This window comes from Desmodus rotundus, chromosome 4 (assembly GCF_022682495.2).
Source record: "Desmodus rotundus isolate HL8 chromosome 4, HLdesRot8A.1, whole genome shotgun sequence".
NCBI lineage: Eukaryota > Metazoa > Chordata > Mammalia > Chiroptera > Phyllostomidae > Desmodus > Desmodus rotundus.
Genome location: NC_071390.1, coordinates 104,967,297 through 105,089,192, shown reverse-complemented (window position 1 = coordinate 105,089,192; position 121,896 = coordinate 104,967,297). Strand labels below are relative to the sequence as shown.

The window sequence follows — 121,896 nt, the reverse complement described above, 5'->3', positions numbered from 1 at the left end:
TCGTTAACCTCTGAGTCTCCATTTCCTCATCTTTCAAATGGGGTTAATGGGAGTATCGTATGATCGGCCGGCTGTACGTGAACGTGCATTATAAATTGTGATGAGCTCTGCAAATGTTAGCTAGCAGTAGGCATTATGTTAGGTTACACTTGTCTTCCTATTACCCAGCTGACGGTTGAAGACAGCATGAACCAAAATTAGAGAGAGGGGGAGAGAAGGTCCATTTCAGGGAGGCGGTTTACATAGTGAGGAATGCGGGCACGTGCACACGCTCTGTGGTCGCCGTGCGTCCTCGACCTTTCTGTGCCATGCCTCCTCCTTCATAGAATAGAACCTGCCCTTGGCTTTGTGAGGTGTCACTGGGACATTTAAAATGCTGAGCCTAAGCCTGGGAGCACTGGGGCTCCATAAATTTCCCCCAGTGCACTGTGATGACAAGGGAGGCCGACCCAGGAAGAGATGCCCTGGGGGGCTGCAGGGATGCAGGCACTTGGGAGGCAGGGGCTGGGTGACTGGCAAGAATATATGTTTGTTATTTAAATCGCAACATCTCAAGTACTGGCCTATGTACTGAGCACCTGCTACCCACTTTTCATTATCCTTTTTCACCCTTACAACTTTAGGGAGCGACGTTCTGTCCTCATCAATAAATGAGGCTCACTGAAGGTCCTAAGTCTGAGCAACTCAGCTCCATCGGCCGTCTGTCAGCCGCTCTCCGCAGGCACAGATAGGGAATTTCTCAGGCACGATTCTCCTTCACTCCCTGACTCTGTGCTCTCCACACAGGCTCCTAAAAAGTGTCTTGGACCCCAAAGATATTATGACCAGTTTCACCATTCCTAGGAACCTAAGATCTGGAAGTCAAATTAACAGATGATATTTGGGGCCTCTGGCCAGTATCAAGAAGCTATTTCAGGGTGAATTATGGTTGTCCCTGTGTATTGATGTGACACAGACGCAACCGCCCCCAGAGCACGCCCCGTGCCTTTCATAGGCGCTGCAGTACCCACTCCTGAGAATCCACCGGGCCACGTGGGGACTGATGAAGGGTGTGCCTATTTTGGTCTGGTCCATATTACCCATACACATTTTTATCTAACACATATAAGGACATACCGCCCCAGTGGACTGGTCATCTTGGAAAAGAAGTCAACAGTGACCCAAACTCCTAAAAGAGCCGTTTATGAAACTCCGTGTCCATCGGCACAATTCTGCGCAACAAAGTCAGCTTTCAACATGGCTGTCCCGGAGTGACCTTGGTTTGTGCTCGCTCAGGTCCTGGCAGCAGCAGCATGAACCCGAGTCCTAAAAGAGGAATCTATCTGCACTCTTGTCTGTCTCACCCTCCCATCTGACCTGCCCTGAGAAACTCCCCTGCTCCCAGCACAACCCCAGCTCCCCAGGGGACAATGCAAAGCAAGGCCCCAACCTTCCCTTGCCCGAGAACTCACTGTGGGAACACAGCCAGGCTTCCACACGGGGCCCTTGACCAGGAGTCTAACCATCTCTGAAATACCCGCATTGAACAAAGACCCCAGCATCTCCTAATGGGAGAACTCACAAGGATGCCAAGGCTCCCCAAGCTGAGGAGAGATTTTATACATGCAAGATGCGAATCTTCTCTGTTTTCTCCGCCACGGACTCATGCTTGCTCTCCGAATTCCAGTTCTACCACAAAGCCACTGGATGCTTTATCTTATTTCCTTTTTTTCATTTGTAACAAGCCAAATGACTAAAATAACAAATTGATTTTCATTCAGGCAGTGCCAAGAGCATGCTGGCTGAGCTTCCATAACGTCCCTGGTTTGGGACATCAGATTCTTGGAAGGTGTGGTTCATGGCAGGAAGGCCCTGTCACTCATCAGCTACCAAAATGGGTTTGATTGTTTGGAAGCAGGAGGTTCAGAGAGAATGGCCCTCTGGAAAGGTGACCTCCAACACTGAAAATCAGGTCCAAGGGACCCCAGTGCTCCCTGGACCCTTTGGGGCCATCTCTGGAGAGCAGCGCCCCCACCCCCCAATGACAGACTGAATTGGGCGCCCAGTTGATCCCACTGTCTGTCCAGCTTGGGTCCTCCCAGAAGCAGATGCTGCTCCAAGAGTGTAAAGCATCCGCTCAGGAACTGCACCCAGGTTAACACAGCCAGATGTCTAAAGAGCAGGGAGAAGCCAAAATGGGTAGGATCTCAGGGGAAGCGTGGCGCCTCCTGATGGCCCGGCACATCCCCAGCCGAGGTGCCAGCCAATGGTGCCAGTGCTGGTGGGTGCACCTGTGGTATAGTCCCCAAATTCTAATAACCATTTTTTTTCATGAATACCAACACAGCCTCTCAATTAAAAAAATATTGATCGTGTACCTGCCAAATGCTAAACAAACAAAAAAATCTCCAAAGTGTGCCGAGAACTGTGCGAGATTAAAAAGAAGTCAATGAGCAAGTGCCAGATAAACATTTGTCCTGTCCCTGTAGTGTCTCTTCATTCCTGTCTTTGAGCCCGTACAAGCCATTGCACTTTCCAGAGCACCCCTCCTGCCCCACCGGTTATACTCAGGTCCGCTGCTGCCCGCCACCTCCTTCCTTCTGTCTTCCTCTCTGTCTCTCTGTCTCTCTGTCTCTAACACATTTTCTTTGCACTCTCAGGCCTCAAACATCAAGCCCAGCCACTGCCCGGTTCCTTCCTCTCAAGCCCACCCCCAAGTAGGGAGCACTATGAGACACAGCTGCCATCCCCAGCTCTCCTCTGAGACCCGTCAGGACCCTGTCCTCATGAGCAAAGTGAAAGGTGGAATAAAGATCAGTGAAAATATAATCTTAGGGTATCTGCTTAAGGACCAGTACCATTCACATCGCTACATGGATGGGTACATACAGAAGGCCCAGCACATGGGTGGCCACCACTTTGCCCCTTTTACCCTGACAGGCCAATTACACGCCAGCAAGCCAGGTACCCGACACATGAGCCCAGACACAAGAAGCCAGTGCACACGGCCAGTGAGCCAGGGCCCCTGTCCTCAGTCAGGAGACATGAGTGGTCCACAGGGACAGGGAGGAGCCAGGTGAAGAGAGAATGCAAGGCAAGGGCCAGCTGCCCAGTGTGGGAGGACCATTGGTGCAGGTGAGTGCACCATTGGAGCAGAGACTGTTTCCCAGAGATAAGGAGGCATTCAGCCTGGGAGAGAGAAACTGAAGAAGTGCAATGAGAGATGGCTTTCATCTCAACACAAAACCAGGTAAATGGGTGCTTTAAGGGTCCAGAAGACATTTTATTTGTAGTATTTTAAGCTATAAGTGAAGGGTCATTTGTTTCTCCACCATGGGCCCCTGCTCACAGCTTCTCTGGTACTCAATTATCACAGTGTGTGGAGGTGAGACCAGGGACCTAATAAAAGGCCTCAGGAAGAATTAGGGCCTGGCTGGTGTAGTTCAGTGGATTGAGCACCGGCAGTTCGATTCACAGTCGGGGCACATGCTGCCTGGGTTGTGGGCCAGGTAACCGGTAGGGGGTGTGTAGGAGGCAACCACACATTGATGCTTCTCTCCCTCTCTTTCTACCTCTTTTTCCCTCTTTCTAAAAATAAATAAATAAAATCTTTTAAAAACATGCCTCAGGAAGAATTAGGAAACTATGAAACTTCTAAATAATCAGATTAGCATTTTCATCCTCCCCATATTACTGAATATTGCAGCAAATGCCTGAACACACAATGAAAGGGGGCCACCACCACCCGCACTCCAGAGCCCCCTCACCACCTAGTCCACCCCACCCCCACAATTACATGCTAAGACATTTCCCAGAAAGTATGGGTCCTGCATTTAGACTAATATTTTTAGGTGAATTCTTTATCACATGAACTTCAAAACTGACAATCTCAGTAAAAGTCAAATACCATACCACAAGCAATCCAGCAAAAAACTTCAACATTTGGAGAGATAGCTTACCTCCCCATTTGTATAGCAAATTTCCTTAGAACAAAGACCACATTTTGTGATTCTGATGACCATAATAAAAACAGAATGTCCAAAAAACTCACTTAAGGATAGGGAAATTGAGACCCAGAGAATGATTCACTCCTGTTAAAAAAACTTTAGTCTGATTTGGAGGGGAAAAGAGAGATAACAACGCTTGTAAATATAATTTTCATAGAATGGTGAGAGATTAAAGAGCATAAAACAAGAAGCTTATTGTGAAGCCTGGCAGATGATAACATGCTATGAACACACTGAAGAGCTTAGAAGTACATGGATGTTATAAAACATTATGTAATTAATTTAGTTCATGGAAAGGGAGTTATTTAAAGAGCAACCTAAAATGCATACCAGCCGAGATAGGCAGAATAATGCCCCTCCCAAAAATGTCCACATCGTAATCCCAGGTCCTGTGAAATGTGACGTTCCACAGCGAAGTGGAACTAATGCTGAAGATGAACCTGTGGCGCTGACCAGCTCACCTCAACTAGGGAGCTTGATCTAAGTGTTCTCCCCAAGAAAATGAGAGGTAATTACATGAGGGGATGGAGGTTCACTAACCTGAGTGTGGTGATTGCTTCCGGTGTGTTCCAATGTCAGATCACCAAGTTGTATGCCTTAAACACATACTGTTTTATTTCTCAGGTGCACCCAAATAAGCCTGGGAGAAGGAAACAAAAAGAAAGGAAGTGGGGTAGAGTCATCTGCAGCTGTAGCAGAGAAGGCCAGGGAGGCCTCTGTCACATTTTAACGCATGCCTGTGTGTCTCCATCATGTGTGTGCGTGCTTCCATCACATTTGTGCATGTGGGTGCTTCTGTCGTGCATGCCCGTTGTGCAAGTGAATCCCATTCATGTGTACCTGCACATATATGCCCCCATCGTGTGTTCCCACCTGTGCATGTCTCCATGTGTGCCTCCACTGCATGTATGTGCACTCATGTGCTTCCGTCATGTGCACACACATGCATGCCATTATGTGTACGTGTGCCTGCGCTGTGTATGCTCCCATGTGTGCATGTCCTTGTGTGTACCTCCATGTGTGCCTGCCTCCTCCATGTATATGCATCACCTCCATGGTGTGTGCACCCCTCGTGTGTGCTTCCATCACATATGCATCTCATGTGTGTGCATGCCATTTGTGTGTTTGCCTCTGCCTTGTGTGCATGCTTGCACATACATGTGTGTGCCACCATCATGCATGTGTGTGCCTATATGTGTACATACCTGTGATGGAGGAGGACACTGGCACCCACAGGTGTATCAGAAGAGGAGAAGCACTAGAAGGAGTTTAAGGACAAAGATGACAACCACTGAGGAGGCCCTGGCAGACTCCACCAGCAGCTCTATGCCCAGCCTGTCCACTGTGCAGGCCAGTTAAATATCCCTCCTATCAGTCAGGCTCAGTGGTTCTGAAGTGGCAGAGATTGTGGGAGATATTCATCTTCCCTTCTCTCTCCCCCTTCCACAAAGAGAGACCACAGAGCCACTTGCTCAAACAATAGATGAGCTTCCAGGCCAGGCAGCAGTTTGCAGAGGGACTAATGTACAGATTAAACCAGACACTGCCGAGTAGGGCGACTTCCACCTCTAACATCTGAAAACACTGATAACCGCCATAGTAACCCACTCACTGTGCTTCGGCTCCCTCGCGACAGCCTTCACCGTGGCCAGGAGGGGACAACAACGGCCGCTTTCTGAGGTCAGGCAGAAATGGGGCTCAGACACACCACAGGAATTCAGCTCTTCCACACTTACAGTTAAATTGATTTAGGAGATGGTACTGACTTTAGGAGCTGAAAAATGTAGGCTGCTGTTTTCATACATTAAAAACAGTTTTTTAAGATTTACACAAGTTTACTGAGGATATGAAATAGCCCCTGACACAGTAAGCAGGAAACCATCCGCGATGCATTCTTCAGGCTAGGCTGGAGGGGAAGGAGCCTCAGGGGGACGCTGCCGAGCTGTGCACTACCACAAGGGGTGTGGGCGGTGAGGTCTCAGGGCGGAGAGCGGGAGGCGAGGAGGGCAGTGGACAGACGATGTAAGCAGTTCTCCAGGTGAGTGTAGAGTGGGATGCACACGCTGGGGGGTGCTGCCGGCACAGGACACTGTGTCAGCCCACTTTCACTCGCGAAACAGCCCTCATCAGCCACTCACCCAGACTCTCCGGAGGACTGCCATGAGTTAGGCTGCCTCTTACCATCTACATGATGGTAAAAAGGACAGTGAATAATTACAGTAAAATGTTCCCAATATTATGACAGCGGTTTGGAGGGAGCGTCGGGAATATTACTACAAACCCTACAGATATTAAATGGTAACAAGGGAAAAATATGCACAACCTAATGCCAGTAAGTTCAATGACTCAGATGAGGGGAACACATTCCTGAGAAACATAAACCGCCAAGGCTTACTCAAGTATAAATTTAACTTACATTTTAAAATGCTGTTTTTCCCCCAAAACAGACTGTGAGAATAAAAATTCTTATTCTGATATGCGGCCACTGCTTAACACAATTTTCGGACTGTCTGCTGGATTTGAAATTATCTTCAGGCCCAGTTTATGAGCAACCTAAGAAAACTACTTTCACTGTTTTATGATTGCACCTGGTAAACGAGATCCTTATTACATTTCCCACTTCCAAGCTGGAATTTCCAAAACGTGTCTCAAACAACCCAATTTTGACAAGTGTAACACCACCAGGTCACAGTGTCCTCGGTGACTGTTTTTCAAGAACATAATCCTGGGACAAAACTGGCTTTGCTTTTCCTCCTATGGAATGTGCACCCCAACCGAAAATCAGACATTTTAGAATAATAAAACTGTAAGTGGAAAAAGAACTAATATCTGAAATGAATAAAATATGGTCACACACAGATATTATTTAGATGATAAGCTTCAAACAGATACGGTTAAACATCACTGTAAATCCCCCATTTTACCAGCATTCACTTTCTCCATCTCTGGAATAACACACACGTTCTCTTTAGAATTGTTGTATCACTCTTTTAATGACATTAGATGCGTTAAAGAAATATTTGTAGTGACAATTAAGAGGGACGAACATTAGAACAGAGATTTGTGTACTCGGCATCCAAACTATGAATCGGACGTTGACAACTCTGGGCTCGTAACTGATCCCACCCTCTGCCTCCCACCCCCACTCCACTCCTGGCTCGGAGAACACCATGCTGAATTTTGGGTTTTCATCCCCAAGTCCCAAAATGCGTGAGTGTAATCAGATGTGTGTGGTTGGGCCTGCGCGTGCTTTATGAAGACAGTTTCGCACTGTGCAGTCTCAGGGCGTATGTCTTCACGCGACACTGTGATCCTAAGATCAACGCTTGTGCGTAGCCGTGCGTGCCTCACTCATTTCCACTGCTTTGTAAACCCATTGTGTAGACACACCAGTCCCTGTCCATGTACTCAGGTTGTCCCACGTTGGCAGCACGACCTTGCCTGTGACCCCAGGTGCACATGTGTAAAGGTTCCTCAGGACAGCAGCTCTCAAACTGGAGAGCAGAGCCCATGCTGGAGCTTGGCTGCAATGCAGATTCTTCCAGCCTGCCAAAGATTCTGGGTCATCAGCCGTGGGGTTGGACCCAGAAACCTTCATTTTAACACCCTTGCAAGGTCTCCAGACACCACACTTTTAACGAAACGTTCCTGACTGTACCCCTAGTACTCACTGCAGCAGGAAGCACACACACATCCAGACCTACAGCATCTGCAAGTTTGCTGTAATATTTTATACCCAACCAACCGTACATATAAACGTTCCCACAGCTGATATGCTTGACAGAGTTCTCACCATCCAACGCTTCTGAGATGGTGCTTCATTTTGGCCTTAATTTTCATTTTCTTAATTTCTGTATTTACTGGCTATTCAGCTCTTTTGTGACATACCTACTCGCATCTGTCCCATTCTCCTAGAGATGTGTAGAATTTCATTTTGTTTACTGAATATTAACCTTTTGTGTATTACACGTTACAACTATAATTTATGGTTTCACCCTAAGGTGTCCTACAATCTTTTAATTTTAATATGCTTGAATGTATCAATCTTTTCTAGTACAGTTAATGCATTTTGGGGTAGTTGTTTAATAAACTCAGTCAAAAATATTCTCATTTTTAAAAAAATATTAATGTTTTTTCTTTAATATGTAATGTGGCAATTTCCTTTTGGTGTGAGGTAGGGCTCCAAGTTCATTTTTTCTCTCCACATGGATAACCAGCAGCACTAGAACCATTACCGAAATAGGCTGCTTTCATCAGTGATGTGATTACATGAGCAGGAGCGTTTCAGGTTTACACATTTCTAAGAATCAACTTGGCTTCCTGTTCCACTGCTCAGCTCTTCTGTTCCCTATGCCAACATTACATTTTACAAACCACAGCCTGCCAGGCCAAGTTTATTTTTCTCCTTTTTTTCCTCTTCTTTTCTCGTCTTGGGCATCTTCTTAACCCCTGCCTTTCCCCTTTCTAATAAATTTAGGAACCAAGATTTCAAATCCCTCAAAACACTCTAGGATGGTCTGGATTAGAACTGTACTTAATCTACTCACCAACACGAGAGCTGACATTTTTACCATACTGACTTTTCATATTAATTCTTACATACAATGATCTCTCATTTTGTCTTTTTTAATGTCTTTGTTAAAGTGTTCCTATATTCCCATGGGTAATTTCATGTGTCTTTTCTCTTAGACAGTTGTTCCCCAACAGGCACCTTATGTTGTTGTGACTAGCACTAAATGGAACTTTTCAGATACTGAGTGATGTAGTTCAATGAGTCTAAAATTTAAAAAAAACTAGCCCTGGCCAGGTAGCTCAGTTGGTTAGAGCGTCTTCCCAATGTGCCAAGGTTGTGGGTTCCATCCCTGTCAGGGCACATGCAAGAGTCAACCAGTGAAGGCATAAGTAGAACAAATCGATGTTTCTCTCTCTCTCTCTCAAATCAACATGGAAGTTTTTTTTAAAAGGCAGCCAAGGATCTATTGTCCAGGAAGACCCAATGCTAATGGCTCTTAACATAAATAGCTGATTTCCAGGGTCCACCAGTTAAAATTTTCCCCACCAGCACTGCTACATACATGTTCCCCCTAAACCCTTAAAAACTCTCAACCTAGTCCAATGAGCAAGACAGATTGAGAGGCACTATCAGGTCTCCCGTCTCCTTGACTGGTGCCTTCTTGATCAATCATCTTTTCCTTACTCCGAAAAACAAAATACGCCATTAACTCCAGACACAATTTTACACGGCTGTCCGCTGGGGTGTTTGCCCACTTTGAAACTATGTCTTCATGACTCGTTCTCCTTACAGGATCTCATGAAGCTCCGTCAGAAAAGGCGTACTGGTGAAAACGGTTTAGCCCACGTCACCCGCATTTCACACCTTCTTGAAAGTCAGTTTGCTGAGCACACACTTCTAGTTAATTTCTCTCAGCACACCTGCATCCTTTTACTCAGATGAAGCTATTGGAGACTGACTCTCAGTTCTAGTTCCAAAATTTCAGGGGAGGATTTTGATACACCCAGTTTGGGTTGGATGGGGCACAGAATAACGACGCACTCTGAGCCCATGAGGGCGAAAGGCAGACGTGGCACCCAGTGTAAGAGGCACTGGTGCTGTCCTGTTGGTGACAAAATGCCGGGCAGACAGGAAGTAAACACATTTAGCTAAGGTAACTTAAACCCAATGTTTCCAAATAGCGGTTAAAATTTCCTAACACATTACCATTTCCTTTAGGGAAAAGTCCTCATACATTCTAGGTTGTACTCAAAACATCCTTTGGGTAACTAAGGAACGCCTGACATCAAAGCTGTGTGCTACCAGTAACAGCATTTTTCCATAATGCACCTGAATTGTGGAATAAAAAGCCCTGCCTTCCAGCAAGAACTTCCAGGTCTCCTTCCAAGTCAGACTCAAGGCCGTGCCCTTCCTCCACAACACTGCGACCAGCACACCCTGCGACCATGTCTCCTGCCTACACGCCTCCCAGTGACCCCTCAGCGCATCCCCACGTCAGCGAGCACACAGGGAGCAAACCTGCCCTCTCCAAGGCTGCTGCGTGACTCAGGCCCGGCCCCGCCCCTCACCCCACCTGGTCAGGTGCCCCCCCCTCACTCTATACACCACCATGCTCTATGTACAGCATTCCCTTGCTCCTCTTTTCCTCTTCAGTCCCTGATATCCTTGCCAACCTTCAGGTTTCAGATTGACCCCATCCCTTTAGAGATGCCTGGCCCGAACGATCTAACGCAGCTCCCTTGTTGCTCTCTACTCCAGCCCACAAGTCACAAATGGGTCTCACTTGCCAATCACATAGACACTTAGAACTCCAAAGATCTGCTTACTCTATTTTATTTTTGACCAGAAGCTGCTTAAAATGTTTTATTGGTACTATTTCTAAATTATGGAACACTTTTTATTTGATTTCACTTTTAGCTTCTTCCCTCCATAATATGGACTATATATGTTATACGTAACAACTGAGGTGTTCTCAAGTTTTAGAGTAATTTAACCTCTAACTTACTGAGAAGACAGTATCTATGTAATGGATAGTAAAGGAGACACATCTTAGTGGCATTTTGATGACACCATAGCAATACAAATCTTGCCTTCTTGATTCTTTATACTAATATGTGAACTTTTAAATGTAACTGAAGATGTCATTATGAAATTTCAACAACAATCATGTTTTTTAAGAGTAAGGAGAGTTAAGTAGAGGGGCATTTCCACCAATGCCTGTGCATAATTATCTATTACTTAATATTAGCCTAACATACAGATAGGAAATATAACACAACTGATCATTTAAGTCTAAAATTAAAGTTTTTTAACTGAGCAATACTATAATTAGAAATCTGTACAATTTCTACTTCACTGTTATGGTCAGTAGCTATTAACAAAGTTGCACGAAAGCAAAATATTTTTAAAAAGTAAAATAATTTTTAAAAGTAAAATAATAAAAAGACACTCCTAATAACAAAACTTTTGACAATAGTAATTATGGAACATGGATTTTTAATGAGTTTCATATTGCAATGAAGACATAGAACACTTAAAAACAATTACACCGATACAGTAAGAAACACTTGCTTCTACACAACACTTACAAATGCGTACTTTGTCCCAAAGAAACTTTGTCTTCCCACACATTTAAGCAACAAATAATTTTACATAGGATTCTTCAGGTTGCAAAATATGTACAGAATCTTTGACTCTACAGAAACTGATGTGCAGTGGTCAAAAGAGTGTTGCTTTGTCCAACAGTGTATCTCGGATGAAATTCTCTACCAACACACAGTTTTCAGTAACCACACATCCCCTTTCCATTATTAAATGAAATTCTGGACATGTCAGCATATGGGACAAAACAACTCCCATTTCAAAACACTATTTCAGATGAAATCACTTGTGGCTGATCACATGACAAGTTTAGCCACAGACACATACATGCATGCAAACTCACACATGTGCACACACACACTACCCCCCAGTCTCCTTCATGACTTCTGAAATCACCAGCACTACGACCAGAGCAGCTGAAGGGATCCCATCAGAGGACACGCAGCAGCCAGCAGAAGCAGGTCCTATGCCTGGGAACCCACTCCAGCACCGTGGGGCCTCACGCCCTCAAGGAGACGAGTGAGGCTGGCCCCTCTGCTTAGCAAAGTGAGCAGCTGCCAACCATGAAGGGCGCTGCTCTGCACAGAATTAAATGGCAATCACAAATATGTATTTAAAAGCTTCGAAATTCTTAATCTGGCAGAGATCTGGTTCTTAAGTTTGATTTAGCTATTTATACACATTTTTCAATGTTCCTAACAGTGATTCTAAGACACCCAGACATTCAAATTAAAACACAAGAGGAACCCAAGAATGTGGTCAGGCAAATCATCCTTGAGAGCTCACCACGCTCAGGCCTTTGGGGTATGGCGCCATGGAGAAGGTATGGCCACCAGACATCCTGCAGTGAGACCACTCAGGACAGCACGGCTGGAACCTGGTACTCAGGCTCAGTGACAAGCTGACTTTGTCCTCAGTGTGCTCAGGGCAAATGGCACACTTTAAAAATACAACCAATTCTTGAGTTTTAAAAATAAGTCACCCTAAAACTTTTCTTGTTTGTCCCTTAGTTAGCAACCTCAACTCTGATTTTTCCTGGTCCCTCTTCCCTGCCAGGCTCTGTAAATCATTTCAGAATCACCAATGATTCGGGGCTTAAGTCTCGAAGATGAGTTACTGCAGGACCTGAGCCTTAGGCGCTCCGCCCAAGGGCAGCCTGCACACTGCCCCCCTGTGCTGCACCTCGCCAACGGTGCTCTAGCCCGTGTCACTACAAAACAGGACACACGAGGAATGGGGTCACCTATGGTCATTTTCAACATTACCCTCTTATACCTCTCTAAGGGGCCAGTCTCCGAGTGGACATATTCAAAGGATTAAAAATATGAGGAGCAGTACACTGAGATGTCTCTTTATCGAAACTGTAACTCAACAAGAACACTAACTCACAAACGTCAGACACAGTAACTGCTAAGAAGGCAAGAGTGACGAGCCCAGCAGTGGGAGGGTTGGCACTGAGAAGCGTTCCGGCAGCAGAGACTGGAACACCTTGTCACCTGTGAACTATGGCTATAGCTGCCACCCTGCTAGCTAATGGAAGCGCCTTTTGTCTTCAAGATGCATTTGCTGTTTGTCTTTCTTGCCTTCTGAACTGAATTCAGTATTCCAGCTAAAAGCCAAAGTGCTTAGTTAGCTAGGCACAGTGAGACTCCCAAGTTTTCCAAACATTTATTTTTGAGGTAGTACTCATTTATTTGCATTGTTGGCTCTCAAATACCACCAAGGAAGTGAACCCATGTAGAAATATGCAAACCAAAGGTGTAGAAAATAAATAAGGTTTTGTCTTCAGGTAGCAGAGCCTTCTTAAAAATGTCAAGTCACATTCAATGGATAAGTCATTTGAAACTTCTAAAAACTGTTTATAGCCATAGCTATAAACTAAAGTGCTTTAAATTTTGCTTACGATCTGAAATTGGTGATCAGAATCATATTTTAGAATTTGCTAATATGAGACCTCAGGATATTGAAATGATTTTCTATAAAAACAGAAACTTTTTCTTTTCAAAACAAACTCTCTGAATGTTGCAAACTCAACATTTGATGCTATTTTTTTACTTCTAAGATCCAGGTTAATTTCACAGAACTGTAACAGAATAAAGAGCTGAAGCTGAATTACACAACAACACTTGCTACAACTTCACAAGGAAATAAACATAAAATTTTTTACTAATCCTGCAATTCATCAGCCGAGGCAAACACAGCTCTGCAGTCTTCCCAGGACAAGGTAGATATGTAGGATTATTCCAGAAATGCCACAGACTTATGCTCACAGTAATACACAGGTTCACACTGAACTCACACAAATGTGATGCCCTCCTGACATCTGTCAAATGCCACGTGCTACAGGGAGGGGCTCCGTTCCCACTGACCAGAGGATGCCAGCACAGACAAGACGGATAAAAAACAAAACCACAGTTCTGTACATTTCATGCAAGCTGGGTACAATGTGAAAAGGACATATACAAATCACCCTTCTCAGGGTCCAGCTCTCACAAAAACGGCTGATTGGTATGAGAAAGTCTGCTCCAGTCACAGGTCCATGGCAAATAGTGGCAGCACCTTATTTTTCTTGTAATAGTGCAGGGATGTTGATGTTCCAGCCTATGGCTTGCCTGTCAAACCCACAGGTGAACAGATTGCATGTGGGATGGTCCTCACTCCACGCCGAGCAGCACACCATTCTTCTGTGGCCCTATTACCAAACACACAAACCAGAATTAGTGTAGTATTCCTCAAGCATAAAAGCTATAAAACCTCAGCCAAATTAACAACTACACCATTCAAAGCAACCAAATGAAGAGGAAACCAATTAATAGGCAGGATTAGTCAAAGTGAGCCAAAGACACTGAGTAGGGCAACAGGCTCTCAGGGATGTGCTGGTGGAGGCCATGACAAATGAATGAGGTCAGACACAAGAACCCAGTGAGATGCACAACAGAATCATTTATGATTCTTTAAGAAAATGAGTAAGATTACAGTCAGACAAAAATAAATAATCAATTTAAAATGTTTTAATGAATAAATGAGGCTAGGTAAGTTTGGGAATAAACTCAATGGAATTCACCCAAAGACCTCAAATATCATTCTAACAAATAATTGGTTCAGGTGTTAAAGCAGCTGGAAAAACACATTTGGTGCCAAGTAAAAAAAGAAAAAAATAAATGGCCTTTCAAGTAGATTCCTGCTGGCTTTAGGAATTTCAGTTCAATACCAGAATGTTGGAAAAAATTACTGCAAAACATGTGCAAACTTTACAATGCACTATGTTTGGTGTATACACGCACAGATGCAAGTAACGCCCTAGGAGAGTCATATGTTGCCCTAATAAATGGCTGTTACTATATTCTACAATGAAGTACAAGAAGCAGGATTAGGAACAGTTGACAGAAATTTCTTAAGTGAAAGAACGGCACAGAAGTCCCCTCTGGAAAACATTCATATATGACTATTGCTAGCTATGTTTCAGAGAGAACTAGACAGGCCACACAATGAAAGCACTGCAAGTAAGGAGCCCACAGAACGAAGGGTTCGGGAAGGGATCTTCTATACTTCTTTGTTAGGAACCCAAGAAAATAATGAACAGGCATCCAAACTGGCAGTAAAAATCAAGTCTCTGGACAGAACTAGTTGAAGATGACAAACTCAAGGCATTCACTAGACTAACCTTGAAATCAGGTCCCACTAACTGGATGAGGGAAAAGACCAGGCAGCACCTACAAATGTGGGTGCAATCCAGAAGCTAAGTCCCCACTGAGCTGGAAGCCCACACTAGGTGTCAGTCACCCTTTCATCTGCAGACTCCCAGAATGCACACAGACATGACCCAAAAAAGCTCTGTGTACGTGCAGACTCTGAAACCACTCTGTGCCCTCCTGGAGTCGCAGGTGCATGTTAAAAGCTCTACACTCCTGTGCAGACCCTGTGCCCTGTCCGTAGACTGACCTCTCACTGTGTGCTGCACCACGACCCTCTCCTCCCTGGGCACCTGTTCAGTCCACACTCTGGAAAACGTCACTTACACGTTCCCCAAAGTTAAAACAATTCATTATCATAAGCCCCTGCTGCTCTAGTGACCAAGTTCCACTGAGTTTCGTTGTCACTTTATAAATCTGTCAGCTGGAAGAAGCTGAGACAACATGAACCAGGGATTTCTAGCTGTGGTTCTGTGACACTGAAAACAGTATCAATTTATCTGAACAAGTGTTGCAAGTTCAGAATGAAATGAAATGTTATTCATTTACAATAAAAATAAGTCTTTTCAGACCCACTTTAGGAGGATATAAATCCAAGCACAACGGAATTCTACAATTCCAAAAGGTTTGAATATTAACAGATAATTAAAAATGAAGTTGTGTCCAGAGAATTAGCCCCACGAAGAACTGCTAAGAACTCCCAATTTTTTGAGGGGAAATAATTCTGAAAGTAATGAAGCCACACACTTACACATTTGTATTTGAAAATGCTGGTTTTCCATGTGGCAGGGCAATTTTATGGACTGCACAGGTGCAGAGAAAATTAAAGAACCCTACTATGTAGGACAGGCATTTAGAGGATACATCAGTGATGCTCAGCTGTTACCAAAACACGACAACCCCAGACAAGCAACTATAGCTTTGCTAGGGGCTGTGAGCCTTTCGTCGCTACTCTGATTCTGAGTAGTGTTTCTGTGACATGCACTCATAATTAAGAAGCTCAGTAACTAACTTCAAACAGCACACACAGGAGCCACACAGGGAAGAATCAGCTGTGTCTTACGCACAGAGGGCTTTCAGAAAGTTGGTGCCACTTGGACTTGCTGCTCTGTTGGCAGCAAATCCCACTTGACCATCTTCCTAGGTCTGTGGTTCCAGCCCCAACACCCCCATGGCCAGCCTGCAGCTCACAGCTACACTTTGAGGCTCTGCCCAAAAAAAGACATGGGGCAGCTACACCAAGGTCACAGATACCCACCATGTTGCAGCCATGGTGGTGGAATGCCAGCATGCACAGACACACTGACTACAGTATCAGAAAACGAGTTCCTTAAAAAAAAAAAAAATGAGGTATCACAGTGCGCACAGGAAAGGCTGAAGAAAGCAAAGGAGAGTGACTGTGTGGTGGGGCTCAGGCACAAAACTGAAAAAAGGCCGCCTCACCAAGCAGGAAGCAGGGCTGGCTGTTGTTACTGCAGCTACGCTCATTTCCCTCACAGAAGGAGCCAGTGTGTCACTCACTTGGGGATTCTCCCTCAAACTTGGAATCACCCAGAGAACCAATCAAAACACAGGTTCCCAGGCACCCCTCAGAGACCCAGTCAGCAGGTCTGAGCTGGTACTACAACCCAGGTAACTGTGACAGGCTGTGCAAACACCTCAGTATACACACTGAACACCCGCACACTGCGCCTTCTAGGCTGAATGCAGCGAGCAGTCCTAGCAACCAAGATGGTCACATCTACAATGGAGTTTATCCTGGCAACCCACCACGGAAAGGGGTTCCTGGCTGGGACTGGAGGGTCCCTTCTTAACAAGCTACCACGTTCTTTAAATCCATGATCACCAATCCTGCCTGACCATGCAAATTCTTGTCATTTAATATACTTCCAATTTGTGTAAGTTCAACTGCAAATAGGTAAAACTGTGCTTTCCAGGACAGTGGCCACTAACCCACATGCAAATGAGCTCCTGAAACATGGCTGGTGACACTGAGGAACTGAACACTCGATTTCCTTTTAGTTAAACATAAAAACTACTGCTCAGTTCAGGAATTGGGAAGCATTCTCAAAGTTAAATTTTATGAACTCTAAATACAGATCAAGTATTTGCAATGAAAATCTAGTATCCAAAGTTAGTAAGAAAACAAGAGTGTCAAATTCGCTAATATTTTTATATTGATGACATGTTCAAATGATATTATTTTGGATATATTTGGTTAAATATATTGTTAAGATACTTTTTTTTTTTAAGCGGCTATTAGGAAACTGCAAACACGTGTGCCTCCCAGGGTTATTTCCATGAGTTGCAGATGACCTCGCAAATGTGAGGCTCTCTGTGAACACACATCGCCCGCACAGTTACCTGCCGACTGCTGCGGGGGAGCCGCGCCAGCCGCACGCCAGACATATCGAATAATCTTACTTGTCGGTTGTCATGGGGGAGGGCGATGATTTTTTGGCCAACGCATACATTGATCCTGCAAAGAAGAGACAAAGTAGATTCCACATAAAACAGTGACAGCACCAGTTTCTGAGTTTACAGATTATGATGCAGTAGGGTATTCCATACTATGCACACTTCATGGCAAACACGACAGCAAACTCCAAGTATTACCTGTCTACAGCTTTAGGATGCAGAGACCAAGTTACTTACACACAACTCACACGTACAGCATGGTTACTAAAACAGAAGCACTGCAACACTGAGCCATAACTGCCTCACTCTGCTTCTCAAAGCCCACTACACCAACCTGATTCTGCACCTAAGTTTCAGTGTTTATGGACACTGAATTTGCATTAGGGGATCAATAACAAATATTCTCCCAGAGGTCTAAACCACTTTCCCAAGGCTCATGGACAAGACATTGCACTATAATCAACCCTTTCAAGTCAAGTAAACATCTAAGCAATGAGTAGCTTCCTTCACCTGTTGATGGCGGAGTCCGTCCGAATGGTCGCAATGGGGGATCTCATGTTCTTTAAATCCCAGACCTTCACGGTGCGGTCGTCACTGCCTGAAACAACGTTATCTCCCACGGTAAACACAGCAGAGGTCACGGTGCTGCAAGTAAAGGGAAAGGTCAGAACCTCATCTAGTGTACAGCGTGGTGACTAGTTCGTACTGTGCCATGTACCTCCAATTTCTGGGAGAGGATCTTAAGTGCTCTCACCACACAAACAGAACAGGTAACCATGGGAGGTGAGGGATATGCTAATTAGCTTGACAGTGATCATTTCAGCGGACGCGTATACTAAACATCACATTGTACACCTTAAATACAACCAATTTTTACCTGTCAATCATACCTCAATAAGAAGGAAAAAGTTTTAAAAATAAAAAAAAATGGTCAAGGAAATAATCTCATCATTCCTGACAACTCTGGCCCTAAATAACAGCCTCCCATAATATTTAAGAGCCATATTATTTTCAGAGTCATAAAAATTAACTACACATAAATAACATATTTTACATATATATCCTCACTATTTCTCATAATTTCAAACTATTTTTGTTTCACTTAAGAGTCTAAAACAAGAGATAAACTTCTCAGGTTTAGAATACCCAGGTCCAATCCAGGCTCAGACCTAAAGCTGCTCTTCCGGCATTAAATCCATGCCGAGTCCCTGCCAGGTGGGCCTCACCCAGGTCATCACTGCCAGCATGCAGGTGACCCCTGCCTGTGGAGTATCCTGTGCACCTGGGCTGGGCAGCCTCCCTGCCTGTGCCCAGGTGACACGAGGTGTGTCCCCTCCCCAGGTGCTACATCGCCCAATGGTAGCCACTATGCTACACCGAAGGAAAACGGGGGAAACCTGGAACCTCACCAGTGACCCATATGAAGTCCCTATTTATAAAACAACACAAGGGCTTGTGTTACTCCTCGTCCGTCCAGAGGTCACAGAACGTTTAAAGAATTCAACTGCCAACAGAGCTCTGGGAACAGCTCATGACACCAGGCTGCTCTGCAGATTCTAGCTTTTAGAAGGTTTGGGCCAAATTTCAGTTAACATTCTGCTAAATTAATGGGAAAAATCTCCGCAGAAGACCATCAAACCCTATGTTAATGAAATGCTGAAAGACATTAGGTTTTTAATAAATCACAGTCCTGACAGGTATTGTGGGCCATCAAAGGAGAAAAGCTGGCACAGAGGCAGTCGTCTGACGGCACCCTTGACTCGGGTCCCACGGGGAGCGGGGCCTCCACGGCCGCACACCGGAAAAGCTCAGACTCTGCCAGACTCCAGCAGACTCATTTATCTTGTCTCCGCGAGCAGCCGAGCATGTGCTTCCAGCTGACAGCATGGTACCTCCTCGCCGCACACCACTGCCTGATCTGGAACTTTCCGCTCCCTCCGAGGGTCTCAATCAACGGAAAGACTGTAATGCTAGCACTCCTCATTAGGACTAACAGCTGTCTTCCCAGTCACACAGAGACACAAAAGCGTTTTGCATAACAATCTGCTGGAATTTCATGGCTAAGGAAAAAAAGTATGATGTGGAAAACGCTGGCCCATGAAATGCTAAAGCAGGGTGTTTTCCTGGCTCTGCGTCAGAAACTGACTGCAGAGCACCCATTTCTTATTGTAAGGTGCAGTTCCCTACACAACGAAGTCATCCTTCTACATCTGAAGAACAGACCAGAGAGCAAGTGCTCCACTCCCGGAACAGAAAAGGCAGGGCACCCTTCCCTAGAACATAGGCTGCTTCTCCTCAGGTCCACGGAGCCATCTGTGAAAAGCGTACTGAGCAACCAGTGTGGCCTTCTCAACGGCCATCCACCTGTTCAGGTGCACTGCAGTATTCATGTAAACACACATTTACATGTGTGTCCAGCAGAGGCTGACGTGGCAAATGGACTGCAGCGCTTCCCCACCAGCAGAGGCAGAGTTCTCGTGCCCTGCACAGGAGACCTGTCCATGCCACTTAACCCTGTCGAGACCATAGCCTCTGTGTCCAAAGGCATCAAAGGTCACCACATTCCTCCACAGGTCATCCCCACTTGCCAAACTGTTTTAGAAACTAGGCGTCATAACAGATGACACTGTCTGCAGGAGACAGAGCAGGGTCCTGGGGATTGTGCCCTCCTGGGCCTTTCCTACAACATGTGCTTGGCAGAATTTAAGGCATTCACAGCAGCCTGTACTATACCTCAGAGGACCAGGAAACTTCATCTCCAAATAAACTCATTTCTAAATATTCTTTGATGGCTAACTCCCCCCCAAAAAAGATCAAAAACATTCAAAGGAAGAGTCAAACTTGTATTACACATGAGTCTTTTTCAGGATTAAAAATTCCACTGTTCCCTTGAAAAAAAAAAATGATGTTAAGGCGTGCCCTGACTGGTGTGGCTCAGTTGGTTGACCATGGTCCCACAAAGCGAAGGGTCACTGCTTCAAATTCCGGTCAGAGCACATACTTAGGTTACAGGTTCCGACCCCAATTAGGGCATGTGCCAGAGGAAACTGATCGATGTTTCTTTCCCTCTCTGTCTCTCTCCCTTCCCCTCTCTAAAAATATATAGATAGCCCTGGCTGGTGTGGCTCAGTGGATTGAGTGCTGTCCTGTGAACCAAAGGGTCACCAGTTCGATTCCCAGTCAGGGCGGGTGCCTGGGTTGCAGGCCAGGTCTCCAGTTGAAGGAGTGAGAGAGGCAACCACACATTGATGTTTCTCTCCCTCTCTTTCTCCCTCCCTTCCCCTCTCATTAAAAATAAACAAGTAAAAATGTTAAAAAATAAAAATATATAAACTATTAAAAAAAAAAAAAACAGATGTTAAGGCTCCTTACTGTGCCAGCTACTCAATATTCTCATTTGGCTGTTCTCCTCTCTACACCTCCCTCTTCAGGACAACCGAAAGATTTCCTTCCTAAATTACTGAACTACAAACCATCCATTCGACAAGGATTTCTGAGCACTGCTATGTGCCAGGCCCTTCTTTGTGTGAGAGAACCCCAACGAAGAGAGGGTAAAACCATTCCGAGTGACGCTTACGTTCTAGTGAAAAAGACGGCAGCGGCCCCGGCTTTAATGACACGCACTGCAGTTTTAGAACATGCAGTCTAATTCTAGTGGCTGGAATGTGCTGCTAACAGTTCTCTCAAAAAACCCCTGCAGTCACCAGCTTTACTACTGGCCAGAGAGAAGGGCTCCAAAAGTGGCTTTAAGAGCACAACAAAACAGTATGTTCAGTTAACCTGGCTAAATTCTCTTCCTTAGCATTCTATTAATTAAGAGCCCTTTTCCACAAATTATTTAAAGATGATAGTGCCATACAACCTGATTTCAAATGATTACAGAAAAGTTAAAATGAGTAAGATTTATACGCTGACTTCCCGCTTGTAATATCTAAGTCAAGATACCGACTTCCCTTCTGTGAAAACTGTGGTCCTTGTTTCATTCTTACTGAACAATGTAACAGTCAACTATAAGTTTGAATATTTGTAATGACCGCAATAATTTTACAGAAACCTGACAGGAATGCACACAATTTAAATTAGGTAAGGAATGATCTCTGGTTTTAACCACCTGACTTTCCATTCCCATGTTTTCTGAGTCCCAAACTTTGCCTGGTGCATACTCATCAACGAACAACAGCCAGTGTCTCAACATCACCATGATGTGAGTCTGTGTACAGAAACTGGGAAAGAACTTCAAAGGTTTTATTATTTTTTTAATCTTCCAAAAGGAAAAAACTTTTACATCAGCTTTGAAGGTAATGTGATACAGACAAGCCCCATTCATCAGAACAGTTAGAAAGTAAAAGTCAGAAATATATCAGGAACTGCAAGTGTTTCATTCTCCAATATACTAGATTAGCCAAAAATTACAAAGTTGAAGGAAGGTCACTATTGCTTTAATTGATAAGAAAGACATCACAGGGAGCCTCACGCCCAGCCCTGGGTGTTTAGTGACCCCTCCCAGGAGAATCCTTCCTTTACTGGTAATAAAGGAAGTGTTGCTCAGACTGGAGTATGGAGTGATCACCTAACACTGCACCAGAGGAACTAAAAGCCCTCATAGCCCGAGATTGTGTGCCAATGTGCTTCAAAACCGTATGTCAGCATACCCACCAGAAGTGACACGGGCTACACAAAACATGACACATGCAAGTAAGTGTATGTGTGTGTGAGTGTGCCCACTAGAAGTGGTGTGGGCTACAAGGAACGTGTGCAGATAGGTATATAAGGATGCCCATCAGAAGTGACACGGGCTACACGAACTGGGATGTATATGCAGATTAGGTATATCCATGTGAGCATGCCCATCAGAAGTGGCACCAGCTACACAGAACATGACACATGTACAGATAGGTGTATATGTGTATGTATAAAATAAAGCATAACTAACCTCCCCTGATACAGAAGTGGCTCTGCTACTTCAGGAACTACGCTCAGAAACAACTGTTTTTCAAAACAAGTATGACTTGCTCACTGAAACAGACTAAAAGGGGCAGAACCATGTGGCCCCAGGAAGCATCCCTGGGTTCCACATAAGCACGGAAGGTGACTACATGTAAAATTTCACTTAAAAAAATTCAGAATTAGTTATTATCACAGCCCTTCAACACCCTGCATTTCCTTATGCATTTAGGACAGCCGCCTGAGTGGTGGCTGCCTGGTCTCCTCCTAGCTCGTGTGTGATGCACACATTAAACATACTGGTCATCTGAGGACTGACTTCAAGGGGCCCCGCGTGGTGTTAGAGTCAGAACCCTGCAGCTCCCATGTGTGGCTGAGAGGGAGCAAGCACAGACCTGACCAGGTGATACAGCCCACCTGGGCTCCCCGAGCGCAGGCCTCCGCACACAGAGCGTGAGCACCACTATCCTTCCAAAGACAAGCTCCACCTCTGGCAGCTGCTCGCCTCCCCACTCTGCTCACTTCACATCACTGCTCAGTGGCTTCTGCCAACACGTGGAACCTGGTCCAAACACAGCTCTTGACTGTCTTCACAGGTCTGGAACAATGTAGTTAGCAAGATTTTCAGCTGTTAATAACCTGACAACTTTTTTCTAGGTTATTTCAATAAACGAGAAGCAACCTGGGTAGCTCCTGACAAAGCTGAGGAGGAAAGTGACTTAATCACACTAATTTCCTTGAAGACCTTATTTTATTAGGTACTAATCAGCCCTTCTCAAATGAGAAATTTTAAAAAGGCAAATGGAGAAATATTATTAACCCTCCTTTTACTTTACAAGCTATATTCTGACTTGGAAACAACTTATAAAAGTATCAACAGGGGACTGATTAAGTAAATTACTATACATCCAAACTACAAGCTTCTTAGCAGCAGAGGTAGAAGGAACAAGTTGGTTCCAAGGTGCTGACATGGAAGGACTTCAAGCCCTCTCTCAGTGAAACACAATGAGACTTGCAAAATGACCCCGTTTACAGAAAATCACCACTGCGTCCACATGTACGAGGTGCAAATGCACACTCCGGCAGTTGAAGCTACACAATATACTTACTAACATCTCCGTGACAAGACAAACATCCGCTAATTAATACAAAGTAAACTTCCAAAAACAGCCCTTACCACAACCACTGAAGTCGGGCCCCATTCTGCCAGTGCTGCTGCTATTCCTTTCCTCTGTGAACCTGGGTGGTGTGTTTACGCTAACGAAACTGAGAAGACACGACATGGGGCCGTACAGTGGAGTTTGCACTGTCAATCCGAGTCCTTGGTTTTATGAGAACCTTCGATACCAACCACTGCCAGGAACTATGTATGTCTAAACTTTCTCAAATAAAGTTAATCCAATCTATCTTATTAAAAAAAGATAAAACCAGATTTTCAGGCATACGGGTAAGGGGACATGAAGCTGAGAGAGGCTTTAGGTTCCATATGGTTCTGAGGCCACTGGCAATCCTACAGGTCCTTTTCTTTCCCAGGAAGTAATTTCCACCCCAACCCCACAGGGACTTCTGGGGCCACCCTACAAGAAACCTCAAAGAACAACACCTCCTCCTCCCACAGGCAAGGGTTTGAAACCAATCACTAGGAGCAATGGGTTCACAAACCAAGTGCGTTCTACCAGAATTTCTAATCAGCTAGAAATTGTAACGATTAAAGTTAAGCCATTTTTCATATGTGTTTATTGCCAAATACCCAGGGGAGATACTTAGTACTGGACACAAAACCTGCAAGGCAGTGGTGCTGACAGACAACTGCCCATCTCCACCACGGTCCCACACACCCCTCACTCACTGACCAAGTACAGAACTGAGTACGGTGAAAATCAACCACCGCCTGGTTATAAACGTCATGTTGTCAAAACACACTCTCTTTTTTAAAAGCACACAAAAACCTTAACAGCACAATACAAAATTCAAAGTACATGACCTACATTTTAGTATTTAATACTTCTCTCCTGGGTATTTGGCAATAAGGCATATGAAAATGTCATAACTTTAAAGCAACCACTACAATTTTTTAACTAATTTTTTAAAAATGTTTTCTTGTTAGATGTGGTGTTTTGCTTTCTTTAGAAGAAACTGCTGAAGTTCACATGGACAGGGAGTAAAGTTACAAACATATGGAAAAAACAAAAAAGAAATTATTTGGTGTCCTCAGATAGTTTATCTGTGCTAATTTCAGATTTTTTTCAAAGTCAGAGTTTATTCACACTTGTGAATACCATCAGTTGGGTATAGACCTAGAGTCATTGGCCACCCATGGGGGAAGCTTAATGACCCAGTGACAGCCTCGACCGTCAGTCCCTTTTTATAGTAATTGAAACAAACAAAACTAACCTAAAAAAGGGGGAGGAAGGAGAGGAGACATTCTACCACACTCCACAGGGAAGGCGGTGGTGCTGGGAGGCACGAATCTGGGTCCTCCTATTAGAAAACAATCTCATGTTCCTTTCAAAGGGTAGTTACTGGATTTAACCTAAAAGTAAGTTTTATTACAGTAAGAGGTTCTTGCAGAAATGTCTGTGCATCCACAGCCCCCAGGGTAACAGTCCTGGAACGGCCTGTCTGTGGAGTCCCACCCCAAGAGAGCATCCACCAAAGCCCAGCAAAGGGGCAGGCAGGCTTCCCAACTAGATGCCTTCAAATCGTTGGCTTGCCTAGTGAACAAATAGCATCACGTGAAACCAATGACTATATAAGGGTCTGGGATCTTTTTTCAGATGACACTACTGCATTTCAGTCCCAGCTCAAGGACAGACACCCAAAAAGGCCTGAGGGGAAGCAGGAGACCACAGGAGGTCTGCCTAGACACCATGAAAGATGAGCGATGGCGCTGAACACACACTCCCGATCAACCATTCCTCTGCTCTTCTGTGAGAATTAGGCTCTCATGTTTGGTTATAAGAAAAGGGTGACTTTGTGTAGGGACACACTCACGTCTACTTGCAAAGGTAGTAAGTTCTACAGGTTTTATTGGTCACATGGGCACAAACCTATAGAACCCATACCAGAGACAAAAAAAAAAAACCAACAGTTATTGACTAAGAGTCCTCAACATAAGACTGTAAAATGCCTCACTTCCTGCTTTTCCACACTGCAGCCACTTCTAGAGGCTTACTGCAGACACTACACAGGAAGGAACTCCAGTGTGGAATAAAGCAGCCTGAATCCTTCACCTCCTGACCACGTAGTGTGGTTTCTCACACGGTGCGGGCATTCCCAGCAGAGATGGCGGAGGCCCCCACCTGCAGTCCCGGTGCAGCCGTGACTGGGTGAGTGGAGTACAGACACCACAAACCAGTCCCTAGCCAGTCCCTGCTGAATTCGCAAAGGCTTAGAAAAAAGATAAAACATCCCCCTCACACTACTACAGTACATAAGTGTTAAAGATAGAACTTTTTTTTAAGACTTTATTTATTTATTTTTAAGAGCGAGGGGAAGGGAAGGAGACAGAGAAGGAGAGAAACAACAGTGTGTGGTTACCCCTCATGTGCCCCCCAACCGGGGACCAGGCCTGCAAGCCAGGCATGTGCCCTGACTGAGAATCGAACCAGAGATCTTTTGGTTCACAGGCTAGTTCAATCCATTGAACTATACCAGCCAGGGCTGAGAGTTTTTCTATCTGCACATCAACAAAGTATGCTAGTTCATTCTAACAAGAATAAAAATGTAAAGTCTGAATAGCAGTGCTACTTGTACATATGTCTTATTTTCTTTTAAAAGCTCCTAACCTCATCATTACGGTTAATGTAGCATCAACTTATGTCTTGGAGATCCGGATGGGAGAGGCCCCTGGGACAGACACAACTCCGTATCTCCTCCAAGCAACTCACGTTTGCAGCAGAGAAACAAACCTAAGACACTGTGTCAAAGGTCCACACTAGGAATAAGATTTCCTTTGTAACCAGTTATATTCCTCATAAGTATATCTCTCCCAAAACAGCCATTATTCCCTGTATCTACCAGCTGCAAAAATATGCCACAAATTACACATACTTTAAACATGATACCAGTATCTCCTGCACTCCAAAATCAGAGGGAGACTCATGAGAAAAACCTATTGTTAAAACACACAGCTAAAACTGGCACTTCCATCAACTTCCAGTATCATACAAAAATTCCTGGCTCTTTTAGCACAAAAGACAAATAAAATCTTTCAGACAAATAAAGCAAGTGAAAATAGAATATGACTAAACAGTTCTTTAAATAACACCAAGGAAGACTCCTCTGGAATCACATTTAAAAGTCAAGCCCCACCTAGAACCCATGCAATCTACAGGAAATTACCTGACCTCCTTGTACCTCAGTTTACCTTCACAGAACAGGGAGAGACTCACTCACTGTGAGGATTAAAAAAGTCAGACCCAGTTTTCACTGTGCCTGGTGCACACCAAGGGCTCAATAAAAGCAGCTGCCACCATTCTCTTCGTTTTTTGCCTCACTCTCCAGACATGACCCCAGTCCTCCCTGATTCTCCACCCACAGGTCTTTGTGTCTCCCACCCATGCTGCACAGGCCAGTCGGGTCAGCAAAGCAGAGTCTAGGGTAGAGTCTAGAGTAGAGCAAAATAGTCTAGGAGACTATTTACGTTGTCTCCTAGAGGCACAACGCAAGTACGACTGCCCTGTCTCTACACAATCTTCAAATCTCTGACCACTTCCGGCCTGGCGCAGTACCAGTGAGCAGAGGCAGTTTAGTGAGACGACTATTGGCCCTTTCCACTGTCAGGTAGGAAAATGCAGGGTAAGGCTAGGACAGAATCCTACTGTGCCAAAAGCAGTGCATGCTCAAAGACAAGAGGGCCTTGTCAAACGAGACAGAGAAGCCACAGGAGGGTACACTTGGCAGCTGACTCTGGAACAACTTGAGTATCAAAAATAATTATGACCATTGAAATGAAAAAAGTCCTTGAGTCTATACTAACCCTCAACTACACTAATGAACAGAACCAGCTAATGTGTAGAAAGAATGACAGAATTAGCAAAATCACCCTTTTACAACACTCAGTGTAATAACTGATTCAGGCAAGGATCATTGATGACGTCAGACCTTTCACTGGATGAAAGGTCACTGGAGAAGATATTCACATGTCACAAAGTGTCACATCATTCATTTCAAAGCGGAAAACATACTTCTGGGAAAAAGGAAAAAGTCAGCATATGAGACATTCCATGACACAGGCTTGGATTCTCCACAAAAAATTTCAATGTCATAAAAAATAACAACAAAATGAGTGGAGGATTGTCTTAGATTAAAAGAGACCAAAGAACTTTTCAACAAGTATGTAATGTGTATGTCTTAACATTACTTTTGTAATTTAAACTATTAAAAATCAGTAGTAAAATTTGAAATACATTTAAAAAGAGATTAAAGGAAAAAAAGAGAAAGACCAAAGAACAGAGTATCTATATATAATTGATGAATCCTAATTAAATATTTTTAAAAGTTATCAAAGGTATTTGGGGACAATAAGGATAAGTCTGAATATGGGCTGGACATCATGTGGTATTAGAGAATTTTTTTAAATGTTCTTAGGTTGATAATGGTACCATGGTTATTTAGGAGAATGTCCTTATTCTGAAAAGATACATCTAAGGTAAAAGGGCAAAGTATGATGACAAGGACACTTCCTTTCCAAGGGCTCAACCAAAGAAAGTGCTGTACAGAGAATATGGTGTACATTCCGATACAGTAACGTGTACATGTATCCATACAGAGAGCAGTGTGTGCACTGTGTATTCACATGATATATGTGAACACCTATTTGTAGAGACAGAAGTACAATGTATGTGACCACATATCTAGAGAAGTGTATATATGATGTAGTCATGATACATGTGTACATATATCTATAGGCAAAAGTGTGTGTGCTGTATATTCATATGTGTGTATATATATCTAGAGACAGGAGTGTGTGTTCTGTTCATACATGTGTACACACATCCACAATTAACACATGCACTATGCATTCATATGGTACATGTGCACAGGTACCTAGAGACAGGAGTGCATGTGTGTGCTATGTGTCATACAATACACATGTACGCGTATATATAGAGACAAATGTGGTGAAATAAAAACTGCGCTTCTAGAAGAAGGAACACTGGGTTTGCTGCACTTTTTTTTTCAACTTTTACATAAGCCTAAAACTTTTCACAATAAAAACTTGGAGAAAAGATGTACAGGCTCCAGGGTAAGGTTGTACGAGGGTCTGCTCGCCTCACATATGGTCCGCATGGTAACCACCCACAGACGGCTGCATCTGCTCTCTGGGCCCAGTCACCTCATCCTAAAAGCAGACAATGAACAACTGTTGCTCCACCCACAATCCCACCCTTCCCAGTGTGCTCATGCCGGCTGGCCTGTTAGAAGCTTCCCCTCCATAACCTCCAGAGTAACCAAAAGAACTAGACTCACAAGGACATGGAGAACATGTGGGTCCCACTCAGCCCCCAGCACCGTATGAACCCCTGAGAATCGGGCATTTTCTGTTTCGGGGCTATGCCTACCCTACTTGGTAAAGAAATGCCTTCCTTATCAGAATAAAATAACTTCTCACATAGATGCTCTCAGAACAGTCAGTGGTATGCTAAAATCTCAGACGTGCTGGCTGCTGCTTACTCCAAACACTTATATGCACCTCAGGTGCAAGGTGCAACTTGTTCTCCAATGTCAAGCTCCTTATAATACTCTGTCCTAGTTCCCTTTTATATACTTTATGAATTATAAACATTAGCCCTGGCTGGTGTGGCTCAGTGGATTGAGTGCCAGTCTGTGAACCAAAGGGTTGGCCGTTCGATTCCCAGTTAGGGCACATGCCTGGGTTATGGGCCAGATCCCCATTAGGGGGCACATAAGAGGTAACCACACATTGATGTTTCCCTCTCTTTCTCCCTTCTCTTCTCCTCTAAAAATAATAAGTAAAATCTTTTTTAAAAAATTATAAATATTTAATCTAAAACTTAGTATCTAACATTAAAAAGATAAAACATACTTATTTGCTACATCACATGGTTGAATGAGTGAAATATACATTCTGGAGCAGCTGCATGAGCAAATTTTGTTCATTAAAGTAGTATTTACTGCACTGGCTCGTGTGGCTCGGTGGATTGAGCACTGGCCTGTGAACTGAAAGGTCGCCAGTTTGGTTCCTGGTCAGAGCACAGGCCTGGGTTGCTGGCTGGTTCCCCAGTCAGGGCCCGTGTGAGAGGTAGCTGATAGGTATTTCTCTCCCTCCCTTCCCCTCTCTCTGGGAATGAACAGATAAAATCTTTTTTTAAAAAAAAGTATTTACTGAACACTACTGCATACATCAGGAGGTATGACTGGACAGGAGTCCTTATTGTGGTCTGAATGGAGCACAGCGGGGCGGTGGGGAGGTTCATGGGTTGAGTAACTGGAAAGATGATCACGTCATGTATTGGGAAGGGTCAGTCTGGGAGAATAAGAAGTTTATGGAGAGAAGAAAGTTCTGTTAAGATACAGTTATTCCTGAGCTGCCCAACACACAGCCAGACAGAGAAGGGTAAGAGTACTGAGTATCTTCTCCTGGAACAGACCCTGCAAATAAATATACGTAATACCAAAACTAGGTGAAAACACCCCAGTGTGAGGACCTGGGAGTGGCTGTGAACAGTTCCAGTGTGATCCCCTCACACTGCCAATGCTGGAGACTTCCTGTTTCCTCTCTGATCTCCTCCCCCAATGTCCCATTCTGTCCCCATCCAATTTTCTTGAGAGAACTTCAGTGACTTCTCTCAGTCTCCTAAATTCTTTCAAATCTCCAAAATGGAGTTAAATGTTTAAGAAAAGAGTAGCCATTTTGGAAGACAGTGGAGTTCAAAATTAATACTGAATGTTAAGGTAAAAATAAAGTTTTCATATACACCCACAAAACCTTTGTCATGAATGGTTAAAAAGAGACATCTGAACGACTGCAACTCACTCCGTATGGCCCTGGAAAACATTCACAGAGTGGATGGACGGGTCCCTGAAATCCCACAGACGGAAGGTCGTGTCACGAGAGGAGGTCACCACGAGCCGCTGGGTGGGGTGTGTGCAACAGTGCGTGAGTTCCTGGTCATGCCCTACAATACAACCAAAACCAACACAAGTGTAAGGTCACCCACGTGCAGATACAGTTACAGTGAAGCTCTCTTAAAAACACCAGAATCAAAACTCAGTCTTTATGTTCTCCACTGCTAATATTCGCTGTAGAAGTAAACACAAGGAAACAATAAACAGCACGGGTGGTCACAGTGAGACCAGTTTTCCCTCAGGCGCTGGTTGTACATTTGAAAGAAGTGTGACACTGAGTGTGAGTGTAACCTACTTCCTAACCCTGACAGTTAAAAGGTCTGGCAAATCTCTAACAGGTTCATTCACTTGCAGAATAACTTCTAATAACAATACATGTGGAGTCTTCAGTGACATTAGTCTTTGTTCTTACTGACAAATCTGCAGAAACACTTGTGGTGGGCAGAATTTTAAGGTAGCCTAAAGACCCTCGTCTCTGGTGTACACACTGTCTGATACCTTCCCTTGAGTGTGGGCAGAACCTACAAATGTGATGAGCTACCACTCTGGTAATCTCAGTACGTTACATGGCAAAACAGATTTTGCAGCTGTTAACTTAGGCCCCTAAATGAGGTGGCTTTGAGTTCATCAAAGAAAAAAATGTCCTGGGTGGGCCTGGCATAATCGGGTGGGCTCTTGAAAAGGGTACAGGCAGAGATGCTGCCCTACTGGTCTGGAAGAATCAAACAGCCATGGGAAATATGACTCTAGAAGGGACCATCAGAGACCCAATGGCATGCTGGATGCTAAAGGTAGTCCCCAGCTGACAGCTAGCAAGAAAATGGAGACCCTTGTCATTCACCACAAGGAACTGATTCCTTCCAACGTAGTAATAAAAGGAACCCAAGCCTTAGATGTGCTAACGCTCCAGGCAGCACCTTGAGACCCTGAGCAGAGGGCAAACAAGTGTGCCCAAGATTCCTGACATAGGAAACCATGAGGTTATAAATTCATGTTACTTTAAGACACCATGTCTGTGGAGTGCTACAAAGCAATAGAAAGCTAAAACACCAGTGTGTTTCAAATATCTGGATACTACATGCTACAACTAAATCTCCTAAAGATAAAATCAGCTACCAACAGTTTTTTTAGAAAGGATCTCTAAAAAATCACAACCTGAGCGCCCAGAGAACTAACAACAATTCTGGACAGGAAGGAATTTGCAGGGTGAGATATAAACACAGGCACATAAATCGCGAGCAAACAACTAGGAGGCTAGGCTCAAGTACCTGTCAGAGAGTGAACAAGCTCTGCCGTCTCCACATCGTACAGGTTTGCTGTTCGGTCCCAGGAGGCTGTCACTGCCTGCTTCCCCCCAACCAGCCAGTCAGCAGCTATGACCACGCCCTGGTGACTCTTAAGGGAGGTCAAGGGTACCCGGATAGTAGGGCAGTCACTGGACACGTCTCCATCCACATCAGGCTCATCCTTGTCAGAGCACTCGACTTCGTCCTCACCACATATCTGCTGTCGAAGGTGAGAACAAAGAAGAACTCCTGAGAATCACAGGTCTTTTCTGACATGGCTACACAATCAGACTGTTGTCCTACAAATCATCGAAGTCTTTTGTCAAAAGCTAGAGATAAAATAAAAACGATAGTCACCGTAGGCTTCAGTTCTTTAAAAAAAATATGCTTATCTATCCATTCAACAAATATTTATCAGGTGCCTACACAATGCCAGACCAAAGGATGGGCACAAAGCAGAGGAGACAAGCTCTGTTGGCATGTACATAAGGGACAATGAACAGCAAGGTAAAGAGGGCAATTAAGCCAGAGACTGGCAAAGGCCCTGCCTCAGGGAGCTTACATACTAGCAAGGAAGACAAACCACACACATAAACCACACACGTGGGGGTGCATACACACATGCGCACACACACACACACATCAGTGGGGGGGTATGTCATAGATGTACGCACTGGTATGGAAACGTATGTTGTATATATACACACACTAGTATGAGAATACATGCCGTGTGTACACACACCCATAGCACAGTGAGGTCACATGTTCACACTCATAGGGATATTTGTCATACGTGCACACTCACAGTATAGGGACAGGTGTCACATGCACATACACATATCTGTGCAATAATTAAGCACCAAGAAAAAATAAAACAGGATAGAGATGGACAGTCATGAGGGCTACTCTTTATACAGAATTATCAGGGAAATACTCTGCTAAAGTAACATTTCATTCAGGATGTGAAGAAAACAAGGAGTAAGGCTCGCAAATATTTAAAGGAACAGTGTTCCCAGCCAAAGGAACAGAAGATCAAAGGCCCCATAATGGAGCACGTGAGCTGCAGGGAAGGAGCTTGCAGAGGTGGATTCAGAGATGTTTCTGGTGTAACTCATGTGAAACCTAGAGAAGTAGAAAGGACTTCAGATTTTATTCTGTGTGCTGGAAAATCACCAGATGATTCTGAGTAACGAAGAAAGACAGTCTGACTCATGCCACTCTTCCGTGTGAACATTCCAGGGGGCTGAACTGTGTCTCCCAAAATTCATGTCAAATCCTCAACCCCCAGTACTTCAGAACGTGGACTGTATGTGGAGATGGGGTCTTTAAAGAGGTACTAGAGTAAAAGGGGGCCCTAATCCAATATGACTGGTGCCCCTAAAGTAGAAGATGAGGACACATACACACAAAGACAACCATGTGAGGACACGGGAAGAAGATTGTCTATACGCCAAGGCCCATGCGCTCAGGAAAACCCAGCCCTTCTGACAACTGGATCTGAGTCTTCCAGCCTCCAGGGCCACGAGACAAGGAGCATCTGATGTTCAAGCTCTCCCCTTGTACCCGGCCAGGGAACTCAGTTGGTTGGAGTGTCATCCTGATATTACAAAGGTTTATGGGTTCAATCCCCAATCAGGGCACACACAAGGAACAGCCAATGAATGCATAAATGAGAGGAAAAACAAATCGATATTTCTCTCTCTCTTCCCACTTCATCCCTCTCTAAAAATCAATTTTTTTTAATTTAAGTTGCCCCCTTGGGAGTGCTTTGTTACAGCAACCCAAATTGATACAGGAGAGACAAACAGAAGGTGATCAAGTATAGGTAGGGGAAAAGAGCCTGGACCGGAGTAGCAGTAGAGATGAGAAGAAAGGTTCAATTAAGGCATCTTTTGAGACAGCTCAGGATCTGCCGATATCCAGATGGGTATGAGAAAAACTGCAGGTGATTTACAGGTGTTGAGTCTAAACAACAGGGTGAAGAGTAAAGGCTGAGACAGGGAACAAAGGGAAGGAGTAGGTTGTGGGAACATCCAGAGCTCAATTTTGGACACATAAGTTTTGCAATGTCTATAAGACATCCAAGTAGAAACTGGGTGTAAGTAGTTAGATATCTAAGGAGTCTGCAGTTAAAGTCAGGGACACTTTGCAAACTTGGGGATCAGCAGCAAGGGATGGTCCTTAAAACCATAGGTCTGAGATCAGCTGAGAGTTCTGTGGGAGGAAAACAGGTCAGAGGGTAGAGGTAGCCCACACACATGTGAAAGAGCAGGGAGGTAACTCACACAGAAAGAGGGCGGGGAGGTGACCCACACGTAGGTGAGAGGGTAAAGTGTCAGAGACTGAGGAATCATTGGGAAGAGGAGGTGACCCAGCCAATGAGACTCAAGGAGAAAGAAAACAAGAGAAGCACACAAGATGTGAGATGGAGAGAGGAGCCCAAGGAGGAACTGAAAATGTCTGCGAGTGGGCAACGTGGATGGGATGCTCACGAGAAACAGGTCCAGCAGGGTGCAGCTGACTCCAGAGAAGTGTGTCAAGAGAGGGAAAGGAGTGCCAGTTTGCGTAAGAAAACCAATACCATGTGGCTCCAGGGTGAAACACAACAGGAGGCTCAGGCGGATTAGGGGGACTGCTACCGTGCCCTGTCTGCGTGCTGCTGGGGACAACACAAGAATATAAGGAGGCCAGTGAAAATGTGTAGAAGGGAGAGTGTGAGGAAATCACCTGGAATGCGGCAGAGTTGCAGCCTGGGAAAGTGTGATGGGAGTGTCACAGCCCAGAGTCGCCTGGCGGTGAGGCCAGTCACAGGGTGCTCACTGATCAGTGCAGGTGAGACAGAGGGCCCACCCAATGTAACCACAGGTAGATCTGTCCAGAGAGAGGACTCAGAATCTAGTGGGAAAGTTAAACATAAATGCTTACACAAAATTTTCTATTTCATATAATGCTAAATTCTAAAAAGGCAAGTGCAGGCAGTCTGACAAGTTCCTACAGGATGAGGAGCGGTGTGAGGGGAGAGATTTAGGGGAAGGGTCAGCAGAGAGGGAAAAGGTGGACAGTCAGGGCAGCAAGCCCATCCAGGAGTTGAAGCAGGGCAGGGACACAAACTGAGACTAAATTAGGTTCTCAAGGGCTCACTGAGTGACTCACAGAGATACAATGCTACAAAGACCGCTCCTGATTGCACAGAGAAGAGGATGGACAAGAGTGGTCAGATCTGAAACAGGGAAACTAGTCAGGAGACTACTTAGTGATCTGGACAAGGGACAGCGACAGCAAAACAGGTGTGTTCCCGTGGAATGCAACATGCTCAGGTAAACCATTCCCTGCATGGTAATCAGCACGCAGACAGGAGAAACAAGAGTCACTAAACACTCCTGATGGAGATGTTGCAGCCTGGGCTCTGGTTTCTGGGAAACAGGAGGCTTCTCACCCCCACAGCTGCTCCTGAGAGACTCCTGCATCTCCTGGGATGGCAGGTAGGGGGTCTGGACGGCTCTGTGGGAGGTACAGAACGGGAGCGCTGCGTGGGGACGCTCTGCAGAGACCTCAGGTTGGGTGTCACAGGGAGACAGAAGTGGGTCCAAGAATTACTCAGGAGCCAGAAACAGGAAGACGTTATGTATTAGGTGGAAAAAGGAGGAGGGGAGGTGACTGAAGGGAAGAGTGTCAAAGTGACAGTCCTGTTCACAATTACACCCAGACCTGCAGCGGCAATCCAACGGGCTCTTTACTAACTATTCTAATGGAAGGAGTGACACGTGGGCACCCAAAGGAGCAACCTTTCCCAGAGGAGTGGGGAGGTCTGGGGCGGCCATGTGCAATGTGGTCTTGGAACAGTACAGTGGAGAACCTGGGTGCAGGAGGGGCGTGGTGGTACAGGAGAACCGCCTGGAGCTCCCACATGAAAAGCCCTAGTTATCAGGATCCACGTTTGAAAGATCAGTCATAACATTTACAGACGTGATCTCAGCAAACTGCACTAGGAATCAAAAAATATTTAAAACATGGATATAATAAATATAAAAGGATAACTGTCAAATCTTTAACCCTAAATTGGCAAAGGGCAGGCGGTGGAAGGGTAAGAATTGGGGTTTTTTTTGCCACTGTCTTAGAGATAATTAATCTATTTAACTTGAGTCATTTTTACTGCCAACAACTTTTGAACAGAAAGAAATGTCCAAGAACTACCTATTTCATACTAAGTACCTACTGAGCACATCGTGCACAAAACCCCAAGTCCCTGAATCACATGTTCTCGTGTAGCAGGGGCCACTGTAACTTATGTCGATTTTCACTTTTAAATGGAGAAAATTCACCTCACTAAGTTAAATTAATTACTCAGCATCATACAACTAGCATGATACAGTGATCTAACAGGCAATCTAAAACTGTTTACACAATATCATCCAAATATTTCTTTATCAACATCATGGATGCCAAATGAAAAGGAGAAAATCTCTGTCCAAAAGCTAAACTGATTCAAAATTATCTTAATAGACTAGAGGTTATTTCAGAGTCTAGGAGAACTGCTAAGGAATCCAGCAGAAGCTTAAGAGCTCAAGTGGCCCTCATTTGAAGAGTCTTGTGTGCACTGAGTGGCAACTACAAAGGGGAGTGAGCAATCCAGTCCTCACAAGGGAAGGCCACGCAGAACCCTGCCAGGCCGAGTGTCGAAGCGGTTCCAGTCACGCACTGCGATGAAGGCTCCTCTCTAATTCAGTCTGGGCTTCCCCCAGGGGCCTCAAATTCTGAGGCAAAAAAATCCACACATGAAAAGTCCCTGTGTCTAATGCAAACAAAATCATAAAGAAGACAAAGTCAATTTAAATTCTAAGGCAAAAATCAAATACATAAAAACATCAGAAAATGCAACCTAATCATAAATTTGAAAGAAAGGTAGGTGCGTAATATTTGTGAGAGGGAGGTTAAAGTAAGCACATGCGTATATAAATAAGGCACTTCTTCTTAGACTCCGCCTTAATCTGCTCACATTGCCAGCACAAAGCACCAAGACTGGGTGGCCAAGATCAAGGGGGGTAGACAGGGTTTCTGGAGAGGGCTTTCTTCCCAGCATGTAGATGCAGCCTTCTCATTGTCCTCACATGACCTCTCCTTGTTGTATGCCGGGACAGAAAGGGCTCAAGAGCTCTTTGGTATCTATCTCTTCTTATAAAGGCATTGATCCTGTAGGATCAGGGCCCTACCCTATGACTCCATTTCACCTTCATTTTTCCTTAGAGGCCCTATATCCAAATACAGCCACACTGGGAGTTATAGCTTCAAGCTCTGAATGTTGGGAGACACAAACGTTCAGTCCATATGACAGAAAGTTACCCTAAGATTTGCAGACATCCAGAACCCCACCAACATACCCCAGGTCGCGTTTTCAGGGTAAGAAAATGTGCTGCTTACACTAGTGTCAGTCACAGGCTGGGGTGTCGGGAGCTGAACTGCGTATCTCCAAATGTGAGCAGTCTGATCTCCAGAAGCTGAAGAGAGAAATTGGGGAAAAATTACCCAAAGTGCATGCCATATGTAAAAAGTACCTTTTGCAGGCTCTGAGCATCATCAGACTTGTGTAACTTAGTGACCATTATTCACTACCTGAAGTATATTCACTCAAGTAGTTATTTCTGAAACCACATAAGGCTACCGAGAATAAGGTAAAGGCACAAAATTAAGATAATTACTTATAAAAATGTTCCCTTTTTCATTTTAGTGTGGAAAGCTGTGAGGGTTCAGAGAATATTTACAAATAGGTTTTATTCTCCAAATACTGAAGTAAATTGAAATCCAGTTATAATCTCACTTGTGCCTACAATAGTTTCTGAGGTTATTTCAGAAAAGTGAATAATACACAAATGAATGGTCCTACCACTCAACACTGATGGACCTCATGATCTGCCAGGCACCCATAAGTACGGAGACCTCACCAGCCAAATCTCCAAGGTGATGCCTGAACTTTAGAACAGAAAGGCGGAGGACAGATGAAAGCCCAGAAAGGTCGCAGGAGTGCCAGTCGTCTCCGCCCACCCTCACAAGAGCACCTGCTGAGTCCCACTTTGTCTTTGGTTGAATCCCACCTCGTCTTTGTGGCTGCAGAGCTTACCCCAGGAAGTGACCATGTGCAGATGGTGGTACTTTTCTCAAGTATTAAATGCCTGACTTGCCAATCTCTCTTTGAATTCGCATCATGACCAAACGCCCATCTTGCACTCCTCTCTCTAGCCCACTACTATATCTGTTTCAGTTTCTGTCAGCTCCCGTCTGAGTTGTCCGTTGATTTCAACCCCTCCTTTCCAATCTCTGGTTGTCACTAGTCTCCCTCCATCTTCCCTCTTCCCAATCACACAACGAACGGTTGACTTAATAAAGTTTAAACTCCTCACCTACCTTATTCCCAAAATGTTTTTTCAGGTATCAACTAGCTACTGTGGTCAGGCCTATGACTCTCAAACTGACTTGTCCATTGTATTCCACTCACATGTAAAAGCACCCGATTAGAACTGCTTTTGTCCTTTATCCCAGGGTCAGCAAAATTTTGCCCACAGGCCAAATCCAGGCAGCTGCCCATTTTGTAAATAAAGTTTACTGCACACAGCCATGTCCACTCATCTGTACATGTCTCTGCCGCTTTCCCACTAATACAGAGCTGAGTAGTTATGACACAGAGCCCGTGGTCCTCAAAGATGAAAACATTTACTTCTAGTCCTTTACAGACAAAGCCTGCTGACCTCTGGTCCATCCAAGCACTTGTCCTTCACGATTACTCTGTGTCCCAAAACATCGACAGTAGACTACAGCTACTGGACGTTTAATAGGAAAACTTCTCAGTAAAATAATGAAATACCTTCATTATTTAAAGCCATTATATAAAATATGACAAACCCAAGCTACCACAGTTTAGGAGAACTACCTAGAAAAGAATAAGAACACAGGCTCTGCAGATTGCTGTGACTTGGAACTACTAGTTTCTCATTTCTGTATTTGAGGTGCACGCAGAATTGGGAACTCAGCAGGAATAATGGGCCTCAGAAAACTGAGTCACAATCTGCTGAGAATCTTCATGGCACAAGCAGGGAAAAGTGGGCGAACATGAAGTCTTCATAAAAAGTCTCCAAGAAGAACCAAGAACAATGTTAATCTCACAAAAAAGGTAAAGCTCATGTAATTCACCATCCACTCTGGTTAAACAAAGTACTACTCAATGTATTTTTTTCCTTATGTCTTACATGATTCATAAAACGTCTGCTAAAAACCATCTAACTTTTGTACAAGACATGGATAATCCTGACGCTACTGATAAGAGAATGATTAAAGCTGTTTTAAGAGTATCAATAACTTTGTTCAATAAAGAAAATAAATCAACATACCAGTGAGAGCCAATTGGTCTGATGGATGGAATTTTATAGAATTTACTGCAAAACAAAAATATTACACAAACAGATTTAAAAGAAAACAGCATCAATACCTATTATAGCTACAGCATGTATTGCAAAGTTAAATTTAAATCCTAAAAGAACTATGGTAGTTCAATATTAGATCCTCCTATTCCGTTAAACTGTAAATAAATAAGTACATTACAGAGAACTGAGATACAATAAAAATACTCAATATCAGCTATCAAACTGCTAAAGTGCAGTACACACACAAGAGAATATTAACAATCCACTTCTTTTTTTCCATAGGGAAGGCATCGAGAGTTAGAGATAATCTGCAGAGTGCGGTGTGGGCCCAAGTGGCCCTCGGCCATGCCCTCCTTCCCAGCTCTCAGAACCCTGTTGTCCAGTCCCCCGGGGAAGCCAGCCCTCACACCCACACCTGAAAAGAGATGCGGGGCCCATAAATGGAATGTAAGGAAGTTTTAACAGACTTCAACAGGTTTTCTCTTTTAGTGAGAATTCCATTAGCCATGCCATTAGAATTGTTTTCTAATGAACTAAAAAATGCTAAAAGATGCTGTTTTACTGTTAACACTAGACAACAGGTAACTGTGGGAGAAGCTGGTGGAACACTGAACTGTGATGCTTAGACCATCACACACTCCTGATAGACAAATAGTATGAATGCCCCCAATTTCAGTAAGGCCCACTGCTGGAGAGAACGTGGAGGAGCCAGAACTTGACTGCACTGCTGGTGCAACAGAAGCAAAGGGAGGGAGCACACGCTCTGGGGACTGTTTGGAGGTATCTGCTCATGCTGACCACCATGAACTGGCCCACTTGGAGGCACACACCACACAACATGACCACACATGTGAGCATCCTGGGCCCCACGGGTGGGACTGAACAAGAGCTCATTGCACGTCAGCCCCCTTCCACGCTCACCTTCACCTCCTCAGTCCGGCAGTAAACAGGCTCGGTTTCTTGACAAGTTGGTAGATGGGGACACCCCTAACTCTAGAAACAAAAGGCAGATGCCACCTAGAAGTTTGTCTACAAGGGTTCAGAGGTAGCAAGGGCTGGTAAGGGGCAGTAAGCCAGGGACCACCTGACAGAACACTGGATATTATGCATTCCAAATGGAAGGACCCACAAAGGGAGCGGGGACAAGAGTGGGTGAAATCTGGTCAGAACGCCTGGGTACACAGGGTACACAGAAAAGGCAGGGAAGAGCTGCTGTGTTAACTATGGCACTAAGGGCCGGCAAGGGCCTGGGACAGACAGTGCCCTGCCTTGGGCCTCAATATGGAAAAGTGACTCTCTAGAGTGAATACATAATTTTTTAATAAATAACACACATATTTCCATTTCAAAACTATCTACGTATGCCTTTCTGTGCAACACTAAACAGAACACAGACAACTCCTACCTGATGTTGTTTAGGGAGCTGAGCTTTCCCTTTGTGAAACCCACACTTACAGGCACAGTATCTGTCTGTCTAGGAGAATGCCTCACTGTCCCAACACCAACTCAGCAACCTCCCGTCTGGAGACCGGTTGATGCCATGCACTCACCTGACCCCATGTGGCCCGTGTACTTGACAAGGCACCTCCCTGTCTCGATGCTCCACAGCAAAGCCGTGTGATCTACAAAGTAAAACAAACAAGGAACTGAGCCACTGCTAGCTACATGGTCGTTTCAATCAAAGAGTAAGATAAATATTCTAAAAATGAGAAGTTATATTACCATGACTCTGATTACACTACTCTGTAATTCAACTCTTCCAAAAAGATGGAAGAAGCTGGTGACTTGTCTAAGGTCATTTATGGGCAAGTGGAAAACCGGGGTCCTGGGATCCTGGTTCACTGCTACACTGACTATACCTCACTGGAGACTTAAATACAAAGCTCATTTACAACCTAGGTTCATTTTTGTTGTGTGTGAAATATTAAAACTTTCGGAACAACCTATGATATTCAAATGCAAATAGCATCCAAATACAGTTCCAAATTATTTGATATTTAATAAATATTCCTTTAGACCTTTCCACTTAAGGGCATGACAAAAAGATAAAAAGTAGACCTAATAGGAAAATCTGAACAGTAAATACCAATTACCCAAATGAGATGTCAGAGACATAAGAAAAGGATCTTTCTATTCTTCTTTATTGGTTATAATTTCCATAAAAAATTCTGGGTTGCTCAGATACAAATAGTTTTAAACAAGAGAAAAAAATGTCTTCATTATTCTAACTAGTTTTACATTTTCTATTTCCATGTGAAAAGGCAGAATCTAGTAAGTAACTTGTCACACCTGGAAAAGTTATTTCCAACAAGTAAACACTATTTTTAATTTTAGCAATTTTTATCTGAGGGGTATTAATTGGCTTTCAAAAAAATGCCCCTTCTTAGTGAGGAAACATGGGTCTCTCTTAACACCCACCCTGTGAGTCCCACAGGCAAACTCAGGGCGGCAGCGACATCACTCCCCTAGATCCTAGGACAGCAGCCCCCTTCAGACACCGCATAGCACTTTCCTCAGCCACACCTCACAGGTGGGAAAAATGTGAAATCTAGACGTACAGTTAGCTATGAATAACAAGGAAGCCAATAAAAAAAATACATTTAAACGACATTCTACCTTCCGCTGCCTCTAAAAGTGATTCCTTAGCACAGCTGGCTATGTCCCATGGAGACAGACATGGCATCATACCCACAAGCTTCAGAAGACCTGACAGGAGCATCTGAACTAAGCGCTAAGTCAAGGGTGAGTGCTTCGTCTGAATGCTGCTCAGCCACATCTGCTCCCAGGCTCATTCTGCTATCTACACAGGAAGGTCAGTCATTCAAACCAGCTGTTCTGCAGTATGTGTGACAAGTGGCGGGGTGAGCTTTGGACTCACCAGCAGATGCGGTCCCCAGGACAATGGGTTGTGTTCTCGCCACACTGACATCCCAGATGCCATCCCTGTGGCCAATGTATTCCTTCACAAGCTGGCACACGGCCCTCGACGTGGTGGCCTTAAAGCTGGAGACAATCTAAAATTGTGATAGGAAGGAGACAATTTGCTGAGCAAATATTTTTAAGTTAAAAAAAAATCTTAAAAATGCATAAATCGTTAAATAGAATATTTAAAACGTTAAAGGAACACAACATAAGTACAAACAGTGGAACTCATCTGGCTGGATTCCACAAAACAAGAATGAAGTCCTTACTAAGGCCCCAGAAGACCATCCCCCACTAAAGTCCCCTACTTCCAATAAGCATGTCCTATAATGGAAGAAAAGCCTATTTGTGTGTTGCAAGTTACTCTTCTAAAAATCCAAATCATAAGACAAAATTTCCAAATACTGGAAGGTATACCCCAAACTTTTAACACTAATCACTTTCCTTACTGCGGACTTTTGTTTTTCTTTTTGCTTTTGATAACCAATACCAACCACCTGTTATTAAGAGGAAAACAACCCAAGGTGGGAAGAAAGCAAAAGGTGGCCCTTCTGAACAGAAGTCTGTCCAGACAGCTCAGGGCACTGATAGCAGCCCAGTGCAAGCAACACACAGTCTAATGGGAACAGACCCAAACACCACACAGGCCACAGGATGGTGTGGGACCATCTAGTATGACACTCACAGCAAACAACTCTCTCTTTCCTTATAAAGAAAGTAGAAAGTATCTGAGAAAGACACAAATTAAACACAAGAACTCTTCAGAGTCTGAATTTTAAACTGTTCTCAGATGTAAGAATGGCTTTGTAGTTTTCAAGTAAGTCAGAATAATGTAGATTAATCAGAAGACTAAAACTGGCCCTGGCTGGTGTTGCTCAGTGGATTGAGTGACAGCCTGCAAACCAAAGGGTTGCAGGTTCGATTCCTAGTCAAAGGATCTGCCTGGGTTGTGGGCCAGGTCCCCAGTGGGGTTGCTTGAGAGGCAACCACACACTAATGTTTCTCTTCCTTTTTTCTTACTCCTTCCCCTTTATCTAAAAATAAATAATAAAATATTTTTTTAAAAAAAGACTAAAACTGTAGAATCAGGTGAAAAAGAAAAAAATCAGTGGCATTAGACATCTGTTTTAAACTCTGATTTAGCAAAGTCCTGAAAAGGTGTCTCAGTCCATTCTTAGTGGAAACACAACCCACTGTTTCATGAACTCAGGTGTGAGCACCAAGTTCTTCCTGACACAGTAGGCAACTGAACAAATGTGTGAAGAGACCCACTGTCACCAACGCTGCAGACAAGTTCCATCTGACTCAGCTTAAACAAACATGGAATTACAAAAGGATCTGAACAACCCCAAACCCATCATCATCACCGTCTTCTTCTTTCTGAGAGTTTGTATCACGGTTAACCTACATGACTGTCCCTCCACATGGAAACATGCTGTTGCTGCACAGGTGCCTTTCATGTGTTAAATAATGTAACATTTAGAAAGAAGGAAGTTCAAAAACACACACAGCCTACCCCCACCGTAAGTGGTAGCAAGTTTAATTTTCCAAGTCTGCCATTTCTCACACAGATTGTATGATTATGAGACATGAACTACTAGAGGTCACATCCATCACTGACACCCGGGAACAGTAAGGACTGAGGAGCACTAACTCACAAAAACCACATTTCTGGTGGAATTTTGAAAGATGGTAATAGGCAGTTCATGAACATTAACACATTGCTCAAGGTACTGGTTCCTAATGCCCGTTACATGGTGACCACTTCTTAACCCTTTTTGTTCTTAAAAGTGCTGCCTTAGCCACAATTCCAAGGAGCCCCCATGAACTACCCAGAGGGAACGTTCACGACTGAAAAGCAGCAGAATGAAGCAATGAGTGGACACTTACACCTGCCATCCTATCATTTTAACTGAGGTATAATCTATACTACTTTACTACTTGAAATCCAATGTGTGAACATTTTCGTAAGTTTTTTTCAAGTGATTCACCAGTCAGACTCTGGTGCCTGCCTGCCTCCCTCCCAGGAGGCATTGGAGAAGGCCATCAGCCACCCAGGGAGGGCAGACCTCTCCTGGTTTGCTCAATGAACTTTGGTTTTCCTCTATGTCACCAACCATACTACCTACCTACCTGCTGAGTCAGGAAGAGGAATAAACTCAGATCACAGTATCTGCCTGCTGCACCGTACTAGCTCTACTACCCTGACATGCGTGGTACAAATCAGAATACATTCTGTTATCAAATCACTTCTCACATTTTCAAGTAATGTCACATATTTTCACTGTTATTAAGATGGGTACACACATTGTACACAATGCTATAAAGAACATTACTCATGTGCTTCTCGTAAGTTCAAATGAATTTCTAATATCCAAAATGACTGGGCTTTAAATATTTCTAATATGTTTTTTAAAGCAAAGTGTTATTGTACATATACCTTTACCCCAATCTTATTTTTTACTACTCATGGTAAGTGGTAATTTTATATAATCCTTTCTTCCTCTACTTCAGAAATTATCAGAAAATTAGGCATTCAAGACCTTACATTATAGCCCTGGCCGGTGTGGCTCAGTGGACTGAGTGCCAGCCTGCGAAATGAAAGGTAGCCAGTTCAATTCCTGGTCAGGGCACTTGCCTGGGTTGCGGGCCAGGTCCCCAACTGAGGGCATGAGAGAGGCAACCAATCAATGTTTCTCTGGCACATAAATGTTTCTTTCCCTCTCTTTCTCCCTCCCTTTACCTCTCTCTATAAATAAATAAAAGCTTTTTAAAAAGAAAAATACTACAAATGTCCCTATTTGCCTTGGAAACAGACCTTTACTTCCTGATTATACTTGGAAAATTAGAGAAGGTGAACTAAAATGTAGCTATAGCTCAGACCTTATTTTTCACTGCTTTATACCCACTTATTAACTTTCTCCAAATTCAGACTATCTATATCAAGCCAAGTAATAATACAAAATGTATTTTGCCTCAAAAAAGACATATTTAATGATGCATAATGTGTTAATCTCACAAGTATTAGTGTCTAGGTGTCTATACATGTAGTCACTTCACCATGATATTCCTTCTAAAAATTGAATTTTCCTAAACACGAGTTTATTTTATATCCTATCACACATTTCTAATTGAAAACTACACAACTCAGAGTACACATGGGCCCACCTTACATACCACATAGCTGGCCCGCGAGCCAGCGCCTTGCATACCTTGCTGGTGGAGGCCTTGTAAGTGGTCTTCAGCTTCTGAGAAAGCTGGCTGGTACTGTGACTGGCTGCCAAGACAGAGAATCGACAATCAGTAAAGTCATATGACCAAGAAGCCACAAACTTCAGAAGAGAGGGACTGCAAACATTAATGCAATTGTCCCCCAAAGCACATGGGAAAACAACACAACTGAGCCAGTTTGCCTGCCCATGCAAACATGGGACAGACAACAACAGGGCTGGAACAGGAGCCTGAGCTTCCAGGCGCCTCCCTCTTTCCTCCATGTCCACACCGAAATTAAGGATTCAAGTATCACTGACCACAAAAAATCAAGTGACTCATGTCCCACATTAAATTCCAAACTCCCTCCCCATGTATTCTGCAGGGCACCCTTCACAAGCATCCCCCTTACCTTTAGTTTTCAGTTGGCCCTTACTCAGCTCTGCCCCATCAATCACTTGTCCTTCCGCAGCTAAACGCTCATTAAGAGTCTCAATTTCTCTACGCACTGGAAATAAAAAAAATTTTTGAAAAGGTAAAGTATGTACTTTTTGTTTGAATATACCGACCGCTTCCAAAACTTGAGCACATAAAATATTACACGTTGGTATTTTCTAAACAAAGACATGAATAACATCCTATAAACAAGATCACAGTTTACTGAGTTCTCAAGAAAAACTCAAGACATCATTCCAAAAACAGGAACTCCAATTGCTCTCCCTACACAGAGAAGACATGATAGATACTATCAGGGTTCTCATCAAGCAGAGCTCTTGGATTTCAATTTAGTTCCTTTCCTTTCTACTTTATTCTATATATTAAAAACAAATCCTGATATTGTCCAAAAGTCAATGTAATATTTACAGTCTAGCTGAGAACACTGAAATCAAGAGAAAAAACATTAAAAAAAAAATAACCATTGTTGCATGGCACCTCAGGGCACCAAGTGAGGATTACATATAAAGATTAAAAACTGATGGAAAGTTATGAAAAATGAATAGAAGTAGAAGTGTATGGGAACAGAAAAGAATGAAGAGGAAGGACATTAGCCATAAAAAAGAGAATGAGTAGAGACTGTGGACAAAAGTGAACATGGCTATGCTTTGGACACATGCTGTTATCCCACTGTTATCCACCCTGTAGAGATGAGAAAAGAGGCCAGCTGGGGGAAGGGACTCATCCAAGGACATAGCCTACTGAGGCCATGATCTAGACCTTGCCTGGCCACAGATTCACCCAGCTCTAAGGGCATATGCCTACACTGCCTCCAGGCTTACACAAGATCTGTTCGGGCTATAGTGAGGTCAGTCATCTGGGCAAAAGTACAAATGGTATCAGTTAGAAAAAAGGCCAAGCACTAAAGGCTCTGAACAAATCCAGTCTGAGCAATTTCAACTCTATTTTACAGGCAGCAGGAAGCCATTGAACCTCTAGAAGTAGTCATCAGTAATCCTACAGTTTTTCTTAAACGAACTACACAAATTCATAGAACACAAGGCCTTAGATCACAATGGAAACTCAACAATACTCAGGTCCATAAACTGTTGACACTTAATTTAAAAACAAAAAACAAAAAAACCTTAAGTCAGATACAGTACATGGTACCTAATTTTTATTTTAGAAAAAGTTGCAATAATTTTGCCCTCTGTAAATTTTCAAGATGGACTTAACAAGGAAAACCCAGTATCAAAACATTAAATTTTCCAATAACAAAGTTTAAATGACATAGGATTACAATCTCTTCACTACTGGCCCAACTATATTCCTTAGTTATAGAGTGAAAACATGTAAATAATGCAAAAACCGTTTATTAGTATTTAATTTTTGGAAATCAACTTATAAGGCATGAAAAACCTAATTATAGTTAAACATTTTGTAAACACAAACCCTGTAAAGTAACAAAAACTGGAAAGTAATGGAGCAGTGAAAGCTCCATTACTGCTGGAGTAATGCAGCAGTAATAACGCAGGAGTAACGCAGCAGTAATAAAGGACCTGTCATTTCCTAACATTTCACAGCAAAGTATGACTTCACGTGGACTAAAATTGACAGAGCAAAAATAGAAGTAGATTAAGTTTATAAAAACTGTCACTACAGCCCTGGCCAGCTTGCTCAGTTGGTTGGAGCATCATCCCATACACCAAAATGTTGCAGGTTCGATCCCTGCTCAGGGCACATACTCATACCTAGGTTACGGGTTCAATCCCCAGTCGGGGCATGTATAAGAGGCAACCGATGTTTCTCTTTCTTTTTCTCTCTTCCCCCAGCCTTCCTCTCTCTCTAAAATCAATAAAATATACATACACACACACACACACACACACACACACACACACACACACATCCTCAGGTGAGAATAAAAAAAATTTTTAATAAGAAAATCACTAGAAGGAAAAAATGTAGCAAATGTTTTCCTTCGCAGGGTGAGATGGGTCAACAGGTGCAGTAACAGCAGATATCTTTACTTTGTATGCTGCCTGATTTTTTAAAGCAGTGGTTTTCATAACTGACCATTTAGTTGAGGAGTGCTGACCTCTTTTCCCTTACATTGTCAAATTAAAAAATGACAACGGCCAACACAACAGCTGCCCAGTGTGAATGAATCAAAATTACTTTTTTTTTGTCAGATTGGCAAAAAATATATTTTTTGGTGTGCCACAGAATTTTAATTAGTTTGTGTATGCTACGAGATGAAAAAGGTTGAAAATCACTGCTTTAAGGAAATGAAGGCATTGCTTCTAAAGTAAATATTTTTAATTACAGTTTATATTCAATACTATTTTGTATGTTTAGGTGAATAATTAAAAAAAAAAAAAAAAAAAAAACAACTACAGACAAGCCCTCACTGGTGTGGCTCAGTGGACTGAGCACTGGCCTGAGAAACAAAGGGTCATACATGGGTTTGATTCCCAGTCAGGGCACATGCCAGGGCTGCAGGCCAGGTCCCCAGTAGGGGGCACGTGAGAAGCAACCACACACTGATGTTTCTCTCCCTCTCTCCCTCCATTTCGCTCTGACTAAAAATAAATAAAATCTTTAAAATTAAAAAAAAAAAAACTACAGACAAGATGGCCTACTTCAAGGACCCAAAGACTTGAACCACATTCCCTGCACGTGTTTGTTTTATTCCCTTCTCTCATTGTCTCCTTCCCATCTAGCACCATTACAGCTATAGATATCTGCATTTTTAAGTTTCACCCTTTTATTATTATTTTAATATTCAAGAACTTCTGCATACAAGAGATGTAGTAAGAGTATCAGACTTGAAAAATGAAGATGTTGAAGAAATAGATGTGCTTTAAAACACTGTGGAAGAACTGTACTATAAGTAAATGAATCCAATAACTATGTAAATTACAAATAAACCTAAAAGTGAACCAAAGTGAAAAGAATAACTTACAGACAGTATCTTTCTATTGTAACCTGTTATTTAAAGGAATACTAGTGATTTGTTCTAAGTACAATGTAAAACCTGTTCCGAATTACTCCTCCTCAGTCCAGCTTGCCAAGAATTCAAATGTAACTGTGATACAGTGACCCTTCCCAGGTACACTGACAGGTTATGTGAGATCTTAGAATACACAGTGACATAGATAAGGTATGACAACTGAAATGGTAGATTCCTTTACATTGTTTACATTTCTATGCCCAGGCTTTTAGGGAAGGTGAGTTTTCTAAAAACCACGTAATGTCTTCCTACCTATCTCCATATTAATAAAGTAAAAGCTATTTATTAGTATTCGATTTTTGGAGTCATGACCCAGGCAGCCCATCCTTTCCACACACCCATAGGAGGGGATCAGAGGTGCACTAGGAGGACTGCCTGATGCTTACAAAGGAGGGAGGAAAGGCTTCAAGCAGAGGAATGTGGCAAGCTCTAGACACTGGGAATGCCAGCAAGAAGGTGGGAGCACTGTCTTCACTGCAAGTAACTGAAATCTGCCACAATCCAAACAAACAGGAAAAGATTCCTTCTCATACCTCCAGAAGGAATACAGCTCTGCCCATACGTGATTTTAGTCTGCGGTGCTATAAGATAATAACTTGTGTTATTCTAAGCCACTAAACTTAATATAGCAGCATAAAACAGGGCTTCTGGTCAAGGTGGAGGCACAGGTAAACATGACTCGCCTCCTGGCACAACCACAGCAAAAATTACAACTAAACTACAAAACAATTATTCCTCAGAACCGACAGAAAATCGAGCTGTATGGAAGTCTGACAAACAAGGAATTGAAGAAATCACATTCATTCAGGTGGGTAGTGGGGCGGAGACGTGGAAACACAGAATAGGTAGGTCCAATAGCCATTTGTAGTGGATTAAAATTGGGAGAGATATCTCCGGAGTGAGGGATCCCAGCACCACCCCAGATCACCCAGCCCAGGGTTCCAGTGCCAGGAAGATAAGTCCCCATAACTTCTGTTTGTAAAACCAATGGGGGTTGGGGCAGCAGAAGAAACAACAGGATGCTTAAAGGGCCCGCAATGGACTTAGGGCTTACTCAGATTCACTCCTGCTGGGCTCCAGCACCAGGGCAGCAGCTAGAAGAGAACCAGTGGCATTGGGGGGAAAAAATTGAAGTATATGACATTAGAGCGAGTGCCAGGGGACAGCTTTCTTCCAGACAAAACTCCAGAGGCCAGGCAGCAGCCATTGTTCCTTTCTGAGCCCTCCCCCACACAGAGACACAGAGCAGTAGCACAGTATCTGAGACTCCTATCAACCTGGTTTGCAAGGGATGCCCCACCCTGATGACTGCCTAAGGCCCCGCCCCATCCCACTTACAAGTACATTTTTCTACCTTAGGCCTACTACTAAGACAGGGAGTCAAAGCAGCTCTACCTAATACATAGAAACGAACACAGGGAGGCTGCCAAAATGAGAAGACAAAGAAATACAGCCCAAATCAAAGAACAGAACAAAACCCCAGAAAAAGAACTAAACAAAAAGGAGATAAGCTATCTATCAGATGCAGAGTTCAAAACACTAGTTATAAGGATGCACAAGGAACTCACTGGCTACACCCAGGCAGAAATGAAGGTTACACTAAGTCAAGGGTGTCAAACTCATTTTCACCAGGGGCCACATCAGCCTCCCAGTTGCATTCAAACAGCCGAATGTAATTTTAGGACTGTATATGTATATAACTACTCCTTAACAGTCAGGCAAGAGCTCAATGCTGCCACTGGGTAGAAACAAGGTGCCGGGCCAGATAAAACAAGGTGGAGGGCCAGATTCAGCCCATGGGCCTTGTGTTTGCCACCTGCGTACTAAATGAAATAAAAAAATTTAGAGAATCAACAGTGGAGAGGATGAAGCCAAGAATCAAATCGATGATTTGGGACATAAGGAAGAAACATTCAATCAGGACAGCAAGAAGAAAACAGAATCCAAAAAACTGAGGACAGTGTACGGAGACTCTGGGACAACTTCAAACGTACCAACATTCAAATCACAGGGGTGCTAGAAGGAGTAGAGAGGCAGCAAGAAATTGAAAACTTCTTTGAATAAATAATGAAAAAAAACTTCCCTAATTTGGTGAAGGAAATAGACATACAAGTCCAAGAAGCTCAGAGTCCCAAACAAGATGGACGCAAAGAAGATCACACCAAGACACATCATAATTAAAATGCCAAAGGTTAAAGATAAAGAGAGAATCTTAAAAAGAGAAAAGCAGAGAGTTACCTACAGGGGAGTTCCGATAAGACTGTCAGCTGATTTCTCAAAAGAAACTTTACAAGCTGGAAGGGACTGGCAAGAAGCATTAAAAGTGATGAAAAGCAAGGACCCACAATCTAGATTACTCTATCCAGCAAAGCTATCATTCAGAATGGAAAAGCAGATGAAGTGCTTCCCAGAAAAGATAAAGCTAAAGGAGTTCATCACCACAAACCATTCTTATATGAAATGTTAAAGGGACTTATTTAAGAAAAAGATGAAAACAATGAACATTAAAAAAGCAATAAATTCACAACTATCAACAATTAAATCCAAAAAACAAACTAAGCAAATAAGCAGAGCAGAAACAGAATCATAGATATGGAGATCATTTGGAGGGTTATCAGTTGAGAATGGGAAGGGGGAGACTGAGGGAAATGTACAGGGATTAAGATGTACAAATTGGTAGGTAGAGAATAGCCATGGGGATGTTAGGAACAGTACAGGAAATGGAGTAGTCAAAGAACTCAAGGAGGACATGAACTAAGGAGGGGGAGGAATTGCCAGAGGGAATGGAGGATGCTGGGTGGAGGGGAAAAAGGGGCAAAAGTTAGGACAACAGTAAAAGCATAACAAATAAAATACATTAAAAAAACAAATATAGTGGTGAATGTCCAAACATCAATATGACTAACAAAGATTTTGAAGTGAAAAGTTATAAAAGTATATTAAGACAGGAGATACTCACATTCTATGTTTTCAATATAAAGGTTTTCAAATTCTCTTTCTATTTGACCAAACAGTTCCAAAAGTGTACTGCGAACTGAGGAAGGCAGTTTAGAATCCTGCAGAAAAGGAAGATTTTGTTTAAAATGCATGAATGAATGAGACACTCTGACACCAAGTACCAATACACATTTTCAAAAGTGAATTTTCTTGCCCTGGCCAATGTGGCTCAGTTGGTTGGCGTGTCATCCTGTAAACTGAAAGGTCACGGATTCAATTCCCAGTCAAGGCACACGGTCCCCAGTTGGGGTGTACACGAGAGGCAGACCGATGTTTTCTCTGACATCGGTATTTCCCTCTCTCTCTCCCTCCCTCCCTTCCCCTCTCTCTTAAAAAAAAAAAAAATCAATAAGCATGTCCTCAGGTGAGAATTTTTTTTAAAAAGTCAGTCGTCTTAAGCTCATTTTATATCTTTACGTTTTATTTCCAATACGTAAAATACTTAAAGAACTTAAAGTTTCAAATTTCTATAGATAAAACTAAAATCAAATTGTATAAATGGTTACCTAGGATAATATGGGATTCAAGAATAAGCACTTCTCCAAAACAACATAATTTTTCTTTTTATAAGGGAGGAAATAAGCATACTTAATTTAAAAACTTCCAAATTTATAGAGAGAACATACAGTTCTCATAAATAAAATATTAGAAATAGCCTTTAAGTTCTATCATATAGTATTATAAATTAATTTTAATGTTATGTACTAATAGAAAATGTGCCTCACATAGTCCTCATGTCCACTGTTGCTTCAAGCAAAATATTTTCTATTACTCTATGTAATACCTAAAAGATTACTGAGAAGATAGAACAAAGAAAAATGTTCACCTATAAAAGCAAAACATGTGTCAGTTAAATGAAAACATTACTGCGTAAGTCCCAGTAAGCTCCTGGTGCCTGCATGCCACAGCAGAAGCTCTGCACACCTCAGTTCCATCTAAACCTCGTGAGAAATCAGTGGAAGAAGCGACATCTCACCTGAACTTTTAGGTATAGTCAAACAAGTAAGCAGTGTCCTAGGTACCAACTGTGTTGACAAGCATTTACCTTCCAGACTATCACAGGAAGACTATCACAGTCTACATTCTGCTAATAACAGGAAGACTATCACAGTCTACATTCTGCTCTAATCCCCTGAGGACATGGTCTGTAATCAGGGGTGTCCAACCTGCAGCCCACAGGCCACATACAGCTCAGGATGTCTATGAACGCAGCCCAACACAAAACTGTAAATTTACTTAAAAACGCTGAGATCGTTTTGTGATTGCATGTCACAATGTATTTAACGCGTGGCCCAAGACAACTCTTCTTCCAGTGTGGCGCAGACATGCCAAAATGTTGGACATCCCTGGTCTATACAGTATAGTATTTTCTATGGGATCCCATCCCAGTATTAGAGTTTTTTCAAACAAAATTCTTAATAAATATTGTAATATTTCTAAAATAATGTTTTAATACTTAACTGCTATCAGTATAATTTTCCAAGTGATCTTTCAAATTTATATATAGCACAAACTTTCTGATATCTAATGAGCTGCAAATAAAAAGATACATATAACATTTACTAAATTCCTTCTCAGATTAACTTCTTGTCGCCCTAACATTAATGGTGACATCAAAACTAAGATGTCACCATTAACGTCACTTGATAAAAGAATTGAAGGTAAAATGATCTCTAATGACATAAGCATTTGGCAGTATGTTTTGAAGTAATCACAGAATGCTCAAGTAAATTTTACAAGCTACTTGAAAATACATGTGAAGTCACTTGTTTGAATCTGGCAAGCTGAATCTGGCAGAATTGGTTAATGCATCCTCTCTCAATTCCCATCTAAAATATCAATAAAACATATGGGGAAAAAAAAACAAAAAACAAAAAACTTAGCCCTGGCTGGTGTCACTCAGTGGATTGAGCTTCAGCCTGCAAATCAAAAGGTTGCTGGTTCAATTCCCAGTCAGGGCACATGCCTGGGTTGCAGGCCAGGTCCGTGGCTGGGGGCGTGCAAGAGGTAACCTATCGATGTACCACATTTCCCTTCCTAGCTTTCTCACTCACTTCCCCTCTGAAGTAAATAAATAAAACCTTTAAAAAAAATGAAAAAAATAAAAACTTAAGAGTAACAATGAAAAATAAAGTAAATCATCACAATTAATATTTAATACACTGTCTGCCCCGCCTTGTGGCCTTCGCATAGTCTCTTCCCTTTCCATGCCATGCTCTTCCCAAACCCCACAATCAGCTAGCCCCGCCCATTAAGTGTCACTTGTTGGAGGCTTTTCTGATTCCCAAGGCCAAATCTCCTCTACATGTATTAATTTCAACTCACCTACACCCATAACATTTAAGATCCTTATATTCAGCCACTGAAATGTTACATTTAAATAGTAAACACCTTATTATAAAATGTAGTTGTAATGACAAAACTAAGATGTCACCATTAACGTCACTTGATAAAATAAAAACAATCACGAAACAACATGCAGTGAAATGAGAACTTTTCCACTAGAAGGCAAGCGGGCTGAGTGAGCACTCCCAAAAGACCTCCTCCTGACCTTTCCTAACAGCTCTCCTACTGCCATTTGACTTCACAGACCCCGAATTGAGGAGCTGAACTTCTACTATCACTTGCTAAAACTCAGAACAGAAAAGCTACTGATTCAGTAAAGCACATAAAGGGATTTGCATTTTACCACAGCAGGGTGAACCTGGACACAGGACCCATCAGTGATCCATGCGCACAGATTCAGGAGCCCTCTGCAACTACAGACCTCTCATCCCTGCGCTAAGCACTGCTTTCTAAACCACTTTCAACTCATGAATCTAAGAGTTTAACTTACTGTAGTTCCTTTACACTAATCTTCACTATTGATACTGCTCCCCAACAACTCAAAGAACATGACTGTAACCTCATGCAGAGAGTGGTCAACTCAAACCCACTGGTAATCAACCACCTGTACTCTCAGACCCCTCTACTGACACCCACCATGCCAACCGCTTGTGCCCCACACCATCGCTACCATCCTCCCGTTGCTGAACCAGGCAAGCACCTCACACCAGCCATCCAGGACACTGTACTCATGAACAGGTAGGCATCTTCCAAGGAACACTGGAGACACCACGATGAGGGCTGAAGAGCAGTGCTAGGCTGTGCAGCTCAGAAAACTCTTAAAGGCTTTCACAAAGGGTTACTCTGAGATGCAATTACCCCACTTGTGCTACATCACAATGGAGGACAGGCACTCAGAAAGCCAAGAGAAGAATGCATATACCTCATATGGGAGTTCATGCTAGGAGGTGCTAGCAAAGGTTGTAGAATTTTCACTGCTAGAAATATAAGTAAACTTAAAAATTAAAAAAACATATGCCCTGGCCAATGTGGCTCAGTTGGCTGAAGCATTGTCTCGTAACCAAAGGGTCATGGTTCAATTCCCAGTCAGGGCACTTGTCTAGGCTGCGACTTTGGTCCAGGTGCGAATGATCCCCAGTCTGGGAGTGTTTGGGAGGCAACCAATCGATGCTTGTCTCACATATCAATGTTTCTTAGTATTGTCTCAGACAACCAAAACATGCACTGTATAATAAAAACTACACTGTAGAATAGCACAAAGAAAAAGTGAGCTAAACTGTCCACCCTCTTTTTTATTATTATTATGTACTATAAAAACATTAACTTGGGAATTGAATCCTGTCACTGTGCAGGCTGCTATATTTGACAGTAATTTTATATTTGGGGGTGACAGAGTTGGGTTTGTTTTGTTTTTTTTGTTAACCCACACTTTTCTCTACGTCCGAGGCCTTGTATGTTTGGTTATTTCCGGAACATTACAAACATGCTCAGCACTAACTTACTTGTGCTTCCAACATTTCTCTTGGTATACCCGTCCTCTCCTGCTCCGAGCTGTTAGTTCTTCGTATAGAAAGGCTATGAGATTTGCGTTTCTGTTTTGCTTGACGCGCAGCTGAACAGCTCCCGCTTTCTGTGGGCATTACTTCCACAAGGTGATATCCTGGTCACTCCTGCAATAAGCTAGACAAAAGCAGGAAAAACAAGTATACTTTATTTCTGATTATAGCAAGCTAAAATGAAGAAAAAGGAGTGGACAAGGCAATGGCTACTTTTAATTCCAAACTTCCTTACTATGGTTAACATTTACTATGTAATTTAGAACACAATAAACAAACATTTTAAAATAGAGACCGTGGCCTTTGTTAAAGAGGTAATTTTTTAATCCAATTTCATTAAGATGTTTTAAAAATCAAATAGCAATGAAAAGCTTAAAATACAGAACTCTTCCTTGACCAACTTTCCCCAGGCTCAGCCTACTCCCCAGGGGAACCGATGCTAACTGCATATCCTAGACCACAGATTATAGGGCAGCAACTGCCAACTGGCGTGCCACAAGAATTTTTAAAACATGCAGTACCTGACCTTATTAGTCAGGGGCACTGACCTCTTTTCCCTTAGATTGTGAAATAAAAAGATGACAACAGCCAACACAACAGTAGCCATCCAGTGTGAATAAATCAAAAATATACATATTTTTGTCAGATCAGTAGAATATATTTTGGTGTGCCACAGAATTTTAGGAATTAGTTTGTGTGTGCCATGCGATGAAAAAGGTTGAAAATCGCTGTCCTAGAGAAATACAATGCAAGCCACACATGTAACTGCAAATTTTCTATTACCCACATTTTAAAAAGTAAAAACAGGTGAAATTACTTAACCCAGTATGTCTAAAATACATCATTTTCATCAATATAAAAAATACTATGGGATATTTCAGTTTGTATGATTTAAACTTCAATGTGTATTTCATACTCACAGCACGCCTCAGCTGGAGCCGGCCAAATTCCGAGTACTCCAATATGGCAGGGATGCCGTGAGACAGCACAGATTTTCACTTATCCATTTTGGATATTATCTACTCATTTCCTGCTACTTTGAATTCTTCCTCCCAATATAACTGTATCACTCTTAGTTAATATAATTTTAAGTAACATACACATGACATTTCCTTCAACTGCAGATTCCTATTTTGGGCATTTTTTTGCTCTTAGTGATCCTTCCTTCTTCCAATACATTTATGGTAGTTGATGTAGTTTTAAGTAATACACTTATGTATATTCCTCCTTCAACTACTAACACTATCTTCTGATCCTCACCATTCCCCACCTCTCTTTGTAAGAACAACTGCAAGTATCCCACTTTATCTTGAGCACTCCCCCACAGCTCACCCACCTCCCAACTTCTGTTCTATCACCTGTGCTCTAAATGAGAGCACAGAGTAAGTGTCCTTTGGGATTTTGAGTTTAATACCCTTCAGGTCCACCCAACTTACTGCACACACCAATAATTACTTTCTTCTGAGTCTGGGTAGTATTCCACAATATGGATGTACTACAATTTTAACCATTCACCCGCTGCAAAAAAAAATTTGGTTCATTCCAAATTTTTACTACTACAAGCAAAGCACTATGAACAGTAGTAACACACAGGTCTTATGTGAACCACGGTTTCCACTTGTTTTGGATGAATGCCCAAGCATGAAATTGTTGAGGTACGGGAAAATGTATGTTTCATTTTAAAGAAAACATTACTGAGATGTAACTCAAACACCATATAAGTCACTCCCACAGCCAACTTTAAGCAACCACTAAATTACTTTCTCTACATTTAAAATTTCCTTTACTGGCCATTTCATATAAATGGAGTCATACAATTTAGAGCCTGGTCTACTGTGACTGGTTTTTACTTAGCATTTTTCAAGGCTCATCCATGTCACACACTGTACTGGCAATTTCTTCCTTTTTATTGCCAAATATACCACATTTTACTTGTTCATCAGTTGGACACTTGGTTGTTTCCATTTTTAGGTTATTATGAATAATGCCACTGTGAACATTATTAGTATGCAAGTTTTAGTGTGCATTTGCTTTCATCTCTTTTATGTACACACCTAGGAATGGAACTGCTGGGTCATAAGGTTAACTGTGTTTAACCATGTTTTTGTTTTTTCTTTTTTTTTTTTTTTAGACACCATGAAATCATTTTCCAAAGTAAAAGATACGCCCATTGGCAATGTGTGTGTATGAGAGATTCTGTCTTTCATATCCTACCAGCCTTTGGTTATCTATTTTTAATTTTAGTTGTTCTGATAGGTGTGTAGTATCCTGTCATGGTCCTAATTTGCATTTCCCTGGTAGCTAGTGATATAGAAAATCTTTTTGTGTGCTTACCTGCTGTCCGTACAGCCCCTCTAGTAAAATGCCTCTGCATGTCTTTTGCCCATTTTTCTAATACAACTGTTTGAATTTTTTACTGTTAATATTTGAGAATTATTTATATATTCTTCATATGAGTTATTTGTCAAATAAGGAGTTGCAAATAGTTTCTCCCAGTCTGTAACTTGTCTTTCCCTCCTACCATGGTTTTTCACAAAGCAAAACAATTTGATGAAAACCAACTGATCAATTATTCTTTTTTTTTAAGATTTTATTTATTTATTTTTAAACAGAGGGAAAGAGAGGGAAACGTCAATGTGTGGTTGCCTCTTGCACACCCCCAAATGGGGACCTGGCCTCCAACCCAGCCATGTGCATGGACTGGGAATCGAACCAACCACCCTTTGGTTCGCAGGCCAGTGCTCAATCCACTGAGCCACACCAGCCAGGGCTGATCAATTATGCTATGAATCATATTTTGAGTCATGTCTAAGAACTTTTCACCAACCTTAAATTCCCAAAATTTACTGTTTTCTTCAAATTTTATTTAAAACTGTACTTAAATTTATGAGCTATTTTGGTTGATTTTTATAAGGTGTGAAGTTTAAATCAAGATTTTTGGGGTTTTGTTTTGTTTAGGGTTATTTTTTTTCTAACATTATCCAATTATTTCAGCACTATTAATTTGAGGACTACCTATCGTATACCAAACTAAGAAAGTTTTGGCATCTTGGTCAAAATCAACTGGCTATATGTTTGTGGTATTACTTCTTGGTTGTCAATTCTGTTCCACTGACCTATGTATCTATCCCTCTGCCAATACCACAGTCTTGATTACTGTGCTGTCTTGAAATGAGTTAGTGATTCCTGAGTTGTCTAAATTATTTTAGTTCTTTTGCCTTTCCACCACATAAATTGAAAACAATCTTTTCCGTATCTACAAAAACCATGATGGGGATTTTAAGAGGAATTGTGTAATCTATTCATCAGCTTGGAGGGAACTGGCATCTTTATGATGTTGAACCTTCTAATCTATGAACACAGTTTATCTCTGTTTATTTAGATTACCTTTGATGTCTTTCCTATTTTGTAGTTTTCTACATAAAAGTCCTCCATATGTCTTCTCAAATTTACACTAAAGTTTATATTTTTGGGCAATTTTAATATATTTTTATTTCCATTTCCAGTATATAAAAATACAATTGGCCCTGACTTTGACGGCTCAGTGGGTTAGGTGTTGTCCTGCAAACCGAAAGGTTATTGGTTCAATTCCCAGTCAGGGCACATACCTGGGTTGCAGGCCAGGTCCTGGCTGGGGGTATGGGAGAGGCAACCTATCTATATTTCTCTCACACATCTATGTGTCTCCCCTTTCTTTCTCCCTCCTCTTGCCTCTCTCTGAAAAGAAACAAAATAAAATTTAAAAAATCTAATCTTTCACCATTAAGTATGATGTTAGATAGCTGTATATTTTGTAAATATTTTTAATCAAATTGAGAAAGTTCCCTTCTATAGTTCACATTCTGAGCATTTCAGGAATGAGTGTTGAGTTTTGTCATGTTTTTTTAATATGATTGTGTGGCTTTTCCTTGTTAGTCTGCTAACAATTACACAGATACCACGTAATATAACATGACATGCATTTTCAGTTTATCCCCTTGACCACAGCACACGATTCATTGTTTGTTCTCTCATTTTATTTTTCCTACCTTCTTGTGGGTCACCTGAACATTTTTTAAAATTTCATTTTGATTTATCTATACTATAGTTCAAATATATCTTGTTATAAATTTTTCTAGTAATTGTTCTAGGCATGACATTTTCACAATGTATCACAGTCTACTGATTATCCACATTTTATCAGTTCATGGTAAAATGTAGAAACCTTACTTCCTCTTGTCCCTCTGTCCCAACCCCCATTTCTAACATAATCATCTTAAATATTTGCTCACATCAGACAGTTAAGTTTCAACCTTCAAACATAATGTAAAGAAGGAACATCTATTGAATTCACCAATATGTTTGCTCTTTCCATTGTTAGTTCTTCCTTCCTGGTATTCCCACACTCCTTATGTCACTTTTCTGTTTAGAGAATTTCCTCTACCTATTTTTTTTAGGTAGGCCTGCTAGGGACAAATCACGTGAAGAAAGTTTTCCCTTGATATATTATTCTGAGTTGACAATTCTTGCCCTTCAGCCGTTGAAAAATGTGCCACTTCCTTCTGCCATCCACAGTTTCTGACGAGAAATCCACTGTAATGGAAATTTTTTCTACTATAGGTAAATTGGCATTTCTCTCTTGCTCCTTTTTTTGTCTTTAGTTTTCATAAGTTTGACTGTGATGTGTTTTAGCATGGATTTCTGTGAGGTTATCCTCTCCAGGTTTCACTAAGTTTCTTGAAACTGTACATTTATGGTTTACCAAATTTAAGAAATATTCATCTAGTACCTCCTCAAATATATTTGGAGGCCCACTGTCTTCCTCCTCTCTTTCTGGGATTCTGGCGACAAAAATGATAGGTCTTCCTATTAAAGTCCCCCAGGTCTCTGAGGTCCTGTTTTTTTGTTGTGTTGGGTTTTTTTTTCAGTCTATTATCTCTCTGTTGTTCAGATTGGGTAATTTCCATTGTTTGTCTTTAAGTTCACTGATTCTTTCCTGTGCTCTCTGCATTCTGTTATTAAGCCATCCACTGGTTTACTATATTGTATTTTTCATTTCTGAAATTTCCATTTGTTTCCTCTTTATATCCCATATTTTATTCCTGAGATTATCTGTTTTTCATTTGTTTCAAGTGTTAGTAATTATTCATTACAATATTTTTATGATGGCTGCTATAAAATCTTTGTCAAATAATTCTAATATCTGTCAGGCAAAGATGGACACTACTTTGTTTCTGCCAGGTAGATATGGAAGGTGGGTGGCAGTTGGGGCTCCCCACTCAGCCTCCATTGACCCTGGGTAAGAGCAGCCATTTCCTTGGCCTCTGCTCACACCACCCTAGTTGGACCAGGGTGGGGGGGGGGGGGCGGGGGGGCACGGGGAAGGGGGGGCGTGTTCCTCAGTTACTGCACCCTATATGGGAGTATGGTGAAATTCCAGACTATACTAGGTTCCCTCTGATGCCACCCCAGCAGGAAGAGGGATGGGTATGCTTTGTTATAGGAGACCATTCTGTGTGGCATGGACCCAGATCCCACTCGGAAAAGCCAGTGGGGAGCGAGGTCCGGCACATAGGACCCACGCCCACGGATAGGTTCTCCCGTGGGGAAACAGGCCTGCATTGTACCTAGGCCACTATGAGACTTGCTTTTTGCTAAAACTCCCTCACCCTGAATTGAGGCAGCAAATGTTTACTTAATATCTTTAAAGTAACTTCCTAAAATCTATGCTAAACCGTCCAAGGACTAATGTAATTGGTTCAACCACTTTTCCCTTTACATTTGCAAATATCCTTCCTTTTTGATGTAATTAGCAACATCCTCTCCTTTGTTTTCTGTAAAAGGTAACCACCCAAAGCAAACTTGTGCATAGTAAATAAGGACCATGCTCAATGTGATGTGCCCAGGAAAGCAATAAAAGCCTGTAAAGGCAAGGGTCGTTGAGCTCTCCCCTTGAGAGAGTGGCCATGCTGTCCCTTTTCCTCCACAGGACTTGGCAGTCCGTGTGAATTTGTCTAGTCTCAGCCACAACACTGTGGACACTGCGGGCTGGTGCCTGCATCACTTTGTCATCACCCTGAAGAGATGAGACTTCTAGCCCCTCACATGGCCTTCTCCGATCACCCAGCAGAGTGTCACTTCAATACATCTGTTGAAGGTAAAGTCCAGTTTCCCCATCTGGCCTTTGACAACAAGGGTGAGGGTTGGGGCTGGAATGTTTTCTAAAAGTGTTTTGTCTGGTGGACTCTCCCTTTCCTGGTCTTTTGTCTAGAAAGCAGGTTTCTTCTTGGGGCTTCTTGTCTGAGCCTTTTGGTGTTGCTGGGTTGCTGGGCTTCTCCAGTCTCAGTCTGGCATACACGAGACAAAAAGAAAAGCCAGGCAACTCAGCTGTGTCATTTCTCCGGTCCCAACATATGCAGTCAGTCTACTCTCTTCCCTCCACCTTTCAGTCTTAAATTCGTTTTATATGTAATGTCCAGTGTTTTTAGCTGTACTTATGGAGCAGAATAGGAGAAGTACATCTGCTCCATCTTTCTGTAAGAAAAAGCCAGATCACCTTTTGTGTCTCACATTGTATGAGTAGGCCTTTTAAAACGGCAACAAGGTCTCACTTTACAACACAGAAAGGCATTCAAATTGGTCAATTCTGCATGTGTATGTTTTAAAATTTTGAAATTCATTAATTTATTAAAATTATTTTCTGTAGCTTTATGTAGACAAAATGTAACTAAAATCTAAAAAAAAGAAACTTAAAAATAGGAATAAAGATACTTGTAATTTTTTATCTCAAATTCTTGTTTTTTTATATCTTCTATTTCTCTCATTTTTTGGTATTCTATTTGTCAAAGCAAATCACAAGGCCAAACCAGATTCAAGTAGAGATAAACAGACTTAATCTCTGGATAGGAGAATGAGAAAGACTTTGTAGCAATCTTTAATCCACCATACCTTAATTTCACTTGTGAATTTGGGCTCTACACTTAGTAACATTCTGCTTCCCTAAGAAATATCAGTGAATAGAAGCATGTAGTTTTGTCACTTCAAATATTTAGTGAAATATATGGATATAAATAATTCAATTAAGTTACACACCTCTCTTAGAATGAAATCCATAGGAGAACACAATGGTTGAGAACACAATGGTTATGAACACGAGTTTTGCCCTGGCTGGTGAGGCTCAGTGGACTGAGTGCTGGCCTGTGAACCAAAAGGTCGCTGGTTCAATTCCCAGTCAGGGCACATACCTGGGTTACGAGCCAGGTCCCTAGCTGGGGGCATGCCAGAGGCAACTGATCAATGTATCTCTAGCACATCCATGTTTCACTCCCTCTCTCTCTCTCCCTTCCCCTCTCTCTAAAAATAGAGAAGAACATGAGTTTTATGGTCACACATACTTTAATTCCCAACTCTATCTAAAGACTGGCTCTCTTTTATCATAAAGCCTAAGCTTAAACGTTACCTCCTCAAAAAGCGTTCCCTTGACCACTGATAGTCCTAGCACCTCACGACCCTCACCACGTTTGCACTTAGATCTTATTTGTGGTTTTCTCATTTCATGAATGCCTCCTCCCCTACATCATCAACACCACGAGGGCTGGGACGTCGCTATTTGTGTTCACTATTGTATTTGTAGGGCCTACCATGTTCTCTGACATAAATACATTCTCCAAAGAGTGGATGAATGTATAAGTGAATAAACGAAAAAAACACATCTACCAATGACTAGCTGTCTAACTTTGAAAAAGTAACTTGACCACCTTCCTAAGACTTAGTTTTGTCATCTTTAAAACAGGGATAATAACAGCACTTAATTTCATTAAAGTCATTCGTCGAATAGTTGTGGATAATGTACTGTGCAGATGAGCTAGGTGCTAGAAATACAGTAGTGAACAAAACAAACTTGATTCCTACCTTCAGGTTGCTTAGAATTAGGTTTTAAACCAGACATTAAACACAGTATCTAATAACTTATAGAAATTATAAATTATGATGAATTTAAATAAATTATGAATACTATAAGAGATATACAAATATTACAAGACCAAATATTAGCTAGTTAAAAAGGTCGCTGTAAGAAACTGTCATTTAAATTGAGACTTAAGACTTGCAGCCCAGATGGTGGCATGGGTAGATACACTTTGCCTCCTCACATAACAAAAAGGACAACAACAAATTTAAAAACAAAAAGTAACCAGAACTACCAGATAATTGAAATGTATGAGTCTGACAGCCAAGGAGTTAAAGTAGAAACATTCATCCAGACTAATACAAGGGCGGAGACAGGCAGCTGGGGTAGACAGGACCGCAGCAAGGTGGCAGCTGGCGGACTGGGGTGGGCAAGGCGGTGGCTGGCAGACCTGGCAGTCCCACCTTTACCTGCAGATAAGCCAGGAGGAACAACTGGAGAGCGAGATAGACCACGCAACCCAGGGTTCCAGCATGTGGAAATAATCCTCAAAACCTGACTTAAAAACCTGTGGGGGTTGTGGTGGCAAGAGAAACCCCCAGCCTCACAGGAGAGTTCGTTGGAGATACCCTCAGGGTTCTAGAATGTACACAAACCTACCCACCCAGAAATCATCACCACAAAGGCCCAATTTGCTTATGGGTAGAGGGGGAAGTAACTGAAAGCCAGCCGAAAGCCCAGCAAGCAGCACTGTTCCTACACCTCTCCCACACATAGCGCCACAACGCAGCAACTGGGTTGCCCCGCCACGGCAAACACCTAAGGCTCTGCCCCTTACTACATAGCAGGTGCACAGAAACAAAAAAATATATATGGCCCAAATGAAAGAACATATCAAAGTTCCAAAAACAGAAGTGGAGATAGCCAATTTATCAGATGCATAGTTCAAAACACTGGTAATCAGGATGCTCAAAGAAACAGTTGAGTATGGTCACAAAATAGAGGAAGAAGTGAAGTCTATGCAAAGTGAAATAAAGGAAAATGTAAAGGGAACCAACAGTGACAGGAAGGGAACTGGGACTCAAATCAACGACTGGAACCAGAAGGAAGAAATACACATTTAACCAGAAAACAATGAAGAAACAAGAATTCAAAAAAAAAATGAGGAGAGGTTTAAGAACCTGCAGGACAACTTTAAACCTTCCAACATCCAAATCATAGGGATGCCAGAAGGAGAAAAGGAAGAGCAAGAAATTGAAAACCTATTGAAAAAACAATGGAGAATTTCCCTAATCTGGCAAAGGAAATAGACTTCCAGGAAATCCATGAAGCTCAGAGAGTCCCAAAGAAGTTGGAACCAAAGAAGCACACACCAAGCACATCATAATTACACTACCCAAAATTAAAGATAAGGAGAGACTCTTAAAAGCAGCAAGAAGAAAGGAGAGAGTTACCTACAAAAGAGGTCCCATAAGACTATCAACTGATTTCTCAAAAGAAAACTTACAGGCAAGCAGGGGTTGGAAAGAAGTATTCCAAGTCATGAAAGGCAAGGACCTACATCCAAGATTCCTCTATCCAGCAAAGCTAGTGTTTAGAATGGAAGGGCAGATAAAGTGCTTCCCAGATAAGGTCAAGTTAAAGGAGTTCATCATCACCAAGACCTTATTATATGAAATGTTAAAGAGACTTATCTAAGAAAAAGAAGATGATCAAAATTATAAACAGTAAAATGACAACAAACACAACTATCAACAACTGAACCTAAAACAAAAACAAACTAAGCAAACAACTACAACATGGACAGAATCACAAAAACGGTGATTACATGGAGAGTCATCAGCAGGGAGGGGGCAGGGGGAGAATGGGGGGAAAAGGTACAGGGAATAAGCATAAATGGTAGGTACAAAATAGATGGGGAGGTTAAGAATAGTATGAGAAATGGAGAAATCAAAGAACTTATATGTACGACCCATGGACATGAACTAAGGCAGGGGAATGCTGGTGGGAGTGGGGTGCAGGGCAGAGGGGAATAAAGGGGAGAAAAAAAATGGGGCAACTGTAATAGCAAAATCAATAAAACATATTTTAAAAAATAAATAAATAAACTGAGACTTAAGAATTACCAAGAGTTAACCATGTGAGAAATGGAGAGGGACAGAAACAGTGTGTGCAAATGCCCTAAGCTGGGAATAAGACTGTTTTATTAGATACTAAAAACAGGTAATGTGGCTACAACTCAGTAAGTAAACAATGGAGAAAATGATGCAAGATAAGCCAGACAGAAAGGCTTCGATTCTGTTCTTTTACATTTAGATTTTATCCTAAATTAAAAAGACAGCCACTTAAACATTTTAAGCCATAAGAGACACTAGATTTGCATTAAAAACCCATCAGGCTGCTGTGTGAAAATGCACAGAAATAATAGGTGACTAGAAATGGGGAGGCTAGTCAGGAAGTCACTACTAAAGTAGTCTAGGCAATAAATGATGGTAGTTAAGTTAAAGGGCAGATGATCAGATACGGGGACTAGAGGAGCAGGTGGGGAAGAAAAGAGGTTAGCAAGGAGAGCTCTCATTTCTGAGGAAAGAGGTAGGTGAAATGGGAGGCCAGGGCCCCTAAGATGAGGCAGCAGATTTGGAGAAGAAATCAAGAACTAAGTACTGAACGTATTATGTTTGCAATGCCACTGACTACCTAAAACAACAAGGTGGCTGGAGGTATACAGGTCTAGAGATGAAAAGCGGACTGGACTTTATCAATCTGTCAGAGGTCTACATTTAAAGTAGAAGGGCATTTTGACCCCATCATGCCTCTAGATCCAATGCTTTCCCATGTTACTTTCTTTGCAAGAAGAAAAGTTTATAATGTGTATTACTGGTGAAATAGGCAATATAAAAGCAAACTAATGGTCCCTTAAATGACTTACGGAGACATTTCTGATTGAAACATGACAGCACAAACCTTTTGATGTAATTTAGATCTAAAAATTTGAGCTACATAAATTAGAAATGGTTGGCCTTGGCCAGGTGGCTCAGTTGGCTGGAGTATCATCCCATGCACCAAAGGGTTGAGGGTTCGATTCCTGGTCAGGGCGCATGCCTACATTGCAAGTTCAATCCCCGATCAGGAGGCAAAGGATCAATGTTTCTCTCTCCCTTCCTTGTTGTCTGAAATCAGTGAGCATATCCTCGGGTGAGGAGTTAAAAAAGAGGGGTCGGGCAGAGGAAGAGGAGAGAAGGGAAATCAGAGATGGTTGAAATAAAGACATAAAAGAAAAATCACAACGGCAGAATCTGTAATTGGTTAATTTTATACAGAAAACAAAGACTGTACTGATATTAAATTCAACAAATTTAAAAATAACAAACCTATAGTCGTATTCATATGACTCCCATTGAGCAGCAATTCAGCAGTTACCTTCCAGTTTATAAGGTATGTTTTGTAAAGGAATGATATCAAAACACTGTGAAAGCTGTCCTGATAGGGCTTCAGAGAAAAAAGGAGACTTTTACCTTTAGACATTTAAATCAAGCAAATAAAACAGTAAAAGTTTCTCTTTCCTCTTTCAGTTAACTTCAGCAGAAGCATTCTGTTAAGAATAAACTGAAAAGTTAATGCACTCCCAAGAGTGTAGCAGTTGGTTATACAAAGACTGCAATACCAACCTTCCTTTCACATCACAGGGGATTTTCTCTCTTAATATCACACCTCTGGTTTTTCCAGCCTCTATATCTTCAGTAGGAAACTAGCGGTCTTCTTCACAATTAATTTTAAAATCCTCACCTTCTACCTTTCACTGAGTTCTTAACACGTCACTCATCTCCATGAACCACATGGTATTCTGTTTGCCAATTCGTTTGTCACTTCACAAAACAGCCCATATACTGGTTGTCTTTCCCCATGGATCAATTTCCAACCGAATATACATTTCAATCTATTACAAATTATAAATTTGTAAGAGGTTTTGGTTCTCCAAAACCTGACATCAAATGGAGATTTTTTTCATAGCGATTTTATCTTTTTGTAACTTTCTAAATTCTGTGCAGTCATTTCTCAGAGGTGGGTTCATGTGCCTATGCTGTACACTGTGTATTAACACTAAAATATTATATGGCAAATTCAGGTTCTGCCTCTTCCTCTAATTTCTTCAGCTATATAGTTCACCATTCTTCCAAAATTAGATCTGTAAGTTCCTCTAGTTCTAACCACTTTTAAGTTTTTTCTTCTTTTTTTCTGTTGTTAACCTGTTACAATTTTCTTCCTGAAACTGTTTAAAAATTTTACTCGTCTCTTCATTCACATCCTCCACAACTTCCCAGCAGGCATCACTAGTCCCAGCATCACTTCTTCCCTTTCACAGCAGACCCTCCAATGGAGAGTAAGTCCTTGGCCCAGTAGCTAGTTTCTATTACCTTAACCTCAGACCATGGTCAGTGTTAGTTCAAATTTTATTTGAACATCAGATAATGACTTTAGAGTTTTTTCAGGTTGATATGAGAAGAGGGGCAAGAAAGTTGCAAGTGTTTGTAAAAGGACTATTAAAATGATGTAGTATGGACTCTAGGCTAGACCAGGAGGAGGCACAGACAGAAAGAAGTAATAGAGATACTAATGAGTATGCAGGTGACCTGAGGTGGGAGAACTTCGAGAAAAGGTTGCTGTGAGACTCAAATGGATCAGCAAAAACAGAATCACTAATGCTCACAACACCCCTGTAGGTAATTTCCAAATATTTAACAGGCTAAACGCTTTAAAAAACTGGTCACTGAACTATAAAGAGAAAGAACTCTAAAAATCAGCTACTTTAACTATTATGCACTATTTCATCTAAATACAAACTAACACCGAAGCCTGAAATTCCAAAAGATAATTATTTTCCTTCAGAATATTCATACTAACCCAATATTATAGGACAGATCACCACATTAAACAGGTTTATGTGAATAAAATGTCCTAGTGACTTTTCTTAAAACATTAACTTTCAATAAAGGATAGTCCCCTGCAAATATTCAACGTCCTTATCTTATCATTCACATAAATGTATTTAACATACACTCTCCTTCTGCCTAATACATCTGTCCTTAGTATATGCTGCCACAAGCATATTGCCACCTACAGACAAAACACTACTCATAACTTCATATCCAGTGGGATTTTTAAACTTTTTAGCAAGAGAAAAACACTCGCTTAAGTAGTTAATTTCATTAATATTAATCATACGCAGAAAAATGTTTAAACAATGTAATTTTCATGTGACATTTAAAAATATAAAATCTGACTGAATTTCCACAAAAAATTCAATGAAATTTTTCATAACATTTCATTGTGAAAGCCATTAGGTAAATTCCTGGCAGGCTGAAACACCAAACTCAACAGCTGAGTAGTATCAGCAGAGAGGCAATCTCAAAAATCTGTCAGCAGTCTCACCTGCTTTAAATGTTTTGTTAGTGATCGGATGAAGGCATAGGACTCACCCTCATCAAATCTGTCAATGACAGTGAACTAAGGGTCATCACTAAAAAGCAAATAACCACCAAGAATTTTTAAAGATCTTAATAGCAGTTTTTTAAAAAATGAGCTGGACCCGGCAGGTGGGGGTGTTGCTGTTTGTTGGGAGTGTTGTGGTCGTCGTGTTGCCCCCACCCCATACACAAAAAGGTTTTGGGTTCAATTCCCGATCAGAGCACCATATTTTGCCATGTAAAATGAGCACTTTCTTGCCCACATTTTTGAGGGAAATAAGGACACGTGTTATACATGGGTATAATGATTACATAGAATGAGTATAACAGTACAAAAACGAGTGTGCATTATGCACAGGAGCACATTACACATGGCAAAATACGGTTCATCCCTGGTGGGGATGCAAATGGGAGGCAATCAATGTTTCTCTCTTTCTCTCTCAATTAATAAACATATGTTTAAATATTTTATTTATTAGTTTTTAGACAGAGGGGAAGGGAGGGAAAATGAGAGGGAGGGAAATATCAATGTGTGGTTGCCTCTTGCGCGCCCCCAACTGGGGACCTGGCCTGCAACCCCAGTCAAGTGCCCTGACAGAGAATCAAACCGGCGACCCTTTGGTTCGCAGATTGGCACTCAATCCATTTCAGCCACACCAGCCAGGGATAAACGTATTTTTTAATGAGCCCAAAATCTAGGATGAAATTTAATAAACGTAAAATACTGTCCTTAAACAAACCAAGACAATATTCAGAGAGCTCTTAGTATCACCTAGGGGCAGGGGGGGAGGACTTAAGGGTGCAAGGTAGGTGCAAAGTTAAGTGAACAGTCTGACAATGCTATACAGAAAGGGAAGGAAGCATACTAAACAAAAATGTCCTGTGTCGAGGAATTTGCAAGAATGTGGATCATATTGTAACATAACCTTCTCAATAACAAAACAAGGCTAAGAATGGAGACTGAGGAAGTTCCTTACCTAAGGCTGCACCGTTAGCCAGGGTCCACTAACCTCCTGTCTCCTTGGGCAGTACTAGCAGAAACAGGATTGACGGTCACCGCATTATTCCACCTCCCTCAGACACTTCACAAGTGATTGACTGACCACCCTTTGACCTGGAGGTGCCTCAGACTGCAAAGGGAGTTTGCAGAAGGTGCCCACGACCCGGCGAGGAGGCCAGACCTGGGGTACGCGACTACCAGGAGAATGTTTATTCGCTGGACGGTAATCCCGGGATCAAACGTGTGAACCAGCACACTGGACTTAAAGGGCGGCCGATTAAACCTAAATTATCGACACGTCCCCTGACCCGGCCGAGGAGCCCTATAGAGGACCCCTCTCCCCAGGCCATTCCGCACCTGCCCACGCCACGCGTGCAGTGAGGGGCGCGGTCACCCCGGCAATGGAAACTGACGCCCGCGGCACCAGGACTCCAGGCATCGCTGCGAGGCTCAAAGCACCCTCCCGGGACCTCAGCCACAGCGGGGCAGAACAGCCAGCCAGGATGCATGGAATCGGAGAACGCACGGGCAAGGATGGGGGCAGTGAAGCCCATGGGACGGCTCCGGAAGGCGGGGGAGGAACGGACTTCCACAGCGTACCCCAACCCGGGGGATCCGCGGACGCCTTCACCAGGGTAGCCCGTCCCGGAAGGAAGATGGCCGCCCGGGCACTCACCAATCACGCCGCCGCCTAGCCAGCCGCCTACAGCCTGCCGGGCCGTGCCCTGCCACCCGTCACTTCCCAACCACACGGAGCCGGGACCAACGCGGAGACGCAGGACACTGACTCAGCCCGGATCCGTCTCGCAAACCCGGCAGCCTGACTAGCCGCACTTCCGGCGCCGTCGGAAGTCCCGGCCTCGCCTCGCTCCGGGGGGGGGGGGGGGGGAGCCAGAAGCCCCGCCCATGACGCCGGAAATCCCGACGCCTTTGCCCTACTTCCGGGACACAGGAAGTCCCGCCCTGCCCCCTGAAGTTCCGCCAGGCTTCATCCGCCTGCAGGCCGCCGGAAGTCTCGTTCCAGCTCCGCCGCTCAACGGAACTACCGTCTCGGCCTCTGGCTGCCACCGGAAGTCCTATTCCGCCGCCCGGCCGACGGTGCCGGGCTCTCGAGGGGAGCCGGGAGTCGTTCGCGACGTCGACTGAGTGGCGATGGCGCTCTTTGTTCTCAATAATCTCTGGTCCCTAGTTCCCCCGTCGGCGCCCTCTGGGAAGACCCTGGGGTGTGGGGCCTCAGGTACTCACCGTGGTCGTGCCCCTCGGCGCTCTGGCACCGCACGCCCCCGTGCATCCTCCCGCAGGCCCCTAGGCTCGGGGGCCGGTTCAGCCGTTAGGGCCGGCTGGGTCGCGGACGGGTGTTGTGAATGAGACTGGTTGCTGCTCGGAGCCCGGCCGAGGTACTATTAATATTTCAGCTTATCTGCAGAAGGTGACTCAGCCAGCGTCCTTTCTGAAGTATCCGTTCACCATTGGCTCACAAGAGAAACGAAATCAGCTGCTCACTGCGAAAAGCTTTTTCGGCTTTGAGCCAAGCTGGAAAATCTGCATAGTAAATGAGTCCAGATCCCACTGCGCGTGGAAAGCTCACTGCAGTGACTCAAGAGCATGAAAGCATTTCTTTCTTATCGGGGTCACCTTTCTTGTTCTTTCCTTCAAAAACTAAAGCTCCGCATTAGAATTCAAGAAACACTAATACTGTTAGACAAGAAACAAATTTAACGTATTTGGTGATCCAAATAACCAAAAAGTATGTAGAATAAAACCTTAAGTTATGACTGCAGTGAGTATAATAAAAGCTTGTCGCTGGAAACAATCATGTAAGATGATCCAAGACCTTCACACTCTTGGAAGTTGTGGAAAACATTCAGGTAGCAGTTTTAGTGGCCACCTCATTTGCACAAGGACTTACACTGGGCATTGGTCGCTGATGGAAAGCTTTATGAACCATATATCAGCTAACTCCCATGCTAATGTGTGGGTTTCTTTTGCAATACAGCGTCCACAGTTTGGAAGAAACAGGGCATTGTTAACAGGTAATTTTTCATCGATATATTTAGGATTCCACAACAGTCACTAAATAAATGAGTGCATGATGAGGTGTCACAAATTAAGAAGGGAAAGGAATCACCACTTTCAGGGCCTACTGGGTGCCAAGCACTCACATGTCTGGTAACTTGTTTAATCCTCAAAATGATAATATAGAGTAAAAGTGATTCTAAATTGAATTCTAACTAAACATGAGTGTTAAAATTACTTTTCAAAATTCAGAAAGGTACTATGCAATGGAGGAAACATTAGATCAAACTCTAGGTTCAGCACTGCCCAGGTAGCTGCAGGTTCGTTGGAGCATCAACCAGATGCAACAAGATTGCAGATTTGGTGCCAGTCATGCAAAAATCAACTGGTGAGTGCATAAATAAGTGGAACAACAAATCAATTTCTGTCTGTCTGTGTCTCCCCTGCCCCACGTCCTCTCTAAAATCAGTAATTTTTTTTAAATTTAATCTAGGTTCACATCACATTCTTTCTACCATGTATTCCTTTGATAGGGCTGCAGAAACAAAATGCTACGAACTAGGTGGTGTAAGCAATAGAAATGTATTAGAAGGATCAAGGTGTCAGCAGAGTTGGCTCCCTCTGAGAGCTGCGAGGGAAACTTCCATGCCTCTCTTAGCTGCTACTTAGCGATCTGGCATTCCTTGGCCCATGGCAGCCGTAACAGCAGTCTTCACATGGCATCTCCTGTGTGCAGGTCCCTTCTCTTGACACTTTTTATAAGATCATAATTGGACTAGAGGCCCATCCTACTCCACTATGATTTTATTCTCACTAATTAGATTTACAACAACCCTATTTCCAAATAACGTAATATTCTGAGGTTTTGGGGTTAGAATTTCAACATATGAATTGGGAGAGGGGGCACACAATTCAACCTATAACATACCATATTCTGAAATAACTCTCCATGTATTTAAAAAAAAAAAAAAGGCCTCATTTATAAAAAGTTCTGATTGCCATACTGGTATCCAGTTTCACAATCTTGCAAAAACTACACGGAGCACCCAAATCCTATTTTGTTTTGTGCCTATCCATGTGAAAGGCATATAATTTATCCCCATTATGAGGGAATAAAGCTGAATTTAGTAAGACTCCATTATGAATGTGGTTTGAAGGTAGATTAGGTTTGCTGGGTCGTGCTTCATCACTGATTATTTGATCTGTGCCTCAAATGCCTTGCATATATTACAGGGTTGAGCTGTTTGACATGTTGCTTCATTATCATTCTCAAGTTATTTTATGTATATGCACTATATGATATATATACATATATAATAAACATTTTTTCTTGGAAGAACTCCATGTTTAGCTCTTCTTTCAGATCTCTGCTCAAATACACAACTTCAGAGATGTTATCTTTATCACTTCTATTTTTATGTTTTGTTTTTGATTTTGGATAAGAAGAGTTTTTTTTAATTATATTTTATTGATTATGCTATTACAGTTGTCCTGATGATTTCCCCCCTTTGCCTCCCTCCACCCACTCCCTCAGGCAATCTCCACACGATTGTTCATGTCCATGGGTCATGCATATAAGTGCTTTGGCTCCATTTCCTATACTGTACTTGACATCCCCATGGCTATTCAATGACTACCTATTTATACTCTTAATCCCCCACCTCTTCACTCATTTGCCCACATTCCCATTGGGCAACCATCAAATCCCTCTCTGTCCATGATTCTGTCTCTGTTCTTGTTTGCTTAGTTTGTTTTTTTAGATTCAGTTGTTGATAGTTGTGAATTTGTTGCCATTTTAATTGTTCATAGTTTTGATCATCTTTTTCTTGAATAAGTCTTTTTAACAATTCATGTAATAATGGCTTGATGATGATGAACTCCTTTAGCTTTACCTTGTCTGGAAAGCACTTTATCTGTCCTTCCATTCTAAATGATAGCTTTGTTGGATAGAGTAATCTAGGTTGTAGGTCCTTGCCTTTCATCACTTTGAATACTTGTTGCCAGTCCCTTCTAGCCTACAAAGTTTCTTTTGAGAAATCAACTGACAGTCTTATGGGAACTCCTTTGTAGGTAACTCTCTGCTTTTCTCTGTGCTTTTAAGATTCTCTCTTTATCTTTAACCTTTGGCATTTTAGTTATGATGTGACTTGGTATGGTTCTCTTTGGGTCCAACTTGTTTGGGACCTTGTGCTTCCTGGACTTGTATGTCTATTTCTTAACCAAATTAGGGAAGTTTTCTTTCATTATTTTTTCAAATAAGTTTTCAGTTTCTTGCTCTTCCTCATCTCCTTCTGACATCCCTATGATTCAGATGTGGGTACCTTTGGAGATGTCCCAGAGGTACCTTACATCGTTGTGGGGTTTTTTTTGAAATCTTTTCTTCTTCTTGCTGTTCTGGTTGAATGTTTATTTCTTCCTTATGTTCCAAATTGTTGATTTGAATCCCAACTTCATCCCCTCCACTGTTGGTACCCTGCAGATTTTTATTTCACTTACTGCAACCTCCATTTCTTCCTGGGTCTTTTTTATTTTGTTGCCATACTCAGTGAAGTCTTTTGAGCATCCTGATCACCAGTGTTTTGAACTCTGCATCTGATAGGTTGGTTGTCTCCATTTCATTTAGTTCTTTTTCTGGGGTTTTTTTCTGTTTTTTCATTTGGGTCATATTTCTTTGTCTCCTCAATGTGGCAGCCTCCCTATATTTGTTTCTGTGTATTAGGTAGAGCTGCTTTGACTCCCTGTCTTAGTAGCGTAGTAGGAGGGCCTATTTTAGAAAAGGCTCCTATAAATTGTGGGGCAGAGCCTTAGGTAATTGCCAGGGTAGGGCAACCTGCTTCACTGCTTTGTGGCTCTGTGGGAAGAAGGCTGAGAGAGGAGACAATGCTGCTGCCTGGCTTCTGGAGGTTTGTCCAGCACTCTCCCTGTGGGACTGGCACCCTTCCGGCTGTTGCCCTGTTGCTGAATCCCACACAGGATAGGTCTGTGTAAATTTTAAATCCATGTGGGCCCTTTAAGCAGAGTCTCCTGAAAATGTGGCAGTTTCTTCCACCACCCCAACCTCCACTGGTTTTTATAGCCAGAAGTTATGGGGACTTACTTTCCTGGCCCTGCAACCCTGGGCTGTGTGGTCTGGCTTGGGGCTGGGATCATTCACTCCCAAGATATCCCTCCCGATTTTTATTCACCACACGTGAATGTTGGACTGCCCATTCCACCGCCGCTGCCTTTCCACATCACATTGCATCTCCATGCCTCTTGGCCCATCTCACATCTCCACCCCTTCTACCCATCTAGATTAGTGTGGCTTCTTTAAATCCTTGGTTGTCAGACTTCTATACAACTAGATTTTCTGACGGTTCTGGGTGTTGTTTTGAGATGCAGTTGGAATTCTCTCTGTGGTCGCGTGAGGAGGCAAAGTATTTTTACCTACGCCTCCATCTTGACTGGAACTCTCCTTATCACTGACTTTTAAATGGAATAGTCCATCACTATCCCCTAAGTGTACTTTATTTTTCTTCTTAGTACTTAGAGCCTATTGACATTAATTTTGTATTTGTTACTGTTTCCCCCACTAGCATGTAAACTCCATAAAAGCAGCAACTTTTTCTATTTTGTTCACTGCTCTATTCCCATGACCTAGAAAAGTGCCTGGCACAGAATGCACCAAAAAATGCTAAAGGTAAACAAATACTTGTATTTCTCATGAGTACATAGATGCCTGAATGGCATAGGTTAAGTTTTTCAGGTTTTTTTATGTGCCAAATTTATCTAGCCCTGTGCAAGAGAAGAAAAACACAATCAGCTGGCACGTAAATACAATCACCTGAATACAATTAACTGCGTAGTTACTCAGTTTCTCTTATTCGCAACTGTTAGGGTGATGCAGGCTGTGAAAGAATTCACAAAGAAAAGAAAGTATGAAGAGTAAAGTTTTTATTCATTCTCCAAGAAAGGTGAGGGGCATGGTGTGGAGACATATACCAGCACAGCACAAAGGGGCTTTGAGCTTTTATTGAATTATAATTGGATTTTAAAAGGGAGGGTGCTGTTGTGAGGCCCCGGGGCTGTTGGAGCAGTTTGTTCCAATGTTCTGCCTATGGCTGTAAGGAGGGGTTAGTCATGGTGTGTTCATGCTTTCCAGTAATTTCCTGGGGACAGGCTGAGAAGAGTAAAATGGCAGTCACGGTCAACAAGGTCATAGGCCTGTAAGGCAAATGGCACTGGCTTTGCTCTTTCAACAACTGCTCTCACTAAGAGAAGAGGAAAGTTAATTCATAGTTTTATGGACCAAAGGGTGCAGTCCATATGATGAAACTTCACCAGGACTGACTTGCTGACCCATGTCACTTGTGCCTCATGCATGACACTGGAACAGATACTTTCTTGCCTCAAAAAATATTACAGTCTCTGTATTATTTCTCACCCAGTGCATGTGCCATCAGTGGAGCTTATTACCTTGTGTGCTGTCCATCTGCTAAATGAAAAGGGACAACTAATCTCCCAGTAAGTGTATGTTAGTCTTCAGGCTGTCTTTAAGAATATGTTTGGTTCAGCCCTGGCTGGTGCACCTCAGTGGATTGAGCGTGGCCCTGCAAACCAAAGGATCAGTGGTTCCATTCCCAGTCAGGGCACATACCTGGGTTGCGGGCCAGGTCCCCAGTAGGAGGTACATGAGAGGCAACCACACATTGATGTTTCTCTCCTCTTTATGCTTCCCGCCCCCTCTCCAAAAATAAATAAAATCTTTTTTTAAGAAAGAATATGTTTGGTTCAGTTCCAGTTTTGATGACTTTAAATAAAAAATCTGCATTGTTTTTATTATCATGACACCAAAAAGGCACAGGTTCGAACCCAGTCAGGGCACATGCCTGGGTTGCGGGCCAGGTCCCAGGCTGGTGGAGTGCAAAAGAAAACTGATCAATATTTCTCTCACACTTCGGTGTTTCTCTCCCTCTTTCTCCCTCCCTTCCCTTCTCTAAAACTAAATAAATAAACAAAATCTTTTTTTCTTCAAAGAAAAAGAAAGAAAAATGGATTTTAACAGATTGGTATGTAGCAGAGAAGGGAATGGCAACGCATTTGGGCTGGTAATGGTTACCATATACCCACATTTATATATGTAATCATAGACACACAGAAATGTTGAAAATAGGATGAAAAATGAGGTTGGGGTACATCATAGATGAACACCTAAGGAAGTGAAGTGTACAGAGGGAGAGGACTGTCAAGTGCTGCATAGGGTCTCACAAGACAAGAATTTAGAGGACAGCATTGAGTCTGGAAGTTCAGAGATAGAAGGCCAGCTGATGCCCTGTAGGAGAAATGAAGTCATCTCATAGTGAAATATTATTCAAGGCCCTGCTGTATGTTGCAAAACACTAGAAGACTATGTACACAGGTATAAGTAGAAAGTGCTCCGTGAGTCAGCAAAGAGGACTTGCTAACTGCATACAAGCCAAGTTGTAACAATGGTACTGTTTTGTGGTCAAGAAGTGATGTTTTACACACTTAATATCCTAACATGTGGGTTTTGAGCTGACATGTACCTCACAATGATTTCCATTTAGAGAAACTGAAAACAGACCCAGAGGAAGTGCATTTGTGGTAGTGTTGGGGTGTTTGTCTTACTCAACATATGTGATTTTCAGCAATGGACTACTGAAGCAGAAGATGTTCACATTCAATTGGTGTAGTGCCTGCCTTAGGCTACATTTTACTCCATCACAAAGTATTTTTGCTTTAAAAATAAAAGATCGCCACCCCTTTTCATTTGACCAAATTGACAGTAATGGTACATTGTACAAAAAGAAATAATTTAGTGCTGGCATCTGGCGTGCCGCCACTCCTGGGATGAAAGGGGATCTCTCCTGAGAAGATATTATGGGAAATGTTTATGTAAAATACCTTGCTGAATGGGAAAGACACAGATATGAAAACTAAGAGTAAATTCTCCATCTGCAAAAAATATATAAAACTACACTCAGACCAATTAAAAAGCCAACAGACAATTCAGGGGTAGAGGGGAGGGTGCAGGCCCAGTTTGACCAGAAAGCCAGGAAGACTCCACAAGTGGATTCTAAAGTTCATTTAGAAAAGATAAACATCAAGATTACCAAGAACAATTATTAACAGAGAAAGCAATACCAGAGAAATAAAGCAGATCAGTGAACAAGAGGAATTTAGATGTAAACCTGAGATAAATGACTGGCTAGCTGGGGAGGTAATGAAAGTGGTCAAATATTTGGTGATGGAATATTTGACTTTGGGTGGTAAACACAATGCAATACACAAATGATGTATGACAGAATTGTACACTTGAAATCTATAGTATATAATTTTATTAACCAATGTCACCCCAATAAATTCAATAAAAATTTAAAAAATTTAAAAATCACAGGCCCCAATTGCCACTAATGTAAAAGCCCATGATAAACAAACCTAGATTTAATACCTGCTTTCACTGCAATTTCAACCTGTCCCAGAAACAATTTTAATGAACTAGTATGGGATTTTCTGGTCCAGCACCAGTAAAACAATCTATCATAGGGACCATCTCCATACCCCTTTGAAAGAAGAGATAATCTACATAACAAAAACCTTTCCCCTTCCCTTCCCCCAAAGTAAAGATGTTCTGACCACCCCCCAACAAAAACCCTTCTTTTCTTTCCCTAGTAGCTCCCTTCCCCACCCTTCTTCCTATTAAAACCTTCCATTTTGTACAACTCCTAGGTCCACCCTGCTAATTGCTAGATGGAATGCTGCCAAATTCATGAATTGTTTAATAAAGTGAAAGAGATCTTCAAATTTACTGAGTTTTGTTTTTTAACAAGTTCATATGTGTCCATACAACAGTGGTTGCAGTATGTTGTTTATGGCTCAGCCTTGAGCTGAGTTTAGCAACCTAATTGCAGCTCTGGGGACTGAGGGACAAGATGTGCATTGGCCCCCACTTCTCTAAAAGCCTCCCGTCTCTATTTTAAGTGACCCTCTTAGCAATGCTTAGTCCCAGAAGAAACTTCATTTCAATTACATATACCTTGTATTTAAACATTGAAAGGTAATTTCACATTGTAGTCTGCTTTAAAGTATTACTGACATATCCCTGACCAGTGTGGTTCAGTTAGTTGGGCATCGTCCAGCGAAGCGAAAGTTCGCAGGAGATCCTGATCCAGGCACATGCTTGGGTTGTGGGTTCAGCTCTGGTCTGGGATGCATAGGAGGGGCAACTGATTGATGTTTCCCTCTTTTTCCCCTCCTTTCCCCTCTCTCTCAAAATAAATAATTTTTTTAAGAAAAAATAATTTTAAAAAGTATCACTAACGTATAACCTTCTATGAATACATGGATAAGTAAATGACTGCCACCCACACAGTCCTATACAAGCGCATAAGTCTCAAACTGCCTCTACGCTCAGCCCTGCTGAACTGTCCCTGGTAACGTAACCGCTTTAGGACTTGCAGAAATTTCCCATTGGAGATAAACTCTCCAACGATTCTAAACGGACGTAACTCGTAACACGTGGCCCCCAAGCTACTACTTCAACAGTGACTTCCAACTACACCTTCAAGCCTTGAACCGGCGGAGGCGATCTCAGCAAGCGGCGCCTCACTTCAGTTTCAGTGCGCAGAGCCCCAGTGCGCAGGCGCCGTCCACGCCCCGGCGTCCACGCCCAGGGACGACTTCCAGCACGCAGCCCAACCCGCTGGCTCGCTACACGGCCCCTAAGGCAGCGTTTCGTCAGGTGGCTCGACGGTGGAGGGGCAAGAGAGGCGGAGTAGAGGCCCCTGAGCTCTTCGTTGAGGAGGCTCTCCGACCCTCCGTCCACCGAGGGTAGCCTGCCTGAGCCGGGCGTGGCGCCATCGCGCGACCGTGACGTCAAGATTGAGCCGGAGCGCGATTGGCCGGCAGAAATGTGGAGCGCTCTGGCACGCGCGCGGGTGATTGGGTGGGCGGCACCCGGAGCCTGGACTGCGGGACGGTGCCGGTGGGAGGCGTGCACGACGGAGCGGCAGCCCGCAGACGGTCGTCACCTCAGGTTCAGGGTGTTCCCGAGGGGAGAAAGGGGGCTCCCGGGCGTCCTCGAGGGATGAGGGGTAGTGACTGGGTGCTCCCAGCTGTCCCGAGGGGTGGGGAGGGGGTCCCTGAGGGGAGAGTTGGAGATCTCCCGGGATTCCTCAGTGGAGAGGCCGGGGTGCAGGTCCTTGTGGGGGAAAGACTAGGGGTGGGGGTCCTTTAGGGGAGAGACGCGGCGTTCCCAAAGGGAGAGATTGAGGGCTCCTGGTGTCCCGAGAGGGAGAGATTAGGGGTGGGGAGCCCCGAGAGGACAGACTAGGGGCAGGTCCCCGAGAGTCCCAGGGACTAAGCACGGCGTCTCACTAAGCTTTGGTGGGGAGGGACCAACTTCAGCCTGGGGACCAAATGCGGCTCCACTGTCTGCTATGTCCTGTGAGCTAAGAATGGTTTTTCAGATTTAGTTGTTGGTGGGGCGGGGAGAGAAGGAAATGTTTTATGGTTTGTGGAAATTGAGTGAAATTACGGTTTCCTTGGAACAGTTCCCAGCTGGCTGCGTCTGCGCTGTCAAGGAGCGGAGCAGTCACAATCTTATTAGGAGCCCCGGCTGACAAAAATTGGGTTAAATCTTACTGAGATATTAAGAAAAGGTTCGTGAGTGTTGGGCTCATAATTTAGATGTTGAAAAATGGATTTTAACAGAGATTGGTATGTAGCATAGGACGGAATGGCAACGCATTTGGGCTGGTAATGGTTACCGTATTTATGTATGTAATATATAATATGGGTTATCATAGACACAGAAATGTTGAAAAATAGGACATAAAGTGAGGTTGGGGCTACATCATAGATGGGCAAACCCCGAAGGAAGTGAAGTGTACAGAGGGAGAGGACTGACTGTCAGGTGCTGCATAGGGTCTCACAGGACAAGAATTTAGAGGACAGCGTTGAGTCTGGCAGTTCAGAGAACGGCTAAGTTAGAAGGCCAGCTGATGGCCTGCAGGAGAAGTGGTGGCCGAGACGGGGCTGAAACATGAGGACTCAGAGGTGGGAAGCCAGCAGCAGCAAGCACCATGCTTACCCTTTGAAATGGCTTACTTCTTACTGGCTCAGGGGTTCAGAATTGACTCATCACTGTGTTTATATGACAGATGCAGAAATGTGATGTAATAACCTTTCTTTCTCTTTTCTTTTAGGATTCTAGGACAGAGCAGACCTTTAGTAACAATGCCTGAAATCAACACTGACAATCTGGATAAGCAACAGGTTCAGCTCCTGGCAGAGATGTGTATTCTTATTGATGAAAATGACAATAAAATTGGGGCTGAGACCAAAAAGAATTGTCACCTGAACGAAAACATCGAGAAAGGTACTGTTTTAAAATACTCTGTGAGAAAGTGACTTGCGTAGGCATTTCAGGGTAGCTGAGAAAATTTGTTGGTAAAGGTGTGATCTTTAATCATGTCATCAGATTTTATCTTTGGTTCCAGTTAGTTGAGGGTGTAATAGTAAAATCTGTTTTGCTACTTTCCCTGCCAAACAGCTATTTCTCTCCACTCTTATCTTTAACTCAGCTTCTTCAGGATTATTTTGGTTTGTAAAAGAGGGAATAGCCTAATCTTAGCAGAATAGCACTCGTCATGCCTGTGGTGCTGTTTTTTCTAGTCAATGGAGAAAGAGACAAGTTATAAAAGGAAGCACATGCCCTCCCAGTTTGCGCAGGAGGGGAGGCTCAGTAGCAGACTGGCCAACAGATCACCATTTCTTTCACTTGGTGACTGACCTCCTTGCTGGTATTCCGGAGCTCTTCTCCATTGTAACTTTGCAGAGACTCTCTAAGTGAAAAACAATGGAAAAAAGCAAATGCCAGCAAGTTACTAATATCCTAAATCCCAAGTAGAGAATTAGGCACATAAATGGTATTTTAAAACTAAATTAATAGTATTGCTTTTACTTTCAGGATTATTGCATCGAGCTTTTAGTGTCTTCTTATTCAACACTGAAAATAAGCTCCTGCTACAACAGAGATCAGATGCTAAAATTACTTTTCCAGGTTAGTAGCCTAGTGTACAGTATTTTGTTGGGGACGATATTTAATTTGACTTTGTCTCTTAGAACTTTCTGATTAAGCCATTGTCAAAAAGGGAAACCCCATGAATAACATAATTTCATATCCTACATAAAAGAAGCTTATACAATGAATGCAACCTAATGAAGTAACAATAAAGGATAAAAACTACTAGGTATATGTATATATTTATGTATATATTTTAAAAATTTGTATCTTGCCCTGGCCGGGTGGCTCAGTTGATTGAGATGTCATCCCATACACTGTAAGGTTGTGGGTTTGATCCCTGGTCAGGGCAAGTACAGGAAGCAACTGATACTTGTTTCTCACATTGATCTCTTCTCCCTCTCCCCACCCCTTTTCCTTTCTGTCTAAAATCAATATGCAGATCCTCAGGTAAGGATTAAAAAAATCTGTATCTTACACACATCTTCATCTTTTTGGTTGAGATGGCATTAATTACCCTGGCCAGGTAGCTCAGTCAGTTAGAGCATCATCCTGATACACTAAGGTTGCAAGTTCAGTCCCCATTCAGGGCACATACAAGAATCAACCAATGAATGCATAAATGAGTTGAATGACAAATTGATGTCCCTCTGTCTGTCTCTGTCCCTGCCTCTCTTCTTCCTATCCCTCTTTAAAAGCAATAAATAATTTTTTAAGGCAATAATGAAGAACTTACCTACACGTTTGTTTAACAAAACGATGACTGATAGTGTAACCAAACCCAGGTTCCGCTGCCTGTTGCAACAAAAGCCAAACTTATGAGACAGCTGCTGGTGAAAAGGAAAGAAGTTTATTCAAGTGCCAGCCACCTGAGATGGGGGACTCTCATCCCAAAGCCCATCTTAACATCTCAGTGCAGGCAGAGGTTTTTATGAGGAAGGAGAGGGAAAGCACAACGAAGAGATCAGAGAGAGACTGTGGACATGCAGGCAGTGTCCTTGCTGGTCCTGATACGGATTTTCATGGTCAGCATCCATGAGTTGGCCATCTGTTGTTTGTCACCTGAATTCCTGTGTCTGTGTGATCGGCGTTATCTGGCGCCTTAAGGTTGGGCTGCTCCTTAGGTTCGCATTGGAACTGAAACTACTAAACTGTAAACCATACTAAAAAAAGAACTTTTAATATGAAAGCTTTAGTTTCAAGAGAAAAATTACAGAGAGTAACAAGCTGGGTTTAATATTTACTGAGATTAATGTGGGTAGCTTTATATAAGCATAGCGTATTCATTCCCTGTTATAATAGTCCATTGTAACTGATTTAGAAATTAATGCTCAATAATCATTTGACTAATATTTATATTACCTTTTTTTAAGATTTTATTTATTTACTTATTTTTAGAGCGAGGGGAAGGGAGGGAGAGAGGAAAACATCAGTGTGTGGTTGCCTCTGGCACGCCCACCACTGGGGGCCTGGCTCGCAACCCTGGCATGTGCCCTAGACTAGGAATTGAACCCACGATCCAGTTCACAGGCTGGCACTCAATCCACTGAGCCACACCAGCCAGGGCTAATTTTTCTATTACTTTTAAAACTTTGAGTTTTCTTGACCTTTTAGGTCTACTTTGAAGAAAAGTTAATCTACATCTATATTAACGTGTTCCAGGTTGTTTTACCAATACTTGTTGTAGTCATCCCTTAAGTAACCCAGGAGAGCTTGAAGAAAATGATGCAATTGGAGTAAGGCGAGCAGCACAGAGGCGTTTAAAGGCTGAATTAGGAATTCCCATGGAACAGGTAATGAGGTTGTTTGCACAACCAAACATACAAGGTGAAATATAAACATTCTGTTTTGTTGGAGTTTTTTTAGATTTTTAAATTTACTTTTAGAGGAGGAGGGAGGGAAAAAGAGAGGGAAAGAAATATCAATGTGTGAGAGATACATCCATCAGTTGCCTCTCGCATGCCCCGAAATGGGGACCTGGCCTGCCCCCTCCTGGAGACCAGGCCCACAACCCAGGCATGTGCCCTGACTGGGAATCAAACTGGTGACCCTTCAGTTTGCAGGCCAGCATTCAATCCAAAGAGCCGCACCAGCCAGGGCTAAACATTCTTGAAAACGTTTTTCAGTAAAATTTTAAATTCAAGTGTGGGTCTCTGCTTTGTAACCTCTTGATTTATTGACCCCCAAAAGCACTTTGAATGAAGATTATTTAAATTTTGGTGTCTTAATATTGTTTGTCAGAATTTAGCTTAGTACCAAAATGGATTGACCTGTTAACCAGTATATAAAGTTGAGTATTTTTATAATTGATCATATCAAAAATGAATATTTTCGTGTGGAAATTCTTTGGAATATGATCTACAGCTCTGAGTGAATTGAAATCATCTCCCTACCCCCATGCCCAGAATTGTCCCCTTTCAGTAAAACCTAAATAAATAAAGTATCTCTCATCTAGTTAAATGGTAAATTTTTTTCCTCCCAAAAAGTAATATTGAGATGTGAAGGAGAATGTCACAATTCCAGTTTGAGTGACTGCTTTTTTTTTTTTTTTTTAAGATTTTATTTATTTATTTTTAGAGGGGAAGGGACAGAGAAAGAGAGGGAGGGAAACATCAATGGGTGGTTGCCTCTCACGTGGCCCCCACTGAGGACCTGGCCCGCAACCCAGGCATATGCCCTGACTGGGAATCGAACCGGTAACCCTTTGGTTCACAGGCCAGCACTCAATCCACTGAGCTACACCAGCCAGGGCTGGCCGACTGCTTTTTAAAAAATATTATTTCAGTAAATCAACTTATATTTTTGGTCCTATGGAAGAAATTTAGATACTCATAACTGTATATTAATATATCAATAGGAAGTTAATATTTTAAAACTCCTAACTAAAACTCTACTGGTCTTATTGAAATTAAGAACATTGTAACAATAGCCACAGGGGAGTGGGGAGGGGATAGTGGGGAGAGGGGTCTATAGGAGCTACTATAAAAGACACAAGGACAAAATCAAAGGGGAGGGTAGAGGTGGGGGAGGGAGGTAGGACTGGCTTGGGTGGGGTGGAGGGAAGGGTAGAAAATGCAGACGATTATAACTGAATAAAAATAAATTAATTTAAAAAAATAAAACTCTACTGGTCTTGTTCAAAATAGTACTAAAATATGGTGGGTTAATTTAGACTACTTGTTTTGTTGTTGTTTGTATTTCTGTTTCATTTTCATCCTAGGTTCCTCCAGAAGAAATTAATTATCTGACCCGAATTCACTACAAGGCTCAGTCTGATAGTATCTGGGGAGAACATGAAATAGATTACATTTTGTTTGTGAAGAAGAACGTGACTTTGAATCCAGACCCCAATGAGATTAAAAGCTATTCCTACGTGTCAAAGGAAGAAGTGGAAGAAATGCTGAAAAGGGCAGCCAGGGGTGAAATTAAGATAACTCCATGGTTTCAAAGTATTGCAGAGACTTTTCTATTTAAATGGTGGGATAATTTAAGTCACTTGAATCAGTTTGTTGACCATGAGAAAATCCACAGAATGTGAATGTGGAGATGACTGATTACTAAAGTACTAAAAAATTTCTCTATTTAGTAAGCTTAAAACTTTTTGAAAATTTGGTTCTGCATTAAAACTCTCACTGGATACATTGACATTTTACAGCCAGAATTTGCATAGAAAAGACAACTGACTTAATTTTGTATCTCACACACCATATATATGCACTGCTTTTTGTGAAGGACACTTATGAGAGATTATTTTTTAAACTTGATTTAACCTACCTACATACGTGATCCTGACAAATTTGAACAAATAAGTGAAGCTCTTCATTTTCGATCTGTCGAGGTAAACATTTTCAGATTACATGTAGAGCACTTTGTTTTCCAGGTGCTTTATGTATCACTAAGTTTTTATTATAGTTCAGAAGAACATGCAATAGAAACTTTTTGCTTAGCTACTTCAAAACATCTCAAATTAACTTTCTATTTTAAGATATTAAACTAGGGGGAGTAGGTCCAAGGTAATTAAAAGCTGTACGTACTGACATCTCTCAAAAGTCTTTGTTCTCAGAATCACAGGTGACAGAGGCTATTTGTAAAATGGAAATTGGATCATACCCTAGCACAGGATTTCTGACCACTGGTATTTGTTGGATAATTCTTTGTAGTGGAGGTTCATCCAATGCATTTTAAAGGACATTTAGCAGCATCCCTGGGTTCTACCCAGTAAATACCATTGGTACCCATCCTTCCCCCCCGATTCATAGTCACCATGTCTGCAGATGCTGAATGTGTGCTGGCGGGCCAAGGTGCTCTTGCTGAGAACCACTGGTCTACAACATTGTGCTATATTGGGTTCAGGGGACGGAAGATTAACAGAAAGGTTAATATTTGTGTTAAATGGAATTGGGGCATGGAATATGTGTATATTAATGTTTAAACTGTACCTTGATTAACATACTTTTTAAAACTCTTGCATAGATTTCTCAGGTTTGAAACCTCAAGATTTATTATCCTTTAATGCTATGTAAAAATAGTGAAAAAGATAAAAAGTTTGTTTCTTACCAACTAAGTGTTTTGTAAGTTCAATAGAAAAATCTGTTTCTGCTTAACTCTGAACAGTTAATTCATAATTTCAGGGAAGATTGTCATAAGTAGTAATTTCACTGAAAAGTAAATATATTTTAAAAATGACATTTATTGTCTAGTTTGTTAAAATTTTAATACAATAATAGGTTAACTTGTCTATGGTAGCTTAAACATAAATGCTATATAGCTTTAAAGTACATTCATAACATTTCTAGTTAAGTTTTCTTTTCTAGGAAGTTTTAGGCTAAAAGCCACGCATAAGTAGTTACTCAGCTGCAGTGGCTAGTGGCTGCAGTACTGGATAATGGGGCCTTACACTTAGCACTTTGTAAATGCTCAGCAAATGTTAGATATTCCACTGTTACCTTACTAGGTTGCCTCTTTGACCTGAGGAACTCCTTAGAACTCATCTTTCTAAAGCCAATGGAGACTATAAACAATTCCTGAAAGGGCCAGACATGGTTTTTAAGTTCATTCTGTCCCCAGAGCTTTATTACCAAGAGGGGAAAAAAGGCAGTAAAATATTGTGGATGGAAGGAGGGCACATTATTCTCTTAAATTTTTATTGATTGTAGAGAGAGGGAGGGAGAGAGAAATACTGGTATGTTGTTCCACTTATTTGTGCATTCACTGGTTGATTCTTGTATTTGCCCTGATTGGAGATCAAACCCAGAACCTTGCAATATTGAGTCAATGCTGTAACCACCTGAGCTACCTAGCCAGGGCCACATTATTCTCTTACTTGGCCCTAGCAGATGTGTCAGGCACAAAAGAAAGAATGGCTGGGAAGCTGTCCTATGTTTTCCTTGGTGGACATCTGCCTGATGGTTTCATTCCTCAGATGGGTCTACCCTCCCCAGGCTTAGGGACCCACCTTCCTGTGAGTTTGTGGATAGCCATACCCACCTTTAGGTTCCCTGGAATCCTGCAGGCAGATGGGGTGTGTTTGAGTATTCTGATATACCTCTTCCTCACCCTTAGCTGAGTGCTTTTTGAGCCCTAAACCTGTACTTCTCACATATTACCCAGAGAAGTTGAGTGTACATTTGTGCACACTTAAGTATCCTGACAAATAACTTTTCTGCATTTTGACTTACCTATCATCTACATGCTTTAGATTCCCAGATTTAAATCTCCATGAAATCCCATTTCATACACAAGACTACTCTGCTTGTGTAAGTAGATCTCCCATACTTGGATCCCAAACCAAGTCTGACAGACACCCCTCTCCTACTCGTCTTTAGTTCCCCTTTTCCTGTTGCTCAGTCTAAACAGGAGTCTCCCCTTCTCACACCGTATATCCAATTAGTAAGTCCTTGAAATAAACCCCTTTCCTGCTCCTCTGAGTGCAGGCCACCTCGAATTGCCCCCACTGGGTGACGCAGCCGTTTCTGCTCTCAACCAGCTAGAGATCATATTTCACTCCTCAGCTCAAAATGCACAGGAAACAGCTCCAGGAGCCACCCCGCTGATCTCACTCCCTTATCTTCTTCCATGCAGCCCACTGAGAACACCAGGCTTGCTCCCACCTCAGTTTTCTGTTCCTTCTAATTATAAAATTCCAGGAAATTCTTTTTCCAGAGACGTCCATAACTCACTCAATTTTTTGAGACTGCTCAATATTAATCACCTCAGTGATGCTTACTTTAACTATTACGTGATGTGACCCAATTCTCTTGCACTTCAACCTCCTTCCCTGCTGTTTGTCTATTACCTAACAGCTCAGATAGCATGGAATTTATTTACTGTCTGACCCACCCAGGTGTGGGTTCCATGATGGTGGGGATTTATTATTTCTTCCAAATTTTCATTTTGGAATACTTCAAACCTACAGGAACATTGCAAGCACAGTACAGTGAGCACCTGTATACCCTTGACATAGATTTACCAACTGTGAGTACATGTTGAAACTTTTGCAATCTAGTACAGATCTAATGACATCTTACCCTTTGCACTTCAGCATACATACTTCCTAAAAGGGCATTCTAACATAGGCGAGCGGCACAAAAGGATATTTAGCACATGTAATACTTGGATTTAAAATAGATCTTTTCAAATTTCCCCATTTTTCTGAATAATGATTTTCATAAATTCTCTCTCCCTCCCCCCTTCCCACCATGAGTCTGTCAAGGATCAACAATCTGCATTAGTTGTGACTCTCAGTGTCGCAGCCTCCTTTCGTCTTTCATGATTCTTCAAGATTGCACAGCAATTATTTTACAAAACTGTCCCTATTTTGATTGGTCATATTGTTTCCCATAACTAGATTCAGATTAAACTTTTTTGGCACGAATGTTACATAAGTAGTATTGTTTCCTCAGGCAATCACAGTTTGGGGCACATAAAGACAACTGTAAAGGTGATGTAAAGTGAGGCCCCTCAGTAGGATATATCTGCCAGGTTTCTCATAAAAAAGGTATTTTCCCCGGTTGTGATTAAGAAATAATTGTAATACTTTCAAATTGTGTGAAAATCCTGCTTCTCAATATTTTTTTTACCACAGTATTTTAACATCCACTGATAATTCTTACTAAATCAGTAATTTTGATGGTAATTGTAAATGGTAATTTAAAAGTTTTTTTTTCTACATTGATTAGTTCATTTATTTTCTGTAAAGAAAACATTTTTTGGAGCCCTGGCTGGTGTGGCTCAATTGATTGGATCATCGTCCCATAAACCCAAAGGTTGCAGGTTTGATTTCCAGTCAGAGCACATGTCGGGGTTGCAGGTTCAGTCCCCGGTTGGGCACATGCAAGAAGCAACCAAAATGTTTCTTTCAGACAGCTATGTCTCTCTCCTTCCTCTCTTCCCCCCCCCCCTAATATAAATAAGCATGTCCTCAGGTGATGATGGGAAAAAATAGTTAAAATAAAGAAACGGTTTTTTTTCTTTTCCTACACTCACTTAAGTATCAGTAGGGATTCATGAATACTGTAGAAAATTGTTACAACTCATTTCTATCATTCTTTTGATGTTCCAACTGTACCAAATGGACCTAAGGATGCCTATTTAAGCCACTCCTGTATTCTTTCTCCTTTCTCCATCAGTTTTAGATCACATCATTCATTCTAGACACAGTCACATGTTCCAGGCCCATGTGTACTTTCCATGCTAGAGTTCTGGAATCAACCACTTTTTCAAGGCAGAGAGCAGGGATTTGCTTACACACACACACTCACACTAATTTGAGATAGAGTCATTGCAAAGTATACTCATCAGAAAAGGAGGGCCTCTGAAGTTGAGGATTTTTACCCCAAGACCCGCTTTCCCCTACTTCCTTTCTTAAATTTTGAGATTAACTTTGTAATTATAAACATCATCAAAGACATCAGTGATAGGGAACTGTTCCGTGTGGCATGGGGAATGTAGCCCAGCCCCCACTTAGAAAGGCCAGTGGGGAGTGAGGTCTGGCACACAGGACCCACACTCAAGGATAGGTTCTCCTGTGGGGAATCAGGCCTGCATTGTGTCTAGGCTGCTTTAAGACTTGCTTTTGCTAAAACTCCCTCACCCTGAATTGAGGCAGCAAATGTTTACTGCATATCTTTAAAGTAACTTCCTAAAATCTTTACTTAACCTTCCAAGGACTAGTGTAACCAGTTCAACCACTTTTCCCTTTCCATTTGCAAATATCCTTCTTTGATGTAATTATTAACATCCTGTCCTTTGTTTTCTATAAAAGGTAACCACCTGAAGCGAACCTGTGCATAGTAAATGAGGACCATCCTCGATGTAATGTGCCCAGAAAAGCAATGAAAGCCTGTCCAGGCAAGGGTCGTGGCCCTCTCTCTCAGACAGTGGCTATGCCATCCCTTTTTCTCCACAGGACTTCTGTAGTCCGTGTGAATTTGTTTGTTGCAGCCACAACATACGGACCCTGCCAGCCAGTGTCCACATCAATCAATGATGAAGGTATATAACATTCAGGATTGTTATAAGGACTTTCTTCCAACTATTTCAGCAAGTTGTAATTTAGTGAAGAGGATGTGTTCCACACCCAGAACAGCAGCTCAGATTCAACTGTAATCTGTGTTTAAATTGAAGGACATTATTAATACGTATGGGCTGCTTTTTAAAAAAAATGTTGTTATATCTAGGAGTAATTTTATTTAATCTGGGAAATGGTGTGTCTTAAAGTCCTCCCAATACTCATGGAGTTCAGCTACATACAATTTAGGATGGATAAATGTGAAATCTGGAAAGAGGCTCATCTTAACTAATTGCAGTTTCATTAGGATATATATAATTTCTAGAGTAACAGTATAGAAACAGATTGTATTACTTTCAACTCAGTAGACAGACTAATGTAGGATAAAAATTATTTCAAAAGAAGACAGATATATACAAGGACAAATCAAAAGTACAAAATAAGTTAGTGCTTTTTAATTCAGGTATATAATGAGAACTTTCTTAGGAATTTACTCTTAGCAATTTTCAAATACATAATACAGTATTTTAAACTACAGTCACTATGCTATACATTACATCCCCATGACTTAGCTAACTTCTACAGGGATTTTGTAACATTTAACTTCCTTCACCCCTCACCCATCCTTTACCCCCACTTCTGGCAACCACTATTCTGTTCTCTGTATCTGAGGTCAGTTTTTCTTAGATTCCACCTATAAGGAAGATCATATAGTGTTTGTCCTCCTCTGACTTACTTCACTTAGCATAGTGTCCTCAAGGTCCATCCATGTTGTTGTGAAGCGCATGGTATCGGGGGGAGGGAGGTTTGTCTGATTAACATTTCATTTTACATACACATTTTCTATATACAGCCATCTGAGAATAGACACTTAGGTTGTTTTCATGTCTTGGCTGTTGTGAATAATGCTTCAATAAACATGGGAGTACATATTATCTCTTTGAAATCATGCTGATTTCTTTTGGATATACTCATATACCTAGAAGTGAGATTGCTGGATCATGATATTCTATTTTTTGATGAACTTCCATACTGTTTTCCATAGTGGCCGCACCATTTTACGTTTCCACCAATAATGCACAAGGATTCCAATTTCTCCTTAATCCTCACCAACACCTGTTTTCTGTTCTTTTGATAGTGGCCATCCTAATGGAAGTAAGCTCACTGTGGTTGATTTTCATTTCTTATAATTAGTGATGTTCAGCATCTTTCTATAAACTTGGCCATTTGTTTATCTTATTTGGAGAATTGTCTATTCAAGCATTCTACTCATTTTTAAAAAAAATTTTATTGTTATTCAATTACAGTTGTCTGCGTTTCTCCCCATCCCTCCACCCCACCCCAGCCGAACCTCCCTCCCTCCCCCACCTCCACCCTCCCCCGCCTCCACCCACCCTCTTGACTTTGTCCATGTGTCCTTTATAGTTGTTCCTATAAACTTCTCTCCCCACTGTCCCCTCCCCACTCCCCTTCTGGCTATTGTTAGATTATTCTTAACTTCAATGTCTCTGGTTATATTTTGTTTGCTTTTCTCTTTTGATTATGTTCCAGTTAAAGGTGAGATCATATGGTATTTGTCCCTCACCACCTGGCTTATTTCACTTAGCATAATGCTCTCCAGTTCCATCCATGCTGTTGCAAAGGGTATAAGCCCCTTCTCTCTCTCTGCTGCGTAGAATTCCATTGTGTAAACATACCATAGTTTTTGGATCTACTCGTTTGCTTATGGGCACTTAGGTTGCTTCCAGTACTTGGCTATTGTAAATTGTGCTGCTATGAACATTGGGGTGCACAGGTTCTTTTGGATTGGTGTTTCAGGGTTCTTAGGGTATAATCCCAGCAGCGGAATTGCTGGGTCAAAGGGCAGTTCCATTTTTAGTTTTCTGAGGAAATTCCATACTGTTTTCCACAGTGGCCTCACCAGTCTGCATTCCCACCAATAATGTACTAGGGTTCCCTTTTCTCCGCATCCTCTCCAACATTTGTTTGTTGATTTGTTTATGTTGGCCACTCTGACTGGTGTGAAATGGTACCTCATTGTGGTTTTAATTTGCATCTGCATTCTACTCATTTTTAATAGATATTTATTATTGTAGTTGAGTTGTAGTTCCTTTTATATGCTGGATATTAATTTCATATAAATATTTGCAAATACCTTCTCCCATTCTGTAAGTTGTCTTTTCACTCCGTTATTTCCTTTGACGCAAAGAAATTTGACCTAGACCCACTTGTCTCCTTTTGCTTTTCTTACCTGTACTTTGCATCTCCAGAATTTTTTTGGTACCTTTGTTTTATATCTATTGATGGTTCTATTATGTTCATACTGTTTTTCCCACATACATGTCTTCCTTTAGCTCTTGGAGCACCTTTAAGACAGCTGTTTTGCATGGTACTGGCAGAAAAATAGACACTCACACTAATGGAACAGAATTGCAAGCCCAGAAATAAACAGATGTGTATGGGCAAATTTTTGACAAAGGAGCCAAAAACATACAATGGAGAAAAGAAAGCCTCTTCAATAAATGGTGCTGGGAAAATGGGAAAGCCATGTGCAAAAGCATGAAACTAGACTGCTTTTTCTGACCATACACAAAAATTAACTCAAAATGATTAAAGACTTTAAATATAAGCCCTGAAACAATAAATCACACAGAAGAAAACATAGGATCTCAGCCTTAGAGAAGATTTTATGAATTTGACCTCAAAGGCAAGAGAATTAAAAGCAAAATTAAATGGGACTGTATCTAAACTGAACTATAAGTCTTAAGACACCACCAACAAAACAAAAAGGCAACCAACCAAGTAGGAGCAGGTATTTGTATACCACACTCCTGATAAGAGGTTAATATCCAAAATATATAAGGAATTCATGCAACTCAATAAAAAAACAATCCAATTGAAAAATGGGCAGAGAATCTGAACAAACGCCTCTCCCAAGAAGACATACAAATGGCCAACAGATGTATGAAAAGATGCTCAACCTCACTAGCTATTACGTAAAGCAAAACTACAGTGTGATACTACCTTACACCTGTTAGAATGACTATTATCAACAATAAATGTCGGAGAGGTTGTGGAGGTAAAGGAACCGTCATTCACTGCTGGTGGGAATGTAACCTGATACAACCACTATGAAAAACAGTGTGGAAGTTCCTCCAAGAGTTACCATGACCCTCTTCTGGGTATCTATCTGAAAAATTTGAAATTTATTCATAAAGATATATGCACCCCTATGTTCAAGGCAGCATTATTCATGGTGGCCAAGACACGGAAACAACGAAGTGTCCTTCCACAGATGATTGGACAAAGATGTGGTACATGAATACTATGGAATACTACTCAGACAGATGAAATACTACCATTTGCGACAACACGGATGGATCTTAAAATATCATACTAAGCAAAGTAAGTCAGATAGAAAAAGTTGCGAACCATATGATTTCACTCATCTGTGGAATATAAAACTGAAAGCAACAAATGAACAAAGACAAACAAAAAGAACAAAAACTCAGACACAGGTAACAGTATGGTTATCACCCAGAGGAGAGGCAAGTGGAAGTAGTAAAGGGGGCCAAATACATGGTAATGAAATGTTTGACTGTGGGTGGTAAACATACAATGAAATATACAGGTAATGTATTGTAGAATTGTACACTTGAAACCTATGTAATTTTCTTAAACAATGTCACCCCAATGAATTTAATTAAAAACAACCAGGCAGTTGTTTCCAATTCTTTATCTAAAAGTGATCATTTTGGGGGGGGGTGGATACTTTCCTAGTTATTCGTATGCCTCATTTTGTTGCTGTGATAACTGGACATTTGATTTATATGATGTGCTGACCAGGTTTTCTCTCCCGAGTGGCTGGATTTGTTTATTTTTTCTTGATTGTTGTGCTGGCCTGGGGTAAAAACTTAAGGGCTTCTCAGTTCTCTTCTGAGTATGTCTTTTCTTGGGCGTGTGTGCTTTCTAAATTTCCCAGAATAAGCAGTTGGTTTTAAAAGTCCCAATCCTTAATGTCTGTCCCCCAAAAGGGGTAAAAAAAAGAAAAAATATGAAGTGGAAAAAAGGCACTGGCCCTTTCAATTTCCCGAATCTGATTCAGTTTACAGGAATTGCAAGAACGGGAGTCTACCTCTTCTATCAGAAGCAGCAACCAGCAATTGACATAGAATCCCAGCCCTGATCGGTGTGGTCCAACTGTCTGGAGGACATCCCATAAATGAAAGGTTGCTGTTTGATTCTGGTCAGGGCACATGCCTGGGTTGCGGCTTCAGTCCCCCGTTGGGAAGCAGGCAGTACGTAAACACTAAGCCACAAAGGCTAAGATGACCAAAATTACTGTGATTTATTGACCAAGACTTTCCCTGGAAGAGGCACGCCTTCAGAGTTCCAAACTAGTTACACAGACAGGTTCTGCCAGTGCTTCTTTAAAGGAATTCCTGGTGCTTCCTACCCCATCTTCCCTGAGAAGAGTTTGAGTTTCTCTTCCTATATCCTTTTCCAGCATAGATATGTGGAATTATACTAAGTCCTTACTTTAAATCATCAATAGGTTCTGCGACTTTAAGTGAAACGTGTAAGTAATAAAGCCAATTTTGACATAGGCTAATTGAGGTAAGCAAGAGTAGTTCATACAGCATCTCATAATGAAACATTATTATTCAGGAGCCTGCTGTATATTGCAAAACACTAGAAGACTGGTGTGCACAGGTATAATTACAAAGTGCTCCATGAGTCAGCAAAGAGGACTTGTTAAAAGCATACAAACTACTTGGTAACAACGGTACTGTTTTGTGGTCAAGAAGTGATGTTTTACGCACTTAATGTTCTAACATGTTAAGGGTTTTGAGCTGACATGTACCTCACAATGATATCCATATAAAAGAATTGAAAACAGGACCCCAAAAGGTGCTTTTGTGGTAGTGTTGGGGTGTTTGTGTTTTACTCAACACATGCGATTTTTAGCAACAGACTTGTGAAGCAGATGTCCCCATTTAATTGCTGCGGTGCCTGCCTTAGGCTACACTATACTCCACAACGAAGCATTTCTGCTTTAACCCCCCACCCTTTATTTGGTCAAATTGACAGTAATTTGTAACTACCCCCTCCAAACCGCCCCCCCGCCCCCAAATAATCAAAACTGCCTTCTTTCAGAAGTTTATTTTGGATAAAATAGTTGAAGACAGATTACAATGATACATTGTACCAAAAGACTAGAAAATAACTTATTGATGGCATTTGACATACCCATAACCCGTGTCTGCAAAGCAGGGCTGGCAGCCTTCTGCCCATAGCCACAAGTAGAGTCCAGGGCAAGAAAGGACTCTTCACATGCAGGGAACCAAACCAAAGTTCCCCCTTGCTGAAGAGAATAGTCACACCAAAATAAATCTTTCCAGTTCTGCAAATATGATGCAATCAAGAGTTCATTAAATGCAGAAACCAGTCTACTCAAAGTATTCATGAAATTATGAAGTGATAACAATTTCTCACATCTGTATCGTTAAGCGTTAGCCATAATTTTGAGAAAAGCAACAGGTGCTTTAGTTATTTCACTATCACTTGGAGTTCATAGATCTTGAGTCCAACTTTGTGAAAAGGTATCATATCAAATCAAGAAACAAACAGCAGTCTAGCCAAACTGCTTCAGCTGAGGACACTATCTCCTGTCCTTCTTACCAGCTTTCCTCTTGCCAGAGAGTAAGTGCTTGGGCTTCATATCAAACACATGCCTGTCTGCTTCCCCTTTCCTCCCCAAGCGATTCATCTTCTTCTGGGCACTCTTCATCATGGTCTTGGCTTTCTTCACCATCTACAACGGAGGAGAAAACGTAGAACACATTAGTCACTGAAGACCAAATTTCCATGTGCCTGATAAGAGTCCGTCTTGCCCTGGCTGGGTGGCTCAGTTGGTTGGAGCATCATCCCGTGGTCGCCAGTTTGATTCTCAGTCAGTGCACATGCCTTGGCTGCAGGTCTGGTCCCGGGTTGGGGTGTGTACGGGAGGCAACCAATCAACATTTTTCTCTCCCATTGATGTTTCTCTCCTCTGCCTTCCTCTCTCTAAAGTCAGTAAACATATCTTTGGGTGAGGATTAAAAAAAACATTCTGTCTTTATGGTCTTGGCCTGTTCTGTGTTGAGCAACCCAGGTAAATCTCGCTCACTGCTATTCTGGACCCACCACAGTATCTGCAGGAACTCAACCAATACCTGCATGTGAAGGCAGGAAGAAAATTATAGCCAGACAAGTTTTACACCTGTAAGGACCACATACATTTAGTGGAAAATTAGAGTGTGTGTATTCAAACTCCCTCTTGGACAAACAAAAAACCCCTCAGATATGAACCCATGAGACTGTACTACTCACATCTAACAAATGGCAATGTTGATATTAAAATCCAGATTTCTAGATGGAAATGGCATCATGGAATGAAAAAGTCAGGCTTCCATGAAACGGACTGCTCACCCATTTCTCCTTTACCTAAAGTTTTAAAATGCTGAAACTAACAATTTTTGTGTTTAGTTAAAAAGACGTTTCAGCAAGAGTGTACATCCAGAGGGTCTTTCCCAAAAGACTGACCAAAACAGGCCAGCTGGTTCCCAGCATGGCTCCCTGTGGGTGAGGGCCCCAGGCCTCCAGGGGCAAAGCTGGGCCCATTTCTTAGCATGTACAAAATGGCTGGGACCTAGGCTCAGCGCCATGTGACACCATGCTTCTGTTTACCCTGAGAGGACACCACAAGGGAGTGGTGTAACCAGGGCACAGATCCAGGGACATCCAATAATTGAACTGGCCCAGGGGCAGCTCTCGGTGTGCAGCACACAGCTAACCCCCACCTGCAGCCCCTGCTCCAAATGACAGCTGGAGAAGGAGGCTTTGCCCTGCGTGCTTGTGTAGCCAAAAGCAGAGGTCATCCTGTTACTAACTGCACATGACAGAGACTAACCTTGGTGTCCCGAAGACCAGACACATCACGTGGGGTTCGAGAGCAACTGCGACTCCGGGCAATAGACGTGGGGGGGACAGAGTCCTCCCGCTTCCTTTTCCTAGTGACACTCCGAGACCTTCTGGCCTGGACCGCATAATGGGCCTGAAAAGCACAAAAAACATTTCAGGATCCAAGCCTGGCTTTCAGACTTAGTGACAAACATGAAATCACTCCAATAAGGGGAAAGGACACTCAGGAACTTTTATCAAAGCCACTGTCAAATAACCTAGAAAAATCTTTAAAATACACGTAGTTAACGTCACATTAATTATAGGTCACATGTTTTTCACATAACACGGCTGTACTATGTTATGAAGCTAACTGTATTCCACTGGAAAAATTTACTTAGAGCTGCCATTCAGTAACGTTTTCTCTTAACCTAGATCATTAGGCTTAGCATCACGACCTGAATTTCGGACATGGAGTTATTTCTTCTTCACTACTCCATCATGGGCTATCATCTGAACACCGTGAGGGCCATCAGAAAGCTCAGCCTCGAGCTTCAGGGAAGACATGCAGATGGCCCCTGATGGTTCTTCTGTAGCCCCCAGCTGTTAGCTCTGCTCCCACTGGCGGTGGGTGCAGGGTTCACCCTCCCGGCTTGTCCTGAAATCAGGATTACCCAGCTCCCTCAAAGGCGTGCAGATAGCAAGCCCAGCAGTCACTAAGCCCTCAGATGTCAGAGGCTACGTATACACGTTAAACTAGGACTCCACGTGAGCAGGGTGCTCTCTCAACTTGTTGCTGATGAAAATCCAAATCAACCAAACCCTCCTGGAAAGAAACTTCAACAGACTTTACTCTTTGATTTCATTATTCTGCTTCTGGGAATCTGTCCTGAGCAATAATCCAAAATATGGAAAAGTTCTTTCCCTGGCTGGTGTGGCTCAGTGGATTGAGTGCTGGCCTGCAAACCAAAAGGTCACCAGTTTGATTCCCAGTTAGGGCACATGCCTGGGTTGTAGGCCAGGTCCCAGGTGGGAGAAGGAACTTATTGATGTATTTCTCGCACACTCCCTCCCTTCCCCCCTCTCTAAATTGTAAATAAATAAAATCTTAAAAAAAAAAAGTTTTTATACAAAGATGTGTACACATAATTCACCAAGCAAAGGGGGAAAGAAAAATTGATGTTTCTCTCCCTCTCTCCAAAAAGTAAATAAATAAAATCTTAAAAAATAAAAGAAAAAGAAAAAGTTATTTTATACAAAGATGTATACACATAATTCACCAAGCAAAAAACAAACCTGGAATTCTAACAGGTAGGTGAAATGCCTTCTAATCATTGGGCTTTCAGAAAAACAGCTTTGAACGATTCACAGCCTAATTTCCTCTTACAGATGAGAGGCTCAACAGCACTTCATGGTTATTTGATAACTAAAGTGAAGCTAATTAAAGTATCAAATAAAGACTTTAGTCACCAAAATCAAAGTTCAAGGAAAAAAAACTGTGTAGGATGGATGACATAAATTTGTTTTAACATTTCCAATTTGTAATTTTCACTGACACAAATCCTTCTGTTTTTGTTTATTTCTTACACATCACCTTACATTCTTTGAGGCAACAAGTGAATTTTTAAACTGTAAGCCATTCAAAAGGCCTAAAATGAAGAACTAAATTTTTTACTCAATTCCTCTAAAATCAAAAGAGCCTGAAGCACAATAAAAAGTAGATGCAGGGTGTGGCATGTGGGTATAAACAGATTGCAAAGAAATAAACAGAAAGATGAAAGCCCTCTGCATAAACTGAATAAAAAGGCACCCACCACATGGCACCCTACTTCATTTCTGTGTGCTATAAACCACAAGCGATTTTTTTCTTTCTAGTTTTCGAAACTTTCCAAATTTTGCATCAGCCTAAAACAAAAAATGTATATACAAGTATAATGACATTAACAAAAAAGCAAAAAATAGAGTAAATGAAAATGCAATGCAGCCACCTCACACACTGAACATTAACTAAACAGGACATCGGAGTGCATCCAGGGAATCCGCCCACAGGGATGAGTTCTAATGAAGGAGGAAGGCATGGGCAAGGTGTTCCCAAGAGGGAAGAGCAAGAACTGAGTCTGGCAATGCCATCCTGTGCAGAAAGCACGGCTCCTTGAGCCAAATGCCCAACCTCTTCCCCGAGAGGAAAATTACAACAGCGTGACAACGCATGCCGCCCTCAACCAGGAGGTTCTAATTTCTTTTTAAATCAACTCTGTGATCCTATTGGTTTCTGAGCCCCTGGTTTCCTAGGACACAGCTGTACCCAACTACAAAAGTATGTGAGGCCACCTCTGCACACTCACATTGTCGTTATCATCCATGTTGACACCAAGACTGCGCATCTCATTCTCCAAGACTTTCCGCTGAACCTGAAAAACAGGGTAAAGGTTACTTGTTTTAAGCAAAATCAGTTTGATGAAATGTTAAAGGCAAGGGAAAATGTGCCTTTTATCATGATCTGTGATAGACTTTTTAAATAAATTATATCTTTTATTTGGGTTCATAATGATGTTTTTGACAGATCATTAACTCCTGTGAAAAATAACACTTCCTGGGCACTTGCCACGTGCAGGACAGTGTATACTTCATCCCTGGATTCTGCACAACTCTGCAGGGGAATCCCTGGGTGCTGATAAAGTCACTGAGGCAGAGGTCACTCGACATACACCCTGAGGCCAGCGTCCCCACGGGCCCACCAAGCACCAGGGGGGATACTGCATCTGCCAGGAACCACTCATCTGCTGTCACTGAAAACAGGTCAGGCACAGGAATATCCATGAGGCGCATGTGCTGTGGTCATTCTCCTTCCTGTCCCGCTACACTTTACCTGCCCTGCACATCATGCTTTCTTTGGGGAGCTGACCCCCACTTTCTGTCATGCCCTGAGGTTCACAGATGAGCACAGGACCTAATCTCACCTGCCACCCTGACAAGGACATGAGTAGCATGACCAGGAAAAGATGCCTAGAGACAGGCCACTCCAGCCTAATCTGTGGTAATCATCGGTCCGAACAGGTGACAAGGCAATAAATCGCCTTTGGATTTACATTAGATCGGGTTAGGTTTCTGTAAATTGTAAAACACGAGTCTGGACTAATAATTAAATAAGAACATGTTAATTCGTGGCTTGCTTTACAGCTACAAATCAAAAATGATGACCTCATGAACTTTGAAGATCACCAAGAAAAAGCATAATAATCAGAAGATCAAGACTCAACCTACCATAAAAGTCAATACACACCAGCAAAACAAAGTGTGAACAATGTCATGGCTGCACACAGGTGGAAATGTTTTCTCTAGCCATGACTATCCAATGACTAGCAAAGAAATGGGCCACATGTCCTTGAAAAGACACAAAACTTGCCTTCTTAGCAGTACGTGGCATTCTGGGCCCCTGTGTGTCCTTCTCTTTGGACTGCAGAATTTTCAACTTCCTTTTTTCTCTGATTTGTTTTGCCAGCTGTCGGATTTCCACCATTTCTTCGTCTTCACTTTCCGGTTCACTGTCATACTCTCCGGCAGCTGTTCTTAGCTCTTCTTCTTTTTCTAACTCTTCCAATTTCTTAAAAAGAGTCACAGGTAGACAAAAATCAACAATGAAAACCTTATAAGTAAGTGTAGGAGTTCTGGGAACTAGGTTTCCCCCAAGCCTTTCGGTATGCAACGGGTGCCAGGGTTGTCTCACGTCGGCCTCGTCCGCATGCCAGAACTGACCTCCCAGCAAAGATTCTGGGAAGAAAATGAAAACTGCGTGAACACTGAGCTTACAAGCATATTAACTGCTCAAGGCCATCTCTTCTTCTCCTTTAAAAACAACGAGTGCACACACCTGGCTAGAAATGTGCAGACAGAGAGCACTTCCCTCAGTCTCCTTGCTCCCAGCAGATACAGGGAAGACATTCTTGAAGAACTTAAGTCATCAAACTGCACTGATCTTGTACTACAGTTTTCCATTTATCCATCCTAATGCCATCTCTAAACACATCCTCATTGGCTGTACAGTTAAAATGTAAAAGAATACATGTACATAGGCCCTGGATGGGTAGCTTAGCTGGTTAGTGTGGCCCTGATACGCCAAAGTTGTGTCTTCCATCCTCAGTCAGGGCGCATACAGGAATCAACCAATAGCCCTGACCGGTGTGGGTCAGTTGGTTGGGCACCATCCCGCAAAGCTAAAGGTGACCAGTTTGATTTATAGTCAGGACACATGCCTGGGTTGCATGTTCGGTCCCTGGTTGGGGCGTGTTTGAGAGGCGGCCAATAGATGTTTCTCACTCACATCAATGTTTATCTCCCTCTCTTTTTCCCTCCCTTCCCCTCTCTCTAAAAATAAATAAATTAAATCTTTTAAAAAATAAATCAACCGCTGAGTGCATAAAAAAGTGGAACAAGATATCAATGTTTCTAAAATCAACGAAAAATAAAAACATATGCATGTAGATCATTATCCAACAAATAAGCTGACAGGAATCCAGCAGTCCACTGTGCCTACATCACTATTTATGTGACAGTGTGGGGGTGGAGACTAGGAGGGGCCTGGCCTGCCAATCACAGGCCACCCAGAACCCACGATGAAGTATTGGGTGCTATGCAATAAGGGATGAAAGGGGTACAACTGATGAGTGTGGAGGAGAGCGACATCACTTCTCGCAAGTCGGAGTATAGATAACAGGATGAGAGCGGTAAGTAGAAGACCAGTTAAAGCCACAGCAGTAAGGATGAAAATCAGACAACAGAGAACAAGGACTACTTCAAAAGTGGAAAAAACAGGGAAAGTGGGAAAGAGGCTTACGTTAGGGTTCATGCCCTTGAAACCTGGAGATTAAAAGTATAAATTAAAGGCACCATTTGGAAACTGAGAAGAAAATGAGGAAATTTAGATGGCAAATATTTATAAAGTTCTGTTTTCCAAGAAGCTTGACTGAGAAAAGGCAGGACAGCAACTAAAGGAGGACCCAGATTATTTTTGTTTTTTAAAGGTGAGAGAACTTGCAGACACTCATATTCTAAGAAAAAGCCAATAGGGAAGGGACTGAAACAGGAGGGAAACACTGGTGATGAAGCAAAACTCTGGAGGAGGAACCAGGCCTGAGAACCAGTGGTGCTGCCCCAGAGGAGGCTGCCAACAAGAAGCCCCTGTGCAAGAACAGCGCTCACGTCCAGGGCTGCAGGTTCTTCACAAAGGCAGGCCGCCTGCTGAGATGAGCAGAGGGGAGTAGAGTAAGAGCCTGAGAAGGTAAAAGGTCTCTTCGGGAAGAGGATGAATGGCACTGACAATGGTAGGAGCAGACTGTTAGTGACCGGGGACAGGGAGGCTTGTGGGTATAAAAGAAACAGTGGCAACACGGGCAGGTGAGCCAAAAGTGGTACTTGAGTCATAGACCAAAGTATTGAGCGTCACACCATGAGACCAGCTAGAAGTTGTGCCTGTATCTTCTTGTGGTCATTCAAAAAGAATAAAAATCATGTAATTTAACAAGTGACACAAACCTGCATGATGTCAGGATCGATGTAATCAGCTACGTTATGGCCTTCCCAGATCTCAGGTATCTTATCATACTTTTCGGATGAATTCATTATGTCCCAGTACTCTAAAGTTAAGAAAAAAAAGTTATGTTTACTGTAGTTTTTAGTATCTTCAACCACCACGTGTCCAAAGTGAGTTACAGCTCACATACATCACAACACTTTGTAATTCGACACAATGCAAGCAAAGCCACTGCTTATCAAAGATTCACCCCCTAGGCATTTGCCAAGGTGTATCAGTACCTCAGGATGAAGTGAGCACAGAAGGAAAACAAAGATAAAACAAGAGGAAAAAGGCATGAATACCAGACTGCTGACAATATCACCTGGCTCAACATTTATGTGCTACGGAAGCTACAAAAATAATCCCTTATCCTGAAATGACAGAAAACGACCAGAAATTTCACCTTTAAGAAATTCAATTACAAAATTCTGTAAGACTTGTGCTCATTAAAGCCCTCTCACTTTTCTGAAACACTGTACAAGTAACTGGCAATTTAAAATAACTATTACATGCAAGTCCTTACTTTTAAGATCCAAAATATAATCATCTCCTAGTTCCAGTTCAATATCCCGTTCCTGTAATAAAAAAACCACAATTACGATCAGCTCTATTTGACCTTTTAGGTTCAGAAGTGCTAAGCCCCTCCTTATTCCTGTGCAATACCCTCGTTTACCACCTAAGGACCAATCCTTCCCACACCCAGCACTCAGCTCCTATTTTCAGGAGGAGAGCTGTTGTGAACACCTGGAGGCTACACACAGGGGAGCGGGGCTCTTCTCCAGCTTCATGCCGTCTTCTCATAGAGCATGGCGGTGTGGACACCAGTGCTGTTGGCTGTTCACGCTGAGTCTCTATCCCTTGTTGCAAAGCTTTCCTGCCCAGGCCCCTCCAGTGAGGCTGAGAGTGACCTACCATCTTCCTCCGAGGCTCCCCAACCTCCATTCTCTTCCTGCGTGCCACCACTCCTTCTGGGATGAAAGGGGGCCTCTCCTGAGAAGATATTATGGGAAATGTTTATGTAAAACACCTTGCCAAATGGGAAAGAAACACAGAAATGAAAAAGTAACAGCAAATTCTCCATCTAAAGAAAAATTATAGAACCACACCCAGACTATTTAAAAAACCAACAGATAATTCAGGGGGAGAGGGGAGGGTGCAGGGCCAGTTTGGGCAAGGAAGCCAGGAGGACTCCACGAGACACTTCTTAAGTTCATTTAGAAAACATAAACATCAAGAGTACCAAGAACAATTACTAACAAAGGAAGGAATACAGATGTAAAGCAGATCATGAATAAGAGATATTTAGGTATAAACCTGAGGCACCTGACTAGCTACCTAAAAAACTGAGGGGACAACTACTTCCACCTGCTTCCTAACAAAATAAATTCACAATCAAGTAAAGACTTTTATTCAAAACAGGTAAAATTAAAAAAAACTATAAAAGCACAGAATAAAAACTATTTTGGGAAGGGATGGTTAGGCATTGATATGCATGACACGAAACCCAGAGGCCACAGAGAAAATATTAATATATGCTAATAGCTTAAAAAGGTGTACTTTCTCTGAGGTTAAAAAAAATCCTCCAACTCAAAAGGCAAATGACAAAAATAAAAAAACCTCTTTTATAGCACAAAACACTTTGTAAAATACATGACTGTCTAACCATTATGCTGTACACCTCAAACTAGTACAAAGTAACAATGAATGTGACTGTAATTTTTTAAAATTAAATTAAAAAAGAACAAACAAGGGTCTGATTTCCTTATCATAAAAATGACAAGTCAATGAGCAAGATAAATGACCTGAGGAACTGAAAAGGCCAAGAAGCCCATCGAAAGTGCTCACCTATACTAATCATTAAAGAAATACTTCACAACAAAACTATTTGTAATTGTAGCAAAGTTGTTATACAAGATTACATGTATTTCAGGTGTACACCGTCATAATCCAATACTCGTACACATGATGTAGTACTCACCACTGGCCATCTAGTCAGCACCCGTACCTTTAACCAGCTTATTAGTCCATTAGACTGACAGATGCCAACACCCAACACTGAGGGGGCAGGGATCCATCAGTGCGGTACACACCGTAAGGCATTATGGAGAACGACATTTTCAATGCCATACCTTAGTTTCCTCTATAGATAGATGTGCACATAAAAATATACAACTGTATATAAAGGCGTGCACTCAAGCACTGTCTATAATGGCAATTAAATTAAAAATTTAAAAGAACATAATAAAATCTGTGTTTAAATAATTCAAAAATATGCTTTTAAAACAAAAATATTTCTGGAAAATAAACAATACAGAGTTAACCGTAACCTCCCTGGTGGAGTGAGAAGCAGGGTTGAACTTGGCACCTCACGCTCCTTTTTACCTTTTCGATATGCACAGCGTGATTTTTAGTCTGAGTAAAAAGCTCAAGTCTACTCACACCACCCATTTATGCACATGTGTAGCTGGAGCTGCGGCCCCTGGACAAAGGCACGCAGTGTGTCCGTTCTGTTGGCAACAACATCATAATCCCCTCTCAAAGGCTCTCTGGAAGGGCAACCTTACCTTATCATCTCTTTTGTTTGGCACAGCCAAATGCAGTCTGTTCAGCACCTCATTCACTTTATTTCCTTTCATTTTGGTTTCAACTCGATGAGCCAAAAGCCTGTCACAAGCCTAAGGAAGTATGAAAACAAGGCACAGAGTCACAAAGCATCCGGCAGCAGCAACCAGAGACTATATGCTCCAAAGGTCTGAAACTGGCTAAGCACTTCTGCTCAGTAGTGACATCTGGTGGCTAAGTCCCCAGGACCACTTTAAGGTCCACTAACTCCCCTGGGGCAAACCCCACTCTCCAGCATGGAGGCTGTGTCTTTCTCTTTTTCCAGGCCAGGCCCAATCTGAGGCAGAACCCAGAGGCAGTGCCACCACACAGCTGGCCCTGAGCAACCCCATGGCCCTTTCCAGGCCCTTCTCCCACTGCCAGTGACCCCATGCTAACCAGTCAGCTCCCTAACTCGACCCACATCGCACCTCAGGACTCAACTAGAACAACTGGGCCAGAGTAAAAGATATCAGAGTGCCCTTTCTTTTTATTTCAGGTAAAAATAACAACAAAATAAGAATATTAGAATCATATGAAATCTAACAGGAAATGTCTCCTTAAGCTGCCCACTTATACTACTTTTTCCCTATTTCTGAACAGGATCCATGAGAGTACTTTTCAGTCCAGTTTCCATGGAAATACTGGCAGGTCAAGAGAAGCAGCAGGCAGTGGACAAAGTTAAAATGGCCTGTGCTGGCAGTGTAAATATCTCTGCAAAGCCCCACTGTCATTGGGGCAGGTGGAACTAGGGCTTCAGTTGAGGGTGCCTGCATTCCACCACAAGTCCTCAGTGTCATAAGCCTGGAAAGAAAGCTCTCCCCATGACTAACTTTTCTAAAACAAGAGAAAGACAAGTAAAGGGTTTGACACCTGCCCATGAGGGAGGGAGCACTGACCTCTGTTTTCACTTTGATAACCCCCTCCTCCGTCAGGGTGCTGGTCTCTATTACAGGAAATCCTTCAGCCTGCAAGTCTACAAATATTTTCTGGGAATATAAAGGAAAAATGAGACACGTGTTATTTCTAATTACCCATGAACAAATCTTCATGTTCCTCAAATGGGTGTTATAAATGCTACTCAGCACAACATCTGCGGTTTAACTCTTGAAGAACATCCAGTTATTTTTCCCTATATTGTTCTGTGATTAAAAGACTTCAAATTACTGAAAGGATCAAACCAGACTATAACAAGCAAACCAGAGGCTTTCTAGAATATTCCATGAGTTCTCACCTTCCAAAATGAAAGTTGGCAAGAAGAACAAGATATGGATTATTTTTTCTAGAATGTTTTCAAAGCTATTTTTATTATTTTTTAAAGATTTTATTTATTTATTTTTAGAGAGGGGAAGGGTGGGAGAAAGAGAGGGAGAGAAACATCAGTGTGTAGTTGCCTCTCATGTAGCACCCACTGGGGACCTGGCCCGCAATCCAGGCATGTGGCCTGACTGGGAATCGAACCAGTGACCCTTTGGTTCGCAGCCTGTGCTCAATCCACTGAGCTATACCAGCCAGGGCTCAAAGCTACTTTTAATAAAATACTTGGCCTCCACAGCCTCAGAGAATTCCTTAGAAAACAACACAAAAATGTTTACAAATATAGCTCCTTATAAGTCACTAAGACTCTTAAGAGAAGGGACTTCATTTGTGCACCCTTTACCATATATGACTGCACTCAGACATAGGTGACCAAACCCATGATCATTAGCTTCCTGTGAACAAGACCTGCTTCCTTACTGGAAAGAGCAGTGGTCCTGAAGAACACTGGGGTCGGAGAGCCAGTCTCGCTAGTGACTGGTGTGTAAATCCAAGTAAGATACTCACTGCCTCTGCCTGGCGTGGTGACAACGTCCCTCACAAAAGATGGAGCAGTAACCCGACACCAATGCTGATGAAGTCAAAGCACCAATGAACACAGGTTACAAGATAGTGTCATCCAGACAGCAGCATCACAGCAGCGCCCGATGTCACTTCTTGATTTCAGTAAATCTTCCTGGCAACACCACCGGTAAAAACCCAATGGTGTCACTACTACTCCAGAGGTGACCTCACCCACCAGGGCTGCTAGGTGGCGAGGCTGAACTCAAGGCTGTGTAGTATCGGAGACTAAGCATCCCAACCTTCCTGGTGTCCCCGACTTTCCCTTCTTTTTTTCCACCCTCCAGTGCTTTTGGACTGAAAAACTGAGATTACTCGATAGGTACCTGGGTCCTTTCAAAGACAAGAGAATTCTCTGATGGCAGTGTTTACATAATTAGTAATTTAAAGAACACACCGCAGTTCCCCAAGGAAACCAGCACAGCTGTTTGAAAAAACCTAATTTTCACAGAGTATGAAATGTCCACATAACGCAAGAGGGACACTGGGAAGAGAACAGCATGACCCTTCCTCAGGACCCTCTACCTGTTCAATAAAGTATGCTCCAGGAGACATGCCCAGATGGAGTCATCATTCTATTACAGGGGCCTCCGAACCTCAAGTGTGCACCCATCACCAGGGGACTGTTCAAGCCCAGGTTGTTGGGCGCCCCATTTCTGATTCCAAAGACCTTTCATTCAGAACATATTACACGGGAAAGCAGCTGATGCTGTTGGTCGGGGCCACAACCTGAGCACCACTGTAGTAGCGCAAAGCTTCTCACAGCGTCTGTCCTGAAAGATGCGACTAAAGAGGGCTGCAGGATTCAATCAATTTAACAGAACAAGGTTAAAATTCCCTGCCTCTTGGAAAACTTCAGCAGACACTACAGATTCCAGTTTTAGAGAGTGTCTGGTGCTCATTTTCCTTTGTTCACTCAAGTTTCCAAACTCACTTCATCACAGACTCTGCAGCAGACACACAGGTAACACTACAAAACCCCTGCTACTTAGAATCTTATTCTGTAAAGCACTGCTTCTGTGCCGAGGCCTGCGTTGCGCTTCCTTCAAGGCCCTGGTGTAAAAGAATGGTCCCTTCCTATGTGAGCACATCTTCTAGGGGTTAAATGTACCAACTTGTTGCACACAGAGAGGTTTCCATAGCCTCTGACAGAGCAGCCATCAGGAAATTTCAGGTTTAGTTCGCCACTAAGAAGTTTTTATAATGTCACGTTGACTGAATCCCTGAGGATACTATTGGGTTGGGCAAAAAGTCTGTTATGTTTTTTCCATATGATGGCTGTAGTAGTGCTTCATTGTCTTTAACTTCATTCCAAACAATTTTGTTAGACTGTATTGTGACAGCTGTCATATCAGCATGCATTTTTAAGAAACTTATCAAAATTGGTGAATTTTTGTGTAGCCAATTTAATACTGAAGATGGAAGAAAATACACACAATGTTTTCAGCATAAATGCAAAAAAAGATTTGGGCAATGTATATAGAGAAGGTACTGTGACTGAATGATTGTGCAGTGGTTTGCAAAAGTGATTTGCAAAGTTCTGTGCTGGAGATTTATTGCTGGACGATGCTCCATGGTTGAGCAGACCAGATGAAATTGGCAGCAATCAAATCAAGACATTACTTGCGAACTATCAACATTTCATTTGGGAGAGAGCCAACATACTCAAAATATCCAAATCAATAAAGTTATTGGTGAACATGAAAAATGTCTTTTATTTTACAGAAAAAGCTGTATGAACTTTTTGGCCAACCAATATCTCAACTGTAAAATCAAAAACCAGACTACCATTGCTACAATTGTTTCTAAACTCTGGCTGTCTGAGATCAGATTTAGAATTGCTAAGAAATACGGAAAACATTAGGGTGACTTACCTGGTCATCTTCTGGAAGCTCAGCTATTCTCTTCACATCGCATTTGTTTGCAACGACTATAAGAGGCTGGAGTGAGAAGAAAGATAACAAGGTGATTACTACCTTCACACTGCAGGTCATGAACTGTGGCACCGGTCATCACACTCACCTTGTTGATAAACAGAGGTTTGATATTCTGGAAGAGCTCCAGCTGCGCCTGTAGCCCATGCCCACACTGCTCAGACACGTCCATCACGTACAGCACTGCAGCACGTAGATGGGCCAGGGCCGTGATGGCCTGCATTTCGATCGTGTTCCGATCCTCCAAAGGGTGGTCCAAAATCCCTGGGGTATCTACAACCTAAAGGTCAGTCTTATTAGTCCAAAGCACACCTGCTCCCAAACTTACCATCCAGATCATTCTGGAGTCACCACATACCCAAACTAGCCCTTATAAAACTAGTTAATAAAACACAGGTCTCCCAGCTGACCCCAATAAAATAAACAAAGCAGTAAGGGAAAAACAGGAGGTGGAGGGACCTGCAGAGCTCATTAAAGAACTAGCAATGACCTAGAGAGACTGCCTCTCTGCTCGTTAGTGACATGATAAAACAGAACTGGAGTAACTGGTGAATACGCCCATGTGTGAGAAACTACTTCCTCTTTGATAAAGTTAAATTCAATTGTGGAAACAGACTGCTTCATACTTTTAAATAGTTAGTAAATGCCATTTCTAATAACAGGATCAAAAAAGGTGACATAGAGACTCTCCCAAGCAGCACCACTGTTAACGTAATGCAGAACCTTCCTGGTAGCTGGCTGCTCCCCTGAACTCCATCAGAGGAATGAGAAATGCCCTAACGCAACCCCAAAGCTCAGAGTTGTTCTCTTCACGGGGTTGCTTCTGGCAACCCCAAGAATCTACTTCCTACCTCCTCAGTCTCCCCACCTCCAAGTGCACTAAGATATGAACACTCTAGTGCTATAGGGATCAAAATCATACTCCATTAACAAAACCACCAAGATGTCTGTTGTGTTTAAAGATAAGAGCTCTCACCTGCCAGCGCAGGTACTTATAATCCATGTGTCCAACAAACAAAGACTTGGTGGTAAATGCGTAAGGCTGCACATCCACATCTGCTCTTGTCACCTGAAATCAAGCAAAACAATCACAGGGTTCTACCCTTTATTTTCTTTCAAACAGTGTCAAAGTAGCCCTGGCATGTTATCAAGACTGTTTTGGTAGAAGAAATAAAAAAGAGCAAGTGAAACCTCTATGGTTAACTGCTGAGGACAGGAGCTACTGTGCTTTGACAAATGATGGGCTCCACTTCCTCATCCCCGGCCCATAGGGGAGGAGTCTGAACCAGGGTTCAGGGAGGCGAGGCGGGCCCAGTAGGAGGAGGACACACACCAGAGTCTCCTCGTCCGCCCTGGCCCCAGAAATACCCAGTACAACTTTCTGTGATGACGAAAGCGTTCTACATCTGCAATGTCCAGGTGGGGCCTGCCAGCCACATGCTGCCCGTGAACTCTTGAAATGCAGTCAGTGTAGCTGAGGAACTCAAAATTTTAATTGTTTCATTTTAATTAAGTGGCCCTTGTCTCTGCCCCACAGTACTGGCTTGCGAGTGTTGGAGACATAGCTAGGACACTGCAGAGCTTTGGCTTGTCATCATGTCAGCGTAACTCGTAGACAAAGTAAAAATCTACGAACCTGCTTAAAGGCAAAAGTGTTCTTAGTAGCAAATAGCCACCTGAATGTAACAACTGTTTATTGGCATCTGAGCTGTTGCTGCTTGGGAAATGACATTTTAATAGCTGTTTCTGCTCTGCTCACTTCCCTCAAAGTGAGGTAAATTATCCTGAAGCATCAAGTTACTTACATAAATAGTGCCCTTGAGTCCCAATTAATAAACACACTCAAATAAAGAATGACTCAGCACTTCCCACTACATGGACCAAATAGTTTATCTGAAAGCTGACACAGCAACCAAGGGACAGTACCCAAGAACTACCTTGGGAGACTGGGAAGTCCCATTCAACAAGTACAGCCTGCCACAGTGAACAGCAGTTCTGCTGGCACCACTATTCCCAGAACATGCCAAGATGACATGTCCTGTGAGAAGTTCTTGTGTGTTAACAAAATGTTCTTAAACATCTCGAATCCCTTAGAAACTGGTAGGAAATGCACAAGAATCAAAAAGTGGTTTCAGTAATAGCAATATAAATCCAGGATCTGACAAACTCATTCCTCCCTTCAACAACACAATGTCTTAAGCCCAGGGCAGTACCAACTAAAGGACTAACTGGCCGGCTGCCCTCCATCCCACGTGGTCAGGACATGGCAGCACTTTGGCCTCAGGTCCTTGGTCACGTGCACAATTAGCAGAGACTGACCAACCTTATTGATGAAGCTGGACTTGCCGACATTGGGGTACCCACAGAGAAGTAGGGTTCTCGTGTTCGGGTCAATAGTTGGCAGACGGGACAGGTGCTGACGCACTGTGAGAAGTTTAAATTAAATGTGCTTAATTTCACAAGAAAAATTAAGAAATTCAAGGTTTAAGATCTGTTTCACTTAATACTCCAGGCCTGTGGTTATATTAACCGCACTCCAACATTTATAACGTAAGTGATGTAGAAAATACAAATGAATAAAAAAAGATCATTTGCAGAGGCACCATGGTATAAAGGATGGTATTTCTCAAATCTGACTGCATCAAGAAATCTATTCCTAGGCCATACCAGCTTGGTATTCCTATCCAACGGGTCGAAGGTGGAGCGAAAACACATGTCTAAGTGAGTAAACTCATGACTAAACTCTTACTAAATGAGACAATATCTGGAAAAGCGCCTTTGAGGCCAGCGCACGTGCCATCATTTTCAGGCTGGACAGGGCGCTGCTTCCATGTAATGACTACTACTCATGGGGACTGTCTGCAGGGCACACAGTGCCAGTGACGGTTAAACAGATCGTCAGAAGCACTGTCAAATCAGCAAGTACTGTATTCTTCTTGCAAATTATTTGCCAGACCCTGGGGGGAAGTGAACAAAACTACCCGAGTTAAAAACATTTATAGTGAAGCGCTAGCTCTTGTGGGTTGGTTGGAGCACCATCCCATAGACCAAAGGGCCATGGATTTGATTCCTGGTCAGGGCACACGCCTGGGCTGATTGTTCGGTCCCCAGTCGGGGCACATACAGGAGGCAATTGGTTGATGTTTCTTTGGCATTCATGTTTCTCCCTCCCTCCCTCTCTCTCTGGAACCAGTAAATACATCCTTGCACAAAGGTTAAAAAAGTATTTGTGGTGAAAATTACATAAATGTAAAAAGGCAAAAGAATTGTTTCGATGAAAACCCTACCATGTTAATTCAGATGATGTCCTACTAAATGAAACTATCAGATAACAAAAGAAGTAGGAGTTTGATGTTACCACGTGTTACAAAGAAAAGAATGAAAAGAAATTAAAAAGTAAATAATAGGTAAAACTATGAGTCATTTTATTTTTATACATATTTTTGGTATTTTCCCATGATTTATAATATATATGCCTTACCTACTAAATATGAGAAATATAAATTGTCTTAACAGTACCTGTCAGAATTTCTTCTAGGGTAGGCTAGGAAAAATACTGTATTTTGCCATGTATAATGCGCTTCCATGTATACTGTGCACCCATAGTTTTGGCCCAAACTTTCAGGAAAATAATTTTCGTTTTAACTTTTAAATTCAATTATTTGTTTACTTATATTTAGAAACAAAACCAACTGCTGTATTCCAGGGTATTATTTTGCATATGGATATCGTTACTGCTTTCTTGAGTTACACTTTTAACGCATTAGCGTAAGTAAAATAATTAAAAACATTTATACAGATACAGAATTAGGACTACCCATGTACAATGTACACCCTGATTTTCCCCTCAAAAATTTGGGCACAAAAGTGCACATTACACATGGCAAAATACGGTAATTTGACCCTGTCATTCTAAAAGGAAACAAAAACAAACATTTCAAAAATAAGTTTTCGACAAAGATCAAGCACCTTAATAGAATGTACTCAAGACTGTTTTTGCTAATGCTTGACAAGTACCTTGTTCCAAATACTCCAAACTTTGCTTCTGCCTTCTGATAATAGTACACATTCGCCCCAGGGCAGCACGCTTCAGCTGCTTGCAGCGGTAGAGAGAGTCTCCGTATTTCATAAGCCGCACATAATCTTTAGCAACACTTAAAGAAATAAAAAGAATTACGTAAGATTTTTTTCACTTTTGACAATGTAAAAGATAATGTATTAGGAAAATACCTTACTTGTCCACTAAATTTTTGGCAATATTTATTTGTCCTAGAGCCAACTTGTAATGATCCTTGTCATAGAGAATGTTCATCAAATCAGCATAAAACGGATGGATATCCTGCAACAAAAAAGCAAAGCAGTCAGTTTGGTACAAGTTTCTCATCCCTATGTGTAAAAAATACTTGAAGAACATTCCTAGGGAGATATATCGCATCTTCCCCTCTCTTCCCAAACCCCCTGCATCTCTCCCTCTCTCTCTCCTGGCTAATGTCTGTCTGGTTCCCTGAGAGAACAGGAGTCACAGGGAAGTAAGCGGCACTGTCTTTTCTTTACTCCTATTCCCACAAACCCGAACTAATCAGGTCTGTGTCTACCAGGCCATTCAAACAGCTCATCATCATCAGTAACCTCCAGTTCTCCCTCTCTCATCAGATCCTTCCCCACACTTCCTGATGCATTTACCTGGCCTCTGGGACTTTCTCTCTCACTGGTTACTTCTTCTCCAACTCCCTTGTTGGCTCCAGTTCCCAGACCAATGCTAACCATTCGTGCTCCCTGGAGGGCTCTTCTTACACTCACTTCCTAGGTGACCTCACCTAAGTCTTCATACATCTACATTTTCATAAGCTCCACCTGACCATCTCCAAGCCAGACCTCCTATGAGCTTCAGACTGCTCAGCACTTCTGCTTGAACATCTCACCAACATGTCATGATTAACATGTACTAACTGCTATCCACCTCCTCAAACCCATGTTCTTCCCTGTCTCGGTGAAGGGCAACTCTACAGTCCAAGGTGCTACGGCCCACACCTACTCTGAGAAAATCCGTTAGCTCTTCCTTCAAAGGATACCCTGAAGTCAACCATTTCTCAACTCCTTCACTACCACCTGTCCTCTAAGTCACAGTGCTGACCTGAGTGGCCTCCTACCCCCACAGGCCAGTCATCCTCTAAGAGCAGGGCTGTCAAACTCATTTTCCCCGGGGGCCACATCAGCCTCACAGTTGCCTTCAAAGGGCCAAATGCAATTTTAGGACTGTATAAATGTAACTACTCCGTAACAGTTAAGTGAGAGCTCAGCACTGCCGCCCGGTAGAAAGGTGCTGGGCCAGATAAAACAAGGTGGAGGGCCGGATTCGGCCCATGGGCCTGGTGTTTGCCACCTGTGCTCCAAGAGCTAAGCCGAAGCATGGCCAGTCCCAGGTTCAGGTCCAGAGCCTTCCTTCCCTAACAGAATTCAAGCCCTACACAAGTAGCCTCACCCTACCCATCACCTCTCTGACTCATCCCCATTACTCTCCTTCTCATATGCCCTGCTCCACTTCCTGTTCCTTGAAGACAGCATACTCTGGGCCTTGGCACTTGCTTTCACCAGGGATCCACAGACCTCATCACCTCACTTTCAGGCCTCTGCTACAAATGACCAGCTAGGGCACTCCCTACTCTCCTTATTTATCTGCATACCATGTACTTTTATGTTTACTGTCTTTCCTTCCACTAGATGACAATAGGGACTTCTTTTATTACTGCTGTACTCCCAGTACCTAGAACAGGACCTGAGAAACAGCAACCATTTGATAAATGGTAACTAAACCCTCTACTCTGAAACTGTTCTCAGATAACTTGTTCATAAATTTGAGCCTCTAATGTATTTAAAGACACACACAATGCCAAGGATGAAAAAGATAACTTCTTACACAGAACCACAGAAAACTGGTACTAATTCGATGAAAATATTTTGTTTGCTCAAACTAGGTATTTCCTAAAATCAAACTAGTTTAGAATAATCTCACATTTTTTCATCCCCAGGTCTTCCCACGGAATCCGCCTTCTCAAAAAATAATTTACTGATTCAACATCAATAGATATTGAGTACATGTGCCACATCATGTACTCAATCACATCATGTGGCACAAATAAGAGAGACACAAATAAGTGCCATTCCTCCGGCAAGAACTTTTAAATTTTTAACACTTCTGTATTAAAAAAAAAAAAAAATTAAAGACTGTATTTATTTTTAGAGAGGGGAAGGACAGGAGAAAGAGAAAGAGAGAAACATCAATATGAGAGTTGCCTCTCACATGATCCCAACCAAGGACCTGGCCTGCAACCCAGGCATGCTTTTTGAATTGAACCTGCAAGCTTTTGCTTTGCAGGATGGTGCTCAACCCATTGAACCACGCCAGTCAGGGCACTTCTGTATTTTTTTAAACAATCCATTGTCATCTTTTTAAATATAAAAGAAATACTTGTCACATAAACCAACCTTTTCTCTGCTTTAACCTATCAGCAGAGACTATTTCAGAGTCTGTTTAGGCCCTCACACTGTACTGGCTGGCCATCCTTCACCACCCCATATGATCTGCCACCATGTGATCCTGCACAGGACTTCATAGGCAGTGTTACTCTAGCCTTCTACATCTAAATAAACCGGCAAACTACACTTCATAGCAGAGTTAAGAGTTTAACTTTCTTGGCTTAATGGAGAAGTCACAGCTACTTCACGCGATTTCTTACCACTGTGAAAAGAGTACTCAGTGTCGAACTGACCATCAATGGCTGATAAACCCACACCACCACAAACAGTGGTAGACCTCAGGTCACTGACCCAATGTGAGGCCCAGAAAAGGAAACAGGGAGGAGAGGAAACCGGACAAGGTGGCGAACCACCAGAATCCCGGGCTTTCAGATTAAGTCACAGCTTTTAGAGACGTTGGTGTTGGCCTCTGCCAAGCTGAGAGGTGACAAAGCCTCAAGAGAGCTCTGGGCCCTCTTAGATGGGGTTCATTTGGTAGAAAGTAGAAATACTAAGGAACAAAAATACCTGTGTTCTGTTCTCAACTTTGCTGTTAACTCAGTGAGTAAGATAACTCAACTACTTTGTTTCCTTCATTATCTGTCAGACGAGTAGAACAAACTGGTTAAACACCCGTGACCTGAAAGCTCACATTTATATGACTATCTGTGGCCCCCAGAGTCACTTACGTCCAACTTGGGGAAATCTGTTAGAATCTGTGAGAGTCTGTCATGGTAGTTCTGTTGAGTAAATTTGACTTTTCGCATGTAAAAATGTCTAATGCGATGAATTTGGTAATGCTTATGAATAACTGTTGGAGTCTTTCGTTGAGTCTTCGATAACGTTAGGTCAATAAAGTCCTGCAATTAAATAAAATAGGAGAGTTATACCAAATACATCTACTTCTCACCCACTTTATTTGAAACCTTTTTAAAAGACAAACATTTCATAACAGTATATATTTTAAACTACAAACACTTTTCCTAACTCAGTCTTTTATATACAACTTTGTTCATCTTTATAGTTTCTGGCCTTTAAGAAATACTTAGCAAGTGGCTGTTGAAATGAATTTTATACCAAAATTTCTTTTATCTTAATTTTCAAACACCCAAAAACCTTTGAAACATAATAGTCAGACAACTCAAGCATAAATCAGAAAAAAATTTTGAGAAAGAACAACCCTACAGCTTCAATTCACGTATCTTTCAAAGTATGTAAAGTGATGGGTAAAACAAAAATCCACTGTTATTAATTTCCTAGTATAAGTAAGGTGACTGAAGACATTAAAGATTATTGCATGAATTCCCCAGGGCAGACGAGTTGACAGGCGCCCACAGCACTGTCAGTATCAGGAGGAATACAGACTTCAGGCCCTGAGATCGCTACTCCCTCTTCCACCTCTATGAATCCTCGAGGGTCCAGTTCAGAAGTTACTTATTCATGAAGCCTTCCGACACTCCCCCTTCTCTCGGGAAAGGACCTCTCCTCTCTGGAGAAGGACCCTCTCATCTCTGGAGAGAACGCTGACGTCAGAGGAAGGATCCCCCCCTCTAGGGGAAGATTCCAACCACTAAGGAAGGACAACATCGTCTCTAGAGAGGAGTCTAACGTCTGAGGAGAGAACCCTAGCCTCTCCGAGGGAACACTGACCCTGGGAGCCCTACTCTCGAGGACGTGGCCTTGGCAGCCGGGCCCGGCGGGGGAGCATTGCAGGCCTGGGCCCTCCCGGTGACCGGGCGGAGGCACAAGGCGAGAGCGGAAGGCCCCAGGACGCCTACCTTGGCGGACGGCACCACCGTGATTTTCTTGAAGTTGTAGTGCGCCATGTCGGAGGTCCCCCACGAGGGAAAGGACCAGCACGAGGGACTTCCGCGGAGGGCGGAGGACGGGACTTCCGCCGACTGCGGGCACTTCCGGGTGCTCCCGGTGTCTCCCCCGCACAGCTCCCGCGTCCCACAGCGCCCCCGCCTGGCGGGAGGTCCATGGCAGGGGAGTCGCAGGGCGGAGGGTGGGCTGGCGGCGGACCTGGAGGACCGCGGAAACGGGGCGGCGCGGAGGTTTAGTCCCTGCTGCGTAACGAAGGGGTCCCGACCGGCTGTCCGGGGTGTCGGCTCGGGGCGGGGGTGGGGGAGTTCGGGAGTCTTGGGGGACTCTGGGGTCCGGGGATTCTCGAGGGGTCTTGGGGACTCCGTTTCCGGGGGTCTCGGGGACTCAAGGGTTCTCTGGGGACTCGGGGGTTCTTTGGGGACTCAAGGAATCTCGGGGGATTCGGGGTCCAGGGATCTTGGGGGTCTGGCGGTCCGGGGTCCTCGCGGGATGTCGGGGGTCTTGGGGACTCGGTTCCGGGGATCTGCGGGGTCTCGGTGGACTCAGGATTTCGGAGTCTCGGGAATCTGAGGGAATCTGAGGATATCAGGGGTCTTGGGGACTCGGGGGAGTGTCCGGGGACTCAGGGGTCCAGGATCAAGGGGGCCCAGGGGCTCGGGCTTGTGGGCGGGGGCCTGGGCTCCCAGAGAAGGCGTGGCTGCACTGTTAGAGCAGCGAGGCCCTAAACTAAGTCCCGTGTCTCCCCGCCCCCCGCCTCCCCGCCAACCCCACCCCAGGGTCCTAACCTGACCCAAACCAGAACAGTGCAGCACAAGGAAGTAAGATTATATGCTAACCTCACTCATGAACATAGTCACAAAAATTTTAAATGAAGTATTATAGAAACAATTATGCAAGAAAAGTGATCAAATTCAACATCCATGCATGACAAAACAATTCTTTAAAAAAACCTCTTGGTGAAATAGTAAGAATTTCCTTCTTCAGGGAATCTACCTAAGGAAAAAAAATAAAGAGAAACAAAGCTCAGCAAACACCTTACTCAGTGGGGAAACATACAAAACATTCCATTTGAAATTTGGAACAAGATTATCCATCCGTGTATTGATCATTGTTAAAACTTGCTATGTAGGGGTCAACTATACTGTTTTCTATATTATATGTTTGAAATATTCCATAACAAAAAATAAATAAATTTAAAAAGTGTTTCCTACATGTCCCAGTTCTTGAACCCTGGTGCATAGAATGAATCCATTACTCAAACCAAAAGAAGAGAGGAAGAAAACATATGTAAGAAAATTAACTAAAATTTATATAGCAGACCCAGTGTTCATCTTAGCAAGTGAATGAATGGAATGAATCTAAACAGCGATAGCCAAGTTAGTTCCTTGGAAAGTAACAACAACAATATTAGCTACACATATGAAGACTGACATGTCTTCTTTAACTGTGGTGAGAATTCATCAGGGTAATGTTCCAGGGGTAGATAAAGATTATAATGAAATGCCACCAATCGGTTTACACGCCTGGGCAGCTATTATATGAGTATTCGAGGCTTTATTACATGTAAGGTGTTGAGTGGAACATAATGTAGCATAAAAGATACCTTCTATGTGCTAAAGAATTTTTCATTTTAGCTGGGGAGACAAAATTGAACACAGAACAAACAGTCTAAGCCAACACAATTTACAATATATTCCTAAGTGGTCACTCCTACCTTCTGCCTTCAGAGATACAGGGGCTGCTGTCCCCTACACAGCTCCACCTGCACCCACCTTTCTCCTATCTGATGTCTTTCTCATCCTACCTGATGGCTTTTCCCTCCCTGATGTCTCTCTGTCTCCTCCTTGGTTACTTACTACCTTCACACACAAGGACCTTCTTTCCTCTCCTCCCTCCCACGTGAGCCAGGCAGTGGCACTGTGGACTTTAGTACCCTGAGCCAAGTCCAAACACCACTGCACACGGATCTTTCTCGGCCTCCAGTCTAAGTCCATAATGGGTGGCGTGTCTCGTGGGATATTCTGAGAACCTGGCAAGTTTTTATTACACTGCTTAAAGGAAACAAGTTTTAAAGTAAAAAACACCAGCTGACCCATTAACTTTTAAACCTGTTACAACACATTTCGGTGAGAACTGCTGATACATGGAATGTCGGATTGGAAAGAGACCACTGGTTCTCAAACTCAGTGTCATGACATTACCGTCATTGCCAGGTTTGTTCCAAGCAGTTTGTCCCCAGGTATGAAGTTCTCAAGTTTGCAATGATTGCCTTTTTTTAAATGAAATATGCAAACTGAAGACTTTCATTTTAACACCTTCATTGAGATTTCTTCTTGACTAGGAGAGAAAAGGTTGTGTTCCACAAATTACTATAACCCACAGATTACTTAATTTGTCTGAAAAATGGAATTCCTGCACACTCAACTTTGAACAGAAGTGAAGCACAGCAAGAGTATTGACAAATGCTGTGTAGACAACCTTTCAAAGTTATAGGAGAGAAAACCCCGGGGAGGGGCAGCTTTGGAACCAGGAAGGGGTCTCTGAGAGGTGAATTCTGTCTGCCCCTTGGTGAGTATTATTTCAAACAGGGGAGAGGGCAAGTCAGGTGAGGGGAGTGGCTTCTTCCAAAGGATGAATACATGGCACCATGGTTCATTGAGGTCAGCTTGGTTTTGTTTTCTTCTGCATGTGGGCTAATGGATAAGGTGTTTGACCCATGCCAGGCAGGTGACTAAAGGATGGTTAAGTGTATTCTAAAGCACTGTAAATGCATCCAAAGGGGGGACATGGCTGTGGCCTCAACAATATCCACGCTCCCTGAACACCAGCTATGTCCTCTCATAGAATCCTCACCAAGACCTGGAGATGGGTCAATGACCTGGGGAGGGGGCCCAAACTGGGGGAGAGGTCACAGCCTGCGGGTGGGCACTATTGTTATGTCTGTTTTGCACATGAAGAAATGAAGCATAGATAACTTGTCTGACAAGCCCACTCCAAGCCTGACAGTGAAGACAGGGCTGAACCCAGACAATCTGATGGCAGGGCTTCTTTCTTCAGTCCCCACTGCACTGAGGACCTTCTGGGATGGGGTCCTGGCCCAGGCCCTGTCTCCTTGTGTCACTCCCTGATGGAAGCAAGAAGGACCTCACCAGCCCAGGGTGGCATGAATCACACTTATGCATGGGAGGCATATAGGTACCTAAGAAAGAGGCCATTAAATCACACGGGGAGTGATGACAATCACCATTTTATTTCATTCTTTAATCAATGACACTTGTTTGGCTCCTGCAGTTTCTGTCAACTGAAGGCTAATAATAATGCATTGTATTCAATTGAGCAATTCTTTGCACCAATAGAGACTTAGAGCCTTCATAAATACTCTGTTTGGAACACATTCAATGTTTGACAAATGACAATGATGTTGACATGTGAAATCGTTCAGAATCACACTTGGAGAAGATAGAGAGAAAATTGTTTCATCAAATACGGACAAGCTGGTGGAGCTGATTTAAAAGATAGGTTAAAATATTTAGCCAACTTCCATGAAAAATCTTTGAGTTGACTAGTTGGAGCATCAAGGAGGTCATCTGTTTGCATATGTCTATTTTCTTGCTTTTCTCAGATTCCAATGTTATTATTACTTGCCTAGCCCTTATTGTGAAAGGAATATTAACTGAACCCAGAAGGAAGTATGAGGCAGGATAAAGAAGTAGCCAAGATTCTTCACTTTTTTATATAAATAAAAAAAGTTCAGGATTTAAGAGGAGGTAGCTAAGAGCGATACTGAATATATCTCTGAAATAGATTCATCTTCCCAAAATGTTTACCAACTACTATGGCTTGAATGCAATGCACCTCCTTCCAAATCATACATTGAAAGCTAACGCCCAATGTGATGGTATTAGAAGGTGGGGCCCTTGGAAGGTGATAAGTTCATGAGGGTGAACCCAGAGAGCTCTCCTCTTCTACCTTGTGAGGTCACAACCAGAGATATCATTTATGCTGGCTGCTGTGAGCCAACAAAATCATAAAAATACTTTTCATGTGTTTCCAGTGTAAATAACAGTATTTTATACAAATAGTTTCATGATGCACATGCTGGGTAGGTCAATTGTGGTTGAAACATATGCTCATTCCCATATATTTTTAAAAGATTTTATATATTTATTTTTAGAGAGAGAAAAGGAGGGAGAGAGAAAGGGAGAGAGATGTCAATGTGTGGTTACCTCATGCATCCCCCCCCACCCCCAGGGACCTGGCCTGCAACTCAGGAATGTGCCCTGACTGGGAATCAAACCATCA

At 42.5% G+C, this 121,896-nt stretch overlaps 3 protein-coding genes across 8 annotated transcripts; 1 reads left to right on the top strand and 2 right to left on the bottom strand.

The window, feature by feature from the left end:
* Positions 1-10,978: 10,978 nt before the first annotated feature.
* WDR37 (WD repeat domain 37) lies at positions 10,979-71,223 on the bottom strand. Of its 5 annotated transcripts, none has more exons than XM_024580733.4 (14): positions 71,021-71,223; positions 55,372-55,549; positions 51,486-51,582; positions 45,491-45,586; positions 45,081-45,145; positions 41,825-41,960; positions 40,497-40,568; positions 38,914-38,958; positions 36,953-37,029; positions 31,517-31,754; positions 30,157-30,298; positions 17,721-17,855; positions 17,157-17,271; positions 10,979-13,792 (listed from the first exon to the last, which is right to left on the bottom strand). In XM_024580733.4, the coding sequence occupies exons 2-14, from the start codon at positions 55,507-55,509 to the stop codon at positions 13,661-13,663; spliced, it is 1,488 nt and encodes a 495-aa protein (XP_024436501.1). In that variant the 5' UTR covers positions 55,510-55,549; positions 71,021-71,223; the 3' UTR covers positions 10,979-13,660. The 5 variants fall into 5 exon arrangements, with proteins under 5 accessions (XP_024436501.1, XP_024436500.1, XP_024436504.1 ...); XM_024580732.3 differs by lacking the exon at positions 71,021-71,223 and adding an exon at positions 70,452-70,627; XM_024580736.3 differs by lacking the exon at positions 71,021-71,223 and adding an exon at positions 70,452-70,627 and having other exon boundaries at positions 31,517-31,751.
* Positions 71,224-79,440: 8,217 nt separating this feature from the next.
* IDI1 (isopentenyl-diphosphate delta isomerase 1) lies at positions 79,441-86,501 on the top strand. Of its 2 annotated transcripts, XM_024580751.3 has the most exons (6): positions 79,712-79,826; positions 80,344-80,451; positions 80,998-81,170; positions 81,762-81,854; positions 83,478-83,608; positions 85,036-86,501. In XM_024580751.3, exons 3-6 carry the CDS (start codon positions 81,029-81,031, stop codon positions 85,351-85,353), a joined length of 684 nt encoding a protein of 227 aa, XP_024436519.1. In that variant the 5' UTR covers positions 79,712-79,826; positions 80,344-80,451; positions 80,998-81,028; the 3' UTR covers positions 85,354-86,501. The 2 variants fall into 2 exon arrangements, with proteins under 2 accessions (XP_024436515.1, XP_024436519.1); XM_024580747.3 differs by lacking the exon at positions 80,344-80,451 and having other exon boundaries at positions 79,441-79,826.
* Positions 86,502-95,472: 8,971 nt separating this feature from the next.
* GTPBP4 (GTP binding protein 4) lies at positions 95,473-117,689 on the bottom strand. Its single transcript, XM_024580772.3, has 17 exons — positions 117,546-117,689; positions 116,457-116,627; positions 113,487-113,590; positions 113,269-113,405; positions 111,575-111,675; positions 110,228-110,320; positions 109,340-109,531; positions 109,192-109,257; positions 106,339-106,428; positions 105,403-105,513; positions 103,751-103,828; positions 103,362-103,413; positions 102,799-102,899; positions 100,673-100,870; positions 99,612-99,677; positions 97,277-97,420; positions 95,473-96,139 (listed from the first exon to the last, which is right to left on the bottom strand). The coding sequence occupies exons 1-17, from the start codon at positions 117,591-117,593 to the stop codon at positions 95,987-95,989; spliced, it is 1,905 nt and encodes a 634-aa protein (XP_024436540.1). The 5' UTR covers positions 117,594-117,689; the 3' UTR covers positions 95,473-95,986.
* Between the last annotated feature and the right edge of the window lie 4,207 nt (positions 117,690-121,896).

Coding starts and splice junctions, on each gene's coding strand:
- WDR37 (XM_024580733.4), bottom strand. CDS start 55,509: ATGCCCACAGAAAGCGGGAGCTGTTCAGCTGCGCGTCAAGCAAAACAG. Junction 31,755..36,952: donor AGCCTGTGACTGACACTAGT/GTAAGCAGCACA, acceptor CACCTTCGACAG/CAGATATGTGGTGAGGACGA. Junction 17,856..30,156: donor GTTTTCCAGGGCCATACGGA/GTGAGTTGCAGT, acceptor CTTTACTTGCAG/CACCGTGACCTCTGCTGTGT.
- IDI1 (XM_024580747.3), top strand. CDS start 79,702: ATGTGGAGCGCTCTGGCACGCGCGCGGGTGATTGGGTGGGCGGCACCC. Junction 79,827..80,997: donor GCAGACGGTCGTCACCTCAG/GTTCAGGGTGTT, acceptor CTTTTCTTTTAG/GATTCTAGGACAGAGCAGAC. Junction 81,171..81,761: donor GAACGAAAACATCGAGAAAG/GTACTGTTTTAA, acceptor TTTTACTTTCAG/GATTATTGCATCGAGCTTTT.
- GTPBP4 (XM_024580772.3), bottom strand. CDS start 117,593: ATGGCGCACTACAACTTCAAGAAAATCACGGTGGTGCCGTCCGCCAAG. Junction 116,628..117,545: donor CGGTGGTGCCGTCCGCCAAG/GTAGGCGTCCTG, acceptor ATTTAATTGCAG/GACTTTATTGACCTAACGTT. Junction 109,532..110,227: donor ATAAGTACCTGCGCTGGCAG/GTGAGAGCTCTT, acceptor ACTGACCTTTAG/GTTGTAGATACCCCAGGGAT.